Here is a 144,179-nt window from a genome sequence, read left to right as displayed (position 1 = left end):
AGGCTCAAACATTGGAAAACTTTCAAACATAAACAAAGGGATACTAAAAAATGAATAAAGGTAACTTGCGAAAGAAACCTAGCACTAAAATATCAAAAAGCTTCTGTTGGTATGCTAAAGGGAACAGAGTCGATAAGTGTTGGTCCCTTGGAAGATGAAATCGGTGAGTTAATAGGGGGAACACTGAAATGGCAGAGATGCTAAGTCAACACCTTTCCTCAGTTTTCCAGTTGGAGGACAATAGTACCATTCCTATTGGAACAGGCAAGAGAAACGGTGCAACTTAAACAATCAACGTCTGTAGGGAAAGGTACACAGCAAACTATTACGATTGAGGGCAGACATGTTCCCTGGGCCTACATCCCAGGGTATTATATGGACTTCAGTAAGGCATTTGACAAAGTTCCCCAAGGGAGACTGGTTAGCAAGGTTAGATATCATGGAATACAGGGAGAATTAGCCATTTGGATACAGAACTGGCTCAAAGGTAGAAGCTGGAGGGTGGTGGTGGAGGGTTGTTTTTCAGACTAGCGGCCTGTGACCAGTAGTGTACGACAAGGATGGGTGCTGGGTCCACTTCTTATCATCATTTATATAAATGATGTGGATATCAATATAGGAGGTATAGTTAGTAAGTTTGCAGATGACACCAAAATTGGAGGTGTAGTGGCCAGCAAAGATGGTTTGCTCAAAGGACAACAGGACTTTTATCAGATGGGCCAAAGGGCTGAGGAGTGGCAGATGGGGTTTAATTTAGATAAATATGAGGTGCAGTATTTTGGAAAAGCAAATCAGAGGAGGACTTATACACTTGATACTCCCAGTCTCCACCACTTCCTTTGGCAGCTTGTTCCACACATGCCATACCTTCTTTGTGAAAATGTTGCTAATCAAGTTCCTTTTAAATCTTTCCCCTCTCACCTCAACCTTAAGATCTCTAGTGCTTTAAGGTTTACCGGCAGTAAGTGTGCTGAGCGGGGAGCCCAGTGAAGGGTTTAGGTGGGTTTTGTTTTAATCTGCTCATTTCTTTCAGCCATCAACAGTGTAGTTTCAACATTGTGAATCAGAAGGAGTGTGAATCAGTAACTGGCATTGTGAGCAGCCTTATGATTTTCAGTACTGCAGGTATTGCATTGTTTCATCAGTATTGTAATGTTGACTGACAGCAGCAGGAGGTGTGGGCTCTATTCACTAGAAACAATGAAGCAGTTAGTTAACACACATACGAGAGGGCAGAGTGGGATTTGTCTATTGATTTTCAGAAGGTAGGAGGTACTGCGTGCTGTGATCCAGGGCAAACACAACTGCGATATATCATAAAAGCCCTACATCATGGAAGCAGGCCATTCGGCCCATCACGTCCACGTTGACCCCTCCGAAGAGCATGCCACCAGCCCACATCTCTCACCCTACCAAGTCATTTCTGCTTGTGGGTTGGACTAGGATGAGTGGACATGGCTTTGTTATTAGGGGAAGTAGATTTAGGACAGAGATGAGGATGAACTGCTTATCCCAGAGAATCATGAATCTATGGAATTCTCTGCCCAAGGAAGCAGTAGAGGCAACTTCATTAAGTAAACTCAAGACATCGTTAGATGGGCATATGCATGCTACGGGAATTAAGAGTAGTCGGGATAATGCAGGTAGGAGGAGCTGAGACGATGGATAGATCAGCCACGATCTTAATGATTGGCAGAGCAGCCTCGATGGGCCAAATGGCCTTCTCCTCCTTCAATTACTACAAATAGAGAACCCTGTATTCCCCATTGGCTAACCCACCAAACCTGCACAACCCTGGACACTGTGGGCAATTTAACATGGCCAAGTCAAATCAAGGCAGATGAGTAATTTAGTGATGTAGAAAATGAACATTTTCTACATAGAAAGGCACAAGGAAAATAAATCAACCTGCAATCAACGCTGGATTCAAAAGATCACAAAAATTGAAGCGAAAAACAGTGACCGAATGCATGCTGTATTGCAACAAAAGTGAATGAATTGACTGCACACATTGAAGAGAATAATTATAATTTGAGATTCCTCACAGATACACGGCTTCAGGATGATAAGGATTGGATCCTGAATATCGGGGGGGGGGGTAGTCAAATGGGAACCTAAGTAAAGGTAGAGGGTTGCCACTGCTAATCAAAGCACTTATTAGTCTGGTGTCAGGTGAGATTTCAGGTCCTGATCTCCCTGTTCCCAGCTCTGCTGGGTTTCTGTTGAAGCTCTGACCCCCTTTTACACCTTCTGGAACAATGAAACATTCAGTCGATCAAGGCCCAATCCACAATCTCCCAGCCTGTCAACCATGCAGACAAAGAATGTCATCATAGCAGCAAATAAAACAAGAAAAATTAAACAGTATTAAAAATCAGTAGGTGCTAGTACTTAATGATTGTTCATTCAGAAGTAAACCAGAAATAATGGTCTCCTAGGATTCTCATAGTCGTTTCTTGAGGAATCCTCCCTCCCTTACAACTAACTATTAGTACTCAGCTATGACTTATAACAATATTTACATTATCAGAAATAAAGCATATTTTATCAAATAAACAGGTATCCAGCACGGAAATAGACTTTTTGATCCAACACATCCATGCTGACAAGCTATCCATTTCCATTTGCCAGCATTTGGTCGATATCCCTCCAAACCCTTCCTATTCACATACTCATCCAGATGTTTTTAAATGTTGTCATTGCACCAGCCTCCACCACTTCCTCTGGCAGCTCATTTCCATACACACACTGCCCTCTGTGTGAAAAAGTTGCCCCTTTGGTCCTTTTAAAATCTTTCCCCTCTCTCCTGAAACCTCTGGTTCTGGACTTCACCACCCTGGGGAAAAGAGCTTTCCCATTTACCCTATCCATGCCCTTCAGGATTTTATAAACATCGATAAGATCACTCCTCAGCCTCTGATGCTCCAAGGAAAACAGTCCCATCCTATTCAGCCTCTCCTTTTACCACAAATCCTCCAACCCTGGTGACATCCTTATCAATCTTTTCTGCATCCTTTCAAGTTTCACAACATCCTTCCTATCCTGTAGCAATGAGACCAGAATCGAATGCAATATTCCAAAAGTGGCCTTACCAATGTCGTGTACAGCCACAACATGACCTCTCAACAACTGTACTCAATGCTCTGATCAATAAAGCCAAGTGTACAAATTATCTTTACAATCCTGTCTACCTGTGACTCCACTTCGAAGGAACAATGAATCTGCGATAGTCACACAGTATGGAAACAGACCTTCTGGCCAACCAGTCCATGCCAGCCATAATGTCAAATTAAACTAGTGTCTCCTGCCTGCTCCTGTATCCCTCCAAACCTTTCCTATTCATGTACTTATCCAAACATCTTTTAAATGTACCTGCATCCACCACTTCCTCAGGACGTTTATTCCACACATGAACCACACGCTGTGTAAAATTAGTATTTGAATGGCAAGGATGAGGTTGAATTGAAATCGTTCATAAAATAAACTGTTTCGACCAAACCCCCTAACAGAAGGTATGGTAGCAACTCCAACGCTGGAGTGTCTCAAATCACTATTTCCATGGACTGGAGGGGAATGAAGTGTTGGATTCACACAGGAGGAGGTTGTCTGTGAGCGTGAAGCTAAAATTAAACCCCGTGCTTTGTTTGAACTCAAACCACATTGACTTGGAGAGCGAAGGGAGTTTGCAAAGTGTCCTCACCCCTCCCCCGCACGTGCCTCAGCTGCACAGAAGGGCAGGGCCGCGCAGGGGCAATGCGGGTCCACTATCCCCCCCACTGCTGACGTCACAAAGTGGAAGTGGTCCTGTCAGTTTCAGAGTGAAGCTCCCTCTCTCTGGGAGCAAAGCGATGTCTCCCCCTTTCCATTACTAGTCCTGGAAGGGAGGGGAGGAGGTGGGGTAGGGGCAACTTGTAGCAACTGGAGTGAATCCAGGGAGGGAGTAGACTCTGCCAATGTGCTTAGGTCCACTCTGTCCCTCTCAAAGGTATTTTCATTGTGTATTCCCTCAGTTTAGCACCTATACAGTTTGCACCCTAGAAAAGGATTGCTTCTTTCCTCCTGTTCACAATTAAAAATGTAGTTTCTCATGGAACTCAGCAGCTTTTAAAATGTAAAATGTTGATATAAAATGTAGACGTATGTTGCTTCATACGGGGTCTATCTGATATTGCTGGCTGTTGTAAAAGCTTCTTTGCAATTATTCTTCATCTTCTAATGTAGTAAAGGACTTAAGTCATAGATTTTTCTGATCTTTATTTTCTTTAATAGGACAGCAGGAAGTCATTCAGCAACTTTAGAACATAGAACATAGAACAATACAGCACAGAACAGGCCCTTCAGCCCACGATGTTGTGCCGAACATTTGTCCGAGCTTAAGCACCTAGCCATGTACCTATCCAATTGCCGCTTAAAGGTCACCAATGATGCTGACTCTGCCACTCCCACAGGCAGCGCATTCCATGCCCCCACCACACTCTGGGTAAAGAACTGACCCCTGACATCCCCCCTATACCTTCCACCCTTCAGCTTAAATTTACGTCCCCTTGTAACACTCTGTTATACCTGGGGAAAAAGTCTCTGACTGTCTATCTATTCCTCTGATCATCTTATAAACCTCTATCAAGTCACCCCTCATCCTTCGCCGTTCCAATGAGAAAAGGCTTAGCACTCTCAACCTATCCTCGTACGACCTATTCTCCATTCCAGGCAACATCCTGGTAAATCTCCTCTGCACACTCTCCAAAGCTTCCACACCTTTCCTAAAGTGAGGCGACCACAACTGCACACAGTACTCCAAATGTGGCCTTACCAAGGTCCTGTACAGCCGCAACATCACCTCACGACTCTTGAATTCAATCCTTCTGCTAATGAACGATAATACACCATAGGCCTTCTTACAAGCTCCATCCACCTGAGTGGCAACTTTCAAAGAGCTATAAATCCCTCCGATCCCTCTGCTCCCCAAGACCCCTACCCAAGATCCCTCTGCTCCTCCACCTTACTAAGAACCCTACTGTTAACCCTGTATTCCGCATTCTTATTTGTTCTTCCAAAATGGACAACCTCACACTTGACAGGGTTGAACTCCATCTGCCACTCCTCAGCCCAGCTCTGCATCATATCTAATTCCCTTTGCAGCCGACAACAGCCCTCCTCACTATCCACAACTCCACCAATCTTCGTATCATCTGCAAATTTACTGACCCATCCTTTGACTCCCTCTTCCAAGTCATTAATAAAAACAGCAGAGGAACCAGAACTGATCCCTGCAGAACTCCACTTGTAACTGGGCTCCAGGCTGAATATTTACCATCTACCACCACTCTCTGACTTCGACTGGTTAGCCAGTTCTGTATCCAACTGGCCAAATTTCCCACTATCCCATGCCTCCTGACTTTCCGCATAAGCCTACCATGGGGAACCTTATCAAATGCCTTACTAAAATCTGTGTACACTACATCCACTGCTCTACCCTCATTCACATGCTTGGTCACCTCCTCAAAGAATTCAATAAGACTTGTAAGGCAAGACCTACCCCTCACAAATCCATGCTGGCTGTCCCTAATCAAGCAGTGTCTTTCCAGATACTCATAAATCCTATCCCTCAGTACCCTTTCCATTACTTTGCCTACCACCAAAGTAAGACTAACTGGCCTGTAATTCCCGGGGTTATCCCTATTCCCTTTTTTGAACAGGGACACAACATTCGCCACACTCCAGTCCCCTGGTACCACCCCCAATTAACAGTGAAGACGAAAAGATCATTGCCAACGGCTCTGCAATTTGCTCCCTTGCTTCCCACATAATCCTAGGATATATCCCGTCAGGCCCGGGGGACTTGTCTATCCTCAAGTTGTTCAAAATGTCCAACACATCTTCCTTCCTAACAGGTATCTCTTCTAGCTTATCAGTCCGTTTCACACTCTCCTCTTCAACAATACGGTCCCTCTCGTTCGTAAATACTGAAGAGAAGTACTTGTTCAAGACCTCTCCTATCTCTTCCGACTCAATACACAGTCTCCCACTACTGTCCTTGATCGGACCTACCCTCGTTCTCGTCATTTTCATGTTTCTCACATACGCAGAAAAGGCCTTGGGGTTATCCTTGATCCTACCCACCAAAGATTTTTCATGCCCTCTCTTAGCTCTCCTATCCCTTTCTTCAGCACCCTCCTGGCTATCCTGTATCCCTCCACTGCTCTGTCTGAACCTTGTTTCCTCAACCTTATGTAGGCCTCCTTCTTCCTCTTTACTAGACATTCAACCTCCCTCGTCAACCAAGGCTCCCTCACACGACCATCTCTTTCCTGCCTGATCGGTACATACATATCAAGGACACGTCGTATCTGTTCCTTGAAAAAGTTCCACATTTCAATGACATCCTTCCCTGACAGCCTATGCTCCCAATTTATGCTCCTCAGATCCTGTCTTGCAGCATCAAATTTACCCTTCCCCCAATTGTGAAACCTGCCCTGTTGCACGCACCTATCTCTCTCCATAACCAAGGTGAAAGTCACAGAATTGTGGTCACCATCACCAAAATGCTCACCCACTAACAAGCCCATCACTTGTCCCGGTTCATTACCAAGTACTAAATCCAATATGGCCTCCCCTCTGGCTGGACAATCTACATACTGAGTTAGAAAAGCTTCCTGGACACACTGCACAAACACCACCCCATCCAATCTACTTGATCTAAAGAGCTTCCAATCAATATTTGGGAAGTTGAAATCGCCCATGATTACTATCCTGTGGCTTCTGCACCTTTCCAAAATCTGTTTCCCAATCTGTTTCTCCATATCTCTGCTGCTATTGGGGGGCCTATAGTAAACACCCAACAAGGTGACTGCACCTTTCCTATTTCTGACTTCAGCTCATACTACCTCCAAAGGCAGATCCCCCTCGAACTGTCTTTCTGCAGCCATTATACCATTTCTAATTAGCAACGCCACCCCCCCCCTCCTTTTTTACCACCCTCCCTAATCTTACTGAAACATCTGTAACCAGGAACCTCCAACAGCCATTCCTGTCCCTCTTCTATCCACGTTTCCGTGATGGCCACAACATCGTAGTCCCAAGTACCGATCCACGCCTTAATTCACCCACCTTATTTCTGATAATCCTTGTGTTGAAGTATACACACTTGAGCCCATCTCTGTGTCCGCAAGTATTCCCTGTCAGTGCTACCTTCTCCACAGCCTCCCAAATTCTTGGACATCCTGAAAAACAGCTAACCTACTTACTGGACTACAAGTCCGGATCCCATCCCCCTGCCAAATTAGTTTAAATCCCCCCGAAGAGTGCTAGCAAACCTACCTCCCAGGATATTGGTGCCCTTCTGGTTCAGGTGTAACCCGTTCTGCTTGTACAGGTCCCACCTTCCCCAGAATGCAGTCCAATTGTCCAACTACCTGAAGCCCTCTCTCCTACACCATCCTTGCAGCCACGTGTTCAACTGCACTCTCTCCCTATTCCTTGCCTGACTGTTACGTGGCACCGGCAACAACCCAGAGATGACGACTCTGTCCGTCCTAGCTTTTAGCTTCCAGCCTAACTCCCTGAGCTCCTGAAAGACCTCCCCACCCCTCTTCCTACCTATGTCGCTGGTGCCAATGTGCACCACGACTTCTGGCTGCACCCCTCCCCCTGAAGGTTTCTGAAGACACGGTTTATTGGTTTTCTTTTCTCAAGCGGCCTTGACATTTCATTTTCATATCCTTGATTCAACCCTATTTCTAGCACCTTTTGTAGGCAGCTTGTAGGTCATTGTCACTTCAGTGTATATGAAGGAAAATGTTTTAAGGCTAGCTGGCTGCATGAGGGTTTTCAGGTTTCTGTGTCCTGGATAATATTTGATCATGCATCTGGGAATCTACAGGAATTGCTACCTATGTTATGTTTATTTAACTACTGACAGTGGTCACTTTTGTTAACTTATTTTTGCAGGAAGACATGTGGAAAGAAATCTGAAAGCAAATGAGACATCAAACTTCTGACGGAGCTACTTGATTCATTGCTTTTGTCTGCTTGAGAGATTTTGGACATTGGTGTGGCAGGAAGAATACTGAGACACCCAAGTGAGGGAGATTCAGTGCGCTGACTGTGATCAGTGCTTCACACCATTTACTCAGCTTGGGGATCAAAATCTCACTCCTCACGGTGGGGAGAGACTGTGTATCCATTCTGTTTGTAATTTCAAACCCAGAGCGACACAAGGAAAGCTCTCACCATGGGGAAGACCGTGGAAATGTGGGGACTGTGGGAAAGGATTCCTTTATCCATCAGTGCTGGAAACTCCTAGACGCGTTCACACCGGGGAGATGCCATTTACCCACTCTCAGTGCGGGAAAGGTTTCATGAACTCTTCCAGCCTGTGTACCCACCAGCGGGTCCACACCGGGGAGAGGCCGTTCACCTGCCCCGAGTGTGGGAAGGGATTCAGTCAGATGGGCTATCTGCAGACGCACCAGCGGGTCCAAACGTGTGCCGTGTGCGGGAAGGGTTCACTCAGTCAACTGAACTCATGATCCACCAGAGCGTCCATACCGGGGAGAGGCCATTCATCTGCTCAGAGTGTGGGAAAGGCTTCAATCGACTGTGCACCCTGCAGACCCACCAGCGTGTCCACACCGGGCAGAAGCCATTCACATGCTCAGTGTGTGGGAGGTGGTTCACTCATTCATCTACACTGCCGATCCACAAGTGGGTCCACACAGGCGACAGGCTGTACACCTGCCTTGAGTGTGGGAAGGGGTTCGCTCATTCATTTACATTCACAAGCAGATCCACACCGGGGAGAGGCCATTCACCTGGTCTGAGTGCGGGAAGGGGTTCATGAATTCGTTCACCCTGCTGAGGCACCAGCATGTCCACACTGGGGAGGGGCCATTCGAGTGTGGGAAGGGGTTCACTTGTTCATCTACACTGCTGACCCACAAATGGGTCCATAGCGGGGAGAGGCCATTCATCTGCTCAGAGTGCGGGAGGGGGTTCCTGAATTATTCTGCCCTGCTGACCCACCAGCGGGTTCACACTGGGGAGACACCATTCACCTGCTCTCAGTGTGGGAAGGGCTTTACCCAGTCCTCCCACCTGCGGAGGCCACCAGCGAGTTCACAGGCCACCGCAGGGGGATTGAAGGAGCGACGGCCGAGTGCCACTATCGACCAGACTATCAGCCCAGTTCCAGGTTTGAATCCCATCGCGGCAGATGACGGCATTGGAATTTGCTCAGAAATCTGGAGTTCTGAATCTACTGATGAAACCATGTCCTTTTTCGAGAAGAAAACTGTCGTGGCAAGAAATGATTCACTCAGTCGTCCTAACTGCATCCTTTACCCAGTCTGGCCTACACGTGACTCCAGACTGGTTGTGGGTGAGGGTTGGTGGTGTTGCTTTGACCTTGAGCTGTTTTCGTATGCCTTTTGCTGGGGAGATCTGAAGTTGTAACAAAGTTGGGTCACAATAAAGTTTCTTAAACTTACTGCTGGACTTGGATGTTGTATCTCTCCAGCCCCGAGATTTCTGAGCCTCATTTCTGATGAAGGGCTTTTGCCCAAAACATCGATTCTCCTACCCCTCGGATGCTGCCTGACCTCCTGTGCTTTTCCAGCACCACATTCTTGACTTTCATTGAAAGCTGAGAGATCCAAAGGTTTCTGTTTTAAAACTGCTCATTTCTTTCAGCTTCCAGCGCTAAGTTTCCAATGTCGTGTATCAGAAGGAGCAATGAATGAGTAGCTAGAATCATTAGAAATTGTCATTTTTTCAGGAGTGCAGGTTCTGCATCGTTTCATCGGTATTGTAACGTTTACTGGCAGCACCGGGAGGTGTGGGCTGTGTTCACTAGATATGATGTAGAGGAGCCAGTCTTGGACCGGCATGGGGTCAAGAGTGTGGTGCTGGAAAAGCACAGCAGGTCAGGCAGCATCAGAGGGGCAGGAGAATCGACATTAATCTGAAGACAGATGCTACCTCAGAACACTGTGCACCTGGGTTCAATTCCAGCCTTGGGCGACTGTCTGGGTGGAATTTGCACATTCTCCACCGGTCTCTGTTGGTTCCCTCCAGGTGCTCCGGTTTCCTCTCTCAATTCAAAGATGTGCAGGTTAGGCGAATTGGCCATTTAAAATTGCCCATAGTGTTCAGAGATGTGGAGGTTAGGTGCATTAGTCAGGGGTAAATGTTGAGTGATGAGGTAGGAGAATAGGTCTGGGTGGGTTACCATTCAGAGGCTTTGTGTGAACTTGTTGGGCCGAAGGGTCTGTTCCCACATTGTAGGGATTCGATAAATTTATTGACCCTGTTCTGTGCCTGGGTGAGGAGTCAGCTGATCATCCAATATGGAGAGACATGAGGACACCTGCACCACAGAGAAACCATGGAAATGTGCAGACTGTGGGAAGGGATACAAATGCCCATCTATGCTGGAAGTCTCATTGATGCAGTCGCACTGGGGAGAAGCCATTCATCTGCTCTCTTTGTGGGTAGGGATTCAATTATCTGACCTTGAGAAACATGAATGCACTCTCAGTGGGGAGAGGCCATTCAACTGCCCTGAGTGTGGGAAGGGATTCAGTGACTCATCCTACCTGCTGACACACCAGTGAGATCACACTGGGGAGAAGCCATTCCCCTGCTCTGAGTGTGACAAGGCATTCGCTCAGTTATCAACCTCTGGGCACACCAACTGGTTAACATTGATGAGATACCTTTCAAATGTTCACACTGTGAGAAAAGCTTTAAACACAGACATGAAATGCTGACACATGAGTATGTTCACATTGGGGAGAGGCCATTCCCCTGCTCTCTGTGTGGGAAACGATTTGTCCATTCAAAAAAACCTTCTGAAACCCCAACGAATACACAGTGGTGAGAAGCTGTTACCTGCTGCTTTTGTGGGAAAGGATTCACTCAGTCATCGCATCCTCTCAGACACCAGCAAGTTCATACCTGACTGCAGGCAGCTGTGTGCTACTGCTATTCTCAATAAAATTCTGATGAGTACTGCCCCCCCAGCCCCTCCCCATAGGAGGACCAGGACAAGGTAATGTGGTGCTTGTGATGTCATGTGGGTAGGCCCGCAGAAGGCGGCATTGTGTTACATTATTCTCAGAGAGAAACTCTGACTCTGAAAGAATGAATTAAAACGTGATGAATCAAAGTTTGTCCCATTGCAGGCACAGTTGGGCAGACACAAACACACAGGCACAAAATCAGATTCACAGACAGATTTCAGACACACGCTTCCAGGACAGTGTGTGCCATTGCAGACAGAGTTTGTCATTCATACACAGACGGACACACTCAAACTTCCCTCCAAGATAAACTGCGTCCCATTGCTTGCAGAGAGGGTCACACCAACACAGAAAAACAGACATTAACACCGAGACAGAAGTGCAATACAGAGTGAGACACAGAATCACTGACTTTTACAAACATGTCCACAGAGATGTACACAGACAATGTTGTGTTCAGCTGTGTGAAAATGCTTGTTTCCTTGTGAAATAAATTTGTGTCCATTTCGTGCAGAAGCCTGTGTTCTGTTGTCTAAATGAATGTGTGTTGTGGCTGCTGCTGGTTTGAAACTATCAGAGAGGGTCTGCACAAGCATGTGGGTATGTAAGAGTGTATGCTTGAGAGAGAGTACATTGTGTAGCTGGGTCTCCTGTAGTGTGATATGAACCCAAGGTCCCAGTTGAGTCCATTCTCATGTATTCCAAACTTTGCTATCAGCCTCTGCTCGGCCACTAGAAACAATTAAGCAGTTACAGAACACACGTTGGAGAGGGCAAGGTGAAGGGCTTATGCCCAAAACATCGATTCTCCTGACCTGCTGGGCTTTTCCAGCACCACACTCTCGACTCTGATCTCAAGCATCTGCAGTCCACACTTTCTCCTAGAGGGCAAGGGGGTCTTGTCTTTCGATTTGCAGAAGGTGGGAGGCTCTGGATGCTGTGATCCAGGGCAAACACATGCTGGAGGACCTTCAGCTCAAAGATGGAGCTGGAAGCCAGGCTGCAGACACGTTTGGGGGGAATGGGGGCTGTTAACCTCACAACATGAGGGACCTCATGTTAAGTCCACCCTCGGTCGACTGTCTGTATGGACTTTGGCACATTCTCCCCCTTGTGTCTGCATGGGTTACCTCCAGGTCCTCTGCTTTCCTCCCTCAGTCCAAATATCTGCAATTTAGGGTGGATAGGCCATGCTAATGTGTCTAGGAATGTGCAGCTTAGGCTACATTAGCCATGGGAACGGCAGGGCTGTAGCATACTCATGTGGGCCTGGGTGAGATGCTGTTAGGAAGGTTGGTGTGAATTCGATGGGCTGAATGGCCTGTAGAGTTGATATTATTCCACTGCCTTAACAACGTGTATATTGAGAAATGATTGCCTCAAGTCTGCTGTGGGACGAGTGGGTTCCAGTTCGTTGGACACTGACACCAGTCCTGGAGAAGGTAGAATTTTGTGCTGTCTCTCTCCTCACACTGTGTCCCCGTGTCCATTCTCTCTCCACCCACTACCCCCCATCCATTCTTTCTCTCCCCACATTCTGCACCCCCATTCTCTCTCCTCACACTGCACCCCCCATTCTCTCCCCAACCCTCTGAACCCCACAGTCTTTCTCTACCCACCAACCTCTGTCTCCTCGTCCATCTTCTCTCCCTTCTCCACCACCACCAGCATGCACCAACCCCCACCCCATCCTTTCTTGTGCCTCAGCCCTCTTTGATCGCTGTATCAAACCCTTCTAAGGAGAGAGAGAGCATGGATGATGATGACTCTACCTGGCATAAAGGGTGTCCGAGAAATAGCTGGTTTTTAAAATTGAGAATAGCTAAAATGATATATTCAGAAACATCATTACAGTCTGGAAGCATGTTCATATTCTTAAAAAAAGCTGCAGAAATCTTTCTGAAACTTGCATCGGCGTATGTGCAGTTTGGCCACAACAAAGGTCAGGCTGTAAGGGGTGAATGGGTTACCCCAGGACCGGTGTCAGTGTCCCATGAACTGGAACCTACTCCTCCCACAGTAGACTTGGGGCATTCATTTCTCAATATACACGTGACTAAGGCAGTGGATTCATATCATCCCTGCAGGCCATTCGGCCATCAAATTCACACCTTCCCAACAGCGTCCCACCCAGAAACATCTGATTGCACTACAGCCCTGCAGCTCCCCGTGGCTATTTCCTGATGAAGGGCTTTTGCCCAAAATGTCGATTTTCCTGCTCCTTGGATGCTGCCTGACCTGCTGTGCTTTTCCAAAACCACACTCTTGAATCTAATCTCCAGCATCTGCAGTCCTCACTTTTGCCCTGTAAATGTTGAATGTTCTATTCCTAGTCATTTAAATCATTTAAAATCGCTCCCCTCTCACCCTCAACTAATGACCTCTAGTTTTGGACTACATCTACCCTGGGGAAAAGACAGAAATGTTGAACAGCCAGACAAAATGCAAAAGGGACAAAATGTCGAGGCACAGGGGAAAAACATTGTGGCTTCGGCTATTTTCTCTCCTATTCGCATTTGGACACTTAAAATTTGTCATGACCTGGAGGTGCCAGTGTTGGACTGGTGTGTACAAAGTTAAAAGTCACACAACACCAAGTTACAGTCGAACAGGCTTATTTAGAAGCACTAGCTTTCGGAGCACTGCTCCTTCATCAGTGGCTGTTGAATATGACATCGTAAAATCATAAATTATCTGTCTTACGATCTTATACTCCACAACCACCTAAGGAAGGAGCAGCGCTCCAAAGGCTAGTACTTTCAAATAAGCCTGATAGACTATAACCGAGTGCTGTGTGATTTTCAACATTAAAATTTGTCAGTAACACCAGCATCTCCACTGAACGTACTCCGCGGTGTCAGCAAGCACTGCACAGGTCCACCGGTGTCAGCAAAACACTGCGCATACTCCTGGGTGTCCACGGAAACGGCGCAGAACCCCTTTCCATGGACCAATGGGAAACCTTGGAGGACTGGAAGGAGTTTGGTCCTCCTGCCATTCAGAGCCGGCTGTTGTTGAAATGCGGAGATTGGACCGTGAGCTCCTGAAGCTGCTCCTTTCTCTCTGACTGCAGATTGAACTTCACCCGAGACTGTAACTTCCTTCCTCTGTCCAACATTTGTGAGTACAACAGTCTCTTTTCTCACCACTTTTTTTTTTATTCTGGGGTTCAATTGTTGACTTCAGCAACTGAAAGGAAAGAGTGAATCGAGGGAGGGGACAGACTCTGGAAAAGTTGATCTAGGTCTGTGTCTCAGTTTGCAAATACTTAGCAAATGCAGTGCTACAATGTGAAGTTATAGCCTTTGCTGTGGGGAAAAAAAAAAGCAAAGGAGATGCATTGTTTAAATGGTGATATAATGAGATGTGGAGAAAGTGAGGACTGCAGATGCTGGAGACCAGAGTTGAAAAGTGTGGTGCTGGTCAGCGGCATCCGAGGAGCAGGAGAGTCGACGTTTCGGGCACGACCTCTTCATCAGGGATGATGTGTAATTGGACAAATGGGCCTCAGCATCCTTCTACACCAGCCAATGCCAGCTTTCAGACAGGTGCAGCAAGCAATAAGGAAAACAAGAGGAATTGAGTTCAGAAGTGGAGATGTCTTCCTGCAGTTAAGTAGATCATTGAATGTATTCAAGGCTGAGTTCATTTAACTTTGAAGAACAAAAAAAAAATGGATCGTTATGGGGAAAGGCAAGAAAATGGTTTTCAGACCAGTGCAGAACAGTTACAGAGTTATACAGCACAGAAACAGACCCTTCAGTCCAATTAGTCCATGCTGACTATATTCTCAAACCAAACTAATCTAATCACACCTGCCAGTGTTTTGCCCCTCCAAACCTTTTATATTCATGTACTTATAAATATCTTTTAAACATTGTAAGTGTACCTGCATCTACCACTTCCTCTGGACATTTATTCCACACACAAACCACTCTCTCTAAAAAAAAAAGTTGGCCCTCATGACTTTTAAAAATATTTCTCCTCTTGTCTTCAAAATTTACTCCCTAATCTTGAAAACTCCACCCTTAGGAAAGGACATTCACCGCACACCTCATCTATACCCCTCATGATTTTATATAAGGTCACCGCTCAACCTCTTATGCTCCAGTGAAAAAAGTCCCAGCCTATCCACCTTGATGTAAGTATATTCAAATCCAGTTATGAACTGTTCAATGCTGGTACAGGCTGGATAAACAATGGCCGATTCTTGCTCACTGTGTCCAGGACAGCAAGAAACTATATGACATAGGAACAGAAATTAGGGCATTCAACCTATCAGATCTGCTCTGCTATTCAATCAAAAGTGATATTTCTCAACCCCATTTTGGAATTTGGATTTTGGAAAGGCAGATCAGGACAGGATCTATGCAGTTAATGGGAAGTGTTGTTGAACAAAGATACCTGAGAGTGTAGGTTCATAGTTCCTTGCAAGAGGAGTCGCAGGTACACTTTATAGGTCAGTGCATTTCAGTGCAGAGGTTGGGAGGTCACGTTGTGGCTGCACATTGATTCGGCCACTTTTGGAGTACTGCGTTTCTGGTTTCCCTGCTACACGAAAAATGTTGCAAACCTTTGAAACAGTTTGGAAAAGATTTACAAGGTTGTTGCCAGAGTTGGAGGGTTTGAGCTATATAGGGGAGGCTGAATAGGTGGGGGCTGTTTTCCCTGGAGCATTGGAGGCTGAGGGGTGACTTCATAGAAGTTCATAAGGGGCATGGATCAGGTGAATAGCCAAGACCTTTTCTCCAGAGTAGGGGGTCCAGAACTAGAGGGCATAAGTTTGAGGTGAGAGGGGAAAGATTTAAAAGGAACCTCGTGCAACTTTCTCACGCAGAGGGTGATGCATGCATGGAATGAGCTGCAGAAGAAGTGGTGGAGGCTGGTATGGTCACAACAATTCAAAAGAATCTGGATGGGTAAGTGAATAGGGAGGGTTGAGAGGGATACGGGCTATGTTAATTTAGGATATCTGGTCAGCATGGATGAGTTGGACTGAAGGAAAACAGCAGTGTCGTTGTGAAGACTAGACTTTAAGAGCAGCTTTCAAAGATGTTTTGCCCTTACTGGGAACAGAAGCTGCAATGAAATCTTTCATTTGTGAGACAGCAACTGATTGAGGTCATTCAGGATTTTGGTGGAAAGTGGGAATTTGTTGCAATGTGGGGTTGAAGTGTTTTAAGGTTTGCTGGCAAAAAGTAAAATATCCTGAGCGGGGAGCCTAGTGAAGGGTTAGGTGGGTTTCTGTTTTAAACTGAGAACAGGAACGTTTCGGGCAAAAGCCCTTCTCCTCGGATGCTGCCTGGCCTGCTGTGTTTTTCCAGCACCACATTTTTCAACTCTGGTCTCCAGCATCTGCAGTCCTCACTTCCTCCTTCTGTTTTAAACTGCTCATTTCATTCAACCTCCAACATTGTATTTCCAATGCTGTTCATCAGAAGGAATCAGTAACTGGTATTGTTAGAAGCCTTACAATTTTCAGCACTGCAGGTATTGCATTGTTTCATCAGCATTGTAAAGGTTACTGGCAACAGTGGGAGGTATGGGTTGTATTCACTAGAAACGATTAAACAGTTAGACAACACACACATGAGAGGGCAGGGTGGGACTTGTCTTTCAATTTGCAGAAGATGAGAGGTTCTGGGTCTGTGATCTGGGGCAAACACAACTGCAGTAAGTCATAGAAGGCCTGCAGTGTGGAAGCAGATCATTCAGCCCATCAAATCCACACTGACCCCTCCAAAGAGCATGCCACCCTTTATCCACTCTGTCCAGTAGTTTCTGCTGGTGGGTGAGACTGGGCCACAAAATTAGGGGGAGTAGGTTTAGGACAGGGAAGAAGGAACTGCTTTTCTTGGAGAGTGGTGAATCTATGAAATTCTTTGCCCAAGGAAGCAATAGAAGCAGCCATATTCAAGACACAGTTCGATGGGGTTTTTCATGGTGGGTGAATGTGGGTAGTCGTAGATTTTACATGGTGGGTAGTCAGGATAATGCAGGTAAGAGGAGCTGAGATGATGGATCGATCATCCATGATCTTAATGAATGGTGGAGGAGGCTCGATGGGCCAAATGGCCTACTCCTGCTTCTATTACTGTGAATGCATTTCTCATGGCCAATCCAAATCAAGGCAGGTGAGCAATGTAGTGATGTGGAAAATGAACATCAGAGAATGATAGAAAGGGACACGGAGAGTAAGTGTACCAGCAATCAAAACTGGATTCAAAAGATCGCAAAAATTTAAAGTGAAGACTGTATGTCTGAATGGGTGCTGCATTGTAACAAAAGTGAATGAATTGACTACACGTTGAAGAGAATATGATCTGAGACCCCTGACAGAGACATGACTTCAGGAATGACAACGATTGGATCCTGGATATCGAGGGGATACGTGCCATCCAAGTTGAATGGGAAGTTAGGTAAAGGTAGAGGGTTGGCACTGCTAATCAAAGCACTGATCACAGGGTAGTCTGGTGTCAGCTTGGATTTCAGGTCCTGGTTTCTCTGTCCTCTGTTGATCTCCCTGTTCCCACAGAGTAAGATGTCGACTGTTCTCAGCTCTGCGGGATTTCTGCTGAACCTTTGAGCCGCTTTTACAGCTTTCAGAACAATAAAACATTCAGTCGATAAAGGCCCAACCTACAATCTCTCAGCCTGTCAACCATCCAGACCGAGAGAGTCATTATAGCAAAGAATAAAACAAGTAAAATGAAACAAAATTAGACATTAACTCACAATTGGTGCTCGTGCTTAAAATTTGTTCATTAGATAGTAAATCAGAATTGAGGTCTTTTAGGATTCTTGTCACACGTCCTACTTGAGGAATTCTCTCTCCCTTACATCTAACTATTAGTACCCAGCTATGATTTATAACAATATTTACATCAACAGAAATAAAGCAACTGTTATCAAACAGATATACAACACAGTAATAGATCTTTTGATCCAACACATCCATGCTGTCAAGATATCCTGTATAAATCTAGTGACCCATTTGCCAATATTTGGTCCATATCCTTCCAAATCCTTCCGCTTCACACACCCATCCAGATGCCTTTGTAATTGTACCAACCACCACCTCTGGCCTATTTACCCTATCCATGCCCCTCATGATTTTATGAACCTCTATAAGGTCACCCTCAGCCTCCAACACTCCAGGGAAACAACCCCACCCTATTCAGCCTCTCATTATACCATGCAACCTCCTACACTGGCGACATTCTTATCAGTCTTTTCTGCACCCTTTCAAGTTTCAAGTTTCCAATCCTACAGCAGGGAGACCAGAAAAGTGGCCGAACCGATGTCCTGTACAGCTGCAATATGACCTCCCAACCCCTATGCCCCATTCAATGACCAAATGGCCTCTTACTGCACTGCTGGGATTTAATGATTTTGTTTTCTGTGTCAGAGTGAATTTCAGTCACTAGATCTGGTGTATGGTGTGTCAGGGTGGGATCATTGATACCAGAATTGCATGTAATACTCCAAACGTGGTCTAACCAATGTCCTGTACAGCTGCAACATGATCTCCCAACTCCGATATTCATTGCACTGACCAATAAAAGAAGGTGTTCTTCACTATCCATTCTATCTGCAACTCTACTTTCAAGGAACTGTGAACCTGCCATGGAGTCATACAGCATGGATACAGACCTTTAGTCCAACCAGTCCATGCCAACCATAATCCGAAATTAAACTAGTCTCTCCTCCCTGCTCCTGACCTGTATCCCTCCATATCTTTCCTTTTCATGTATTATCCAAATATCTTTTAATTGGACCCGCATCCACCACTTCCTCAGGAAGTTCATTCCACAGATTAACCACCCTCTGTGTAAAATTAGTATTTGAATGGCAAGGGTGAGCTTGAATCGAAATGGTTCATGAAATAAATAGTTTCTACCAAACCCCATAGAGTTAGCAACTCCAACTCTGGAGTCTCACAAATCACTGTTTCCATGGAGTGGCGGGGGGAGTAAATTGTTGGTTTCACAGAAGAGGAGGTTTTCTCTGAGCGTGAAGCTAAAATGAAACCTCCTGCTTTGGAAGAGAGCGAAAGGAGTTTGCAGATGATCCTCCCTTCCTCACGTGCCTCAGCTGCAGGGCAGCAGTGCAGGCCCACTGCTCCCCCCTCCCCTTCATTGTGGACATCAGAAAGCGGAAGTGGCCCTGTCAGTTTCAGAGTGAAACTCCCTCCCTCTGGGCAACATCTGGGAGCAAAGCAGTGTCACCCCTTTCCATTCCCCATCCTGGGACCGGGAGAAAGAGAAGGAGGAAACACTGTTCACTTGTAACAACTAGAGTAAATCCAGGGAGGGAGCAGACTCTGCAAAAGTGCTCAGATGCTTACTGTCCCTCTTAAAGGTATTTTCATTGTGTATTCCCTCAGTTTGGCACGTATACAGTTTGCACCTTAGAAAAGGATTGCTTCTTTCGTCATGTTCACAATTAAAAGGGTAGTCTCTCATGGAACTGAGTAGCATGTAAGGGATTGGCACATTGATTTCAAATGTAGACATATGTTGCTTTATATGGTGTATATCTGATATTGTTGGCTGCTGTAAAAGCTTTGTGGCTATAATTTTTCACCTAATGCAGAAATGGAGTTACTTCCCGTAATTCTTGTCATCTTTGTAATTTAATAGGACACCAGGAAGTCATTCAGCAACTTTACTGACTTTCTTTTCTCAAGCAGCCTTGACATTTCATTATCACGTCCTTGATTCTGCTCTATTTGCAGCACCTTTTGTAGGCAGCTTGTTCCAGGTCATTGTCACCTAAATGAAGATTTCCTCCATACAAACTTAAGGCTATCTGGCTGCATGAGGATTTTCAGGTTTCTGTGTCCTAGGTAATGTGTGATCAGCAGGCATCTGGGAATCTACAGGAATTTCCATTGATGTTATGTTTATTTAACTGTACTGACAGTAATCGCTTATTTTGTGAATTTGTTTTTGCAGGAAGACATGCAGAACGAAATTTGAAAGCAAATGATCCATCGACTTCTGACAGATCCACTTGATTTGAATATCAGCTACTGTTCAAGTCAAGAAGAAATGTTTGCTTTTGTCACTTGAGAGATTTTGGACACTGGTGTGTCAGGAAGAATACTGAGACACCCAAGCGAGGGAGATTCAGTGCACTGACTGTGAAAAGTGCTTCAAATCATTTACTCAACTTGGGGGATCAAAATCTCACCCCTCATGGTGGGGACAGACTGTGTACGCATTCTGTTCGTAATTTCAAACACAGTGACACAAGGAAAGCTTTCTCCATGGGGAAACCATGGCAATGTGGGGACTGTGGGAAAGGATTCCCTTATCCATCAGCGTTGGAAACCCACAGACGCATTCACACCGGGGAGAGGCCGTTCACCTGCCCCGACTGTGGAAAGGGATTCAGTTGGCTGTGCAACCTGCTGGCACATCAGCGGGTTCACACCGGGGAGAGGCCGTTCATCTGCCGCCATTGTGGGAAAGGATTCACTCAGTCGTCCCGGCTGCAGACGCACCAGCGGGTTCACACCGGGGAGAGGCCGTTCTCCTGCTCCCAGTGTGAGCGGAAATTTATTGATGCATCGCACCTCCTGACACACCAGTGCGTTCACACCGGGGAGAGGCCGTTCACCTGCTCCGAATGCGGGAAAGCATTCACCGTTTCTTCCAGCCTGCTCAAACACCAGCAAGTCCACACTGGGGAGAGGCCATACACCTGTTCCGTGTGCCGGAAGGGCTTCTGTCGGTTGTGGACCTTGCGGACCCACCAGAGGGTTCACACGGGAGAGAAGCCGTTCACGTGCCCAGTGTGTGGGAAAGGGTTTGCTCAGTCATCTACCCTGCTGACCCACAAGCGGGTCCACACCGGGGAGAGGCCGTTCACATGCTCTCATTGTGGGAAGGGATTCATCGATTCTTCCGCCCTGCTGACCCACCAGCGGGTCCATACTGGGGCACGGCCCTTCACCTGCCAGGAGTGCGGGAAGGCCTTCCGTCGTATGAGCAACTTGCAGACGCACCAGCGGGTCCACACAGGAGAGAGGCCTTTCACGTGCTCAGAGTGTGGGAGGGGATTCATTGATTCTTCCACCCTGCGGTCCCACCAGCGGGTGCACACCGGGGAGAGGCCATTCACCTGTCCCAAGTGCGGGAAGGGCTTCAGTCATGTGGGCAACTTGCGGAAGCACCAACGGATCCACACCGGGGAGAGCCCGCTCACCTGCTCTCAGTGCGGAAAAAACTTCACCCACTCCTCCCACCTACAGAGGCACCAGCGAGTTCACATGCCATCGCAAGGGGATTGAATGAGCAACAGCCTAGTGCTATTATCGACTGGACTACCAACCCAGTTCTGGGGACTCCCGGGTTTGAATCCCGCCGCGGCAGATAGCGGAATTGGAATTTGGTCAGAAATCTGGAGTTCAGAATCTAATGATGAAGCCATTTCGGGGGGAAGAAATAGCCATCTGATTGACTCCTATCCTTTTTAGGGAAGGAAACTGCCATTGCAGGAGAGAACTCACTCAGTTGCCCCAGCTGCATCCTATACCCAGTCTGGCCTATACGTGACTCCAAACCCACAGCAGTGTGGTTGATTCTTGACTGTCCCCCTCCCCTCGGCAAATGATTGGGAGAAACTAACTTGGATACAGTGTGTAAGTTGAAATTGTTGAATGAGGTCATTTGGTTTAAATCTGTACCAGGATCCAACTACAAAGAGTAAAGCAAGCCTGGGGTGCAGTATGTGTGCACTTTGAGCTTGAGCTGTTTAAACAAGTGCGTCTTTTAGCTGGGGAGATCTGAAGTTGTAACAAAGTTGGGTCACAATAAAGGTGACCCAACCTTTCCATCGGACTCAGGCATTGAAAGCTGTGAGATCCAGCAGGTCTTTTTGTTTTAAAGCTGCTCATTTCTTTCAGCTCCTAGCACTTTCCAGTGTATCAGAAGGAGCAGCGAATGAGTAGCGAGTACCATTAGATATTGTAAATTCTTTATTTCTGCAGGTACTGCATCGTTTCATTAGCATTGTAAAGTTTACTGGCAGCAGCAGGAGGTGTGGGCTGTGTTCACTCAAAACAAAGATTAAAATCACACAACACCAGGTTATAGTCCAACAGGTTTATTTGGAAGCACTAACTTTCAGAGGGCTGCTCCTTCATCAGGTAGCTGTGGAGCAGGATCATAAGACACAGAATTTATAGCAAAAGATCGTAGTTTCAAGCAACAGAAATGATATATTGTACTTACCTAGGTTGCTGTTAAGTCTTTCACCCTTTGAAATTGGTTGCATATTTCAGTTCATTAAAGTGTAAATTCCAGAATTTCTTTTAAGTCACATTATCGAGGTAACTTAAGGTCTGTATCCCAATCTTGAGTCAGACTGGTTCTATTTCCAAAATAGAAATTTATAAAATGGATTGACTGTCTGCAGATTGTGTGTTTTTTGAGCAAACTTGAATGTATCTGCAAATTCAAATTCACCCCATAGACTTATATGTACGTGTGCATGCAAAAAAAGAGAGATGCGCGTGTGTTTGTGTACATGCACGCTTGGCGAAGTGTGTATGTGATGGAGTATAAGCCGGTGGAGTGTGTGTCTGCGTGTGTGTCTGCGTGTGTGTCTGCGTGTGTGTCTGCGTGTGTGTCTGCGTGTGTGTCTGAGTGTGTGTGAGAGAGAGAGAGAGAGAATGTATAGTGTAATGGGGTCACATGTCATTTAACATGAACACAAGGTCCCAGTTGAGGCCATCCTCATGTTCCAAACTTGTCTCTCACCTGCTGCTCGGCCACTAGAAACATTAAGCAGTTATACCACACACATTGCTGACGTACTTGGTAACACTCCAATCCATTTAAGGAATGAATTTGCTTCCACAGAGTCTCCATGGTGTGGGGGTCATTGTATCTTGGCAGCTTCAACGATCCAGTGAAGGGCTCCTCTTCAGCGAGAACACTAGTCCACATTTCACTAAACAGTTAAAATTCTGTCCACAGTCAGAACCCTAGAGCACTCCCACACAGGCTGTGTGTAATCACGGGTCTTATTAAGTCACGTTGATGTTTGAAATCATTTCCTGCAGACAAATGTATCTCCTCCTGGATTCAAATGCTGCTGATATTCAGGCCCTGAGTAAATTTCTTGCGAATGCCTTCACAGCAGATCCTCCTCTGCTAATGCGAAAGTGAGGACTGCAGATCAGAGTCAAAATTAGAGTGGTGCTGGAAAAGCACAGCAGGTCAGGCAGCATCTGAGAAACCTCGGATGCTGACTGACCTGTTGTGCTTTTCCAGCACCACTCTAATCTTGATCCTCCTCTGCTAAGACCTTATGAGAAGAGAGTACAGATATCATTGCTGTCAGTGCAGGGCAGAAAATAGGATTTTCTGTACAAATTTTGGTTTGATGAACACTATCATCTGCCCGAAATTTCTGTCTCGCAATTAATCCACCTTTCCAAGGATTCCAACCCAAATTCATCCTTCCATCCTCCTGTTTTTGTCCAGCTCCCCTCTCCTGAAAATTGCTGACCCTCGGTTGGGTTTCTCGGCCACCTCTTGCCATCCCCAGAATATCGCCCATGTCCTCTTTTCTTTAGTTTTTAAAACAGAAAGGCAGTGATTTGCTGATGCCTAGACGTGAGGGTGATTGCACTCTCACAGACTCTCTCCTGTCATTCACAAAAATCTGCACTGCTCGTGTACAGAGAAGGGGATGCTAGGAGTGGGTGGGTGGGTGGGATGCATTCAACACCTTTCCATTCAATCATCCCCACCATATCCCCTGTACATTCTTTTGCTATTCCCCGTCCCTTCTCACTCACATGCCACACTCTGCACACCCGTCCATTCTATCTCCACAGCCTCTGCCCCCTGTCCAGTCCCTCATCCACCTGTGAATCCCATCCATTCCCCCTCTGTCTCCATCATTTGTCTTCCCCCATCCAGTCCCTCTCCCCACTCTCTGTCCCCGTCCATTCTATTTCTTTCCCCACCCCTCTGCTCTCCATCCATTCTCTCTCTTTCCCTCCACCCTACCCCACCATTCATTCTCACTCTCTTTCAACCCCCTCCCTCTGCCCCCCTGTCCATTCTCTTCCCACCCACTGCCCCCTGACCGTTCTTTCTCCCCACATTCTGCACCCTGCACTAGGCATGCCCAGGCTTTCTCTACCCTGACCCCCTTTACCCCTGTCCATTCTTTCTCTCTCTCTTGCCCCCAGCCTGTCCCCCATCCAATTTCTCTCTCCACACCCCTAATTAAATGTTGTAATTGTACCAGCCTTCACCACTACCTCTGGCAGCTAATTCCATATATATACCATGCTCTGCGTGAAAAGGGTATCCCTCAGGTCCCTTTTATACCTTTCCCCTCTCACCCTAAACCTATGCCTCTCTAGTTTTGGATATCCTCTACTCTGGGGGAAAAGACATAGAAAGGTTGAGCAGCCAGACAAAAAAAACAAAAGGAATAAAATGTTGAGCACCAGGGAAACAAAACAAAATTGTGGCTCCATTTTTCTTTCTCCTACTGGCAATTAGACTCTTAAAATCTGTGAGTTACACCAGCATCACCACGAGCCATACTGCGCATGCTCCTCTCTGTCCGCAGCAACGGCGCGCGACCTTCCTTCGATGGACCAAGCTTCAGAGGATCAGAAGGAGTGTAGTCCTCCTGCCATTGAGAACCCCCATTACTGGCTGAATGCAGAGGTTTGACCATGAGCTTGTGAAAGCTGCTATTGCTGATCCTCTCTCTCTTTGAGTGCAGATTGTGCTTCACCCCAGACTGCAACTTCTTTCCACTATCCAACATCTGTGAGTACCAACACTCTTTTCTCAAGCCCTTTTCTATTTTTTTCTTCATTCTGGAGTTCAGTTCTTGACTTGCAGCAAAGTTGGTTCAGGTCTGTGTGTTAATTGGCAAGCACATGGCAAATGCAATAACACGGTGTGAAGTTAGAGCCTTTCCTGTGGAGGAAAATGCAGAAATGAGATGCATTGTTTAAATGGTGATATATTGGGATGTGGAGCAAGTTAGGGCTGCAGATGCTGGAGATCAGATTTAAAAAGTGGCGCTGGCAAAGCACAGCAACTCGGGCAGCATCAGAGGTGCAGGAGAGTCAGGTGCTTGGGCACAAGCTCTTTATCAGGAATGATGTGTGGATGTACAAAGGTGCATCAGCGACCTTCTACTCAGGCCTTCTACTCCAGTCAATGCCAGTTGTCAGACAGGTGCAGTTTGCAATGAGCAAAGCAAGTGGTATATTAGTAAGAGGAATTTAGTTCAGAAGTGGGGATGTCTCCCTGCAGTTATGGGATCATTGAATATATTCAATGCTGAGTTCATCTGGCTTTAGAATGTCAAAGATAGTTATGGGGGAAGGCAGGAAAATGGTTTTAAGACCAATATGGAACAGCTCCAGGGTATACAGCACAGAAGCAGACCCTTCAGTCCAACAAGTCCGTGCTATGTTCTCAATCTAAACTGATCCCATCTGCCAGTCATTGGCCCATATCCCTCCAAACCTTTCCTATTCATATACTTATCCAAATGTTTTTTAAACATTGTAACTGTACCTGCATTCACCACTTCCTCTGGACATTCATTCCACAAACCACTTTCTTAAAAAAAGGTGCTCCTTATGTCTTTTTAAAATCTTTCTCCTCTCAACTTACTCCCAAATTTTGAAATGCCCAGCCAAGGGAAAGGACGCCAGCTGGTCATCTCATCTATACCCCTCGTGATTTTATAGTCCTCCATGAAGTCACCTCTCAATCTCCCATGCTCCACTGAAAAATGACTCGGTATGTTCATATCCAGTTGTGATCTGTTCAGTGCTGGTGCAGGCTAGAAAAAACAAATAGCCTACTCCTGTCCCCAGTTCTCACACTCTGTGAGAGACCATAAAACATAGAAGCAGAAATTAGGCCATTCAGCCCATCAAGTCTGCTCCACCATTCAATCATGGCTGATAAATTTCTTAACCGCATTCTTCTGCTTTCTCCCCATAACCCTTGATCCCCTTGATACTCAAAAACCTATCTATCCAGGTCTGAAGTATACTCAGTGACCTGGCCTCCATAGCCTTCTGTGGCAATGAATTCTATAGATTCACAACTCTCTGGATGAAGACGTTTCTCCGTATCTCCATTCTCAAAGGTCTTCCCTTTGTTCTAAGGCTGTGCCCTCAAGTCCTCGTCTCTCCTACCAATGGAAACATCTTCTCAACGTCCACTCCGTCCAGGCTGTTCAGTATTCTGTATGTTTCGATTCAATCCCCCCTGAATGTGGGCCTGTTAATCAGCATGAACCAGACCCTTCAGGATGAGGTACAGCAGGGATTAGGTTCAACAAAGTGAGAATGGAGGGAGATTGTGGGAGGGAGATTTTCAGCTTTTAGGGAATAAGAGAAGAAAGAAAGTTCAACGTAAATTAGAATTGATCAGATGGGGCTGAGGAGCTGCAGGTGGAATTTAATTTAGATAAATGTGAGATGTTGCATTTTGGAAAGGCAAATCAGGGCAGGATTTACACACTTAATGGTAAGGCCCTGGGGCATGTTCCTGAATCAAGAGGCCATGGAGTGCAGATTCATAGTTCCTTTAAAGTGGAGTCACAGGTAGACACGGTAGTGAAGAAGGCATTTGGTGCGCTTGTGTTTATTGGTCAGAGCATTGAGTACTAGGGTTGGGAGTCATGTTGTGTCTGTAGAGGACATCAGTTAGACTGCATTCAGTTCTTGTCTCCCTCTATGGGAAAGATGTTGTGAAACTTTAAAACAGTTTTGAAATGATTTGCAAGGCTGTTGCCAGAGTTGGAGGGTTTGAGCTAGAGGGAGAGGCTGAAAAGACTGGCGCTGTTTTCTCTCTGCATCAGAGGCTGAGAGGTGACCCTACAAAAGTTTATAAGGGGCATGGATTGGGTGAACAGCCAAGATCATTTCCCCAGGATAGGGGAGTCCAAAACGAGGGAGAGAGAGAATGAAACCTACACTGCTAGCTGACACAGCAGTGAATCTGCACAGTTACTGGACGTCAGAGAGCATCTAGCAAAAGTTAATGAACAGCAAAATTCACAGCTGACCTTGGAGGAACCTGTAAGGGGATCTCTCAGAACAGGAACAGATAAGTGCATAAGTTTTGAACATGTAACCTCGCTGTAAGTAGCAGTAGTGAATAGAGTGGGTTCTTTCTTGATTAGATTAGAGTACCTAGAGTATGGAAACAAGTCCTTTGGCCCAACAAGTCCACACTGACCCTCTAAAGAGTAACCCACCTCGACTCATTTCCCTACATTTCCCTCTGACTAATACACCTAACACTACGGGCAATTTAGCACGGCCAATTCACCTGACCTGCACATTTTTGGATTGTGGGAGGAAACCGGAGCACCCGGAGGAAACCCACGCAGACATGGGGAGAATGTGCAAACTCCACTCACACAGTCGCCCGAGGGTGGAATTGAACCTGGGTTCCTGGTGCTGAGAGGCAGCAGTGCGAAACTCTCAGCCATCGTATCACTCCAATATATTTTATTGACCTCTGTCTCTTGATTAAATTTTAAAAGTATGAAACACAAGTACTAAGTTAGCCTGGAGCACTTTTTTAGAGCAAAAAGACTGCTGTAGATTTCTGTGCCTGTAGATTGTGAAGGAGTAAAGGTGGCCTTTCGTAGAGTGATATGCTCTCCCTGCCAGACTTGGGAGATTAGGGAGAGTATCCAGGTTACTGGTGATTATGTCTGCAATACGCGTGTTTGGTTGCAAATCCTAGCGGATCGCATGGATCGGTTCGAGCAGTGAGAAATTTGCAAGAACTTGGAGATGTGATGGATGGCAGTTATAGGAAGGGAGAAAAGCTGAAGATACCGTCAGGGAGATGGGCTAACTCCAGGAAAGGTAGGAGGGATAGGCAGGTAGTGCAGGAATCTTCTGTGGCTGCCCCCATTTCAAACAACTATGCTGTTTTGGAAAATGTAGGGGGTGATGAACACTCTGGGAATATAGCACGAACAGCCAAGTTTCTGGTCTCGAGACAGGCTGCCACGCAATGAGGGATACGTCGGGTTCCAAGCGATCGATTGTGATAGGGGACTCTCTAGTCAGAGGCACAGACTGATGTTTCTGTGGATAGCAATCAAAATGGTGTGTTGCCTCCCTGGTGCCAGGATCAAGAATATCTCAGAGAGGGTGCAGAATGTTCTCAAGGGGGAGAGGGACCAGCAGGAGGTCATTGGTTCCAATGCATACAATGACATAGGAAGGCAAAAGGATGAGATTCTGAAGGGAGAATATAGAAGGTTAGGCAGGAATTTAAAAAGGACACCCTCAAGGCTACTAATATCTGGATTAATCCCGGTGCCACGAGCTAGTGAGGGTAGGAATAGGAGGATATAGCAGATGAATGCGTGACTGAGGATCTGGTGCAGAGGAGAATGGTTCACATTTTTGGATCATGGGAATTTCTCCTGGTGTAGAAATGACTTGTACAAGAAGGATAGATTGCATCTGAATATTGGAAAGGAAATTTGCTGGAGCTGCTCGGGAGGATTTAAACTCGTGAAGTGTGGTAGGTGGGGAAATAGATCAATCTGAGACTTGGTATAGTTGGGAAAGTGAGCGAGTCAAACAGTCAGGGCAGGAAGGAACAAAGCAGAGAACAAGGTAGGACTGACCAATTAAACTCCATTTACTTGATTGCAAGAGGCCTAACAGGGAAGGCAGATGAACTCAGGGCATAATTAGGAAGATGGAATGGGGTATCATAACAATTACAGAAACGTGGCTCAGGGATGGACAGGACATCCAGGAAGGCTATTTGGTTGGAACTGAGAAATAAGGAAGGGATGATCACCTTATTGGGAATGTGTTTTAGACACCCTCATGGTCAGTGGGAAATTGAGAAACAAATTTGTAAGGAGATTTAAGTTACCTGTAAGAGTAATAGCATGGTTATTGTCAGGGATTTTAACTTTTCAAATGTAGACTAGGATTGCCATAGTGTCACGGGTTTAGACGGAGAGGAATTTGTTAAAAACGGACCGAAGGGGCAAGTTTTTCATGCAGAAGGTGGCGCGTGTACAAAGATGCCAGAGGAAGTAGTGGGTGCTGATATAATTATGACATTTAAAAGGCATCTGGATGGGTATATGAATAGGAGGGGTTTAGAGGGTTATGGGCCAAATGCTGGCAAATGGAGTGGGCGGCACGGTGGCACAGTGGTTAGCACTGCTGCCTCACAGCGCCAGAGACCCGGGTTCAATTCCCGCCTCAGGCGACTGACTGTGTGGAGTTTGCACGTTCTCCCCGTGTCTGCGTGGGTTTCCTCCGGGTGCTCCGGTTTCCTCCCACACTCCAAAGATTTGCAGGTCAGGTGAATTGGCCATGCTAAATTGTCCGTAGTGTTAGGTAAGGGGTAGATATAGATGTAGGGGTATGGGTGGGTTACGCTTCGGCGGGGCGGTGTGGACTTGTTGGGCCGAAGGGCCTGTTTCCACACTGTCAGTAATCTAATCTAATCTAGTCAGTAATCTAATCTAATCAATCTTGGATATCTGGTCGACATGGATGAGTTAGACCGAAGGGTCTGGTTCTGTGCTGTATCTCTCTCTGACTCTGGCTTGCCACTAACATTTGCCACGTCTCTATGTTCAGTTTCTTTCTGGTGTCGGTGTCAATACCTTGTTGTCTCATTCCAATCCCACCTCCCCCCCGGATTGACAGTGATGACTTTTGTAATCTCTTTTTACAGACTATCTGAAGACAGAAGTTTCAAAATCAACAGCTTACGCTTGACTCTCCTGCTACTCGGATGCTGCCTGACCGGCTGTTCTTTACCAGTGCTGCACTTTTTGACTCTGAGTCTCCAGTGTCTGAGGTCCTCATTTTCACATCAATGTTTGACAGTCACTCAATCCATCGGGACTGTAACGATTTTTGACTATGATGCTGTGAGAAGGACGGGTTCCTGTTTCAGTACGTTTTCAGCGTCAGTGAGACTGGATGAGAGACCCCACTGTTACAGCACACAGAGTGTGGAGCCTGAAACAGTTATACGGCCTGGAAAGAGGAATTCACAGCAAAGAGGGGCTGTACACACGTTTGTGAGCGGCTGAAGCTTCAGCCATGGAGAAACCCGAGGAATCCCGCCCCATGGAGAAACCGTGGAAATGTGGTGACTGCGGTAAAGGAGTTTAATTTAGATAAATGTGAGGTGTTGCATTTTGTAAAGGCAAATCAGGGCAGAATTTACACACTTAATGGTAAGGCCCTGGGGCATGTTCCTGAATCAAGAGACCATGGAGTGCAGATTCATAGTTCCTTTAAAGTGGAGTCACAGGTAGACACGGTAGTGAAGAAGGCATTTGGTGCGCTTGTGTTTATTGGTCAGAGCATTGAGTACAGGGGTTGGGAGTCATGTTGTGGCTGTACAGGACATCAGTTAGACTGCATTCAGTTCTTGTCTCCCTCTATGGGAAAGATGTTGTGAAATTAATTTCCCGTCTGACCTTGACATTCATCGGCACACCCATATTGGGGAGAGGTCATTCACCTGCCCTGAGTGCGAGAAGGGCTTTGCCCAGGCCTCTGCCGTCGTAGCCCACCGGAGGGTCCACACTGGGGTGAGACCCTTCCTCTGCCCTGAATGCGGGAAGGCTTTTAGCAAATCCTCCAACCTGCTGGCCCACAGGCGCATCCACACGGGAGAGAGGCCCGTCAGCTGCCCCAAGTGTGGGAAGGCCTTCGGTGATTCGTCCGTCCTGTTGAGGCACCAGCGGATCCACACTAGTGAGAGGCCATTCTCCTGCCCTCAGTGTGGGAAGGGCTTTAAACGTTCCTCTAAACTGCTGGCCCACCGGCGGGTCCACACTGGGGAGAGGCCATTTGCCTGCCCCGAGTGCGGGCGGAGATTTGCATTGTCCGGTAACTTGCAGAGACACCAGAGGGGGCACCAGCGTTCTCAACAATCGGATTCCGACGGTGACGCTGCTGTGGGTCACCCCCAGGACTGAACCTCCTGACCGTTCTGACAGTGGGTGCAGTGGGAGAGTCTGTGGGTTTCTTTGTTTCTGCTAGACTGCACCCACACACCCCTCCCATTCTCCCCCCAACCCCAGGTTGGCTCATGGGTGGCACAGTGGCTCAGTGATTAGTGCCACTGCCTCACATGGCCAGGGACCGGGCTTCGATTCCACTCACTGCGTGACTGTGGGGAGTTTGCCCATCCGTCCCCTCCATGTCTGGAAGGGTTTCCTCCGGGTGCTCCAGTTTCCTCCCACAATCCAAAGATGTGCAAGTGAATGAGCCAAGATAGGTTATCCCAGAGTGTTCAGGAATATGTAGATGTGTTGCATTGTTTAGGGGGAAATTAGATTAGATTAGATTACTTACAGTGTGGAAACAGGCCCTTCGGCCCAACAAAGTCCACACCGACCCGCCGAAGCGCAACCCACCCATACCCCTACATCTACCACTTACCTAACACTACGGGCAATTTTAGCATGGCCAATTCACCTGACCTGCACATCTTTGGAGTGTGGGAGGAAACTGGAGACACGGGGAGAATGTGCAAACTCCACACAGAGAGTCGCCTGAGGTGAGAATTGAAGCCGGATCTCTGGCGCTGTGAGGCAGCAGTGCTAACCACTGTGCCACCGTGCTGCCCACCAATGTAGAGTAATTGGGTAGGAGAATGGGTCTGTGTGTGTTATTCTTCAGAGGGTCATCGTGGATTTGTTGAGCCAAAGGGCCTGTTTCCACACTAGGGAATCTGGGATTCTGTGAGTTTTGCTTCCAGTGGGTACTGCTGCTCATTGAACCTAGGTCTGCACGTCCCCACTGAAATGATCCACACAAACCTAAGATGACATCCAAACCACCACAACAGAGTTAGCCATGAGCAAAACCTCCACTCATCTCCATCCAAGGCACCAAAGGATCCTTCCACATCTGACATAAATTTACCTGTACCTCCAGTGTCATCTACTGTATCAATTGCATCCAATGTGGTCTTCTCTACATTGGGGAGACAGGATGCCAACTTGTGGATCATTTCAGAGAACCTCTCTGGGACACCCACAAACCCCACCGCCCCGTGGCTGAACACTTCAACTCCCCCTCCCGTTCTGTCAAGGACGTGCAGGTCCTGGCTGTCTCCATTGCCAAACCCTTACCACCTGATGCCTGGAGGACGAATACCTCATTTTCCACCTTGAGACCCTGTAACCACACGGGATCAATGTGGATTTCAACAGTTTCCTCATTTATCCTCCCCCCACCACCCAACATTGTCTCAGTCCCAAGCCTCCAACTTGGCACCGCCCTCCTGACCTTTCCCATCTATCCTCTCCACCCTTCTCTCCGACCTATCACCTTTATCTACCTGTTGCATTCTCAGCTACCTTCCCCCCCGCCCCCCCCCTCCCCCACCCCCACATCTCCTTCCATTTATCTCTCACCCCTCCCAGCCCACAAGCCTCATTGTTGATGAAGGGCTTATACCTGGAACGTCGATTCCCCTGCTCCCTGGATGCTGCCTGACTTGTGCTTTTCTAGCACCACAGTCTCAACTCTGTCTACCTATGTTGTCAGAAATATAGGACCTACTCCAAACTGATCCACAGTCCAGCTGATGGGACAAGAAACCACTTCCTGTCTCAAGACAAGTCTCCCGAAGAGAACTTGCTGACTGTCTGATATACTGAACTTTACAGTTATCTGGAGGGGATCCACAAACATGCGCCTAAGGTGGTGCTCGTAAGCTTTGTCATCTCTTTGGGATTGATTCCCATTCATTTGATGCTATGGAGTCATACAGCCTGGAAACAGACCCTTTGGTCAACCAGTCCATGATCCCCAACTAAATGGATAGGCGGCACGGTGGCACAGTGCCAGAGACCTGGGTTCAATTCCCGCCTCAGGTGACTGACTGTGTGGAGTTTGCACGTTCTCCCCGTGTCTGCGTGGGTTTCCTCCGGGTGCTCCGGTTTCCTCCCACAGTCCAAAAATGTGCAGGTCAGGTGAATTGGCCATGCTAAATTGCCGGTAGTGTTAGGTAAGGGATAGATGTAGGGGTATGGGTGGGTTGTGCTTCGGCGGGGCAGTGTGGACTTGTTGGGCCGAAGGGCCTGTTTCCACACTGTAAGTAATCTAAAAAAAAATCTATCTAATCTAAAGAAGTTCCACCTGCCTGTTCCTGGTCCTTATCTGATAGTCACAGTCATAGAGATGCACAGGACGGAAACAGACCAATGGTCCAACTCATCCATGCTGCCCAGATATCCTTACCTAATCCTCCTGAAGGATGCAGGATTAAGAGTTCTTTTTGGGAAGAGACCTTAACAAGCTGTAGTAATAGACTCACCAAAGTATGGAATCAGGAAAAAAGCATTTTCATCTTATACTTTGGAGACATGGTCATTACATTTAACCAGTCTACAATAATATATAAAAAGAAGAGGATCATAATACAAGGCAATGGGAAAATGGATAAGGAATGGAAGGGGTGGGGAAAACTAGTTAAAATGCAGTGAATTGGGGGGATTTCATACAAACTTAATTTAGAGGTATGCGTGAAAATATACCTGCAGTACTGCAGTACTGAACATGACAGTAAAATGTCCCTTTCATAAAGGAGCCTGTGCAAGAAATCCAACTGAGATACATAAAATCCCTACAGTGCAGAAAGAGGCCATTTGTCCTATTGAGCGTACACGGACCCACCAAAGAACACCCCATCCTCCTGTATTTACCATGGCTAATCCACCTAACCTACACACCACAGAGCAATTTAGAATGGTCAGTCCACCTAACCTGCACATCTTTGGACTGTGGAAGGAAACCCATGCAGACAAGGAGAACATGCAAACTTTACCTGCTGCTGGAATTGAACCTGGGTCCCTAGTGCTGTGAGGTAGCAGTGCCAAGCACCGTGCCACTCCAGTATGATACAAAATTTGAACAAATGCACTAAGTTGAAAATTTGTCCATGTCAAGAACTTACTGCAAATGATTTGAAGCAAGAATCCATAGGGATTGTGTTTTGGAAGAGATCTAAAACTTAATTTGTTAATGACTGAAAGTCTTCGACCTTCGGAATGATCTGCAACAGAGTGTGTACTGCTCAGAATCAATTATGGAGAGTTGGATCATTAAACAGGAAAGTAATCACAGAGTTCAGTGAAGAGTCGTATTGTGGTGATTATAATTCGGTCAGTTAGGTGAGTTCCCTTATTGGGGGTGTTCACCTGCTCTTTTTAACATTTCATGACAATAACTTAGATTCCCAATATCTGCAGGGTGCTTTCTCTGTTCTCATATCTACGTGAGTGACTCAGTGTCAAATTTTGTTTATAAATTGCTCCTCTGACATCTCATGAGAGGGTTTATGATATTAACACTGCCATAAAAATAGTTGTTGGTCACAAAATGCCCAAGTGAGAAAGAACTGATCATTATTCATTTTTAAACCATGGAGATAAAATTAATGTATGGAAAACACACAAGTTGTCATGTATTAAGAAGATCAGAAATAGGAATGGGAGTAGGCAATTGACTGTTGAGATGCTCTGTCTTTCATCGCCATCCGTGGCTGAACATTTATCTGAATTCTCTTTCTGCACGGTTTATTACCGTGACTTCACCTGATGAAGGGGCTACGCTCCAAGTGCTTGCGATTTCAAATAAACCTGTTGGACTATAATTTGATGTTGTGTGACTTATGACTAAAAAAATTGATTGAGGATGTTGTTACACATCATTGGAGCAGTGGGATTTGAACCTGGGTAAATAGGTCCTCTTCTGCTGAATGAATGGAAATACCTTTCTCCTCAACATGGGACACAACCATTGTTCCCTTGGAGCCCATTATAGTAAATTGAGCCTTCTCGAGTAGAATGAGTGAGGAACACCTTCCTCCTGAACATGGAACACTAGTTCCCATTGTAGTAAAGGGGCGGGGCTCAGGGAAGCGCCTGTGAACCTCTCCACCAATCACAAAGCCTGCGGTCAGTGCGGACTAATCGGAGAGTGCAAAGCCGGTCGCCCATTGGTCAGGTGGAGTGAGGTGCGCTCTGATTGGAGGGAGCGTGGATGACGCGCGTCACTGAAGGAGGAGACGGAATGAAGAAGAAAAACAAAGATGGCGGCGCGAGGCTGCGGTTTTCTCATCGACTCAGCGGGCGGTTTCTGACGGAGGGAGGGGGGCAGACAGGCATCGTTTACCTCAGAAAATACCTTTAAAATACATTTCAAATTAAAGCCGGAACTTTTCAAACAAAAGTTGTGAAGAAAAGGAGACAGTCCCCGGTGGTGGGGGGTTTATTGTTTATTTTTGTATAATTTCCGGGGCCCGGGAAGGGGGAGGTGACGGTTACCGGGTGAACGAGAAAACAAATTAAAAATGTCGGCGGTGGAGGAGAGAGAGCCGGCGCCCGCGGCTTCTTCGGCGGCGGCCGGAGCCCAGGAGCTCAACAACCCCCCGGAGCTGGAGGAAGGTCCGAGCTCCAAGAAGCGGGGGGTCCGGCTGGAGGCTGGATTTGCTCAAGGCTTGTATCTATTAACTTATTTAAATGGTACCTACTGTATGGGGCTATGGTTTACATTAAAACCGGAGGATCATGTCAGAGTGTTTGTTTATATTGAGCAGTTGTAGTTGGTAAAATACACTCCCTGGAGGAGCACCTTCTGTGATGCTGCATTTCTTGCCTTCTGCCCTTCCCCCATTTGTTATCTCACATCTTGATTTTACATTTTATTTGGTCAAATTTAATTTCACATTAATCGGACATGGTATTCACTCTGTGCTATCAATTGAAGGTCCTGGTGTTGGAGCCGGGCGGCCAATATTCAACAATATTTTGGTGGGTGAATCTTGAGTCTGATCCCTGAATCTTTACGACCTTTCCTTTTTTTTGATCATAAAACCTCGTAAACTTGTTCACGACCATCCTACTCACCCAAAATATAAATTTATAATTCACGGTCGAGCTGGATTTGCAAAAAACAAAAGGGCACTTTAAAGATGCTCCCTCGTTACATTTCGCGAGACAATCCGGGGCCAGATGAACTCTTGTGAAGAATCTTTAATAACTGCATAATCTTTTATCTCATGACAGATCGAAGTCTTCCTCGCATTGCCACACATACATCCCTCCATGTTTCCGAGGTGATCTCAGCTCCTAACTCTCTAACCCAGGTCTCCCAACAAACTGGATTAGAGTGATGCTGGAGGAGCACAGCAGGTTCAGGCAGCATCCAAGTAGCTTCGAAATCGACGTTTCGGGCAAAAGCCCTTCATCAGGATTACAGGCATTCAAAGTTTGGGAGAAGATTTGTAGCTCGTTGTTGTGGTTCTGTTCGCCAAGCTGGGAATTTGTCTTGCAAACGTTTCGTCCCCTGTCTAGGTGATATCCTCAGTGCTTGGGAGCCCCCTGTGAAGCGCTTCTGTGCCGTTTCCTCCGGCATTTATAGTGGCCTGTCTCTGCCGCTTCCAGTTGTCAGTTCCAGCTGTCCGCTGTAGTGGCCGGTATATTGGGTCCAGGTCGATGTGTTTGTTGATAGAATCTGTGGATGAGTTCCATGCCTCTAGGAATTCCCTGGCTGTTCTCTCTGTTTGGCTTGCCCTATAATGGTAGTGTTGTCCCAGTCGAATTCATGTTGCTTGTCGTCTGTGTGTGTGTGTGGCTACTAAGGATAGCTGGTCGTGTCGTTTCGTGGCTAGTTGGTGTTCATGTATACGGATCGTTAACTGTCTTCCTGTTTGTCCGATGTAGTGTTTTGTGCAGTCCTTGCATGGGATTTTGTACACGACATTAGTTTTGCTCATGTTGGGTATCGGGTCCTTTGTTCTGGTGAGTTGTTGTCTGAGCGTGGCTGTTGGTTTGTGTGCTGTTATGAGTCCTAGTGGTCGCAGTAGTCTGGCTGTCAGTTCAGAAATGCTCCTGATGTATGGTAGTGTGGCTAGTCCTTTGGGTTGTGGCATGTCCTTGTTCCGTTGTCTCTCCCTTAGGCATCTGTTGATGAAATTGCGAGGGTATCCGTTTTTGGCGAATACTTTGTATAGGTGTTCCTCTTCCTTTTTGCAAGACAAATTCCCAGCTCGGCGAACAGAACCACAACAATAAAGGCACTGAAGGGCTTTTGCCCGAAACGTTGATTTCGAAGCTACTTGGATGCTGCCTGAACTGCTGTGCTCTTCCAGCACCACTAATCCAGAATCTGGTTTCCAGCATCTGCAGTCATTGTTTTTACCTCGTCTCCCAAGAAACCTCTTCCCAACAGATGGTAAAGAGTACTCACAGAGAGTGTGTTCCTAGCGTGTTCCTCTTCTCTGTATCAGATCTGTAACAGTCAAAAGCATTTCAAATAAAATGTCTGATCTGAATGAAACCAAAAAGGTCCCTACTAGATAATCCATACTTATCGAATTATTTGATCAAAGGACATCATCATTTCACCCTCAAACAAATTATCAAAACAAGAAACTCCACTATCTGCCCAAAGTTTAAAACCGGGGTCCATTATCCCAGGCCGGAATCCAGGCATGCCAACTATGGGAGTAAGAAAACAAGTTTTACACATATTATCCCCCCATCTGCTTAATTGCCCTCCAACCTTAGACAGTATTAGTAACTATTGGATTATGACAATGTTCCGTAACTTTTAAAAACAACAGGTTGATATGATTTGGAGATGCAGGTGTTGGACTGGGGTGTATAAAGTTAAAAATCACCTGATGAAGGAGTGGTGCTCCGAAAGCTAGTGTACTTCCAATTAAACCTGTTGAATTATAACTTTTTAATGTGATTTTTTAACAGGTTGATAAGAGGACATTTTGCCTGAGAGACCTCAATGTCCAACATATTGACAAAAGTCCTCACATGCCCAATCACTTACAAAAGATAGAAGGGAGCCGAATTGATATCTTCTGAAACTAATGCCCCCTGTGGCACCAAATAGAAGAACCAAACCAACCATTCAATTTACGAAACATTTGCCTAGGAAAAAGGAAAGGGAGCATCCGCAGGGGTTTTAATAAGAGAGGAAGAACATTCATTTTGATAACAGCCACTTGACCTAACCATGATATCGAAAGGGCCCCCCATCTTTGAAGATCTTGTTTAATCTTGTAAAACGAGTGGATAAAATTAGCCTTAAATAACTGATCAAAGATGAGGGTAACAGAAAGGACTAAGTAAGGGAAACCTCTCTGTGCCCACTGAAAGGGAAACCCACCCTTAACGTAAGATATTCTCCTAAGATACCCCATCGGTAAAGCTTCAGAATTTGAAAAATTAATCTTGTAACCTGAGAAAGAGCCAATGAATTGATACACTGTATTGAAAGGGGCACTGAAACTGCCAGGTTCAAGAGAAAAAGAGAGTATCATCCACATATAATGTGATCTTATGAACCTTTGACCCCACCTCTGGGCCAACTATATTGGGGTCGCTCCATATAGCCTCCGCCAGTGGCTCAATCACCATTGTGAAAAGTAAAGGTGAAAGGCCACAGCCTTGCTGACTGCCCCTGCCATGTTAACGTGACATTGGTTAGAACCGCTACTCGAGGATCACTAAAGGACCCTTACCAATCTAGTAAGCATTTCACCCAGACTAAACCGCTCCAGGGCATAAAAAAGGTATGGCACTCCACCTGGTCAAATGCCATCTCTGCATCCAAGGAAATCACCAACCCTTGAATCAACTGCTGCTGACACCTTTGAATCATATTAAGCAACCTCCTGGGTTGGATTGACCATGTTAAATTACCCATAGTGTCCAGGGATGTGCAGGTTGGGATGGATTGGCCATGGCAGGGGGTGGGTTTGGGTGGGATGTTCTTTGGAGGAGCGATCTGGACTCGATGGGCCAAATGGTCTGCCCCCACACTGTAGGGATTCTATGACACCCCCAAAGGAGCACTTTATCTGCATCCACCCTGTCAAGCCCCTTTCAGAATTCTACTGATTTCAATAAGATCACTTCTGGTTCTTAGTGTCATAGAATCATACAGCACCGAAACAGACCCTTCGGTCCAACTCATCCATGTTGACCAGGATTCTCAAACTAAACTTTTGCTTGCATTTGGCCCATATCTGTCTAAACCTTTCCATCCATGTAGCCATCTAAACATCTTTTCAATGTTGTAACTGTATCTGTGTCAACCACTTCTGCTGGAAGTTCATTCACTCATAAACCACCCTCTGTGTCAAAAAGTTGCCCCTCAGCTCCCTTTTCAATCTCTCTCCTCTCACCTTAAAAGATATGCCCTCTAGTCTTGAACCCCCCCCCCCCCACCATGCTAAGCAAGAGACCTTTGCTATTCACCTTACCTACATCCCTCATGATTTGATAAATCTCTATAACATCACCCCTCAACTTCCTACACTCCAGTGAAAAAGTTCCAGCCTCTCCTCATAACTGAAACCCTCCAGTCCTGGCAACATCCTAGTAAATCTTTTCCAAACCTTTTCCACAGTAATAGTATTCTTTCTATAACAGGGCGACCAGAACTGTACTCAGTACTCTAAAGGTGGCCTTATCAACATCCCGGATATCTTCAACATGACATCACAACTCCTATACTCAGTGATGTGAACGATGAAGGGAAGTGTGCCAAACGCCTTCTTAATCACCCTATCTACCAGTGATGTAACTTTCAAAGAACTATGTACCTGAGCTCTTCTGTTTCCCCCCCCCCCCCCCTCCCCCAGTCTCTCTGTTCTACAAGACCCACGGCCCTATAATTAACTGTACAAGTCTTACCCTTTTTTTAAAAACCAAAATGCAATCCATTGCTTTTATCCATACCCCTCTCATACACACACGCATACACCCCCCCCCTCCCCATTCACACACTCTTACAGGATTGTACTCCATCACACTCGCACTTTATCAAGCATGCCCATACGCAAACACGCACAAACCCAAGTTGCACACACGTGAATTTGCATTTAGAGTCGGAGTCATAGAGAGGTCCAGCACGGAAACAGACCCTTTGGTCCAACTCGTCCATGCAGACCAGATATCCTAACCTAATATAGTCCCATTTGCCAGCATTTGGCCCATATCCCTCTTAACCTTTCCTATTCATCCAGATGTCTTTCAAATGCTGTACTTGTACCAGCCTTCACCACTTCCTCTGGCAACTCATTCCATACACCCTCTGTGTGAAATAATTGCCCCTTAAGTCCCTTTTATATCTTTCCCCTCGAATCCTGCCATGGCAGATGGTGGAATCAGAATTCAGTCAGAAATCTGGAGTTCAGAATTTAACAATAAAACCATTTTCAGGTGGAAAGAACCCCACCTGATTTACTGATGTCCTGTTTAGGGAAGGAAACTACCGTTGTGGGAAAGGATTCATTCAGTCGTCCCAGCTGCATCCTTTATCCAATCCGGCCTACACATAACTCCAGACCCCCAGCAATACAGTCGACTCTTGATTTGCTCACCGCCCCCACACCCAGCAAATGAGCGCAGAGAAACTTACTTGGATACAACAACTGGGTTAAAATTGCTAAGTAAGACAACATTTGATGGGCGGCACGGTGGCACAGTGGTTAGCACTACTGCCTCACCAGGTTCAATTCCCGCCTCAGGCGACTGACTGTGTGGAGTTAGCACATTCTCCCCATGTCTGCGTGGGTTTCCTCCAGGTGCTCCGGTTTCCTCCCACAGTCCAAAAATGTGCAGGTTAGGTGAATTGGCCATGCTAAATTGCCCGTAGTGTTAGGTGTAGGGGAATGGGTCTGGTGGGTTGCTCTTCGGAGGGTCGGTGTGGACTTGTTGGGCCTAAGGGCCTGTTTCCACACTGTAAGTAATCTAATCAATTTCCTATGGGTTAAGGCTGTACCAAGGATCCAGTAACAAAGGGACAACTCAGCTGACCAATAGTTAAAGAAAGGGAGGGGGGGAGCACGGGGTGGTGAGTGCGTGTGCTTTGACTTTGACTTTGAGCTGTTTTTAAAATAAAGCTACTTCTTGTATGCTATTTTGCTGGGGAGATCTGAAGCTGTAACAAAGTTGGGTCACAATAAAGGTAACCTGAACTTACGACTGGACTCATACCCTCATTGAAAGCTTTGAGCTCCAACAGGTTTTGTTTTAAAGCTGCTCATTTCTTTCAGCCTCCTGCACTAGGTTTCCAATGTCGTGTATCAGAAGGAGCAGTGAATGAGCATTAATATTGTTAGAAATTGTAAATCTTTCATCTCTTCAGGTTCATTGTTTCATCGACATTGTAAAGTTTACTGGCAGCAGTGGGAGGTGTGGGGCGCATACACTAGAAACAAAGTTAAAAACCATATAGCACGTTACAGTCCAACAAGTTTCTTTGGAAGCGCTGCTCCTTCATCAGGTTGTTGTGGAGCAGGATCATAAGACACAGAATTTATAGCAAAACATTACACTGTCATGAAACTGATATGATATATTGAATAATCCTAGATTGCTGTTAAGTTTTTCATCTTTTAGAATGGGTTGCAGATTTTGCTCCATTAATGTGTAAATCCCAGAACTTACTTCAAGTCAAATTCTCGAGTTAACTTAAGGTTTTATAAAAAGAGATAACATCCCAGCACAGACAATACTTGAAAGGTCTGTCTGTATCCCAATCTTGAGTCAGACTTAAGGAGTGTGGTGCTGGAAAAGCACAGCAGGTCAGGGGAATTGACGTTTTGGGCATAAGCCCTTCATCAGGAATGAGGCTTCCTGATGAAGAGCTTATTGCCTGAACATTGATTCTCCTACTCCTCGGATGCTGCCTGAACTGTTACCAGCACCACACTCTTCAACTTTGCAGATGCTGGAGATCAGTTCTCACATTCTCCTTGAGTCAGACTGGTTTTAGTTCAAATTAGGAATTTATAAAGTATGACATGGATTAACTGCCAGCTTTTTGAACAAAATAGAATGTACCTGCAAATATAACTCTGCAAATGCAAATTCACCCCATAGACTTATAGGTATGTGCATGAGAGAGTGTGTGCGCTTGGGTGTGAGTATGGGAGGTCAGTGTGTGTGTGTGTGTGTGTCTGAGAGAGAGAGTGTGTATGAAAGAGGGTTTGCGTGAGTGTGAATATGTAAGATCATGTGTTGTGTGTGAGTGTGTGTTTGGTATAGTGGGCCCACCTGGAGTGTGACATGAACCAAAGGTCCCAGTTGAGGCCATCCTCATGGGTTCCAAACTTAGCTATCAGACATTAGAAATTATTAAGCAGTTACACAACACACATTGGAGAGGGCAGGGTGAGACTTGTCTTTCAATTTGCAGAAGGTGGGAGGCTGTGGATGCTGTGATCCAGGACAAACTGCTCCGAGAGATGGAGCTGGTAGCCGGGCTGCAGACACATTGAGGGAAAGGCGGAAAGTTAACCGGACACTTTATTCTGGGAGATGATCATTCCCCTCCGGACAGACCCTTCTGACTGGGTCAGTGGACAGGGTCAGGAGGGTGTGAGCACTGGTCTGGGATTGGTAAAAGGGATCTGAGAGAGGGCTGCAGGGGGGAGGAGCTAATTGACTGTGGTGGGAGTAAGAACAACATTGGGGAGGGGGAGGAGGAGGTGGTGGGAAGGGACAGAATAGTGACAGGGATTGTCTCCTTTCTCTGCAGTTGGCAACAGGAGGCCAGATGGCATCGGTGTCTGTCTGGCACCAGGATTCAGGAATCGATGTACTCAGTGCCGGAGAAGTGGGAAAGGGAGGTTGCAGCGGGTGTGGCCCAACAATGTCAGGAGGAGAGAGCCTCTGCTAAGTGCGCATAAGACATTAGAAGACTAGGGGTGGCACAGTGGCTAGCACTGTTGCCTCACAGCACTAGGGTCCCAGGTTCAATTCCAGTCTTGGGTGACTGTCTGTGTGGAGTTTGCACATTCTCCCTGTGTCTGCGTGGGTTTCCTCCCACAGTCCAAAGATGTGCAGGTCAGGTGAATTGGCCATGCTAAATTGCCCATAGTGTTAGCTGCATTAGCCAGAGAGAAATGGGTCTGGGTGGGTTGCTCTTCAGAGGGGCGGTGTGGACTGGTTGGGCCAAAGGGCCTGTTTCCACACTGTAAGTAATCTAATCTAATGAGAAGCTACAAAGATCAAAGCAGAATCTAAAAGCTCTGGGCAGCACGGTGACTCAGTGATTAGCACCTCTGCCTCACAGTGCCAGGGACCTGGAATCGATTCCCACCTGTGGCGACCATTCTCCTTTGGCATGAACTCCAAACCTTTCCTATTCTAATATTTTTCAACTGTACCTGCATCCACGGCTTCCTCTGGACAATCCTTCCACACACAAACCACCCCTTTAAAAAAAAGGTGCTCACCATGTTTTTAAAAATTTTTCTCCACTCACCTCATTTCTCCACTCCCTAACATTGAAATCCCCACCTGACGGAAAGAACACCTGCTTCTTCACCTCATCTATACCCCTCGTGATTTTTAAATTTCTATAAGGTCACCTCTCAACCTCCTATATTCCAATGAGAAAAGTCCCAGCCTATCCACCTAGATGTCGGTGTGTTAATATCCAGTTCCGATCTGTTCAATGCTGGTGCAGACTCGGAGACCAAATGACCTACTGCTGCTCCCAATTCAATCCTGGCTGATAAGTTTCTCAACCCCATTCTTCCGCTTTGTCCCCCGCAACCCTCAATCCCCTTGATACTCAAGAACCTATCTATCTCAGTATTAAGCCAATGCAGTGCCTGTTAAGTTCACTTGATTTTAAAATGAATGGCACCATATTCATTTAAAATGTCTATGTTTTCTGTGCAAAGTCAGTCCTGGTCGGGCAATAGCCTTATGCTGCTTCTGACCAGACTCATAAGCTGTCTTGAGATGTATGAGTGAAACTTCACAATAAAAGATTCATGCAGCCTTTCTTCATGACACTTTAAACACACTTTCTCCACTTATAGATGTGATTGAGAGGCTTCTCCAAATAAATCTTTGACTGATAAGGGAGGTTGACAGGATTTTGAGAGTCACTGGCTCTGTCACAGCACTGTCCCACCCCCCCAGTTGACCCAAAACGTCGACTTCTCCATCTCCTGGGTGCTGCCTGGCTTGTTGCATTCTTCCAGCCTCCTGCTTGTCTATTTTGGATTCCAGTACCTGCAGTTTTGTTTTGTCTCTAACCAAGAATACTCTGCAGGTCAGGCAGCATCATTGGAAAGTGAAAACCTGTTAAAACTTAAGGCTGATGACTCTCAGTTAGATTTCCAATATCTGCAGAATGTTCTCGTATCTACTTGATGAATTGCTCCAATGATATCTCATGAGAGGGTTTATGATATTAACAGTGCTATATGGTGTCGTGTGACTATTGACTTAACATCCTCAATCAATTTTTTTCATTACACATGGCTGGAGCCGTGGGATTTGAACCTGGGCCTCAGGGCTCAGGTAATTGCACGTTACCACAGCACCACAAAAAAAAACCTCTGTAGTAAACAGGTCCTCTTTGAATGAATGGGAACACCTTCCTCCTGAATATGGGACACAACCATTGTACCCTCAGAGCCCATTATAGTAAACTGGGACCTTTCCAGTTGAATTAATAAATGGGCTTGGAAAGGGGCAGAGACACTGAAGTTTGCGTGAACCTCTCAACCAATCCCAAAGCCTGCAGTTGGTGCAGACCAATCGGAGAGCGACATTCAATGTATTTGCTCAAGGTTCGGGTTCGGTGCCGGCGGGAGGTAAAGGCCGGCACAGAGCACAAGCTGGAGGAGAGGCTGCACTTGGCGCTGTAGCATGTGTGTAGAGCTGCCCACGACTTCAGTCTACCAGGTACCGGGCTGGGCTGGACAGGGCTGAAGGGGAACCCGGGGGGACAAGTAGGCTCACCATTAGCCTGGAGCCACAATCACTCCCGTTCTTAAATTTTCTTCTTAAACAGTCTTCTGCTATAAATTCTGTGTCTTATGATCCTGCTCCACAGCTACCCAATGAAAGAGTAGTGCTTCCAAATTAATCTGTTGGAATATAACCTGGTGTTGTGTGATTTTTAAACTTTGTCCACCCCAGTCCTCCACATCGTTGAGCGAACAAAGCCCACACCTCCGGGTGCTGCCAGTAAAATACCGATGAAAGAATGAACCTGCAGTCCTGAAAAATTTACAATTCCTAACGAAACTAGCTACTCATTCACTGCTTCTTCTGATACACAATTTGGAAGGTTAGTGCTGGAGACTGAAAGAAAGACTTAAGACAAAAACCTTTTGCATCTCTCAGCTTTCTCAGAGTCTGAGTCCAACAGTCAGTTGAGGTAACCTTTATTGCGACCCAACTTTGTTACAGCATCAGACCTCCCCAGCTAAAAAAGGCATACGAAAAGTAACTTATTTTCTTTTTAACAGCTCACCAAAGCTCATACACTCTCCCTTCCCACCAACCTGACCCCCCACTCCACTTTCTTTACTATTGCTCAGCTGAGTTGTCTTTGTAATTCGATCCTTGGTACAGCCTTAACCCGCAGGAAGTATTGCCTCACTTAGAAATTTCAACCCATGCACTGTATCCAAGTAACTTTCTCCCTGCTCATTTGCCGGTGGGGTGGAGGAGGTGGGGGGGGGGGGTTGGGGCTGTCAAGAGTCAACCACACGTCTGTGGGTTTGGAGTCACGTGTTTGGCCAGACCGGGTGAAGGATACAGCTGGGATGACTGAGTGAATCCTTTCCCACAACTACAGTTTCCTTCCCAAAAAAAGGACGAGTGAATCAGATGGTTTTTTTTTACACGAAAATGGTTTCATCATTAGATTCTCAACTCCAGATTTCTGAACGAATTCCAATTCTACCACAGCGAGGTTCAAACCCGGGAGTCCCCAGAACTGAGTTGATAGTCCAGTCGATAAAGTGACTCTGCCATCACACCTTCAATCCCCCTGTGATGGCACATGAACTCGCTGGTGGCTCCTCAGGTGAAGCCCTTCCTGCACTGAGAGCAGGTGAATGGCCTCTCGCCGGTATTGGACCCGTTGGTGGATCAGAAGGGTAAAAGAATTCACTGAACTTTTCCGCACTTAGAGCAGGTGAATGGCCTCTGGCCCATGTGGGCCCCACTTGTGGATGAACAAGCGAATCTCTTCCCACATGCTGAGTGTGTGAACGCTTCTCCCCCGTGTGGACCCACAGGTGCTTCTGCAGGTTGCCCACAAGACTGAAGCCCTTCCCACACTCAGGGCAAGTGAATGGCCTCTCCCCGGTGTGGACTGCTCGTGAGTTTCCAGAGATGGGAATCCTTTCCCACAGTTCCCACATTTCCACAATTTCCCCCTGGGGAATAGCTTTCCTTCTGTCGCTCTGGGTTTGAAATTACAAACAGAACGGGTACAATCATGAGGGGTGAGATTTTGATCCCCCAAGGTAATGGTGTAAAGCACTTTTCACAGTCAGTGCAGTGAATCTCCCTCACTCGGGTGTCTCAGTATTATTCCTGCAACACCAGTGTCTAAAATCTCTCAAGCAGACAAAAGCAAACATTTCTTCTCTATTGGAATTGCTGCTGATATTCAAGTTCCAATGAATTAAATGGCTCTGTATCATTTGCTTTCAGATTTCTTTCCTCATGTCTTCCTCCAAAAACAAATTCACAAAATATGTCATCACTGTCAGTCCAGTTAAATGAATGTAGCATAGGTGACAATTCCAGTAGATTGCCAGATGCCTGCTGATCACATATTATCTAGGACACAGAAACCTAAAACCTCTCATGCAGCTAGCTAGCCTTAACTGTCTATGGAGGAAAACTTCATTTAGGTGACAATGACCTGGAACAAGTTGCCTACAAAGGTGCTGGAAATGGAGCTGAATCAAGGATATGAAAATGAAATGTCAACGCTGCTTGAATTGATTTTAATTTATTGTCATGCGTACTGAGGCACAGTAAAAAGCTTTGTCTTGCAAGGAATACAGGCAGATCACATAGTTAAGTATCATCGATATAAATAATAGATAGACAGCAGCAAAAACCAAAACACAGGTACAAGTGAATGCTAAATTTGAGTCCATTTAGTATTCTAACAACAGTAGGGTAGAAACGGTTTCGAAACCAGCTGGTGTTCAGGCTTCTGTATCTTCTCCCCGATGGTACAGGTTATAGAAAAGTATTACCAGGGTGGGATGGATCTTTGAGAATGCTAGCGGCCTTTCCATGACATCGGGTCTGGTAGATGGATTCGATGGATGGGAGGTTGGCATTTGTGATTGTCTGGGCCAAGTTCATCACTATCTGGTAACTGTCTCCAATCTTGAATGGTACAGTTGCCATATTAGGTAGAGATACATCCAGACAGAATGTTCTCAATGGTGCACCTATAAAAGTTGGCAAGGGTATTCACCATCATGCCAAATTTCCTCAGCTGCCTGAGGAAGAAGAGATGTTTGGGCTTTTATAACCAGTGCGTCCACATGAAGAGTCCAAGAAAGCTTGTTGTTGATGACCATACCCAGGATCTTGATACTCTCCTCTGTGCTGTTAACGTGTGGGGGGGGGGGGGGGCATGAATAACATCCCACCGAAAGTTAATAATGAGTTCCTTCATTTTGCAGGTACCATTTTAACCAAAGTTAAGGTGGACCCGGTCCCTCTTCTCCTGGCCAAATTTATCTTCCCTAGATGTGCATGAGTGAAAGCTTTTTAACATCCTCACTTTTTGTGCGAGGAAGAACATCTTGTTGAATGCAGTTGACATCTCTTACTTTTGTCCGACGTGCTGGGTGTCTGAGAACAGCCCCCCCCAATACAGTTTGTCGGGGTAGCGTAAGTTAATAATGGAACACATTCATTTGGACTTTCCCACAAATATGGTGCACCAAAAAATGGAAAATTATTATAAGACATGGCAGCAGTGTTTGAATTACCTGACAGCAGATTTGTCTGCCTTTGTTTAGCCGTGATGCCCTGGGGGGGGAAGAATTTCAAACAAATATTGATGTAATAATTGATGTTCTCGAAGGTTGAGAGCTATAGTCTTGTTCTGCTGAGTGGCATTATTTATTTATTTGTAATGAGTGTCGTTTTGTAGAGTAGTGTAGCAGTTGGTTTACTGTTGTCATTGTTGTTATAATGTAATATTTTAATATTTTTATAACTTTATAATTTTGTAAAGAAAAAAGCTTTCAATAAAAATATTTTTAAAAAGTCTAATGCTTTGTGTCTGTGACATTGTTCTCAGTCAGTCAAGGATAGATTCCCCATCACCACTGTGGGATATAGGTAAAGTAGGGTTACTTCTGCAATCATAATTACTTGTGCAAGGTAAATTAACTCACACCAGTGTATAATTATTTCAGCCAAGAGCTGAGTCAACAAGAAAGAAAACTATGTGAAGGAAATACATAATTGTTTTTGTATTAGCTAAAATGTGCATGCAAAAATAAAATATGCCTGCAAACAATGGTAGATGTTACAGACAAATAGATAAGGTGTTGTGAGGGGAGGGGGTTAAGCTAGATATGCCTGTACAAACAGTATAAGCATCTATTTCCTGCTTCTGCAAAAACAAGAACAAACCACAACCAAGAAGTCATGAGGTCATAAGGTCTGAACAAGTAAGGGAAACAGATGGTAGTGAAGGAGGATATACCTAACGATGGACCACAGCAGGATGTGGTCAAACGGCCTTGTGAGGCCAGAAATAAGCATTTTGTCACAGACAAGGCTGGATCAGGCAAGAGATGAACAAGAGCAATGGGTGCCGGTCTTGAAGTGGGAGATGTAAACAGGGGGGGAGCAATGGGAGGATGGAATAGGAACGAATTACATAAATATTGTGTACTAGTTGAATTCAGTGTGTGTGTGTCCCTGCCTTGTGGATATTACTGATTCAGATCTTGTCTTGGACTGAAATTAGTGAAGTGAGTGAGCTTCGTTTCTCACAACCACCAATCCCCTGAATCAATATCTAATTAAGGAAAAAGCCAACATTCATATAAGTAGAGAAACAGCAGCTGTATTTAAGTGGGGACTTCGGAAACGTGCCAATGATTACTGTACACCCAACACACATTAGGACACCTGCCCTTTTTTTTGGAAATCCAGCTAGAACATGAATTATAATTAATATTTTGGATGAATAGGATGGTTGTAAACAAGTTACAAGGGACTATGATTTAAAAGCGTTACAGGAAAGATCGTAAACCTTCAGGGATCATACTCGGATTACAATACCGTGCACGGCCTCTCTCACCCACCAAAACAATATGGTGTTGGACACCTTGATCCCGCCCAGATCCAACACCATGACCGGCTTCTCGGACCTTCCTCCAGCTCCGGTGGGGGGGGGGGGGGGGGGGAGAGGTTGTTGAGCTTCGAGGGGGACAGAAATAACGTCTCATGTTCAGGAAGAAGGGATTCCCCACTAGATGGCTCAATTTATTATGTTAAAAAACCAGGTTTTTAAACTTTGTACAACCCAGTCCAACACCGGCATCTCCAAATCAATTTACTATAACGGGCTGGGAGGGAACAATAGTCGTATCCCATGTTGAGGAGGAAGGTGTTTCCATTCTTTCAACATAAAAGGTCCTATTTCGCTTTTTTACGGCGCAGTGGTCGTCTCCCTACCTCGGAGGCGCAGGTTCAAATCCCACTGCTCCAGCCATGTGTAATAACATCCTCAATCAAAAGTTTTTTTAGTCATAAGTCACAACGCCAAATTATTGTTCAACAGATTTATTTGAAATCGCAAGCGCTCCTTCATCAGGTGAAGGCATGGGGAAAATGTGCAAGGAAGAGAATCCAGATAAATGATCAGCCATGAATGGTGATAAAAGACAGAGCATCTCAACACTCAATTACCTATTCCCATTCCTAGTTCCGATCTTATTAATACATGACAAGTTGCATGTTTTCTAAACATTAATTGCTTGGTTTAAAAATGAATATTTAAGGTTAGTCAGTTTGTTCATTCTCACCTGGGCACATTGTGACCCAGAACAATTTATATGGCACTCAATTCATAAACCCTCTCATGAGGTATCACAGGAGCAATTCATAATCAAAATTTGACACAGTCACTCAAGTAGATACGAGAACAGAGAAAGCACCATACAGATATTGGGAATCTAAAAGTTATCGACGTGAAATGTTAACAAGAGCAGGTGAACACGCCCAATAAGGGAACTTACTGACATAATTATAATCACCACAGCAACCAGTACTACTCTTCACTGATCACTGTCATTAATTTCCTTTTCAGTTTAACGATCCAACTCTCTTGTAATGCAATAATTGAACCTGTCTCCAACACTCTCTCTTGCAGACCACTACAGAGGTCGAAGATTTTCAATCATTAATGATTGGATTTGGATCTCTCTCAAGAAAAATTCATATTGATCCTTGCTTCCAATCCTTTGCAGTAAGTTCTTCACATAGACAAATTTGCAGTTTCAGATTAGATTAGATTCGCTACAGTGTGGAAACAGGCCCTTCGGCCCAACAAGTCCACACTGACCCTCCAAAGAGCAACCCACCAAGACTCCTGGCAAATGCACCTAACACTACGGGAATTTTGTATGGCCAATTCACCTAACCTGCACATCTTTGGATTGTGAGAGGAAACCGGAGCACCTGGAGGAAACCCACGCAGACACGGGGAGAATGTGCAAATTTCACAGATAGTTACCCGAGGCGTGAATTGAACCCGCCTGTGAGCTACCGCGCCGTCCCTGTTAAGAATATGGAATTTGTTAAAATTTTATAACATATTGGGGTGGCACAGTGCTTGGCATTGCTACCTCATAGTGCCAGGGACCCAGGTTCAATTCCAGCCTCAGTTGACTGTGTGGAGTTTGCATGTTCTCCTGTCTGCATGGGTTTCCTTCCACAATCCAAAGATGTGCAGGTTAGGTGGATTGACCATGGTAAATGCAGAAGGATGGGATGATTCTGGGTGGAATGTTCTTTGGTGGGTCAGTGCAGACTCAGTGGAACAAATGGTCTCTTTCTGCATTGTAAGGATTTTATGCATCGCTCCGATTTCTTGCACATGCTTTTTATGAAAGGGACATTTTGCTGTCATGTTCACTACTGCTGTTTCTATATTTTCACACATACTGCTAAATTAAGTTGGCATGAAATCCCCTCATTTCACTGTATTTTATCTAACATTCCCCCCCTTCCATTCATTATCTATTTTTCCATGACCATGTATTATGATCCTCTTCTCTTTATACATATTATTGTAGACTGGCTAAATCTAGTTACCAGGTCTCCAAAGTATGAAGTGAAAATGCTTTTTTCCTGATTCCATACTTTGGTGAATCCATTACTGCAGCTTGGTGAGGTCTCTTAATCCAGCATCCTTCAGTACGATTAGATTAAGATATCTGGTCAGCACGGGTGAGTTGGACCGAAGGGTCTTTTCCGTCCTGTGCACCTCCATGACTAGGACGACCAGATAAGGGCCAGGAGCAGGCAGGTCATAACGTCAGAGATGTACAGCATGGAAACAGACCCTTCGGTCCAACATGTCCATGCTTATCAGATATCCCAACCCAATCTAGTCCCACCTGCCAGCACCCGGCCCATATCCCTCCAAACCCTTCCTATTCATATACCCATCCAAATGCCACTTAAACGTTGCAATTGTACCAGCCTACACCACTTCCTCTGGCAGCTCATTCCATGCACGTACCACCCTCTGCATGAAAAAGTTCCCCTTAGGTCTCTTTTATATCTTTACTCTCTCACCCTAAATCTCTCACCCTCTAGTTCTGGACTCCCCGACCCCAGGGAAAAGACATGTCCCTCATAATTTTGTAAACCTCTATAAGGTCACCCCTCAGCCTCCAACGCTCCAGGGAAAACAGCCCCAGCCTGTTCAGCCTCTCCCTATAGCTCAAATCCTCCAACCCTGGCAACATCCTTGTAAATCTTTTCTGAACCCTTTCAAGTTTCACAACATCTTTCTGATAGGAAGGAGACCAGAACTGTATGCAATATTCCAACAGTGGCCAAACCAATGTCCTGTACAGCCGCAACATGACCTCCCAACTCCTGTACTCAATACTCTGACCAATAAAGGAAAGCATACCAAACGCCTTCTTCACTATCCTATCTACCTGCGAGTCCAATTTCAAGGAGCTATGAACCTGCACTCCAAGGTCTCTTTGTTCAGCAACACTCACTAGGACCTTACCATTAAGGTGTATAAGTCCTGCTGAGATTTGCTTTCCCAAAATGCAGCACCTCACATTTATCTGAATTAAATTCCATTTGCCACTTCTCAGCCCATCTGGTCACGATCCTGTTGTAATCTGAGGTATAACCCTCTTCGCTGACCACTACACCTCTAATATTGGTGTCATCTGCAAACATATTAATTGTACCTCTTATGCTCGCATCCAAATCATTTATGTAAATGACAAAAAGTAGAGGACCCAGCACCGATCCTTGTGGTACTCCACTGGTCACAGGCCTCCAGTCTGAAAAACAACCCTCCACCACCATCTGTCTTCTACCTTGGGACTTGTTCAGTCTGGGGTCACGGATTGGTTGGACTCAACGGTCTGTTTCCAGGCATAGCATTGAATGAATGGGAATCAGTCACAAAGAGATGGTAAAGGTTTCAAACACCACCTTAGGCGCATGTGTATGGACCCCCTCCAAGTAACTGAGGGCAGTGGGGCACTGTGAGGTTCAGTAGATCAGGCAGTCAGCAAGTTCTCTATAGGAGACTTGTCTTGAGAAAGGAAGCGGTTTCCTGTCCCATCAGCTGGTCTGTGGATCAGTATGGAGTAAGTCTCTGACATAGTTAGACAGAGTTGAGAGTGTGGTGCTGGAAAAGCACACCAGATCAGGCAGCATCCAAGCAGCAGGAGAATCAATGTTTAGGGCACAAACCCTTCATCAGCAATGAGACTTGTGGATTGTGGACCGGGAGGGTTGAGAGATAAATGGGCGGGGGGGGGGGGGGGGGTGGTGGGAAGTAGCTGAGAACACAATAGGCAGATAAAGGAGGTAGGTTGGACAGGAGGGTGGGGAGGATAGATGGGAAAGGTGATGGACAGGTCAGGAGGGCGCTGACGAGTTGGATGCTTGGGACTGGGATAATGTTGGGGGGGTGGGATGTGGGGGATTAATAAGAAAACTGCTGAAATCCACATTGATCTAGTGTGGTGGCATGGTCCCAAGGCAGAATATGAGGTGTTCTTCATCCACACATAAGGTGATAAGGGTTTGGCGATGGAACCTGCATGACGGAATGGGAGGGGGAGTTGAAGTGGAGTTGGTGGGTGCGGGTGCCCTAGAGGGGTTCTCTGAAACAATCCACAAGTTGGTGTCCTATCTCTCTGATGTGGAAAAGACCATATTGGATGCAATGGATACAGCCAATGACACTGGTGGAGGTACAGGTAAATTTCTGTTGGATGTGGAAGAATCCTTTGGGGCCTTGGACAGAATTGAGAGGAGTGGGTGTGGGCGCAAGTTTTGCACTTCCCTGTGCTGGCAGGGGAAGGTGCCGGGAGTGGGTTGCGGGCTGGTGGGGGGGCATGGATGTGATGAGGGAGTCACGGAGGGAATGGCCTCTCTGGGATGCTGATAGGCGTGGGGAGGGAAAAATATACCTCGTGGTGGGGTCTGTTTGTAGGTGGCAGAAATGGCGGAGGATGATGAACATATGCGGAGGTTGGTGGGGACCAGGGGGAAGGTTCTGTCCTTGTTGTTTTGGGAGGAGTGGGGTTCAAGGTCTGTGTTGCAGGATGTGGAGATGATGTGCTGGAGGGCATCGTCAACCACGTGGGAAGGGAAATTGTGATCCTGGAAGGAGGAGGCAATCTGGGATGTTTTAAGGTCAAATTGGTCTTCCCGGGAACGGATGGCGCGAAGGCTGCCCCAAGTGTGGGAAGGCCTTCAGCATTTACTCCAATCTGCTGATGCACCAGTGGGTGGCGTTTTCACAGGAGGTGTAGTCTGGGTAGCTGTGGGAGTCGGTGGGCATGCAGTAGATGTCATGGTTAGTCAGTCACCGGAGTTGAAGAGGTCCTGAAAAGGGAGGGAGGTGTCCGAGATGGTACAGGTGAATTTGAGGTTGGGATGAAAGGTGTTGGTGAAGAAGATGAACTGCTCAAACTCCGCGTGAGAGTACGAGGCGGTGCCGATATGATCATTGATGTAGTGGAGGAACAGGTAGGGGATGGTGCCGGTGTATGTGAGGAAAATAGACTGTTACACGTACCCAAAGAGGCAGACACAGCTGGGTTCCATTCGGCTTTGGATGCCATCTTCCGTATGTACGGATTGTTTCAGTGGGAACGTACAGTCCTGGGCTCAATGAGCAGCAGCGCCCACTGGAAGCAAAGCTCACAGAATCCCTACAGTATGGAAACAGGCCCTTTGACCCAATAAATCCACAATGACCCTTCAAAGAGAAACCCAGTAGACTCATTACCCTATCTCATTACTCTACATTTCCCCCTGAACAATGCACTACACCTACATATCCCTGAATACTCTGGAATAATTTAGCTTAGCTAATTCACTTTCACATCTTTGGACTGAGGGGGGAAACTGGAGCACTTGGAGGAAACCCTCACGGACATGGGGTGGTGGGGGGGGCGAATGTGCAAACTCCACACAGACTGTCACCCCGAGAGTCAAATCGAACCCTGCTCCCTGGTACTGAGAGGCAGTGGCATTAACCATTGGCTCACAGGCAGCACGGTGGTTCATTGTGGGGTTGAGAGGTTCCTGGTGGTGGTGGTGGTGGTGGTGGTGGGAGGGTGCTGGGGTGCAGGCCAGCAGAAAACAAAGAAAACTCACAGACTCTCCCACTGCACCCACTGTCAGAACGGGCAGCAGGTTCAGTCCTGGGGGCGACCCACAGCAGCGTCACTGGCAGAATCAGATTGGTGGGAGCATTTGTGTCCCCGCTGGTGCCTCTGCAAGTTACTTAACCACGTGAACCTCCGCCCGCACTTGGGGCAGGCAAATGGCCTTTCCCCGGTGTGGACCCGCTGGTGCATCAGCAGGTTGGAGTAAATGCTGAAGGCCTTCCCACACTCGGGGCAGCTGAAGGGCCTCTCCTGTGTATGGACCCGCTGGTGGGTCAGCAGGTTGGAGGCCTGGGTGAAGCCCTTCCCGCACTCTGGGCAACTGAAGGGCCTCTCTCCAGTGTGGACCCGCCGATGGGCTAGCAGGTCGGAGGAGCGTTTAAAGCCCTTCCCACACTCAGGGCAAGAAAACGGCCTCTCCCCGGTGTGGACCCGCTGGTGCTTCAGCAGGGCAGAGGAATCACCGAAGGCCTTCCCACACTCCTGGCAGTTGAAGGGCCTCTCCCCCGTGTGGACCCGCCGGTGGGTCAGCAGGTGGGAGGAGCGGTTAAAGCGCTTCCCGCACTCGGGACAGGAGAATGGCCTCTCCCCCGTGTGGACTCGCTGGTGCCTCAGCAGGGCAGAGGAATTGCTGAAGGCCTTCCCGCACTCGGGACAGGGGAATGGTCTCTCCCCCGTGTGGGACCGCCGGTGGACCAGCAGGTCGGAGGACTTGCTGAAGGCCTTCCCGCACTCAGGGCAGGGGAAGGGTCTCAGCCCAGTGTGGACCTGCTGGTGGGCCACGACGGCACAGGCCTGGGCAAAGCCCTTCTCGCACTCGGGGCAGGTGAAGGGCCTCTCCCCAGTGTGGATCCACTGGTGGGCCAGCAGGTGGGAAGAGCGGGTAAAGCCCTTCCCACACTCGGGGCAGGAGAACGGCCTCTCCCCGGTGTGAACACGCCGATGAACGTCCAGGTCAGACGGGAAACGGAAGCCTTTCCCACAGTCACCACACTTCCACGGTTTCTCCACGGGGATGGATTCCTCAGGTTTCTCCATGGCCGAAACTTCAGCTGCACACAAACAGCCCCTCCCCGGTGTGAATTCCTCTTTCCAGGCCCTATAACTGTTTCAGACTCCACACACAGTGCACTGCAACAGTAGTCTCTCTCATCCAGTCCCACTGATGCTGAAAATCTACTGAAAACCAAAAGCGTTGCTGCTTCTCACAGAAGCATTGTCAAAAATCGTTGTGGTTCCTATGGATTGAGTGACTGTCAAACATTGACGTGAAAGCGAAGACTGCAGACGCTGGAGAGTCAGTCAAAAAGTGTAGTGCTGGAAAAGCACGGCAGGTCAAGCAGAATCCGAGGAGCAGGAGAGTCGACGTTTCGGGCATAAGCTGTTGATTTTGAAACTTCCATCTTCAGTTGGTCTGTAAAAAGAGATTACAAAAGTCATCACTGTCAATCCGGGGGGAGGTGGGATTGAAATGAGACAACAAGGTATTGACACCGACACCAGAAAGAAACTGAACATAGAGATGTGGACAAGATTAGTGGCAAGTCAGAGTCAGAGTCAGAGTCAGAGATATACAACACAGAGACAGGCCCTTTGGTCCAACCCATCCATGCCGACCTGATATCCAAAATTAATCTAGCTCCATTTGCCAGCATTTGGCCCATAACCCTTGAAACCCCTCCTATTCATATACCCATCTAGATGCCTTTTAAATGTCATAATTGTACCAGCACTCACTACTTCCTCTGGCATCTTTGTACATGCACCACCTTCTGCATGAAAAACTTGCCCCTTCGGTCCGTTTTAATGGATTGCTCTCCATCTAAACTCGCAGCACAATGGCAATCCCAGTCTATGTTTGAAAAGTTAAAACACCCGACCACAACCATCCTTTTTACTTTTACAGGGAACTGAAACTCCATATAAATTTGTTTCTCCATTTCCCACTGATCTTGAGGGGGTCTGCAACACAATCCCAATAAGATGGGATTTCTCAGTTCCAACCAAATAACCTTCCTGGATGTATTCCCAGGAATATCCTCCCTAGGTCCAGCAGGAATACTATCCCTTATCAAAAACAGCACTCTCCCTCCTCTCTTGCCCCCTTTCTATCTTTCCTATAGCATTTGTATCCTGGAACATTAATCTGCCAGTCCTGTCCATCCCTGAACCAAGTTTCTGTAATTGCTAGGATATCCCATCCCATCTTCCTGACCGTGCCCTGAGTTCATCTGCCTTCCCTGTTGGACGTCTTGCAATGAAGTAAATGTCATTGGTTCCAATGTGTACAATGACCTCCAACTGGTCCCTCTCCCCTTTCAGAACATTCTGCACCCTCAGACATCTTTGATCCTGGCACCAGAGAGGTGATGAGAAAGTCTATAGCCTTAAAACTTGTCTTTAAACATTCAGACTAAAATGTAATGCTGAATTATATAACACACTTGTTGCACTAGAAAAATAGACAGGCAGGAAGGCTCAGGAAAAAAAAGGCGGTTGGGTGGGGGGGGGGGGGGGGGGGGATCTCAAGGAATGCAGAAGATTGGGACATCTGTGCTCACCGAGTGATAACTGGGTGCTCTAAGGCAATTAAGAACATTTGTGCCTTAGCATTGTGTCCTGTTCACACAGGTTCACCAGAGTGATAATATTCATGGCCATTCTCTTGTGAAATTAATGAGTGTTTGATTCTGACCCTGAAACGAAACTCGGTACTATCAAAAGCCTTGTAATTGACGGTCACATCCTGTCAATAATAATGAATTCTTATTACCCCTTTCAAGCAGAGCAGCCACAGAGAGAAAAACATCTTAGCTGTTACAAGACCCTGACTTGAGAGTTCAAAAGGACACGAGAGAGAGCGAGAGAGACAGCAAGAGCGAGCGAGCGAGAGAGAGACCATTTTAATGCTGAGACTGCTGAAGCCAGTAGAAAATTAACTCTTAGTGCTTCCCTGCTGTGGATTGAATTTAATTGCATTTTGGGACTTTTTGATGATATTGAGTAGCCATTATCGATTATTAAATATAAACTCTGTAATATTGATGAAGCTTTAACTTACTTGCTGTTCTTGCAGACCATTCCACAGACGTTTCAGACTGCCCCATTGTCAATTCTAACTAATCAGATCTTATGTCTTGTTTGAATTTGAATCACAACCCTGAAAAGAAAGCACGTTTAATTCAAAGACTAATGAGTCAGTTTAAATGCAAGCTTACGGTAAGATCTCAGCCTTAGGTACAGAATGACCATATTTGATGTTGTAGGGTATCAAACATCCTGTCCAAGATGTCCCCAAGGCTGAGTCACGAGTGAAAGTAATGAAGCAATGTATTGGAGGGATAATCAGGCAACGTTGTGGTTGCTTAGCAAACATAACTATTTTGTCAAGTGGTAGGGGTGACACGGTGGCTTAGTGGTTAGCACTGCTGCCTTACAGTGCCAAGGATCTAGTTTAATTCCAGCCTCGGGTGACTGTCTGTGTGAAGGTTGCACATTCTCTCCATGTTTGCATTGGTTTTCTCCCACAGTCCAAAGGTGTGTAGGCTGGTTGAATTAGCCATGGAAAATGCAAGGTTACAGGGATAGGGCACGGGAGTGGATATGGGTGAGGTTGGTGTGGAATCAATGGGCTGTGACCAGTGGAGTGCTACAAAGATCAGTGCTGGGTCCATTGCTTTTCATCATTTACATAAATGATTTGGTTGTGAGCAGAAGAGGTATAGTTAGTAAGTTTGCAGATGACACCAATATTTAAGGTTTAGTGGACAGATTAAAAGGTTACCCCAGATTACAATGGGATCTGGATCAGATGGACCAATGGCAGATGGAGTTTAATTTAGATAAATGTGAGGTGCTGCATTTTGGGAAGGCAAATCTTAGCAGGACTTATACACTGAATGGTAAAGACCTCGGGAGTATTGCTGAACAAAGAGACCTTGGAGTGCAGGTTCGTAGCTCCTTGGAAGTGGAGTCGCAGGTAGATAGGGTAGTGAAGAAGGCGTTTGGTATGCTTTCCTTTATTGGTCAGAGTATTGAGTACAGGAGTTGGGAGGTCATGTTGAGGCTGTACAGGACATTGGTTAAGCAATTTCTGCTCAATTCTGGTCTCCTTCCTTTCAGAAAGATGTTGTGAAACTTGAAAGGGTTCAGGAAGGACTTACAAGGATGTTGCCAGGGTTGGAGGGAGAGGCTGAACAGGTGGGGCTGTTTTCCCTGTAGTGTTGGAGGCTGAGGGATGACCATATAGAGCTTTATAAAATCATGAGGGGCGTGGATAGGATAAACAGACAAAGTCTTTTCCCTGGGGTCGGGGAGTCCAGAACTAGAGGGCATAGGTTTAGGGTGAGAGGGGAAAGATATAAAAAGAGACCTAAGGGGCAACTTTTTCACGCAGAGGATGGTGTGTGTATAGAATGAGCTGCCAGAGGCTGGTACAATTGCAACATTTAAAAGGCATCTGGATGGGTTTATGAATAGGAAGAGTTTGGAGGGATATGGGCCAGGTGCTGGCAGGTAGGTCTAGATTGGGTTGTGATATCTGGTTGGCATGGATGGGTTGGACCGAAAGGTCTGTTTCCATGCTGTACATCTCTATGACTCTAACTTAGAAATTATTCTAGGCCTAACATTGTTTAGATTCTGGCACAATGTGTCAGGAAGCCATTTTATGGTCAAAAGTTTGCCCTCCTTGCTAAGAAGCCAGTTTGTAAAACAATTGTATCTGACGTGAGCTGTGCGAGGTTACCTTACAAACTCTCCAATTAGCTGAGACTGGTACCTCTTTACGAGAGGAGTTTATCTCACTAGCAGGCACCTAACTCAGCTGGGTATGTTTTTCGCCATTTGATGAATGGCTTTGAGCCTTGTAGGAGTGGTTAGTCAAGCGTACACAGACCTGTCAATTAACTTTTCTTCCTTACGAATTATTGTCTTTCACTGTTATCTGTCTAATTATAAACATGCAATGATTTTGTAAACTTTTGTATAAAGGAGGCCACTTTGTATCAGTACAGAATAGCCAGCTGGGGCACTTGAAGAGTTGGCACACTACTCTCCTAGGTTATTAGAACCTAGTTAGTTTAGCTTATAGTTATAGTTATACAATGTTATATTGTAACAATCATGCTATTGGTAAATAAAGGGGATGATGGAAATTAAACTAATCTGTCTGTAAGAGGTTTTTTTTTTCTATGCTTTCAAAGAGTACAATCTCTGGGACAAAGAGGTGACCTTACACCTGGCTGGTCTGGGTCTGTAAGGAATTCCCTGGGCTGTCTCAAATCTGGACTTTAACTGCGATACACCATTCTGATTTTTCACTGCTGGCCACAGAAATGTCACTCTGCCTCGGACAAGAGAGCCCCCTATCACAATCGGTCACTTGGAACCTGACATACCCCTGACATGCATAAGAGCCTGTCGAGACCAGAAACTTGGCTGTTTGTGCTATATTCCCCTCAGAGTCTATCACCCTCTACATTTTCCAAAACACACATGTGTTTGAAATGGGGATAGCCACAGAAGACTCCTGCACTACCTATCCCTCCTACCTGACTGTATCTGCAGCATTTCTCCCTTCCTATAACTGCCACCTATCACACCTCCACGTTCTTGCAAATTCCTCACTGCCTCCAACTGTTGCTCTAACTGATCCACGTGATCAGATAAGATTTGCAACCAAACACATGTCCTGCAGACATAAATCCAATAACATGGATACTTTCCCTAATCTCCCACGTCCGACAGGAGGAGCATCTCACTCTACTAAAGGCCACCTTTACTCCTTCACAATCTACAGACCCAGAAAATAGCACCATTTCTTTGCTCTGAAAAAACGTGCTCCAGGCTAACTTCGTACTTGTGGTTTATATTTTTAAAAATTTAATCAAGAGACAGATGTTAATAAAACATATAATTAAGAAAGAACCCACTCTATTCACTACTGCAGACTTGAAGCAAGGTTACACTTTAAAGACTATACACTTCTCTGTTCCTGTTCTGTGAGCTCCCCCACACAGGTTCCTCCATGGTCAGCTGGGAATTTTGCTGTTCATTAACTTTTCCTAGACACACTCCAATGTCCAATAACTGTGCAGATTCACTGCTGTGTCAGCTAGCAGTGTAGGTTTCATTCTCTCTCTCCCTTGTTTTGGACTCCCCTACCCCAGGGAAATGATCTTGGCTGTTCACCCTATGCATGCCCCTTATAAACTTTGTAAGGTCACCTCTCAGTCTCCGATGCAGAGGGAAAACAGCGCCAGTCTTTTCAGCCTCTCCCTATAGCTCAAACCGTCCAATTCTTGCAACAGCCTTATTTCCAAACTCTTTTAAAGTTTCACAACATCTTTTCTATTGCAGAAAGACCAGAACTGAATGCAATATTCCAAAAGTGGCTTAACTAATGTTCTGTGCAGCCACAATATGACTCACAACTCCTGTACTCAATGCTCTGACCAAATGCAAGCGCACCAAATGCCTTCTTCACTACCGTGTCTACCTGTGACTCCACTTTCAAGGAACTATGAACCTGCACTCCATCGTCTCTTGATTCAGGAACACGCTCCAGGGCCTTACCATTAAGTGTGTAAATCCTGCCCTGATTTGCCTTTCCAAAATGCAAAACCTCACATTTATCTGAATTCAACTCCATTCACCACTCCTCAGCCCATCAGCCCATCCAATCAATTCTACTTTATATCAAACATTCTTTCCTCTTATTCCCCAAAAGCTGAAAATCTCCATCCCACACACTCCCTCCATTCTCACTTTGTTGAACCTAATCCCTGCTGTACCTCATCCTGAAGGGTCTGGTTCATGCTCATTAACAGGCCCACACTCAGGGGGAATCTAATTGAAACATATAGAATACTGAATGGCCTGGACGGAGTGGGCTTTGGGAAGATGTTTCCATTGGTAGGAGAGGCCCAGGGCACAGCTTTAGAGTAGAGTAAAGGGAAGACCTTTTAGAATGCAGATAAGGAGAAATATCTTCAGCCAGAAAGTGCTAAATCTATGGAATTTATTGCCACAGAAGGCTATGGTGGCAAGGTCACTAAGTATATTCAAGACAGAGATAGATAGATTCTTGAGTATCAAGCAGATCAAGGGTTGTGGGGAGAAAGCAGGAGAATGGGATTGAGAAACTTATCAGCTATGATTGAATAGTGAAGCAGACCAATGGGCTGATTGGCCTAATTCTGCTCCTATGGTCTTATGGTGTCTTGCTGTCCTGGACACAATTGGAAGTAGGAATAGGCCATTTGGTCTTTCAAGCCTACATCAACATTGAATAGTTCATAACTGGATATGAATATACCTACATCTTGGTAGATAGGCTAGGAGTTTTCTCACTGGAGCATGGGAGGTTGAGAGGTGACCTTATCGAGATTTATAAAATCATGAGGGGTATAGATGAGGTGAATGACGGGTGTCCTATCCTTAGAGTGGGGCTTTCAAGATTAGGGAACAAATTTTGAAGGTGAGTGGAGAAAGATTTTAAAAAGACATGAGGGGCACCATTTTTTTTCCCCCACAGAGAGTGGTTTGTGTGTGGAATGAATGTCCAGAGAAACTGGAGCATACAGGTACAGTTACAACATTTAAAAGAGATTTGGATAAGGACATTAAAGCTTCAGAGGTGTTATGGACTCGGACAGACCACTCAAAACATTCTTAAGCAGGGAGCCCAGACCATAAGTTTGCTATTTGTTTCGGTAAGTGTACAGTGAAAATTACCCAGAGTCAGTTAGCTAGGTTGACCACTAGGCTTTAAAAGACAAATGTATTCACAAGATTACAGGATAAAACAGAAAGAACAGAATACAGAAAACCCACAGAACTCAGTCCATCCAAAGTAGACTTAAATATGCTGTTCCAAATGTACACAAGTCCTAATAAACAAACCCCTTAAACATAAAATAAAACTGAAACAGAGGTTTACAGGTTGAAGTCAAAAGGGCAGAAGGAGAGTTTAACAGCCTTTCTCCACACAGTCCACTGCTGAACTCACTCACACAAGACTTCAGCTTTCAGGACTGACCACTCCCCCTTCATTATGCAGGTTACTTCAAAAACATAAAAGCTTTGGCCTAAAGTCTCACGTGTTTACGTATAAACAAAAAGGCCTCCCGAGACACTTTTCATCTCTGTACTAAACCAATTATTCTGGAGCCTGGAGCTGTTTTACAACCCTCTGAAAAAAAAAACCAAGGACACAGTATCCTTGAGAAGGACCAGCTTTTTGAAAAACAACCAGCTTTGTGACAGAGGGATATGGGCCAAACACCAGCAGGTAGGATTAGTTTAGTAGGAGAACATAGCATGGACTAGTTGGACTAAAGGGTCTATTTCTGTGCTATGTGACTCTAACTGTCCTGTCTTAAGACCATTTTCTTGCCTTCCCCCATAAGCATCCACTTTTTTGTTGTTCAAAAATCACATGAAGTTTGCCTTGAATATATTCAATGGCCCCCTAACTGCAGAAAGACGCCCCCATTTTTGAACTCAATTCCTCTTGCTAATACACCACTTGCCTTGCTGATTGCTTGCTGCACCTGTCTGACAACTGGCATTGACTGGTGCAGAACGACACTGTACCTCTACACATCATGCCTGATGAAGGGTTCGTGCCCAAAACGTCAATTCTCCTGCTCCTCGGATGCTGCTTGACCTGCTGTGCTTTTCCAGCGCCACACTTGTTGACTCTGATCTGCAGGACTTACCTTTCTCCACATACCAATATATTACCATTTAAACCATGCACCTCCTTTCTGCCTTTTTTTTCCCCAAAACAAAAAGCTGTAACTTCACATCATGGCACTGCGTTTGCCAATTAACACACAGACTTGGACCAACTTTGTCTAGAGTCTATCTCCTCCCTGGACTCACTCCTTTTCCCTTCAGTTCGTGCAAGTGAATCCCAGGATGAAAAAGCGGGTGAGAAAAGAGGGTGCTGTACTCACAGATGTTGGACAGAATAAAGACGTTGCAGTTTGGAGTGAAGCTCAATCTTCATTCAGAGAGAGAGCGACTTCAGGCGCTCATTGCCCAACTTCCGCATTCAGACAAAGGGGTCTCTTTGATTGGCAGGAGGACTAGTCTTCTTCCGGTCCTCCAGTTCTTACCATTGGTCCTTCACAAGAAAGTTATACGCCGTTTCCGCGCACCGCGACGAACATGCGCAGTGTATTAGCTGACACCACAACACATGCGCAATGCTAGCTGACACCGAGAAGCATGCGCAGTACGCTCTGTGGAGATGGCGTAAAGCTGGAGACAGAATTGTATTTTTCCCTGTGGCTCGACATTTTATTCCTTTTGAGTTTTGTCCGGCTGCTCAAGTTTGTATTTCTTTTCCCCAGGGTAGAGGAATTGCAAAACTAGGTGGCACAGTTTTAGGGTGAGGAGAAAAGATTTAACCTAAGGGGCAACTTTTTCACGCAGAGGGTGGTGTGTGTATGGAATGAGCTGCCAGTGGAAGTGGTGGAGGCTGGTACAATTATAACATTTAAAAGGATCGTATATGAATGGGAACGATTGTGAGAGATATGGACCAAATTCTGGCAACTGGCTCACTAGATTAATTTAGGATAACTGGTCAGCATAGGCGAGTTGTACTGAAGGATCTGTTTCTGAGCTGTATTTCAGAAACATGTCTGCGGCTTTTTTCAAAAATTGAATATGCTTTCATACATTATCAATATTTCTAAATTAGCTGTTTTAGCTGTTCTCAAGTTGAAAGATCAGCCATTACCTATCTTCCAGGTAGAGTCATCACTAACCGTTCTCTCTCTTTCCTGAGAAGGGTTTGGTACAGCAATCAAAGAGGGCATGTGACATGAGAAAGGATGGGGGGGATGGTAGAAGGGAGAGAGAATGGACAGGGGAGCAGAAGGAGGGGGGGGAGAGAAAATAGACGGGGGAAAGAGAAAGGGCAGAAAATGAGGGGGAGAGAGAGAGAATGGCTGGGTAGAGAGAACTGGAGAGAGATAGAATGGATGGGGACAGTGGGTTGGGGGAGGGATGGGGACAGTGGGTTGGGGGAGGGATGGGGACAGTGGGTTGGGGGAGGGATGGGGACAGTGGGTTGGGGGGGGGGATGGGGACAGTGGGTTGGGGGGGGGGGGTGGGGACAGTGGGTTGGGGGGGGGGGGGTGGGGACAGTGGGTTGGGGGGGGGGATGGGGACAGTGGGTTGGAAAAGTGACAGCACAAATCCCACCTTACCCAGCAATGGTGTCAGTGTCCCATAAACTGGAAACCACTCCACCCACAGCAGACTTGGGGCAATCGTTTCTCAATAGACACATGGCTAAGGCAGTAGAGTCATATAGTCTCTACAATCCATTCAGCCCATAAAATTAAGACTGACCTTCCAATCACTTTCCCTGCAGTTCCCCATGGTTGACCCACCTTAAAGTTGCACATCCCTTGACACTTCAGAATGTCCGATCCACCCTAAACTTCAGATAGTTAGACTGTGGGAAGAAACTGGAGCACCCAGAGTTTATCCACACAGACACAAGGGTGAGAATATGCCAAAGTCCACGCAAACAACTGCCAGGGAGTGAAATCAAACCTAGGTCCCTAGTGCTGTGAGGCAGTGGTGCTAACCACTGAACCACCATGCCACCCAGAACTTTGAGGTTCTGCTTTGTCTTTGTAGCTTCTAACTTCTCATGCACCCTCAGCAGAGGCGTTCTCTTCCTGACATTGTTGTATCACATCTGCTGCAACCTCCCTTTCCCATTTCTCTACCTCTGAGCACATCAGTTCCCTAATCCTGGCGCTAGATGGACACTGATGCCATCTGGCCTCCTGCTGCCAACTGCAGAGAATGGGCACAATCCCTGTCACTTTTCTGTCCCTTACCACCACCTCCCCTACCCCAACATGGTTCTTACTCCCACCACACAGTCAGTTAGCTCCTCCCCCTGCAGCCCTCTCAGATCTGTCTGACCTATACTGACACCTTCTTGACCCTGTTCACTGACCCAATCAGAAAGCTCTGTCCGGAGAGGAATGACCATCTCCCGGAATGAAGTGTCAGAGGCTGATAGCCAAGTTCGGAGTCCATGATGATGGCCTCAACTGGGACCTTGGGTTCATGTCACACTTCACTATACACTCGCTCACACGCACACTCTTACATACCCACGCACTCATGCTGTCTCTCAGACACACACGCGCGCACATGCACACCATTTCACAGGTTTATACTCCATTACTCACACACTTTACCAAGTATGCATATACACAAACGCACTCTCTTTCTCATGCAAGCACACACATCAGTCTATGGGGTGAATTTGCAATTACAGAATTTTATTTGCAGATACATTCTGTTTTGCTCAAAGAGCGCGCAATCTTCAGGCAGTCAATCCATGTAATATGTTATAAATCCCTAATTTGGATTACGACACAGACAGACTCAAACATGAGTGAATCAGATGGGTTTTTTTCCTCCAGAAAATGGTTTCATCATTAGATTCTGAAGTCCAGATTTCTGACCAAATTCCACAGCAGGATTCGAACCCAGAGTCCCCTGTTCTGGGTGGATAGTCCAGTCGATAATGGCACTCGGCCGTTGTTCCTTCAATTCCCCCTGTGATGGCACATATACTCCCTGGTGTCTCCACTGGTGGGAAGAGGGGGTGAAGCCATTCCTGCACTGAAAACAGGTGAGTAGGTTGTCCCCAGTGTGGACCCACTAGTGTGTCCGCACGCTGGAAGAATCGATGAATCCCTTCCTGTGCTCAGAGCATGTGATTGACCGTTCCATGTGGGGGTGAGCTTCTAAACTCTGAAAACATATAATCAAGAAAGAACCCCCTCTATTCACTACTGCAAACTTACAGCAAGGTTACACATTATTAACTATGCACTTATCTGTTCCTGTGTTGTGAGCTCTCCTAGCAGGTTCCTCAGAGGTCAGCTGTGAATTTTGCTGATTTTTTTCATTTTTCCTAGACGCACTCCAATGCCCAGAGATACATGAATTGAAACAGCAAAGGCAGTAACTACGCAGATTCACTGCTGTGTCAGCTAGCAGTGTAGGTTTCTTTCTCTCTCTCTCTCTCTCTCTCTGACAGGCCATGTGCTCGCTGCCTTCGGCTGTCCTTCTCCCTTTGGAAAGTGCTGTTGTTTTGATTTTTTTACTCCAAAGTTCCAAAACAATGCAATAGCATATATAACGTTAATTGTTGCTCCTGGAATTCAAGGAAATCACCTCCAACACATAAACTATCTCTAAAAAGGAGCAGCTGTTACAGCCACAAATTTTCCCATCCTTCACCTTGGATTAATTCTTGGTGAACATTCCCATCTCACAGGTTACAGTTGATCTACAGTTTAACTTTCTAGCTTTGCTACCAAAGTGGATCACCTCACATTTATCCACACTAAACTGAACCTGCCATACATTTACCCACTCACTCAGCCTATCCAAATATCATTGCATCCTCCCCACAGCTCTCCCTTTCACCCAGCTTTGTTTTGTCTGCAGTTTGTGACATATTCCAATTAGTTCTCTCATCTAAACCATTGACACATACTGTGAATACTTGGGGTCCTAGTCCCAATCCCTGCAGTTCCCCAATCATGAATCATCATTAAACATTGATCTGACTGATCCTCCCTGACTGACCATACAAAATAGCAGATGTTAGCCTGATGTTCATAACTGACTGAGATCCAATGAGCAACTATGACCCATTGAATAACTAAAGCACGGAAGCAGGCCATTCAGCCCATTGTGTCTGTGCACTTCTCTAAATGGCCTTGTGCCATTTTCCTGACGTTTCCTTGGAAACTTGTACATTGCTTGTCATCAAATAATTATCCAATGCCCTTAACTGCTTCAACGACTGCTCCATGCAATGTCTTCCAGATCTATTTACTCAGTGTGTGAAATTTTTTTCTCACCACATTTTCTTTCTTGTAATGTATTTGAAATCTGCATTCTTATTCTCAATGCTTTTACCATGGTGAAGAGTTTTACACTGTCTGTTCTGGGTATGATTTTCCTCATGATTTTCAAAACTTCTTTTAAATTTTCTCCCAGCCTTCTCCAATTTTATGGCTAAAATTTCTCACTGTTGGAACTGTTCAGGTGAAGGTGGTTTCCCCCAACCTCCTGATGTTCCTTCTCTCCAGCTGAAACTAATTTGAACCTTCAATAGTTTGTTGGTCCATTCTGGTTCCTGAGACTCTTCATATTGATGGATCCACTCCAATCACATATTGGGAAGAATTAAGCTGCTGTTTCTAAGTCTCTGCACCAATCTTCATTCCTGAGCTACAGCCTCTATCTCTCTCTCCCTTGTAACTCACTGAGATTCAACCAGGCTGTTCGCAACCTGCTCTATTTGATGCTGAGAGGAGCTTCTGATCTGTGCCAGCACCTCTGTCACCTCATTTGAGCCTGTCCCTATCTCAAACCCTCTTTGGTCCCTTCCTTACCTCCAGGCTCCACTTCTTCAATGATTTTACACATTCTGCCCTCTGTAAACTTGAAATAATCTGAAATGTTCCTGTTGTTTACTGCCGCCCAATCAAGCAACATCCAAATTTTAATATTCTCATCTTAGTTTTCAGACCCCTCAAATGGCTTCTCCCACCTTTATCTCTGTAATCTCCCTGTGCCGAGATGTGTGGGCTGTTCTAATGCTGGCCTTTTACACATCGCCAATTTTGATTGCTTCATCATTGGTGGCTGCACCTTAAGTTGCCTCAGCCATAAGGCCTTATGTAGGAGAAACTATGGGTCCCACCCTCCCCATGACATGGACCACAAAACAGACAACACAAAATGTCTGCATTTAGCCATTAAGCCTCCCTACAATGTCTCAAATTAGCCAAACCAGCCCACATCATACATACCTCAGGACATGACTCACCCAGCCCCAGACCAAGAGAATATACTTCTTCAGATTAACTGATTAACTCCAGCCACTTCTCATGTCCTTAAGGCACAGCTGCTCCCACTAGGAGTCAAGCCTTTACAAATGGTATCCAGACAAGGAGGCACCAAAGGTATTTTGCTTGCCCCCTCAACAATATGAACACATTGATACCTCTTTGAAATGCCACTACCTAACCCTGTCATAAGTTAAAAATCACATAACACCAGGTTATAGTCCAACAGGTTTAATTAGAAGCACACTAGCTTTCAATTGTGTGAAATTCAATTTCACTAGTGTGTTTCCAATTAAACCTGTTGGACTATAACCGAGTGTTGTGTGATTTTTAACTTTGTACACCCCAGTCCAACACTGGCATCTCCAAATCACAACCCTGTCATGATACTGTTCACAGATGGGTCCTCCTTCAGACCCTCAGACCACTGCATATTTTCAGGGTATGCTGTCTGTACCCCTTTCGTGACCCTTGAATCACTTGCGCTCACTAGAACCTGTATCATTGCGAAGGGCAGAGCAGCTAACATTTATACAGATTCCAAGTATGCTTTTGGAGTGGTACAAGACTTTGGTACACTCTGGAAACAGAGAGGATTCATAACATCAGGCAGGCAGACCCCTCCAACACCCTGAGCTCATCTCCAACCTCCTGGAAGCGGTCCTGCTACCCTGCACTGCAGCCATTATGAAATGTGTTGCCCATATCTCTGCCACTAACCCCATTACCCGTAGGAATGTAGCAGCTGATGCGGCGGCCTGGGAAGTTGCACTAAACCCAACCATACATGTCTTGCAGGCCCCCAGAATATCAAAAATCCCAGATCCCCTTGACCCTATGGAAGCAGTACAAGCTGCTCAACTGGCTGCTCCACCAGAAGAGAGCGAGCGAGCGTTGGGCCCACATTGGAGCCAATCACCCTCCCTGCACTTGCTGTTTCACCCTGATGGCTGCATCATCTACACAAAGCTCACCCACATGCACTAGCTCCAGCAGCCCACGGCATTGGGCACACAGGCAAAAGAAGCATGATATATGCTGTCAGAGAATCCTGGTTTGCATCGGGATTCACTGCCACTGCCCAAGCCCTGCTATCGCAGTTTCTCATTTGCTTGCAGAACAAGGCAGGAAGGCCAGTTGCCAGATATGACCATTTACCAGTCCCTGAGGGGCCCTTCACCAGCCTACAGGTTAACTTCACCCACATGAACCAGAAACAGGGCTACAAATACATTCTTGTCACCATAGGCATGTTTCCCAGATGGATGGAAGCATTCGCCACGAAGAGAAATGACGCACGGACTGTAGTGAAATGCCTCCTATGGGATGTCATCCCCAGCTTCGGTGTCCTAGGGAAGATTGAGATTGACAGGGAGACTCATTTCATTGCCACACTTACCACTGCAGTTTGCAAGGTGCTAGGGATACCAGGGAGGCTCCATATTGCCTACCAACCCCAGTCATCAGGCATTGTGGAATATGTGAATGGTGCTCTTAAAAACACACGAACCAGGAGACAGGACTGACCTGGCCAGGTGCCCTGCCACTAGATCTGTATATACTACGTGAACAGGTAAACCACACAACTTTTGAAGTGCTTATGAGGCGATTTGTGCCCACTGCCACCACTTAAACTGTCCACAGGCATGGCCCTTCTCCTGACACAGGAGGGTCTACTGACTTACTGAGCAGGATTATCACTTTTAACCATGACCGGGTCAGAGCTGCACTACCCACACCCCAATAAGAGCCACTTCACCTGTTCCAGCCTGGGGACTATGTTATGATTAAATCACTGGAAACCGATTCTCTCTCTCCTCGGTGGAAAGGACCATTCCTGGAGATATTGACAACTCGGACAGCGGTGAAATTGAAGGAGAAATCGGATTGGACAAAAGCCACCAGCTACAAGCGAGCCTCACCGCCCGAAGGACACAGACCAGGAAGAGCAACAGATGACAGTTCCACACACCGAAGGAACCTTCACCCGAACTCTGACATTTACACCGCACATAACTGGGCATCAGGCACAGTAATCACAGTAATAGGTGGGAGTTAAAACGCAACACTTTGCTACACACAACCCGTCTCTATGCCCAGAGGATCAACCTCACCAGCTGCTGGGTTTGCGCCCATGTACCAGTACACTCGCACAGGGACATCCCCCTCCAGCCCATTCCCTTCAACGAGTCTGAGATGGCTGAATGGTGGCTTGCACAGGACAGGTCCCTCTGAGCTGACCGCTCTAACCCTGCCACCACGACTGCACATGCTCACAGGTGACTGTCCAGCCTACTGGAAATCTGCCGGGTATCCCTTAGATCGTACCAAGGTTTGAATCTTACAATCTTTCCCACGAGCCCCCAGCCCTACTAGTCACTCACATCACGAGACAGGAGGCACCCACAGGGTCCGTCTGCCTCAGGAGCCTCCAAGCCATCTCCTTGGGAGGCTGGCTGGAGCAATTTGTGGATTAATGGGTGGCTCAGTGGTTAGCACTGCTGCCTCACAGCACCAGGGTCCCAGGTTCAATTCCAGTCTCGGGTGACTGTCTGTGTGGAGTTTGCACATTCTCCCCGTGTCTGCGTGGGTTTCCTCCGGGTGCTCCGGTTTCCTCCCACAGTCCAAAGGTGAATTGGCCATGCTAAATTGCCCATGGGTTATGTGCATTAGTCAGACGGTAATGGGTCTGGGTGGGTTACTCTTCGGTGGGTTGGTGTGGACTTGTTGGGCCAAAGGGCCTGTTTCCACACTGTAGGGAATCTAAATCTAAATCTAAATCTAAATTGCCCTGCCTCCCTCCTCCTCACCCACTCAGCAAGTCGGTCCACAGCGGATGGCAGCATAGTCAATTTACACGTCCTCAGCAGGATTACCCACAACACCACCTTCACCACCTCCTGGTCAGTTACCCAGACCAGCCATATGTGGGCCGATAATAGCATTTACTTCATATATGGCCACAAGGTCTACCGTTGTCATGGACTATTACTTTGGGTATGTTGTCCCATTCATATACCATTCCCCTCCTCACCTTCCCGATAACCCACCAGCCCGCAAAATGCGCTTCCTCTCCACCCTCGACAAAATCCTTTCCATCTTTATATCTCCCCCATGCAGCCCTACGATTGGATCTAGAAATCCACCACCTGGCCACTACTTTTGAAGAGTTCGCCAGTGCCACCACTTCGGCATTGGCTCAGCTGAATGCAGAGGCTGTGGCCATTCGCATTGTCACCCTCCAAAATCGGATGGCCCTTGATTATCTGCTGACCGACAAAGGAGCCATATGTGCCCTCGTCAGCTGTGACTGCTGTACATACATACCCGACCACAGTGAGAACATCACCAACCTGGCCCAGCACATCCGCCGCGCTGCTGCTGAACACCCCCAGGAACAGCCATGGGACCAGTGGTGCTGGGCAACCTCCTACCTAGGCTCCCTGGGCACGTCCCCAATTCAGGGACTGACGGTTCCCATCATAGTCATTGTTGTCATCATCACACTGCTCAGCGCCACACTAATGTATTGTCTACTGCCTACTGCAGCTACATCTGTCTGGCCCCCTCTCATCACTCAACTGGTACAGGGCTGCTGGATTGATATCCCCACCATTGATCACAATTATCCAGGTTCAGACTCGGACTCCCTGAGCTACCTTTTGGATACCGAGCACCTCCCCACCTGACAACCCCCTGGATCTGGCTACATTTCCCCCCCACTTCTCATCCCTCCCTTAAAAAAACAAAAAAAAAGAGGGAAATTGTGTATCTCTGTAATCTCCCTGTGCCGAGATGTGTGGGCTGCTCCAATGCTGGCCCTTTGCACATCGCCAATTTTCATTGCTCCATCACTAGTGGCTGCACCTTAAGTAGCCTCAGCCATAAGGCCTTATGTGGGAGAAAATACGGGTCCTAGCCTCCCCATGACATGGGCCACAAAACAAACAACACAAAATGTCTGCATTTATCCATTAAGCCTCCCCACAATGCCTCACGTTGGCCAAATCAGCCGCCCCACACATCACACATACCTCAGGACATGACTCATACAGCCCCAGACCAAGAGAATATATTTCTTCAGAGTAACTGATAATGCGCCTTCCACTCTATAATAGTCCAGCCACCTCTGATGTCCTTCGGGTACTGCTGCTCCCACTAGGAGTCAAGCCTTCATCAAAGCACCCAGACAAGGAGGCACCAAAGGTACTTCGCTTGCCCCCTCAACAATACGAACACATTGAGACCAGGATGAATTCCGCTAACATCAACTCCAGCCAAGGATTGGAATTTCCTGAGTCAATTAAGAAACTCATTGCCAGACACAGAATCTTTTCAATGAATAAACTTCATTTCTTTTTGTTGTACAACTCACACCATTGTCTCATAACCCACACTTCATTGTTGTAAGGGTATAAAACTCCATTGTATTCTCTGTTTGGGGAAGAAGTTATGGTCCCTTTGAACAGCCTATCAGTGACTGTTTCAGTGGGGTCAAGTCTCCTGCACGATATCACTGTTTGATAAATAAATCCTTGTCAGTTCTCAGTCCGATCTGTGTGTTTGTGATCTCTGATTAACTGGGCTAAATTCTCTGACATGCACCTCCCTCCCCGTCTCCCAGGTACAGTCATCATCGTCCATTCTTTCTCTCTCTTTTCAGAAGGGCTTCAGGCAGGAAAAGGACTGGGGGGGGGGGGGGGGGAAGAGGTGGTAGGAGAATGGACAGTGTGCAGAGGGTGGGGGTGAGGGGAAGAGAATTGGAGGGATGCAGAGTGAGAGAGAATGAGGGGTGCAGAGTGTGGTGAGGTAGAGCATTTTACAAGGGGCAGTGAGTGGGGAGAGAATATACGGGGGGCAGTGGGTTGGGGGAAAGACAGCACAAATCCCACCGTCCCCAGGACTGGTGTCAGTCTCTCACAAACTGGAACCCACTCCTCCCATGGCAGACTTGGGGCAATCATTTCTCAATATACACGTATCTGAGGCAGTAGAATCATATACTCCCCACATGCCATTCGGCTCATTGAATTCACCATGACCCTATGAATAGCATCCCACCCGCTAACCCTACAGCCCCATAGCTACCCCATCCTAACCAGCACATCCAGTCCACCTTGAACTGCAGATCTTTGGACTGTGGGAGGGAACTGGAGCACCTGGAGGTATCTTACACAGATACAAGGGGGCGAACGTGCCAAAGTCCACACAGAAAGTTGCCTGAGGGTGAAATTGAACCTTGGTCCCTGGCGCTGTGAGGGAGAGGTGCTAACTACTGAGCCACCATGCTTTGAGGTTCTGCTTTGGCTTTGTAGTTTCTAACTTCTCATGCACCCTCAGCAGAGGATCTCTCCTCCTGACATTGTTGGACCACACCCACTTAAACCTCCTTTTCCCATTTCCCAGCCCTGAGCACATTGGTTCCTAAATCCTGGCAACAAACAGATACTGTTGCCATCTGGCCTCCTGCCAACTGCAGAGAACGGAGACAATCCCTGTCGCTATTCTGCCCCTTACTGAAGAGGTTTCTCCAAGGCTGTGCCCTCAGGTCCTAGTCTCTCCTACCAATGGAAACATCTTCCCAACGTTCACTCTGTGCAGGCTGTTCAGCATGTTTCAATTCTATACCCCCTGAGTATGGGCCTGTTAATCAGAATGAACCAGACCCTTCAGGATGAGGTACAGCAGGGATTAGTTTCAGCAAAGTGAGAATTGGGGGAGACTGTGTTGGATGGAGGTTTTCAGCTTTTAGGGAATGAGACAGGAAAGAAAGTTTGATAAAAATTAGAATCGATCTGGCGGGCTGATGGGCTGAGTAGTGGCAGATGGAGTTTAATTTATTTAAATGCCAGGTGTTGCATTTTGTAAAGGCAATTCAGGGCAGGACTTAAGGTCTGAGGGAGTGCTGCTGAACCAAGAAACCATGGAATGCAGGTTCATTGTTCCTGGATAGTGGAGTCGCAGGTAGACAGGATAGTGAAGAAGGCATCTAGTACCCTTGCCTTTATTGGTCAGTGCATATGGGAGTTGGGAGGATGTTGTGGTTGTACAGGACATTCGCACTTTGGGAATACTTCATTCAGTTCTGGTCTCCATGCTGTAGGAAAGATGTGAGGAAACTTTGAAAAGGGTTGGAAAAGATTTAAAAAGCAGGTGACAGAATTGAAGGGTTTGAGCTATAGGGAGCTGTTTTCCCTGGAGCATCGGAGGCTGAGGGGTGACCTTACAGAAGTTCATAAGGTGCTTCGATAGGGTGAATAGCCAAGGTCTTTTCCCCAGGGTAAGACAGGAATGACTTGAAAGGGACCTAAGGGGTATGGAATGAGCTGCCAGAGGAAGTGGTACAATTACAGCATTTTAAAAGGCATCTGGATGGGTATATGAATCAGAAGGTTTCAGAGGGATATGGGCCAAATGCTGACAATTGAGATTCGATTAATTTAGGATATATGATCGGTATGAACGAGTTGGATCAAAGGGTCTATTTCCGTGCTGTATGACTCTAATCGTCTTCAGTGAAAGCAGAAGTGTTATTGTGAAAACTGGATTTACAGAGCAGCTTTCAAAGATGATTTGCCCTTACTGGGAGCAGAAGTAGTGATAATGAAATCTTTTATTTGGGAGACAGCAACTGAGGAATGAGAATAGAACATAGAAGAATACAGCGCAGTACAGGCCCTTTGGCCCTCGATGTTGCGCCGATCCAAGCCCACCTAACCTACACTAGCCCACTATCCTCCATATGCCTATCCAATGCCCGTTTAAATGCCCATAAAGAGGGAGAGTCATGTGCTCAGGGGCAGCACAGTAGTTATCACTGCTGCCTCACTGCGCCAGGGACCCGGGTACGATTCCACTCTTGGGGTGACTGTGTGGGGTGTGCATGTTTTTCCCCCCCACCCAGTGTCTGCATGGGTTTCCTCAGAGTCCAAAGATGTGCAGGTGAGGGTGGATTGGCCAAGTAAATTGTCCCAAATGAATCTCTCCCAGCGATACTGTTTAAATATGCTGAGTTGGACAAAGTATCCCATCATTTGAAAAAGTCAGAAGTCACAACACCAGGTTACAATCCAACAGGTTTATTTGAAATCAAAAGCTTTAGGAACATTGCTCCTTTGTCAGGGTGAAGGAAGGAGCAACGCTCCAAAAGCTCATGAGTTTAAATGAACCTATTGGACTCTAACCTGATGATGTGTGACTTCTGACCTTATCCACCTCAATCCTCTCAACCTCCTCTGTTCTTAGAGAAAAACATCCCAGCCCATCCAGCATTAATTCCAATTTGCTAACAATGGCGTTGTGATGATTTCAGCTCTTTCCGTATGTCAAGGATCTCATTTCTAAGCCAGTGTATTGCCTCTTAAGTTCACCTGATCTTAAAAACAAATGGCATCCTATTCATTAAAAAGTCTGTTTTCCATGCAACGTCAGTCCTGGTCAGAAAGTAGCCAATGGTGTCTTATATGCCCAGAGGTTGCTTCTGACCAGGTTTGTACACACTGAGACGTAGGAGTAAAACTTCACAACAAAAGATTAATGCAGCCTTTATTCAGGACTCATTATTAAACACACTTCCTGCATTTACAGATGTGATTGAGAGGCTTCTTTGAATGAGTCACTGAGTTTGTCAGGATTCTGAGAGTCAGTGTGGCTCTGTCGCAGCAGAGGGGAGGGCTCTTTCAGACAGAACATGGCATGCAGAAAATTCTCCCACGTCAAACAAGCAAAGTCAATGTGTTTGTAACAAGTTGTGAAACGTGAAAGGGTTCCGAAAAAATTTACAAGGATGTTGCCAGGATTGAACGGTATGAGCTATGGGAGAGGCGGTGGAGGAAGCCCAGGGCTTGGCAGAGTGGGTGCAAGTTTTGCAATTCCTGCAGTGGCAGGAGAGTGCCACGAGGGAAGGGTGGGTTGTTTGGGGGGTGGGAGTGGACCAGAACAGGCAGTCATGGAGGGAATGGTCTTTGTAGTAGGGGTGGGGTCCGTTTGTAGGTGGCGGAAATGTCGGATGATGCAGCTTATGTAGAGGTTGGTTGGGGTGCAAGGTGAGGATGGGGGGGGGGGGGTTCTGTCCTTGTTGCAGTTGGAGGGGTGAGGTTTGAGGGCAGAGGTGTGGAACGTAGATGAGATGCGTTGGAAGGCATCTTCAACCACGTAGGAAGAGAAATTATGGTTTTTAAAAGGAGGAGGCCATCTAGTGTGTTCTGTGGTGGAACTGGTCCTCCTGGGAGCAGATACGGTGGAGGTGGAAGAATTGGAAATATGGGATAGTATTTTTGCAGGAGGTAGGGTGGGAAGAGGTGTAATCCAGGTAGCTGTGGGAGGCAGTGGGTTTGTAATAAATGTCAGTGTTGAGTCAGTCGTCATTGATGGAGATGGAGAGATCCAGGAAGGGGAGGGAGGTGTCAGATTTGCTCCAGGTGACCAAGGTCGGGGTAGAATGTGTTGGTGAAGTTGAATTGCTCAACCTCCTCGCGGGAGCACAAGGTGGCGCCGAAGCAGTCATCAATGTAGCGGAGGAAGAGATGGGGAGTAGTGCCTGTGTAACTACAGAAGATGGATTGTTCTACGCAGGCAACAAAGACACAGCCATAGCTGGGGCCCATGGCTACCCCTTTTGTTTGGAGGAAGTGGGAGGATTCTAAGGAGAAGGGTGAGGACCAGTTCAGCCAAACTAATGAGTGTGTCAGTGGAAGGGTACTGGTGAAGATGTCAGGAGAGGAAGAAATGGAAGGCTTGGAGGCCCTGGTCATTGTGGATGGAGGCGTAGAGGTATTGGATGACCATGGTGAAGATGAGGCACTGGGGTCTGGAGAAATGGATGTCTTGGAGGTGGTGGAGGGTGTGGGTAGTGTCTCGAATGTATGTGGGGAGTTCCTGGACTCGGAGAGAGGGGACAGTATCGAGATAGGTGGAGATGAATTCAGTAGGGCAGGAGCAATGGGTCGGCCAGGGTGGTCAGGCTTGTGGATCTTGGGAAGGAGAATCGGGCAGTGTGGGGTTCCTGAACTATGAGGTTGGAAGCTATGGATGGGAGATCTCCTGAGGTGATGAGGTTGCGTATGGTTTTGGAGATGATGGTTTGGTCATAGGAGGTGAGGTCATGGTCGAGGGGGTGGTAGTAGGTAGTGTCTTCAAGTTGGCACTTTGTGGTGTAGAGATCAGTGTGCCAAAATATCACTGCACCCACTTTATCCGCTGGTCTGATGGTGATGATGGAGGTTGGAGTGGGAAAGGGGTGTAGACAGATTTAGGCGGTTAATGTCTCAGCAGCAGTTGGAAATGAAGGGATCGAGAGTGGGTAATAGGCCAGCACGGGGTGTCCAGGTGGATGGAGTGTGATGGAACCGGGTGAAGGGATCCTCGGCAGGTGGGCGGGAGTCCTGATTGAAAAGGTAAGCCCGGAGGCGGAAGAAGTGTTCAATGTCACGACACATATTGAATTTGTTGATGTGTGGACGGAGGGGGATGAAGGTAAGGCCTTTGTTGAGGACTGATCATTTGTCCTCAGTGAGGGTGAGGTTTTGAGGGGGGTGATGGTGAAAACTCAGCAGGGCTGGGAGGTCAGACCTGGTATAAGTGTGGAGCTGGGAGTGGGGGCAGAGCTTGTCACTGGAGTGGGAGTGGTGGTAGGGGGAATTGGGAGTGGAGTCCTTAGCAAGGGTGATGATCCCTTCCGGGTTCTTTGGTGGGGGGGGAAGCGGTTGAATGGGGATGGTGACAGTGGGAACCAACCAGCCTGGCCTTGTGCTGGAGACTCAATGGGACAGAGACAAATGTATCTATTTCAGATCTATCTGCAGTGGTTGGACAAGTATTATGCTCGATCCAAGATAAAAAATGTCTTTCATCTGCTTTTGTGGAACGTTTCCATACGGAAGGTGCAGTCCCGGGCCCCTCAAGAAATAAAGTGGGTGAGAGGGCAGCCAAGCTGGCAGAAAAGGATCCCACCTGATCCCACTTCATCCATTAAACAGGGTTCAAGGTGTGACTCTCAGCAGCAGTAACAGCAGTAACTCCCCCTGCATCATCTTGTGAAGTTGCTGGTGTCTCCACAAGTTGCACAACGGGGTAAAGCCCTTTCCGCACGCAGCAGGTGAATGGCTGCTCCATGGTGTGGATGTGCTGGTGTTTGCAGAGGGTGGAGGAATCGCAGAAGCCGTTGCCACACACTGAGTAGGTGAATGGCTTCCCCCTAGCGTGGACATGAAGGTGGAGGAGCAGGTGGTACGACCAAGTGAAGCCCTTCCCACAGACAGAGCAGGCTTCTCTCCACTGTGGATCCGCTGGTTCAACAGCAGGTGGTGTGACTGAGTGAAGCCCTGCCCACACACGAGGCAGATGAACGGTTTCTCCCGGTGTGAACCTGCTGCTGGTATAGGAGGTGATGTGACTGAATGAAGCCTCTCCCGACTGAGTGCTCGTGAACGGCCGCTGCCTGTTGTACAAACGCCGATGAATCTCCAGCGTGGACGGGAAACCGTTCCCGCATTTCGACAGTTTCTTCATGGTGTGAGTGTTCACGTCTCTCTGGGTTCAACGATCAGTTGAAAACTGGCTCATGCTTACAGCATGTTTATGGTGTTACTGGTGAACCCTCTGATAATTGGAACACACTCATTCAGTCTATAAAGTCTGAACTCTGGTATGTGGGATTCTGTGAATTTTCCAGTCACACTGAAATTTAAAACCTAATGAAGCAGACAAACCTTCTCCTCGTTTCAAGGCCATCAATATCCACGTCTGTGGTGAGTCAAACGACTACCAGACTTTGACATGACGTTAAGTCTGAGATTTCTGACTCCAACTTCATCTCTTGTAATATTCCTGTTGAAAAGAGATTACAAAGGTCATCACTGTCAGCCTATGACAGAAAATCCGAACACACAATTCTAGTTTCTGTGGAACATTCTTTCCTCTCTTTATCCCCAAGATCTTTGTGTAGATCTATATGTAACTGTAAACCAGCAAGGTAATGGGGCGGACTGCATACCTCCATGAAGATTTCACAAGGACTCAAGTTGCTGAATGGACATCTATCACACGTTATTGACGACCTTACTGGAGATCTACATCATGCTGTGGTGCAATATAACTGCAAATCAGGCTTATAGAACTACAAACATTCCATCAAATATGTAACATATAATCCAGACTTATCTCTATCTTATATTAACACACAGTTCTCTTAAATTTGAGTCTTCTGGGAATCTAACTTTCAAGTGTGAACTTTGTAAAGGAAGCCGCCTTTTTGGACACCTTCAGTGTCACACTGACTATTAATGGAAATACATCCAATACGACACTATGATTAATGATCAATGACAAGAGGCAAATCTTTACCCTGTCAAAATTTTCTGTTGCATAAATGATGCGATTAATGCAATGCTTTTTTGCCAGTCATAGAGTTGTACTGCACAGAAAGAGACTCTTCAGTCAACTTGTGCATGCTGACCAGATGTCCATAATTAATCTAGTTCCATTTGCCAGCACTTAGCCTGTAAACCCTTCCTATTCATATACACAGGCAGATTGCCTTTTAAATGTTGTCATTGTACCAGCCTCCACCACTTTCTCTGTGAAAAGGTTGACTGCAAGGTCCCTTCTAGTTCTGGAATCCCCACCCCAGGGAAATGTCTTTGTCTATTTACCCTAGCAAAGCATCTCATAATTTTATAATGCTCCAGAGAAAACAGCCCCAGTCTATTCTGCCTCTCCCTGTGGTTCTAACATCTAAGTGAATCTTTTCGGAGTCCTTTCAAGTTTCACAACATCCTTTCTGTAGAAGGAGACCAGAGTTGTGCACAATATTCCAGAAGTCATGTACTGAAACTGACCTTTGCAGAGTCTGCCCCCTGCTTCGATTCACATTCTCTGCCTCCAGTTGCTATAAATGAACAGTGCCCACCCACCCCCTCCCAGGATGGGAATGGAAAGGGGGGAAGACGTTGCGTAGCTCCCAGATTTTGCCCAGAGGGCACGTTTTAGGTATCCATTCGGATCCACAGTTGTCGGTGGTGATGTCCCCACAGTTCCAGGCTGGCCGTCTCCCATTGGACAATGACACATGAATCTCCCGGTCAATGGGGTGCTGTGTCCAGGGATGGGGAGCCCTGAACGAGCCTGGTCCTCCCAATCAGAGTGCCCCTATTGTCTGAATGCTGAAGTTGAACCATGAGTTTCAGAAACTGCTACTGCTCCTCTCTCTCTTTCTCTATGTAGGTTGAGCTTCACCCCATACTGCAACTTTCTTCCTCTGTCCAAACATCTTTGAGCACAGAACATTTTTGTTGAAGGATGGCATCTTTCCTGACCTTCACAATTAAAGGGGTGTCTTCCACCTGATAATCAACGGGACGGTCAGTCAGAGGAGGCAGGGTCATGCCTTGTGTTGTTGTGTGGCATATGTGACAGCTGCAACAAGAGACCTAACTCCTGTACTCAATGCTCTGATAAAAGTAAGCATGCCGAACGCCTTCTTCAAGCCCCTGTCTATCTGTGACTCCATTTTCTAGGAGCTATGAACCTGCACCCCGAGATTTCTTGGTTTGAAATAGTGCATATAAAACAGATTTGGTGCTCATCGGTATAACATTATTTGGTGCTAAACTTGACTCTGATTTGCTATCTTATCTAGTTACATAATTTATGGCTCTCTAATAGTATACTTTTGTTATTCTTTTCTGCCTTCAATATAGCGCTGAATCTATTTCATACTCCAAGTGCAGCCTCACCAACCTCCTGTATAACTGCAACATAACTTCCCAACTTCTTTACTCAATGCTCTGACTGAAGAAGGTCAGTGTACCAAAAGATTTCAACAAAGACTCCATTTTCAGTGAACTGTAAACCTGAACTCTAAAGATCCTTCTGTTCCATTACACTCCTTAAAGTCCTATCACTCACCGTGAAACTGCTACCTTTATTTGATTATCCAAAGTGGAGGAGTTCACACTTATCTATTTTAAACTCCATTTGCCATTAACCTTAAACCTATGCACTCTAGTTTTGGACTCCCCACCACTGGGAAAGGGCCTTTCCTATTTACCCTACCCACCCCCCTCATGATTTTATAAACATCTATAAAGTCACCCCTCAGCCTCCAAAGCTCCAGGGAAAATAGCCGCAATTTGTTCAGCCTCTCCCTATTGCTCAAACTCTCCAACCGTGATATTGTCCTTGTAAATCTTTTCTGAACTCTTTCAAGTTTCACAACATCTTTCCGATAGCACATAGTTCAGAATTGCATGCAGTATTCCAACAGCGGTGTAACCAATGTCCTCTCTGAAGAGGATTTAAAAAAGAATATTTACACCCATCGTATTACTATAAGGAAATCAAGTTAGTTGGGCGTGACTTTTCCATAGCAATTTGTTTTGGCTGTCCTTCATTAACCTACGCTTTTTCAGTTAATAAAAATATATACTGTGGGATGTGATTGTTGCTAGCAGCCCAACATTTGCTCACCACCCCTCATGGCCTTTGGACCAAGTAATTGACTACATGCTAGAAGGCTGTTGAGAGTCATCCAAGGTCTGGGGTCACATGGTGTGTGCGCAAGGTTGATGAATGGTAGATATCCCTCCCTAAAAAAAAGAGTTTTGCAACAATCAATAATAAAAGGTTGGAGAAACGCAACAGTTCCGCAGCATCTATTAAGAGACTACAATGTTAATGTTTCAAGTCCAGTGGCCCTTCAAAGCTTGGCTGGACTCAAAGTATTAACGGTTTGCTCTCCACAGATGCAGCCTGACCTGCTGCATTTCCCCAGCAATTTTGTCTTTTGTTTCTGATCTGCAATTCATTGTTTTAACCAATAATAGTTTCCTGGTTGTCAGTACTGAGACAACTCTCATTTCAAGATCTTTTTATTAGTTGAACATAAATTCCACTTGCAGCCATGCTGGGATTTGAAGTTTTGTTCTCGGAAGACCTAGATCTCTGGGATACTCAACCAGTATCGCTAGACCACAATCTTCCCCTCAGTGACAATTTTCTCCTGAATATTTTCCTTTATTCATTCACAGGATGTGGCACTTTGTCTCCCAGAAAAACCAAGTGCCATTTTATAGGGCAGCTAAGACTCAATCACAGTACTGTGGAACAGGAGCGATGCATTCGCCAAGCTGGGGAAGGACTAAAGATTTCTTTCCTTAACAAGGTTATCAGTGAAAAGATAGGTACTTATGACAATTAATAAGGTCACCAAAGCAGCAATAAGCTTTATAATCCAGACATATTAACTAATTTCAATTTGCTATAGCAGCATCAATTTAAAACTTCAGATGTTAAATCCAGTAACAATTCCAAAATGCCACCAAATCCCTACAATCTTTAAGTTTCCCAACATTGACTGGCCTGGAGTTGACAGCTATATCCTTTTCTCCTTTATTATTTACTATTCAATCCATTGAGTTGACTCTGCCATTTACCCAGATCACTACTGTTTTAATAAACATCTGTTTCATTTTCCTGCCATTTCCCCATAATTCTCAATTCCCTTAATGATTAAAAAAATCTATCTCAGCCTTGAATGCACCGAACAATCCAGGCTCAACAGCCTTCTGTTGTAACAAGTTCCACAGATTTACAGCCCTCAGGAGAATTTTCGATCTGTCCTAAATATGTAATCCCTTTTTCCGCATATGGAGTCAGCTGTTACGAGGGGACACAGCTTTAAATTAAGGGGTGGTAGGTATAGGACAGATGTTAGGGGTAGATTTTTTACTCAGCGGGTTGTGAGTTCATGGAATGCCCTGCCAGTAGCAGTGGTGGACTCTCCCTCTTTATGGTCATTTAAGCGGGCATTGGACAAGCATATGGAGGTTATTGGGCTAGTGTAGGTTAGGTAGGCTTCGGTTGGCGCAACATCGAGGGCCGAAGGGCCTGTACTGCGCTGTATTTTTCTATGTTCTATATGTTATTCCCTCTGGTCCTAGATTCACCCACAAGGATAAACTTTTCCACACCCAGCCTGTCAAGTCTCCTCAAAATCTTGTACGTGACAAAAAGGTTACTTCTAATTCTCCTAACTTCAAATAAGCACAGGCTCAACCTATTCACTTCTCCTCATAAGACATCCTTTCCATACCTGACATCATCACAGTCAACCTTCTCTGGACTGCCTCCAATGCCAGTATATCTTTCCTTGGGTAACAGACCCAAATCTGTTCACATTATTCAGTTGTGACCTGACTGGTGTCTTACATAGCGTATAAATATTGGAGGTTATACTGAACCTATTTAAAGGCCAACCTACTACTCACTGAACCTGGATGAAGACATTCATGGATGTAGGCTTCCAAATCCCTTTATTCTACAGCTTTGTCCCTTTAATATTCAGCTCTTCTTTTCCTGCCAAAGTGCATAACGTCATATTCCCACATTATATTCGATCTGCCAAGTTTTTGCTCATTTGCTTAACTTGTCTATATCCCTCCGCAGCAATTTCATGTCATCCACACTAGCTGCCTTCCCATCAACTGTCTCTTCTGCAAACTTGGCAATAATACATTCACTTTACTTATCCAAGAAATTCATATACATATTGTAAATAATTTTGGACCCAGCACTGATCCCTGTGGCACACCACTAGTTACAAGTTGGCATCCTTATCGCTACTGTATCATTAGTTAGACAATCCTCTATCCATCCTAGTCTACTGCCTCCAACACCCTGGGCTCTTTGCTTATTACATGAGATGTGAATATCATTGGCTGTGCCAACAACTCTTCCTTAACTGTCCTTGAAAAGGTGGTGCTGAGCTACCTCTTAAATTGCTTCACAAATATGATGTGGTCTGCAGTAAATGTTCGGGAGCGAGTTCCAGGATTTTCGTCAACAACAAAGAAGCAATGTGACATATTTCACAGTTGGAACACTGTATAGACACTTTTCTGTTCTTGGTTGTTGAGGTCATGGTTTGGAAGGTGCTTTTGAAGAGCCACCACTCATAATCAAGCCAGATTGATAGTCTCTGGGCACAATCTGTCATTTTGACTTTTCTCATCAATCTACATTCTTTCCAGCCAAGTTTTCAGTCACACCAAACTGCGACACAATGCCTCCTGTTACAGCTTCAGTCAACCACAATAATGTGAAGATTCTTGGGATGATTTTCTACATTCCAAGTGCATTTCTCCCATTTTTGATGGAACAAAGACAGCGCATTGGTGGATAATTATAGTTAGTGCAAACACAGCGAGCCATAGATAAAGTTTTATCCTGTTCACCAAATATCCTCCCACTTCCTCCAGACCAAAGGGCACACGTATGGGCCCCAGCTATACCTGTCTCTTTGTTGGCTACGTAGAGCAGTTGATCTTCCGTAATTACACCGGCACCACTCCCCACCTCTTACTCCGCTACATTGATGGCTACATTGGCGCCACCTCGTGCTCCCGTGAGGAGGTTGAGCAATTCATCAACTTCACCAACACATTCCACCCTGACCTTAAACTTACCTGGACCATCTCTGACACCTCCTTCCCTTCCTGGACCTCTCCATCTCCATTAATGATGACCGACTTGACACTGACATTATTTACAAACCCACCGACTCCCAGAGCTACCTGGACTACACCTCTTCCCACCCGATCTCTTGCAAAAATGCCATCCCGTATTCCCAATTCCTCCGCCTCCGCCGGATCTGCTCCCAGGAGGACCAGTTCCACCACAGAACACACCAGATGGCCTCCTTCTTTAGAGACCACAATTTCCCTTCCCTTGTGGTTAAAGATGCCCTCCAACGCACTTCGTCCACATCCCGCACCTCCGCCCTCAGACCCCACCCCTCCAACCGTAACAAGGACAGAACGCCCCTGGTGTTCACCCTACCAACCTTCGCATAAACCAAATCATCTGCCGACATTTCCGCCACCTCCAAAGAGACCCCACCACCAGGGATATATTTCCTTCCCCACCCCTTTCCGCCTTCCGCAAAGACCGTTCCCTCCGTGACTACCTGGTCAGGTCCATGCCCCCCTATAACCCACCCTCCCATCCTGGCACTTTCCCCTGCCACCGCAGGAACTGTAAAACCTGCGCCCACACCTCCTCCCTCACCTCTATCCAATGCCCTAAAGGAGCCTTCCACATCCAAAGTTTTACTTGCACATCCACTAATATCATTTATTGTATCCGTTGCTCCCGATGCGGTCTCCTCTGTATTGGGGAGACTGGGCACCGCCTAGCAGAGCGCTTTAGGGAACATCTCAGGGACACCCGCACCAATCAACCACACCGCCCCGTGGCCCAACATTTCAACTCCCCCTCCCCCTCCCACTCCCACTCTGCCGAGGACATGGAGGTCCTGGGCCTTCTTCACCGCCGCTCCCTCACCACCAGACGCCTGGAGGAAGAACGCCTCATCTTCCGCCTCGGAACACTTCAACCCCAGGGCATCAATGTGGACTTCAACAGTTTCCTCATTTCCCCTTCCCCCACCTCACCCTAGTTCTAAACTTCCAGCTCAGCACTGTCCCCATGACTTGTCTGGACTTGTCCTACCTGCCTATCTCCTTTTCCACCTATCCACTCCACCCTCTCCTCCCTGACCTATCACCTTCATCCCCTCCCCCACTCACCCATTGTACTCTATGCTACTTTCTCCCCACTCCCACCCTCCTCTAGCTTATCTCTCCACGCTTCAGGCTCACTGCCTTTATTCCTGATGAAGGGCTTTTGCCCGAAACGTCGATTTCGAAGCTCCTTCGATGCTGCCTGAACTGCTGTGCTCTTCCAGCACCACTAATCCAGAATACATTAAAAGGCATTTTAACCCAAGTTGTATTAATTCCTTTATGAAAATGTTCTATTTCTTTGGCCAACCAAGTACAATTAAAATCAACCACATTGCATTAATTATTTTTAAAGTAAACAAAATTACTGACATCTGTCAGAGTTTCACCAGAGAAGTATAAAGTGACAAAGGTAAGAATACACGATTACCTACCATATTTTGGGTTGTATAAATCTTGGCCTGCCAGAAGTATTTTCTAAAAGATTTTAATTAAATTAGGTGACTGCATGAAACAGTTTGTTGGCGAGGCTTGAATCATCATCCTCAAATGAGACAATGTCATTAATATCAATGAACTGTTTTTTTTTAGAAAGCACAAGTGTTATGAAGGTGTAGAAGTGTGCCGTACCTTTAATGAAGTTAAAAGCGAGCAGAACTACCTGACAGGTCAAGTGTTCTGAACACGATACAATATAACCTTTTGGTCCAGCAGCTGGAGTAGCTGGTTGCCTGAAGACAAAAACAAATTTGAATTAGCCAATCAGTTTAAATTATACCCCAAGAAAAACACAAACTCCAATCAAGTTTAAATCTAGTATATTAACAATATTAAAAACCAATGACACAATCTGACGCTTTGGGGGTATAAGACCAGGAAAATCTGAACAGGTGAGGGAGAACTGCCAAGCCTCCAACATCTGCAGACTTCCTGGAAAATTAGCTCTCTTAAAATGTACCTTTATCAGAGATAGCAAAATAGTTTTCTGCGTTTGTAAACCCAAACGGGCTACATCAGTTTAAAGTGATGTTCTTTGGATTGAAAAATGCACCCGCCACACTCCAAAAACTCATGAACAGAGTCATAGAACATAGAAGAATACAGCGCAGTACAGGCCCTTCGGCCCTCGATGTTGCGCCGATCAAAGCCCACCTAACCTACACTAACCCACTATCCTCCATATACCTATCCAATGCCCGCTTAAATACCCATAAAGAGGGAGAGTCCACCATTGCTACTGGCAGGGCATTCCATGAACTTACGACTCGCTGAGTGAAGAACCTACCCCTAACATCAGTCCTATATCTACCCCCCCCTTAATTTAAAGCTATGCCCCCTTGTAATAGCTGACTCCATACGTGGAAAAAGGTTCTCACTGTCAACCCTATCTAACCCCCTAATCATCTTGTACACCTCTATCAAGTCACCCCTAAACCTTCTTTTCTCCAATGAAAACAACCCCAAGTGCCTCAGCCTTTCCTCATAGGATCTTCCTACCATACCAGGCAACATCCTGGTAAACTTCCTCTGCACCCGTTCCAGTGCCTCCACATCCTTCCTATAGTATGGCGACCAAAACTGCACACAATATTCCAGATGCGGCCACACCAGAGTCTTATACAACTGCAGCATGACCTCAGGACTCCGGAACTCAATTCCTCTACCAATAAAAGCCAGTACGCCATATGCCTTCTTCACTGCCCTATTTACCTGGGTGGCAACTTTCAGAGATCTGTGTACATGGACACCAAGATCCCTCTGCTCTTCCACACTACCAAGTATCCGACCATTAGCCCAGTACCCCATCTTTATGTTACTCTTAAACGTGGCTGGGTTAAACTGCACTGTGTATTTGGACGATGTAGTGATCTTTAGTCAGTCCTGGAACGATCACATAGCAGAGCTCTTTGAATGACTACGAGCAGCAGAACTGGTGATAAACTTAAATAAAACTGAATCCACGAAAGCAGAGGTGATGTTCTTTGGACATAACATTGCTCATGGAAGGTTGACCCCACAGAATGCACAGACGAAGGCCATTGAGGAATTTCCATGACGACCCTTGGAAAAAAAAGATGCTTCGATTCTTAGTACTCAGCGGATTCTATCAGAAGTTTGTTCCAAATTTCAGCAGTGTAGTTGCACCGTTAACTGATTTGCTGAAGAAGAATACAGTTTTGGTGGACAGAACAATGCCAGGAGGCATAACACCATTTGAAATCAATATTAACCACCAAACCAGTTTCAGCTACAAATTTTCAAAACCTTTTAAAGTCGCCATCGATACTAGTGACATCGCAGTTGGAGCTGAACTCCTACAGGAAGATGAGGATGGGATTGAACTGCCAGTTGGTTACTTTTCGAAGATGATAAACATCCACCAGAGGAAATACTCCACAATCGAAAAAGACCTATTGAGTGTGGTACTGGCCTTACAACACTTTAACACATATGTCACGAACAATATTTTGGAGACAGTGGCGAACACGAATCACAACCTCTTACATTCTTAGAACGAGAGTTGGTAATCATGTGTATTCCTGCATTTGTCATTTATACTTTTCTGCTGAACTTCTGACAGATGTCAGTAATTTTGTTTACTTTAAAGGAGAGTCCACAGCCTGTGGAGGGGCTGGGTATGGAGTTAATACCTGATCTCAACAAAGAATTTGCCTCTGTGGGTAAAGTTTACTCAAAGAACAGGAGGTTTTATCGGACTAGTATTGTTGAGGGTAAGGTAAAAGATGGGTTTAGATAAATGAATTGTAAATAGTTGTTAGTTAATTATTCTCAGTTAGACTTAAAAAATTAAAGTTGTTAATTTTTACTTTAAATAGTGACTTTGGGGATAATTATTTGCCTCTCGAATTTTAAACGATTACAGCACGGTTTAAATCATTTGTGATGCAGGTTTAAATTAGCAGGTGGGAGTTTACCCCATATGGTAACAAGTTCTTGATTTATGTTCACAATTTACTGGTATTCACACCTGCACATTCAATGTCAAACTCTGACATCAGAAATAAAATTACACCATTGTCTTATAATAAACCAACAAACAAATTAACAGCACAGTGAATACCACGTCTGATTAATAGGAAATGAAATTTGACCAAATAAATTTTAAATCAAGGTGGCACCATCATAGAAGGTGCTCCTCCAGGGAGTGTATTTTACCAACTACAACTGCTAAATATAAACAAACACTCTGACATGATCCTCCGGTTTTAATGTAAACCATAGCCCCATACAGTAGGTACTATTTAAATAAGTTAATAGATACAAGCCTTGAGCAAATCCAGCCTCCAGCCGGACCCCCCGCTTCTTGGAGCTCAGACCTTACTCCAGCTCTGGGGGGTTGTTGAGCTCCTGGGCTCCGGCCGCCGCCGAAGAAGCCGCGGGCGCCGGATCTCTCTCCTCCACCGCTGACATTTTTAATTTGTTTCTCGTTCACCCGGTAACCGTCACCTCCCCCTTCCCGGGCCCCGGAAATTATACAAAAATAACAATAAACCCCACCGGGGACAGATTTCTCTTCTTCACAAGTTTTGTTTCAAATCAAAGTTGGAACTTTTGAAATGTATTTTAAAGGTATTTTCTGAGGTAAACGATGCCCGAGTGAGGGGAAATGATGAAACTGGTGAAGAACTCATGTTTCCTCCCTCCACCTTACCCCAGTTCCAAACTTCCAGCTCAGCACCATCCTCCCTGACAATCTCCCTTCCCATCTGTCCGCTCCACCCTCCTCTCTGACCTATCACCTCCATCCCCACCCCCATTGTACTCTTTGCTACCTTTCCCCCAGACCTTCCCCCCCCCCCCCACTACCAATTTATTTTTCCACCCTAGAGGCTCGCTGCTTCCATTCCTGATGAAGGGCTTTTGCCCAAAATGTTGATTTTCCTGCTCCTCGGATGCTGCCTGACCTGCTGTGCTTTTCCAGCACCACTCTAATCTAGACTCTGGTTTCCAGCATCTGCAGTCCTCACTTTTACCTAGAGGGAATGGATGTGCCTCTGCAAAGCCAAGAGGGTGGAGCCAAGAATTCGGAGAGAGAATTGTTGGTGGAGGCATTGGAGGTATTGCAATAATGGAGCATCAAAGGCCCCAGTTCTGAAGAAGGTTTACACATGAAACGTCGACTTCTCCACCTCCTGACACTACCTGGCTTGCTGTGTTCTTCCAGCCTCCTGCCTGAAAAGACACCTTATCTATACCCCTCATGATTTTATAAACATCCATAAAGTCACCTCTCAACTTCCTAGGCTCCAGTGGAAAAACGTCCCAGCCTCTCCATGTGACTCAAACCCTCCGTTCCCAGTGACATTCTGGTAAAGTAGGGAATGGAAATTGTATCAAATCACATATTTGTACTGTCTGAAACAATTTAGCTGTGTTCTTGCCTGAGATAATGAGAATCTTTGGTGTAAGTAATTAAAAATCCAATTACTTTGGCCACAAAATTGAACAATCATTGTGTAACAAAAAGATCTACTCTGATAGGGAGGTATCATTTCTAGGATAAGTGTACAGTTTGTGGATCAGGGAGATGAAGTTTCATTCACCTGAGGCAGAGTAGTGTCTGTGATAAACAAAACAAAGAACTGCGGATGCTGGAAATCTGAAACAAAAACAGAAATCACTGGAAAAACTCAACGGGGCTGGAAGCATCTGTGGAGGGAAAGCAGAGTTAATGCTTCAAGTCCAACGACACCGCAACAGGACTCTGAAATTGTTCATGAAAGCCACTTCAATCATCTGCTCAGTTTTAAGGCTATAATATACAGGAGCAGAATGAGGCCATTTGGCCCATCGCGTCCGCTCCATCAGGCGATCGTGGCTGGCATGTTTCTCAACCCCATTATGCGGCCTTTTCTTGTAACCCTTGATCACCTAACTAATCAAGAACCTGTCTGTCGTAAATGCCCTCAATGACTTGGCCGCCACAGCCCTCTGCAGCTGAGATTCACCACCCTCTGGCTGAAGAAATTCCTCCTCATCCCAGTTCTAACAGGCATCCCGGCATCCTGAGCCTGTGTCCTCAGGTCCTAGTCTCTCTTACTCATGGAAACATCTTCTCCACATGCACTATATCCATCATGAGTTGCACAGCATGGAAACAGACCCTTCAGTCCATGTCGACCAAGATCCCAAACTAAATTAGTCCCACCTCCCTGTGCTTGGCCCAATAACGCTCTAAACATTTCTTATTTATGTACTTCTCCAAATGTCTTTTAAATATTGTGGACTGCAACTGCATCTACCACCTCTTCTGGAAGTTCATTCCACACGCGAAACACTCTCTGTGTAAAAATGTTGCCCCTTGTTTTATACTTTGCTGCTATCACCTTAAAAATATGTCCCCTAGTCTTGAAATCCCTTAGCCCAGGGAAAAGGCCCCTGCCGTGCATCTTATCAATGCCCCCCCCCCACCATGACTTTATAAGAGTATCTGGAGTCGAAATGTTAGCTTGCTCTCTCTGCATGGATGTGACCTACCCGCTGTGATCTCCAGCATTTGTTGTTTTCAGGACTGATTCCAGCATCTGCAGCAATGCACTCCTAAATTTTGTACCCAGTTGGCCAGTTCTCCCCGGACCCTGTGAGATTTAACCCTACTCAATAATCCACTGTACAGTACAGTCGACAAAGTTCCCATCCCCCCCACACCCCCACCTCTTTCAGTACACATAGACAGCACAGTGGCTCACTTGTTAGCACTGCTGCCTCACAGTGACAGGGACCCAGCTTCGAGGCAAATGTACTGAGTTTGTACATTCTCCCGTGTGTCTCCACGTGTTTCGTCCAGATGCTCCAATGTGTTCCCACAAATGTGCAGACTGGCTGTGTTAAATTATCCATAGTGTTGAGGGATATGCAGGCTAGGTGCATTAGACAGGGATAAATGTATAGCAATGGGGTAGGCGAATGGGTGTGGATGGGTTACCCTCTGGAGGGTTGATGTGGACTTGTTGGGCCAAATGGCCTGTTTCCACACTATGTGGCATTCCCCCAGTTCCAGAGTGTCAGAACACTTTGCATTTCCTGTGGGGGAATGGAGTGTTGTGGGGGGGGTAAAGTGTTTTACTTGGAGAAAGTTTTGGTGAACGTGAAGCTAAAATTAAACACAGTGCTTCCTCCGGGTGCTCCAGTTTTCTCCCTCAGATGTGCAGGTTAGGGTGAATTGGACATGCTAAATTGTCCCATAGTGTCCAGGGATGTGTAGGTTAGGGTAGATTTGCTGTGCTAAATTACTCAGAGATGTGCAGACTAGGGTGCAGAGGCTATGCTAGATTGCCCATAGTGTTCAGGCTTGTGCCAGTTAGGTGCATTAGTAAAGGCTAAACATAGAGCAATAGGGGCAGGGGAATGGGTCTGGATGGGTTAACCATTGGGCTGAATGGCCTACTTCCACATTGGAGGGAATCTATGAAGGGAAGGGATTTTCGCAAACTGTGCTCTCCTCCCGTTCTGCTGCAGGGGAACGTAGGCGCAGTGCGGGCCAGACTGCCGGGTGTCTGGAGCAGGCACAGTCCGGGTTCCATGGTCAGCCTCGCCCCCTCCCCCTTTCCATTGTTGACATCACAACGCGGAAGTGGCCCTATGCATTTCAGAGTGAAACTCTATCTCTCTGGGCAACTCTTCATCCTGGGAAGGAGGAAATCAGTTAACTCGTAGCAACTGGAGTGAATCCAGGGAGGGAACAGACTGTAAACTAAGGGATGTGTCTTAATTACCCAGGTGAGGAAGGACAGAAGGATAGAGATTGGGAAGGTGGAGGGGTAGATATCTTTTCTGTTTTTATTTTTAAAATGCACCCGATTGCCACAGATAAATGCAACAGGTACAAATACAGCACATGCAATATTCCTTATTGCAGCTTCAAGCTGGCTGCAATTGTTTTGTATCCTCCCTTCTTCCTCTGCATTCACTCCAGCACATTCAGCTTCCTTCCCCTTCCCAGAGGCATTGATGCTGCCAAGCTGACTCTCAAAAGTTCAGTGTATCCCTCAATTCTTTCCCTGTTCTATTTTATGGGTTTTTGAAAACTTTCCCAATCCTCTGGATATTGGAATTGGGAGGTTATGTTGTGGCTGTACAGGACATTGGTTCACCCAATTTTGGAATATTGTGTGCAATTCTGGTCGCCCTCCTATCGGAAGGATGTTGCTAGGATTTGAGCTGAACAGGATGGGACTGTTTCTCCTCGTGCGTCAGAAGGTGTGGGATGACCTTATAGATAATCACAAAATCATGAGAGGCATGGATAGGGTAAATACACAAGATGTTTTCCCTGAAATGGGGGAGCCCAGAACTAGAGGGTAATAGGTATAAGGTAAAGAGGGGGGGGGGGGGCGGGGGAGTGCGGGGGGAGAGACACGTTTGAAAGATTTGAAAGGGACCTCTTCATGCAGAGGGTGGTGCGTGTAAGGAATGAGCTGCCAGAGGAAGTGATGGATGCTGATACAATTACGACATTTAAAAGGCATGTGGATGGGTATATGAATAGGAAGGCTTTAGGAGGATACGGGCCAAGTCCTGGCAAATTAGAATAGATTAGGTCAGGCTATCTGGTTGGCGTGGATGAGTTGGATGGAAGGGTTTGTTTCTGTGCTGCATATCTCTGATTCTGGCTTGCCAGGTCTGTATGTTCAATTTCTCTCTGGTGTCACTATCTTGATGTCTCACATTTCCATCCTTTCCCGGGAAGCGGGTTAACCATTTCATGCCTGGTCGATTCTCAAGAAGCTGCATTGCAGGTTCATCCTGAATTTACTTAACTTTTTTTTGCTTCCCAAAACCTGCTCATTGTCAGCAGTATCACAACGTGATGGAAGATATTAACTTTCAGGTGAAGTTATTAAAAAAGTTGTTAGGCTTGATGCTTTTGCTTTCCCACCCCTGCAAGATCCTGAATCAGCACCTTCAGGAGAATTAGTTAAAGCAGAGTGAGGAGGGAGGAAGAGAGTGAGTGAGTGTGTAGTGGTGCTTTCATGTTCATGGAATTACAAAAGAATGTTCCGCAGAAAGTAAAACTGCTTGTTCTGAAGTTCTACCCAGTGATGACTTTTGTAATCTCTTCTTACAGAGTATTTGAAGATCTGAAGACGGAAGTTTCAAAATCAACAGATGAAGGGCTTATGCTTGAAACGTTGACTCTCCTGCTCCTTGGGTGCTGCCTGACCTGCTTTTCCAGCACTGCACTTATCGACCCTGACTCTCCAGTGTCTGCAGCCCTCACTTTCATGTCAATATCTGACAGTCACTCAATCCATTGGGACCGCAACGATTTTCAACTATGATACTGTGAGAAGGAGCAAAGAGTTTGGTTCCTGTTTGAGTACATTTTCAGCATCGCTGGGACTGGATGAAAGACCCTAATGTTGCAGGTGTGGACCCTAATGTTGCAGGTTATATGGCCTGGAAAGATGAATTCATGGCAAGGAGGGGCTTTACACGCGCTCATGTACAGCTGAAGCTTTGGCCGTGGAGAAACCTGAGGAATCCCACCCTGTGGAGAAAGCATGTAAATGTGGTAACTATGGGAAAGGCTCCTGTGCCCTTTCTACCCTGGAAACTCTTCGGTGCAGTTACACCGGGGCAAAGCCCTTCTCCTGCCTAGAGTGTGGGAAGGGCTTCAGTGATTCCTTCACCCTGCTGAGGCACTGGTGGGTCCACGCCAGGGACAGGCCGTTTTTCTGCCCAGAGTGCGGAAAGGGATTTACCCAGGCTTCCCAACGGCAGGGCCACAACGAGGAGAGGCCCTTCAGCTGCCCCTAGTGCAGGAAGGCCTTCAGCAATTCCTCCGCTGAGGCACTGGCGGGGCCACACAGGGAGAGGCTGTTCACCGGCTCAGTGTGCGGGAAGGGCTTCAGTCAGGGGGCAACCTGTGAATGCACCAGCGCATTCACACCGGGAAGCGGCCATTCACCTTCCCCGACTGCAGGAAGGGCTTCAGTCAGGTGGGTAATCTGCAGGAGCACCAGCAGGTCCACAAGGGGGAGAGACCGTTCACCTGCTGTCAGTGCGGTAATGGCTTCAGCCGCTTCTCCCACCTGCAGAGGCACCAGCGAGTTCATGTGCCATCGCAGGGGGAATTGAAGGAGTGCCAATCTAGTGCCATTATGGACTGAACTATCAACCCAGTTCTGGGGACTCTGGAGTTCAAAACCCCACCATGGCAAATGGTGGAACTGGAATTCGGAGTTCAGAATGTAACGATAAAACCGTTGTTAGGGTAAAATAAAAACCCCATCTGATTCACTCAGTGGTCCCAGCTGCAATCTTTACCCAGTCTGGCTGACACGTGACTCCAAACCCACAGCAGTATGGTTGATTCTTAACTGCTATTGCCCCCCCCACACCAACCAATGAGCAGGGAGAAACTTATCTGGATATAGAGCATATGGGTTGAAACTGCTGAGTGAGGCAATACTTCAGCAACTTAGCAATAACAGCAATCTAGGTTTGCTCAATATATCATTTCAGTTGCATGACACTAATCTTTTGCTACAAATTCTGTGCCTTACGATCCTGCTCCACAGATATCTGATGAAAGAGCAGTGCTCGAAAAGCTAGTGCTTTCAAATAAACCTGTTGTTGTGTGATCTTTAACTTTATCCATCCCAGTCCAACATGGGCACCTCCACATTGTTTCTAGTGAATATAGCCCACGTCTGCCATTGCTGCCAGTAAACTTTACAATGCTGATGAAATGATGAACCTGCAGTCCTGAAAAATTTACAATTTCTAACAATACTAGCTACTCATTGACTGCTCCTTCTGATACATGACATTGGAAACTTAGTGCTGGAGGCTGAAAGAAATGAGCAGCTTTAAAACAAAAACCTATTAGATCTCAGAGCTTTTAATGAGTCAGGTAACTTTTATTGCGACCCAACTTTGTTACAGCTTCAGAACTCCCCAGCAACAAGGTGTATAAAAAGTAGCTTTTTTTCCAAAACAGCTCAAGGTCAATGTGCACCCCCCCCCCCCCCACCCCTCCAAAAGCCAATGAGCAGGGAGAAACTTACCTGGATACAGTGTATGGGTTGAAGTTGCTGAGTGAGGCAATATTTCCTACAAAGAATCCAATTACAAAGGGACAAATCAACTGACCGCTAGTAAAGTTTTGGGGGGGTGGGAGAGGGAGGGAGGAGTGTGTGCATTTTGACCTTGAGCTATTTAAAGAATAAAAGCTACTATTTGTATGCCTTGTTGCTGGGGAGTTCTGAAGCTGTAACAAAGTTGGGTCGCAATAAAGGTTACGTGAATTTACCATGGGGGACACACACTCATTGAAAGCTATTAAATCCAACAGGGTTTTTGTTTTAAAGCTGCTCATTTCTTTCAGCCTCCAGCACTAAGTTTCCAATGTCATATATCAAAAGCAGTGAATGAGTAGCTAGTATGGTTAGAAATTGTAAATTTTTCAGGATTGCAGGTTCATCGTTTCATCAGTATTGTAAAGTTTACTGGCAGCAGCAGGAGATGTGTTTCTCATGAAGACAGGCCAATGTGGGGGAGCCGGTGTTGGACAAGGGTGGATAAAGTTAAAAATTGCACAATACCAGGTTCTTCAACATGTTTATTCGGAAGCATTAGCTTTCAGAGCATTGCTCTTTCATCGAGTAGCTGTGGAGTAGGATCACAAGGTACAGAATTTGTAGCAAAAGATTACACTGTCATGTAACTGAAATGATATATTGAACAAACTTAGATAGCTGCTAAGTCTTTCACCTTTTGGAATGGATTGCAGATTTCGGTTCAGTAATGTGTAAATTACGGAACTTCTTTTAAGTCACTATCTCGACGTAACTTAAGGTGACATTTTAGCTCAGACAATGCATTAAAGGTGTGAAGTTAGAGTCTGTCCGCACCCCAATTTTGAGTCAGGCTGGTTCTATTTCCAGAGTAGGAATTCATAAAATATTACATGGATTGACTGCCTGTAGATTGTACACTTTTTGAGCAAAATTGAATCTATCTGCAAATATAATTCTGCAAATTCTGGCTCAAAGGTGGAAGACAGAGGGTGGTGGTGGAGGGTTGGTTTTCAGACTGGAGGCCTGTGACCAGTGGTGTGCCACAAGAGTCAGTGCTGGATTTGCTACTTTTCATCATTTACATAAAATGATTTGGATGTGAACATTGAAGATACACTTTGTAAGTTTACAGATGACACCAAATTGGAGGTGTAGTGGACAACGAAGGAGGTTACCTCAGAATACAACAGGATCTTGATCAGATGGGCCGATGGGTGGCAGATGGAGTTTAATTTAAATAAATGAGAGGCACTGCATTTTGGAACAACGAATCAGAGCAGGACCTATACACTTAATGGTAAGGTCCAAGGGAGTATTGCTGAACAAAGAGACCTTGGAGTGGGCAGCATTTGGTATGCTTTCCCTGTTGGTCAGAGCATTGATTATAGGAGTTGGGAGGTCATGTTGTGACTGTACAGAACATTGGTTACGCCACTTTTGAATTATTGTGTGCAATTCTGGTCTCCCACCTATGGAAGTTGTGAAACTTGAAAGGGTTCAAAAAGATTTACAAGGATGTTGCCAGAGTTGGAGGATTTGGGAGATAGGCTGAATAGGCTGAGGGGTCACCGTCTCGAGGTTTATAAAATCATGAGGGACATGAATAGAATAAATAGACAAAAAGTCTTTTTCTGGGTGGGGGAGTCCAGAACTAGAGGGCATAGGTTTATGATGAGTGGGGAAAATACATAAAAGGGATCGGAGGGGCAACTTTTTCATCCAGAGCGTGGTATGTTATAATTACAGCATTTTAAAGACATCTGGATTATTAGGAAGGGTTTAGAGGTATATGGGCCAAGTGCTGACAGATGGGACTAGATTAGATTAGGACACCTGGTCTGCCTGGATGAGTTGGACTGAAGGGTGTGTTTCCATGCTGTACATCTGACTCTAAATGCAAATTCACCACAGAGTCGTGTGTGCTTGTATGCATGTGAGTTTGTGTGTGCGAGTGTGCATAAGAGTGCATGTTTGCATGTCTCCACACTTGGTAAAGTGTGAGTACAATTGAGTATAAGCCTGTGAGAGGGTGTGTATGTGTGCGTATGTCTGAGAGAGAGCATGTGTTTGAGAGAGATATGGATAGAAGTGAGGGGTTGCATTTTGGTAAAATAAACAAGGATAGGACTTGTACAGTTAATGGTAGGGCCCTGGGTCTTGTTGGAGAACTCCTCCCCCCACCCTGCCCGTTACATTGTTCTTTGAAAGGTACATCACTAGTACACAGGGAGGTTAAGAAGGCGTTTAGCACAGTTGCCTTCCATTGTTCACACCACTGAGCAAAGGAGTTGGGACGTCATGTTGAAGTTGTCTCGGATGTTGATGAGGCCACCTTTACAGTACTGAGTACAGTTCTGGTCACCCTGTTATAGGAAGAATACTATTAGACAGGGATTGGAAAGATTTAAGGATGCTGCCAGGACTGGAGGGTTTGAGTTATAAGGAGAGGCCGGGATGTTTTCACTGGAGCGCAGGAGGTTGAGGGGTGACCTTATGGAGATTTATAAAATTGTGAGGGGTGTAGGTAAGGTGAATAGCAAAGGTCTCTTCCTTAGTGTGGGTTTGTGTTCAAAACCAGGAGGCTTTTTTTTTAATGTTAGAGGAGAGAGATTAAAAAGGGACCCGAGGGGCAACTTTTTGACACAGAGGGTGGTTTGTGAGTGAATGAACATCCAAAGGAAATGGTAGAAACAGGTACAATTGCAACACTTAAAAGACGTTTGGATGGGTACACGAATGGAAAGGTTTAGACAGATATGGGCCAAACGCAGGCAAGTTTAGTTTGGAAATACTGGTCAACATGGATGGGTTGGACCGAAGGATCTGTTTCCGTGCTGTGCGACTCTATGACACTAAGAACCAGAAGTGATCTTATTGAAATCAATAGAATTCTGAAAGGGGCTTGAGAGGGAGATGCAGGTAAAATGCTCCTTTGGGGGTGTCATAGAATCCTTAGTGAAGGGGTAGACCATTTGGCCCACCAAGTCTATACTGACCCTCCAAAGACCATCCTACCCAAACCCAACCACTACAGTATATTTCCCAATCCGTGTATGGCCAATCCACCCTAACCTAATTCAAATGGTGATTCAAATGTGTCAGCAGCGATCGTTTCAAGAGTTGGTGGGTTTCCTTGGATGCAGAGAAGGCTTTTGACTGAGTGGAGTGGCTGTACCTTTTATATATCCTGAAGTGGTTTGGGTTGGGTGAACTGTTTACTAGATGGCTAAGGGTTCTTTACAGTGATCCTTTAGCAGTAGTTCTCACCATTGTTGTAAGGTCTAATAATTTTAACACTGGTAGGGGCAGTCAGCAAGGCTGTCCCCTTTCACCTTTACTTTGCACATTGGTGATTGAGCCGCTGATGTAGGGACCCGAATATAGTTGCCCCAGTGGTGGGACCAAAGGTGCACAAGATCACATTATATGCAGATATATTTTTCTCTTGAACCCACAGTTTCAGTGCCCCATTTGATACAGTGTATCAATTCATTTGGCTCTTTCTCAGAGGTTACAAGATAAATTTTTCAAAGTTGGGGAGGGTGGGCCTTAGGTGAATATCTGACATTGAGGGTAGGTTTCCCTTTAAGCGGGTACAGGGAGGTTTTTTTTAAACTTTGGCCTTTCTATTACCCCTGTTTTTCAAGATTTTCAGAGATGGCCCTTCCAATATAATGGTTAGGTAGAGTAGCTCTTATCAAAATCAATGTTCTTGACTGCTTATTTTACCATCTGTGGATGCTCCCTTGACTTTTTCCCCAGGCAAACATTTCGGAAATTGAATTGTTGGTTTAGTTCTTTTATTTGGCGCCACAGGCGGCCCCTTATTAAACTCGCAAAACTGCAACTGCTCCAGGGATTGGGGGTGATGGATCTCCCAGATATCAGAAGATATCAATTAGGTTCCCTTCTATCTTTTGTAAGTGATTGGACATGTGAGGATATTGAGGCCGCTCAGGCAAAATGTCCTTTTATCAACCTGTTGTTTTTAAAAGTTGTGGAACATTGCCATAACCCAATAATTACTAATACTGTTGAAAAGCATAGAGGGCAATGAGGCAAATGGAGGGTAATATATGTAAAACTTCTTTTCTTACTCCCATAGATGGTATGCCAGGTTTCTGACAAGGGATAACGAACCCCGGGTTTAAACTTTGGGCAGACAGCGGAGTTTCTTGTTTGGATGATTTGTTTGAGGGTGAAGTGATGATGTCTTTTGATCAAATAACTGGTAAGTATGGACTATCGAGTAGGGACCACTTTAATTTCGAATAAAATCTCTAATGTGAAAGAAAAGGGAATATGCTTTTGACTGAGTGTTATAGATCTGATACAGAGAAGTGGGTGCTTCATGCTCAGAATACTCTCTCAGTGAGTGCTCTATCATCTGTTGTGGTGGAGGGGTGTTTATTGGGTGATATTGAGAGACTACGTGAGGTGTGGGATAGAGAGTTAGGAGTTAAGATCACTTCGGAAACATGGGAAGATGTTTGTGAGAATGAGAGGAAGATTTCGATCTGTAATAGGACCCATACTATGCAGTTAAAGATCCTTCATAGGTGTTCATCTGGCCCCAGATCGTCTCACGAAATTTAAAGGAGGGAGCATCTTCAGTGTGCCCCAAGTGTAAAATAAGCACAAGTACCCTCACTCATTGCTTGTGGTCCTACAAGTCTCGTATGTATTGGAGCACTGTGGCAGGAAAAATACTTAGGGTCTTGGGGACCAATGATAAGGTGGACCCGGTCTCTCTCCTCCTGGAGTTACTGAACTCATCTTCCTAAAAAGTGCATGGGTAAAAGCTTTTTAACATCCTCACTTTTTGTGCAAGGAAGAACATTCTGATGTGCTGTATGTCTGTGAACACCCCTAGGTCTATCAGGGTGGCGTAAGTTAATTATGGAACATGTTCCTTTGGACTTCCCCACAAATATGGTGCACGAAAAATGGAAAGTTTTTATAAACTATGGCATCACTTTTTGAATTACCTGAAAGCAGGATGCCTGCCTTGAAGAAGTTTTCCTCCTGTCTCTACAAGAATCTCAGGAGTCCCTCTCCCACTGCTACTCCCAGGTCATTTCTTCTGCCCTGAAGCTCTTCAACCATGCCGTGAAACAAACTCGCTACCACAGCCACATTTGCTTCCTCAGTGCCTGCCTCCGTAACCAACTCATCCCACACGGACTCTGGACCTGAACAGAACAAACAGTACAGACTACAGATTCGAAAACACCAGCAACAGTTCTCCTTCAAGATCCTCCGCTCCACGCTTGCAGCAATGCACCGGCACCTAACCTCTCTACAGTCAGCCCTGCCTCAGCTGAGGGCCACACTCTCTCAGAATTGCAAAGGAACCATTCTGTACTACATCCTCAGGAGAATTCATATTCTCAACAAACAGTATTTCAATTCCATCTCAAACATCAAAAACTGTAAGTACAACAAACTTTTATCCACCCACCTCCATAACCAGCGCTCCTCAAACATTCCAGAAGATTCCACTGGCCTCGGAATCTATTCCACCATTAGCCATGCGGCTGATGCAGCTGCCACCCCCGCTGATTGATGATGTCACTTCCACCCCCATCATGGCCACTCCCACAACCACTTCCACCCCTCACAATTCCTCATCCATCACATGTGACATCACTTCCGCCCTTCACATCATCAGTGCCACATGCTCAGTGATTTCCACCACCCCTACTGCCAAGGTCGTCACCACTTCCGCCCTCACCAGCGCCACTCACCTGCATTCTGCTGACATGCCCCCCACAGACCCCACTGTCACTATTCCCACCCCCCAGAACACCGAGGGGAACACTCATGACTCCACCCCCATTCCCCCCACCATCACACCCACTCCAGTTACAGGTTCCGCCCTCACTCCCAGCTCTACACCCACACCAGATCCCAGCTCCCAGCCCTGCCGAGTTTTCACCATCCCCCTAGACCTCCCCCTCACTGAGGATGAACGATCAGTCCTCAGCAAAGGACTCACCTTCATCCCCCTCCGTCCACGCATCAATGAATTTAATACACGCCGTGATGTCAAACAATTCTTCCGTCGCCTCCGCCTCCAAGCTTACTTTCACAATCAGGACTCCCACCCATCTTCAGAGGAACCTCCAACACACTGCATCCACCTGGACACCCAGCGCTGGCCTATTACCTGCCCTCGACCTCTTCATTTCCAACTGCTGCCGGGACATTAACCGCCTCAACCTGTCTACCTCCCTCCCCCACTCCAACCTCTCACCCTCACAACGCGCAGCCCTCCAATCCTTCTGCTCCAATCCCAACCTCACCATTAAGCCAGCAGATAAAGGGGGTGCAGTGGTAGTCTGGCGCACTTACCTCTACACCGCTGAAGCCAAACGTCAACTCGAGGACACCTCTTCCTACTGCCCCCTCGACCATGACTCCACCCCCCCATCACCAAACCATCATCTCCCAGACCATACAGAACCTCATCACCTCAGGAGATCTCCCACCCACAGCTTCCAACCTCAGTCCGGGAACCCCGCACTGCCCGGTTCTACCTCCTTCCCAAGATCCACAAGCCTGACCATCCTGGCCGACCCATTGTCTCAGCATGCTCCTGCCCCACTGAACTCATCTCTACCTACCTCGACACTGTCCTATCCCCCCAGTCCAGAAACTCCCCACATACGTTCGATATACCACCCACGCCCTCCACCTCCTCCAAGACTTCCGTTTCCCTGGCCCCCAACGCCTCATCTTCACCATGGATATCCAATCCCTCTACACCTCCATCCGCCATGACCAGGGCCTCCAAGCCCTCCGTTTGTTCCTCTCCAGACGTCCCCAACAGTACCCTTCCATCGACACTCTCATTCGTTTGGCCGAACTGGTCCTCACCCTTAACAATTTCTCCTTTGAATCCTCCCACTTCCTCCAGACCAAATGGGTAGCCATGGGCACACATATGGGCCCCAGCTATACCTGTCTCTTTGTTGGCTACGTAGAGCAGTTGATCTTCCGTAATTACACCGGCACCACCTCTTCCTCCGCTACATTGATGACTGCATTGGCGCCACCTCGTGCTCCTGCGAGGAGGTTGAGCAATTCATCAACTTCACCAACACATTCCACCCTGACCTTAAATTTACCTGGACCATCTCTGACACCTCCCTCCCCTTCCTGGACCTCTCCATCTCCATTAATGACGACCGACTTAACACTGACATTTTTTTTTACAAACCCACCGACTCCCACAGCTACCTGGATTATACCTCTTCCCACCCTACCTCTTGCAAAAATGGCATCCCGTATTCCCAATTCCTCCGCCTCCACCGGATCTGCTCCCAGGAGGACCAGTTCCACCACAGAACACACCAGATGGCCTCCTTCTTTAGAGACCGCAATTTCCCTTCCCACGTGGTTAAAGATGCCCTCCAACGCATCTCTTCTACATCCCGCACCTCCACCCTCAGACCCCACCCCTCCAACCGTAACCAGGACAGAACGCCCCTGGTGCTCACCTTCCACCCTACCAACCTTCACATAAACTAAATCATCTGCCGACATTTCCGCCACCTCCAAACAGACCCCACCACCAGGGATATATTTCCCTCCCCACCCCTTTCTGCCTTCTGCAAAGACCGTTCCCTCCGTGACTACCTGGTCAGGTCCACACCCCCCTACACCCACCCTCCTATCCTGGCACTTTCCCCTGCCACCGCAGGAACTGTAAAACCTGCGCCCACACCTCCTCCCTCACCTCTATCCAAGACCCTAAAGGAGCCTTCCACATCCAAAGTTTTACTTGCACATCCACTAATATCATTTATTGTATCCGTTGCTCCCGATGCGGTCTCCTCTACATTGGGGAGACTGGGCGCCTCCTAGCAGAGCGCTTGAGGGAACATCTCTGACCACACCGCCCCGTGGCCCAACATTTCAACTCCCCCTCCCACTCTGCCGAGGACATGGAGGTCCTGGGCCTCCTTCACCGCCGCTCCCTCACCACCAGACGCCTGGAGGAAGAACGCCTCATCTTCCACCTCGGAACACTTAAACCCCAGAGCATCAATGTGGACTTCAACAGTTTCCTCATTTCCCCTTCCCCCACCTCACCCTAGTTCTAAACTTCCAGCTCAGTACTGTCCCCATGACTTATCCGGACTTGTCCTACCTGCCTATCTCCTTTTCCGCCCTATCCACTTCACCCTCTCCTCCCTGACCTATCACCTTCATTGTACTCTATGCTACTTTCTCCCCACCCCCACCCTCCTCTAGCTTATCTCTCCACGCTTCAGGCTCACTGCCTTTATTCCTGATGAAGGGCTTTTGCCCGAAACGTCGATTTCGAAGCTACTTGGATGCTGCCTGAACCTGCTGTGCTCTTCCCGCACCACTAATCCGGAATTAAAGCAGTTTTGTCTGCTTTAGGGTCTTTGTTTAGTCAGGACGGTTTGGTTTAGCTAACCTGATGCCCGGAGAGGAAGAATTTCAAACAAACGTTGGTGTAATAATTAATGCTGTCAAAGGTCGAGAACTGTGGTCTTGTTGCACTGAGCGGCACTATTTATTCTATCTGTAATGTGTATGGTTTTGATTTGCTTTGCTGAGTAGTGTGGCAGCTGGTTTGTGGTTGTTATAATGTTATATTTTCAAAGTTTTGACATTTTATAATTTTGTACAGAAGTTTTCAATAAAACTTTGTTTTAAAAAGTCTAATGCTTTGTCTCTGTGACACTGTTGTCGCTCAAGGATAGATTCCCCATCACCACCAAGCCCCTGAACCAATATCTAATTAAGGAAACTGCCAACATCCAGATAAGTAGAGAAACAGCAGCTGTATTTAAGTGCCGTTATTACAATACTGTACACCCCAACACACATTAGGAAATAGACACCTGCCATTTTTTGCAAATCCAGCTACAACATGAATTATAAATTTATATTTTTGGATGAACAGGATGGTTGTGAACAAGTTACAAGGTTTTATGATTAAAAAGGTGAAGCTTCAGGGACCAGACTCAGATTAAAATAACCAGTGAGCGGCCCCCCCTCACCCACCAAAACAGTATCTTGTTGAATGTCAGTCGGACATCTCTTACTTTTGTTTAGACCTTTATCCCGGATCCAACACCAGGACCTTCCTCCAGCTCCGGGGGGTTGTTGAGCTCCTGGGCTCCGGCCGCCGCCGAAGAAGCCGCGGGCGCCGGCTCTCTCTCCTCCACCGCCGACATTTTTAAATTTGTTTTCTCGTTCACCCGGTAACCGTCACCTCCCCCTTCCCGGGCCCCGGAAATTATACAAAAATAAACAATAAACCCCCCACCACCGGGGACTGTCTCCTTTTCTTCACAACTTTTGTTTGAAAAGTTCCGGCTTTGATTTGAAATGTATTTTAAAGGTATTTTCTGAGGTAAACGATGCCTGTCTGCCCCCCTCCCTCCGTCAGAAACCGCCCGCTGAGTCGATGAGAAAACCGCAGCCTCGCGCCGCCATCTTTGTTTTTCTTCTTCATTCCGTCTCCTCCTTCAGTGACGCGCGTCATCCACGCCCCGCCCAATCAGAGCGCACCTTACTCCACCTGACCAATGGCGGCCGGCCTTGTCGAAGTTAGGGGGCGGGAACCCGCCCTCACGTCACACCCCTCCAGGTTTTGGAATTTGCGATGACGTCAGTGTCTCTGCACTTTCCCATTCCCATTCATTCAACAGGAGAGGGGCCAATTTACTACCATGGGCTCTGGGGGTACAATGGTCCTAACCCATGTTCGCAAGGAAGGTGCTCCCGTCAATTCAACAGGACAGGACTTATTTAAGACAGAGGGGTTTTTTTTGCAGCACAGTGGTCGTGTCCCTGAGCCGAGGCCCAGATTCAAATCTCTCTGCTCCAATAATGTGTAGTAACATCGTCAATCAATATTTTTTTTAAGTCATAAGTCCCACGACACCCGGTTATAGTCTCATGCGTTTACTTGAAATCATAAGCGCTTGTGAAGTTATGAAAAAAAAGTGCAGGAGAAATAATTCAGATAAATGGTGATAAAAGACAATGCATTTCAACAGTCAGTTACCTCTTTGCATTCCTATTTCTGATCTTCTTAATACGTGACTGATAAAGTATGGTGGAAGTAATAGCTAAAAGCGTCCATTTTGTGAATTTCCATTTTGTCATAATAATTTGCCTTACAAAATGGCTAAGTACAGTGACCGTGAGAATGCACAAATCTTGGCATAATTTTGTGTCTGTCCTTTCCAAGACAGAGTTTCCATAACCTAATGAATAGAATGCGGATAGTAGCTTAGGCTTTATCTGCATTGATGCAAATGACACCAGATGTGGAAAACATTAACAGCTTTTTAATCTATGACTAAATTCCCGGTCGTTAATGAGGTGAGCGGTGGCCTTCCAATGGGATGGCCAGAACCAGCCCAAACCACGATTCAAGTTACATGTAAAAACCGAACATGTCTAGCAACATGAGATCCATATACCCCATGTGCCAACCCCAACGAGACTGGTTGGGGCCAGGATATCCACTGGGGGTAGAACCTCCCTCATGCCAGTCCAACTTCAGCCACTACATAACCCATTTGCAAGGGGGCCCTGGAAAGGGGGGACAGGCAGGCCCCAGTACTACACCTTTCGGACTGGTAACAAGACATCAAAATTCCCAGGCACAAATGTTTTAACTGTGGGAGATATGGCCACTGAAGAGCGAAGTGTCCTTCTCGTTACCTTGGAACTGGTGCAGGGATCAACATTCTTGCATCCTAGCAAAAGGAAAAATCTGCAAATATATATACCGACCCTCGTTGTGCTTTTGGCGTGGCCCACGATTACGGAGTCTAGGGGAACACAGAGGACTTTAACGCCCACGAGGCAGGCTATAGTAATGCTGTTTTTGTCCAACAAGTCTGGCAGTTATCAAATGTTCAACTTACGCTGCTGCAACTGATGGTCTCCAAAGGAAATGAGCGGGTAGATGCTGCTGTCAAACAGACAACCTTACACCCTAAACTTCTGCTCCCATTGGCTAACCCGGTTTTGCTGGGAACCCACAGTATAAGGATAGATATGCCACACCTGGGTGAGATACAAAAATTACAGGGGGAAGCTCTTGCTGAGGAACACAAACTGTAGATTCAAATGGGGTGCTGCCTCGTATACTCAAAAGCTGTGGGTTACCCATGCAGGACAAGCTTGCATTCCTTCTTATCTCCTATGTATCTTAATTAATGATGTGCATAACTGTACACACTTGGGCAAGGAGGAAACGGTTAGTACTTTGTTACAAACCTGGCGGCACCCAGATTTCCAGAAAGCTGCTGAGAAACAAGCTAAAGCATGTCTCATTTGTAAAAAGGCAAATGCTGGAAAAGGGATGCCTTGCGGTTTTGGAACCACCTTCTAGCCTGATGGGCCTTTTACTTGTCGAATACTTGATTTTTGTCGAATACGTTGTTTTAAATATTGTCAAGCAATAACAGTTAAATTTAGTAGATGGATCAAAGCCATCCCAACAACTGATAATACAAATGGTGAAAAAGTGGGAAAATATCTGCATAAGTTAACCAAAAGCTTTCAAAGCTTATATTCACAGGTATGCCAAGCTTATCATTTTAGAGAGACTACCCTGCTGTAAAACCTGGAGATTTTGTCCTGATTAAGAACTGGGACCAGGGAAAATTGGAGCCAAGGTGAAAAGGACCATTTCAGGTGTTGCCGACCACCCCCATGGCTGTGAAAGTGCAAGGACAACTCTGCTGGATTCATCGAACCGACTATAAATAAGTCAGTGAAGGAACAGACATGGACTAAGAAAAAATGCGTTAGATACCAGTGACTTTGAGGAGATTTATTTTGGGGGCCAAAGGCTTTCATGCTAACACTAATTTTTCCCTGGGAGGGTGCTCAAGACAATCTATACATCATCAAGCCTTTTTGTATTTGGCTTATCAAAGGACCCCAAATGATGGGAAAAGTAACTGGTTGTTGGGTATGTGCTCATGTACCGCCCCCATTCCCAGGGAGTATCCTGCTGTGGCCAGTCTCCTCTAGCTGGCCCAAAGTGGCTGAATGGCTAATACTCCAGGACTCTTCTGGTGATTCTGATAAAATGAAAGAAGTACAAGAATGGCAGTCAGCAGGGCATAAAATGACCCGATGCAGGGATTGGTACCAATCTGGCTACAACAGATCCCATATACCCCCTTTCCTAGTAGTCCTTTATAATACTATTTTCTTTAGTAAAGATGGGAATTTCTCCAGTGGCTTATTTTGAAACACTCAGAGGAGTGCCTTTTCCGAGTCTTTACATCGCTCGATGTTTTGTACTCTCTAGCATCACCACAGATCAAGGGCCAGGTGGTACTGGTGTTATATGAGGCTCGGGTGTTTTTTGTCAATTAGTAGGGTCTACGACCTACTGATGTTGGTGTTGGTGGATCGGCGCCCCCCCCCCCCCTTTTTTTTATTTTTTATTTTTTATTTTCATATCATTTTTTTGGTGGGGGTTAGCCGATCCTTGTCTCGGTGAAAGATTTTGTATCACCGTCTGCGGTTATTTGCTCACTTGTCACTGAAGAGTTGTAATAATTCGAGTGTCAGTGACAAAGTGAGTCTTGATGCCCTTTGGGCGAATGTCTCAAATCTCTCGCTGCTGAGGAATTTCATGAGACAGTTATTCAGGGCCCAGCCACTTGCCTCATGCACCCATCACAAAGCCAAAGTATTTGGGGTCCATGCCTCCTGTCAATTCTGTGACCTCGGCATTTAGGTGTTTATATTTATCACTTTTTTCCCGCCATGCCGTTTCCAATGCTTTACTGTCATTCTTGTACCGCACTGTGACATCTACTACTGCGATTTTCTGCTCTTTTTTTAAATATGAGATCGGGTTTCCATAGAGAGCCATCTTTTGTGACCAATCTGAGCTCCACGTACAATGTCCAGTCGTACTTACTGACATGTTTTTGCAACTGGTCAGGGATCCTGTTATGGTGTTTTATGCGAGCATTTTTTACAAATGGACAGCACCCTGAGATGTGTGAGATGGTCTCGATTGCCGTCTCCCACCTTCGGCAAAGTTTATTTTGGTTTGGCCTTCCTCTAGATAGTGTAACTCGTTGGGTATAGATTCAGCGCAAGATTCACCGTGTTTATGAACCTAGAGGATTTTTGTTGTATTGCTGCTTTTATCCACGAGTTAGAGATCTCGTCATCTCTAAAGTACTGGATGTCTGCCCTTTGACATTCCAGTTTTTGCCACTTTTCAAATTCCCATTCCCTCCAACCTGCATACCTGTCGGTCTGTTTCTGTCACCCAGTGTCTGCCGCCTGGAGTGCTGACTTGATGCCTTTGATGATGGTGACTGGGTCCATTTCCTCCTCGCCGCTGTTACGGTTACTGGGTTGGAAATTTTCAGTTTTTTTTAAGGACTTTGAACTCTCACAGTCCCGCAACGGTCTCTTTGTTGCTCTCTCCTTTATACTGAAAGGAGACCCGAATGGCCACATCACCGGACATCTCAAGTGCCTCGCATTTGCGGACAATGGCGGATGGAATCTGCACTTCCAGTTTTGGGACACCTCGACTGCCATTCCTGTTGCTGGTATACAGGACTCAGTCAGCGGTAGGAGGTGGTAGCTGTAGGAATTCTTTGGTGGTGTTACAGATTATTTGGTCCAGTTTAGTGAGGGTTGCCTGAGATGCTTCTGTTAGGATCAGATGGAAATACAGTCTGGGGAATGACGTGTTTTCAGGATTTCCAGCCGTTGTCGTGGTCGGAGTGGTGCTGCCTGTATTCATTTAACCCAGGACTTCAGCTTCTCTTCCCACTCCCCTTCTGCCACAACTGCCCACGGGTGACACAGGTACTTCGTTGTGTCACCTGGGGGTATGTAGGCTATGGATTCATCCTGCAGCTTCCAGTTTGTGAAGTGGTTGTATAAGAAGGTCTCCTTTTAAACGTAACGTGGAATCCCTTCGTCTTCGCTATGTTAATACTGAAGCCTGTATGGTCACAGTATGCCTGGAGCAGCTTCAGATTCCTTGCCATTCCGGTGTGTGAGTCGCTTAGAAGGGCAATGTCATCCGTGAAGGCCAAAGTCGAGCAGTTGACTCTTCTGCCCCCCACAGGCATGGTGACCCCTGAGTTGGCCCTCTATAGTCAGCATACCAATGGATCCAAAGCAATGTTAAATAGTATTGGCGAGGATGGGTCACCTTGTTTTATGCCCCTCTCAATGTTCACGGGGGTGGTAAAGTTTCCGTTCCCTCCCACCACTGTTGTGTTGCCTGTGTAGAGGTCTACGGTGAGACTTAAAGGCTTTGGGGAGGTTCACTCTTTGCAAGGATTTGATCAATAGTTTGTACCCAACTGAGTCGAACGCTTTCGCCAAATTGACAAAGACAACTGCGAGGTCCTTGTGATTATGTTTTGCTCCCTTAATGATTTTTTCAAGGATGACAATGTTTTCATAGCAGCCACTCCCAGATGCAAGGAACCCTTTTGCCTGGGGTTTATTTCAACTGTTTCACTAAGGCATTTTGCCATTATTTTCGTGAACAGTCACAGCAGCATTGGACCAATAGTTATTGGTCGCCAGTTGTCAATGCTTTTCAGGCGGTCCTTATCCTTGCACTTAGGAATCAGGACCGTTCGACTCTTTCTTAGCGAATCAGGTATCGTGCTTGACTTTAGCCATAGGGAGAAGAGGTGGGGTAGATGAGTTTCCTCTTGTTCATGGATTGTTCTTATGTCCTGCAGTTTCAGGCCGTCTGGTCCAGCAGCACTGCACTCATCTATCTGCTTGATGGCTGCTTCAACCTCTTCTATTTCTATAGATTTCATCAAGGACCCATCATCAACTTTACCGGTGTATGAGGCATACTTATTTATGTTTGATTTTTGGTTTGGTACTGACAGTTTCTCATGGAAACATGTCTCCAATTCCTCTTTTGAGAGAGGACATGTGGATGAGGTTGGTGCCCCCATGATCTCACGAGTTAGTTGGCGCCAGTTAGTTTTGTAGAGCTGCTGTGTCGCTCTAGACAGCGCTCTACATGCTGCCTGCCGTATTTTGGCTCCGGTATTGCTACCTGCCTTTCTGTCTCTTTTGGCCCGATCTTGTTGAGGCCTCTTGCGTTTGCTCTGTCCTTTCCTACTATTCATTAGCAGGTGAGTAATACTTTCCACTAATCCAATCCCGAGGGCAAGGGGGTCCGGGTCATTCCTCGCGCTCAAGAGCTCCTCAGCTTGTGTAAGCTGGTCATCTACGTCCCTATGTTTCGGGATCGAAGCCGGTGTTCTTCAGCTGGCTCTTTGGCGCAGGTTTTGATCGTTGGAATTTTCCTGGACACACTCTGCCTCTGATTCAGGCAAGTCTATGGACTCGTTCAGGGTTGGGACCTCCGTCGGGGTGTTTGCCAGGAGTCTGCGTTTATCAGAGATTTATTTCGGGGTTTTTGTTTTAAGGATGCTGGTGATGGATTTATTTATAAACTTGCATCTTGCAAATCTCACTTCTAGTTCCCTCAGGAGTGCGACCTCCTCCTGTGACCATACACGATCACTTCTCCCAGGTTTGCCCTTGACTTTGGGTGCAGGTTTGAGGCGTTTTTCGTTCCGTAGAATCAGGTGTCTGTGCCTCTCGTGTTGACCAAGGCCCGGCTGAGTAAAAAACCGTTGGTCACACATGCTGCATGCAAAGTCCCCTGTTGGGGGTTGTTTTTTGCCTTTGTATTTTGGATAGTGCCAGGCAACTGCATGGTTTTCTCCTGCTTTGTCGCAGCGTGAACATTTTGTTCGAATGTTCTTTACTCTGTGCACTTTAGTCAAATGAGTCTTGAACAGGCTCACCATGGGGAACAACCCATCGACGGGGTAATGGATAATTACCTCCAGGACAGATGTTCTGTCATATATTGGCTCGATAACAACTCCTTCCATGACGGCAGTTATCTCGGTTGTTTCCTCGCTGGTTTTGTTTATAGTCGTTTTGTAGTCTGTGCCCTGTATTGAGTCTTGATAACTTCTGTTGTAGAAGGTTTGGGTGGTTATGCTTGTCTCATCTGTAGGGTGGGCCGCACTTACGGTACCTTCTTCAACGTTATCTGGGTCATCCATTACTAGGCGAGCCGGCTCCCTGAGAGGGGTGTCCGGTTTCAGCTCCATGTAAGGTAGGAGATATCGTCTCAAGGTCCTTGTCTCGGTTTGAACCGAAATGGACCTTGTTGCGGGTTTTAAACATGTACAACTTAATGACTTATCACAGCTCGCAGTTGCAGACGAGGCTGTGGGGAGGTTGTTTTTCCAGGACGCTTCCCAGCTGGACTGCTCCATAGATAATGGAAGACTCATAATTTTTTTGAGATCAGGTCTGCGTGGACCACGGCCATCTCATACTTTTTCTGGTCGTTTGGCCACCCAGTAGCCAGGATGACTGGGCTTACCAGCGGGGAGGCACAAACTATGCGCCAAAAATATGTGAAAATGTCATAGTCGGCAACTAAGACTAAGTTTGTCTAAGAGAGTCATAGTTATTCCCATCGGGGAGTAGTATGGGGACCAGTTGATACTCTCTCATAACCCATCGATTGAACCTAATCAAAATTTGACTAAATTTGGTTATTTTACTGTATGATTGGTCCTTAGTCCTTAACATAAGGATCCCTTTGGAAGGGCTCTATTTCCAGGGCATGGGAAGATGGATATTCTCGCTTAACTGCCTATAACGGCATCTATTTTGTTTGTAGACTCAAGGCCTATCCATGGCTCCCTCCAGACTGGTGGGGATGATATAAAAGAGTATGTTGTTCCTCTTAGACAGGTTGCCTTCACTCCTGAGGACCAAGAGGTACCTCTCTGCTCTCTTCTCATTTACTGGAATGGCTCTCCTCCCAATGGCTTTTATTTTCAGGGCTCTGAATTAAGCAAATGAAGAATAATACTGGAAATTGTCACCAATAATACAGCAAATGCCCTGGCTAATATCAATGCACAAATGGCCACAATCAGAACAGTAGCCCTTCAGAATAATTTGGCCTTGGACTTTCTATCGGCTACAGAAGGTGGGACCTGTGCCATTGTAGGAAAGGAATGCTGTACTTATGTTCCTGACCAATCCTTCAACATCACTGATCTCTCAAGGCACATTATCCTGGAAGTTCAGAAACTTGAAAATATGACTTATGGGGAGATGGGTAGTCTCACAGGATGGTGGCCATTTAAGGACTTCTTTGGAAATATCGGAGCTTTTTTCCCCTCATTTTGGCACTATTATTCTTCCTGTAATTATTTGCATTCTCTTATTCAAATACTTGTGGTCTCTGATGTCAAGATGCATTTGTTGTAACCTGTAGAAATGGCCTGATTGATCATGAAATGATCAAAAGGAAGGAATGATAAAGTATTGGGGGAAATAATTGAGATCCTCCATTTTGTAAGTTGCCATTTTGAAATAATAACTTGGCTTTTAAAATGGCTAAGCTCAGTAACCATGGGAACACAATAAGGAAATCACGAATTTTGGCAAAAGCTAGCGTTTTCTTTTTCCCATGACAGTTGCTATAACAAAATAGCTGCAATATAGATTGTAGCTAAGGTATTAATCTATAACTGACGTAAGTAATGTCACATAAATGGCTTTTGTTTAACCTATGGGAAACAATGCTGAAAGCATTCATTATCTGGTTCACATGCAGTGACGCAAATGAAAACATGTCAGCAGCTTTACTTAGCAACACTAAATTTCTTAATTACCTAATGTAAACCTAATTAATAAAGAAACATTATATGGTGAGAATGAGAAAATAAGTTAATAACGCACATCAAGGGTATAAATTATGCTGTCTCTTTACTAAGATTTAGAGATATGTTATTAGCATTTTCAGGGATTTCTACGACTGATACTCTGGAATATTAACTATTAATCTCTCGCCAGCTTAATTACAATAATGTGTGCTTTTTTGTAACTTGCTTGTGATCCGAGAATTTCTGAGTTAACGCCCAGAACTGGATTCTAGTCCAGTCAATAATGGCACTCAGCCTTCGCTCCTTCAATCCCCACGCGATGACACGTGAACTTGCTGGTGTTTCTGCAGGTGGGAGGAGTGGGTGAAGCCATTCCCGCACTGAGAGCAGATGAATGGCCTCTCCCTGGTGTGAACCTGCTGGTGTTTCTGCAGATTGGAATAATCCATGAATCCCTTCCCGCACAGAACAGGAGACCGATCTTCTCAGTGTGGATATGCCTGTGTGTCAGTAGGGCATTTGAATGGGTGAACCCTTTCCCGCAGAGGGAGCAGGTGAATAGCCTCTTCCCGGTATGAACCCGCTAGTGTCTCTGCAGGGCGGAGGAGTTAATGAATCCCTTCCTGCACTTGGAGCAGGTGAATGGCCTCTCCCCGGTGTGGACCCGTTGGTGTCTCCGCAGGGCGGATGAATTATTGAACCTTTTCCCGCACACGGAGCAGGAAAATGGCCTCCCCTTGGTGTGGATGTGCCGGTGTGTCAGCAGGTCAGATGACTGACTGAACCCCTTGTCGCACACGGAGCAGGTGAACGGTCTCTTGCTGGTGGGTCACCAGGGTGGATAAATGAATGAACGCCTTCCCGCACACGGAGCAGGTGAACAGTCTCTCTCTGGTGTGACTGCACTGATGGAGTTTGAGAAAGGGCAGGAATTTGAATTACTTCCCACAGTCCCCACATTTCCCCACAATCAGTTGAAGGACCACTCATACACAGAACATGTTCAGTTTCTTGCCACTGCCATTCATCAGGATTGCTCTGCAATTCAAGAAGATCATGTCTGTGCTGCTGTGGCTTTAACTCCATTTCCTGCCTGTTCTCCATAACCTTTCATTCCCTTGTCACTCAAAATTCTGTTCAATTCAGCCTTGAATACATTCAAAGAGTCTGTCTCAATTTCTCCTTGTGGGGAGCACAGCAGAAACTAACAAGGGAAAAAATTCTTCATCTCTGCCTAAAATGGGATCCCCTTATTAGTAAGCTGGCTCATGAAGTTCTAGATTTTCTGACAAGGAAGCATTTTGTCTGAATCTACCCTGACAAGTTCCTCCCACCTCCCCCCCACCATCTCAGCATTTTATTTGTTTAAATAAAGTCACCTCTCATTCTTCTACACCCCAGTGCACAACTGGAAAGTTTACAGATGATGTGAAACTTGGAAATGCTGTACACTGTTCCCTGGTATATTCTCGATGGCAAAGTGTTGACCAGAATCCACTTTAAGACCAATCATTATTGTTAGAAATGGGGAAAAGTGTTGTTTTTGCAGATAAGCATACAGAAAGGGGTACAGCAAGAGAACTATTAACTCTGCAGGTATTTAGGGAAGAGTATCTCTACTTTTCAGTGTATAATTGTGGTTAATTAAATACTAACTTTGGTGTGTAATTATTATAGCAAATAAGTTCTTTTTAAAAATTATGTTTTCAGCCAAAAGCTGAGATAACCGAAATGCTTGGGCTGTACAAAATGATACAAGTTAATGAAATGTCTGAGGATGGAATGTATCAGCAGAATTGATACAAAATGTTAAACCAGATCTTGATGTACTGTCGACAAAATAATGTGTGTGTCAGCACTTACAGAGAGGAAGGTTGCCAACCTGGGGAAGGGGGCAATGGGTGTGGAGTATAGATGGGCAGAGGCAAAATACTAAGAGAGATTGGGTAATGCAGGAGTCGGGAGAGGTGACCTCACACAGCTCAAAAGTATAACTGTGTAGTCGTTTGAATAATCATCACTTCAATTGCTCTCTGCAATTGGGGTCCTTTCTTGCAAGATCGTAGAATAAATTGTCTTGTTTCCAGCTTTGGTGGTCTCGTCTAAATTTTATTGAATTTTGTTTCTAACATTATCAACATGCTTCTTGCACAATATCAGCCCTTTTGACATTTAGTACCTTCCAACTAAGCTGATCACAGCAAGACAAGAAGTTGAAGTTGAACAGTGTGCCTTTCTTCAGCAAAGTCCAAGTTGAAGTTTGCATTACACACAGTACTTAAAAAAGGCATTTGGCGTACTTGCCTTCACTATTCAGTCCTTTGGGGTATACAGAGTTGGGACGTTATGTCGAGGTACTACAGGACATTGGTAAGGCCTCTTCTGGAGTACTGTATCCAGTTACTGGAAGGATATTATCAAACTGGAGAGAGTTCTGAGGAAACTTATCAGGATGTTGCCAGGTACGGAAGGTATGAAGAGAGGCTGGATAGATTGGGCCTTTTTTCACTGGAGTGTAGGACGTTTCAAGATGAGAAGTTCATAAAATAATGAGAGGTATAGATAGAGTCCCTAGGATGGGCAATTTCACGACTAGGGGGCACATTTTTAATGTGAGAGGAGAGAGACCTAAAAAGGACGAGGGCCAACTTTGTTTACATAGAGGGGGGTTCACATGTAGAATTAACTTGCTGAGGAAGTAGTAGATACTGGTACAATTACAACATTTAAAATAAGTTTGGGTAGGTACTTGAATAGGAAAGGTTTGGATAGATATGGGCCAGCAGCAGGCAGGACAGGTTTAGTTTGTGATTATGTTCGGTATGGACTGAAAAGTCTGTTTCTGTGCTGCGTGACTTTGAGACTACGACTCTATAACTGTAACTAATTATAATTTGCCGTGCTGTTAAATGCTAACCATTTCTTCGGGAAGCCCACGCCTTTAATTGAGAGCATTAACAGAACAAATGAATCTGCCAAGTCAAGGAAGCAAAACCTGTCAATGTCTCCAACAGAGAAACCAAGCCAATCTTTCCAGTCTGCCCCTCTCCCTGGATTCATTTTCTTTGAGCTCCTACAAGCCAACAATGCAACCCAGAATGAAAAAAAAAGGGAAACCGGGATGAGAAAAGAGAGTGTTGTATTCACAAATGATGTCCAGAGGAAGGAAGTTGCAGCCTGGGGCGAAACTCAATCTTCATTCAGGGAGAGAGGCGCCAGCAGCTGCAGAAGCGCACGGTCCAACTTCCGCGGGCTCTGATTGACAGGAGGACCCTGGTCCTCCAGAGAGTCAATTGGTCAATCCCCAGGCAGCTGACAATGGTTATTTGTGACGCCAGGGCGAGCTATTTGGAACGCGGGGACATCACCGGCCGGCACCGCGGCTCCTATTGACTCCTTCAGGAAGTCCCCGCCCCCCCCATTGTAGACGTCACAATGCCGAAGATTACCTGTCAGTTTCAGAGTGAAACTCCCGCCCTCTGGGTAACATCGGGGGGACAAAGCAATGTCCCCCCCTTTCCATTCCTCAGGCGAGGGCACAGACATACACTTTTGTGCAACTGGAGTGAATCCAGAGAGGGAGCGGACTCTGCAAAAGGTGCTCTCTGTCCCTCAGAGAAATGAAAGCTTATTTCATTTTCCCCTCAGTTTGACATGTTTATTCGAATACAATTTGCACCTTGGAAAAAGATTGCTTCTTTTCTCATGTTCATAATTAAAAAGGGTAAGTTTCTCATGGAACGGTGCAGCATTTAAAATTGATATAAAATGTACATATATTTGGGCGGCACGGTGGCACAGCGGTTAGCACTGCTGCCTCACAGCGCCAGCAAATTCCCGACTCAGGCGACTCTCTGTGTGGAGTTTGCACATTCTCCCCGTGTCTGCGTGGGTTTCCTCCGGGTGTTCCGGTTTCCGCCCACAGTCCAAAGATGTGCAGGTTAGGTGAATTGGCCATGCTAAATTGCCCGTAGTGTTAGGTGAAGGGGTAGATGTAGGGGTCTGGGTGGGTTGCGCTTCGGCGGGTCGGTGTGGACTTGTTGGGCCGAAGGGCCTGTTTCCACACTGTCAGTAATCTAATCTAATCTACTTCATGTGGTGTATTTCTGACGTTATTCACTGTTGTAAAAGCGTCATACCTACTGTCTTTCACCTTCTAATTTCTACTATGATGGAAACCCACCGACCCATTCACACCAAGGTGAGGCCATTCTCCTGTTCTCAGTGTGGGTGAAGAGTCATTTAAGCATCTGACCTCCTGACACACCAGCGCGAAAGCATTCATCGATTCTTCCGGCCTGTTTAGACACTATAGCAGGTCCACAGTGGGAAGAGGCTGTTTACCTGCTCCATGTATGGGCAGAGGTTCAGTCAGATAGACGACCTGCAGAAGCACCAATGGGTACACATGGGCAAGAGGCTGTTCACTGCCCTGAGCAAGGGAAGGGCTTCAGTCACGTCAGCAAATTGTAGAAGCACGAGGTGCTCCCACATGGGAGAGAGGCCGTTCAGGTCACCCGAGTGCAGGAAGGGGTTCACTTGCTCAGCTAAGCTGATGACCCAACAGTGGGTCCACACCAGCCTGCTCACCTGCTCTCAGTGTGGGAAGGTCTTCACCTGCTCTTCCCACCTGCAGAGGCACCAGTGAGTTCATGTGCCATCGCAGGTAGGAGGAGCGGGTGAAGCCATTATTGACTGGACTATCAACCCAGTTCTGGGGACTCCTGGGTTCAAATCCTGCCGCAGCAGATGGTGGAATTGGAATTTGGTCAGAAATCCGGAGTCCAGAATCTAATGATGAAACCATTTTTGGGGATAGAAAACCCATCTGAGTCACTCATGTCTTTTTACTGATGGAAACTGCCGTTGTGGGAAAGGATTCATTCAGTCGTCCCAGCCGCATCCTTTACTCGTTCTGGCCTACACGTGACTCCAGACCTACAGCAGTGTGGTTGACTCTTGACTGCGCACCCACCTCCCCACCCCTGGCAAATGATTGGAGAAAAACTTACTTGGATACAGGGTATAAGTTGAAATTGCTGATTGAGGCAATACTTCCCTACAGGTTAAGACTGTACCTAGGATCCAATTACAAAGGGACAACTCAGTGCTGACCAATTGACCTTGAGCTGTTTTAAAGAAAAAAGCTACTTTTTATACGCCATGTTGCTGGGATCTGAAGCTGTAACAAAGTTGGGTTGCAATAAAGGAGACCTGAACTTACTGCCGGACTCAGACTCTCATTGAAAACCGTGAGATCCAAGATTTTTTTAAAAGCTGCTCATTTCTTTCAGTCTCCAGCACTAAGTTTCCAGTCTTGCGTATCAGAAGGAGCAGTGAATGAGTAGCTAGTCTTGTTAGAAACTGTTAAACTGTTCATCTCTGCAGCTACTGCATAATTTCATCGGCATTGTAAAGTTTAATGGCAGTAGTAGGTGATGTGGGCTGTATTCACTAGAAACAAAGTTAAAAAATCACACAACATCGGGTTATAGTCATCAGGTAGCTGTGGAGCAGGATCATAAGACACAGAATTTATAGCAAAAGATTAGCGTGTCATGCACCCAAAATGATATATTGAACAAGCCTGGATTGCTGTCAAGTCTTTCATCTTTTAGAATGGGTTGCAGTTTTTGGCACATTAATCTGTAAATCCCAGAACTACTTTAAGTCACCTTCTCGAGATAACTTAAGGCTTTATAAAACTAGGTGACATCTCAGCTCAGACATGAAAGGTGTGAGGTCTGTATCCCAATCCTGAGTCAGAGTGATGTATTTCCAAAGTAGGAATTGATAAAATGTGACATGGATTGACTGCCTGCAGGTGGTTTGCTTTTTGAGCAAAATAGAATATATCTGCAAACACCCTACAGACTCTCCCTGCAGCTCAAACCCTCCAACTCTGGCAATTGCCTTGTAAATCTTTTCCAAATCCTTTCAAAATTTCACAACATCTTTCCTGGAGCAGGAAGACCACAAATGAACACAGCATTCCAAAAGTGGCCTAATCATTATCCTGTACAGTGGCAACATGACCTCCCAACGCTAATACTTAATGCACTGACCAATAAAGACAAACATACTAAATACCTTCTTCACTATCCTGGATTAGTGGTGCTGGAAGAGCACAGCAGTTCAGGCAGCATCCAACGAGCAGCGAAATCAACGTTTCGGGCAAAAGCCCTTCATCAGGAATCCTGATGAAGGGCTTTTGCCCGAAATGTTGATTTCGCTGCTCGTTGGATGCTGCCTGAACTGCTGTGCTCTTCCAGCACCACTAATCCAGTATTTGATTTTCAGCATCTGCAGTCATTGTTTTTACCTTCTTCACTATCCTGTCTACCTATAACTCCACTTTCAAGGAACTATGAACATGCACCACAAGGTCTCTTTGTTCAGTGTCCGCTTAACTCCCCCCACCCCGCAACATTAACTGTGTAAGTCCTGCCCTGATTTGCCTTATCAAAATGTAACACCTCATATTTATCTAAATTAAACTCCATCTACCACTCCTCAGCCCATCAGCGCATCCAATCAATTCAAATTTATATTGAAGTTTCTTTCCTCTCTCATTCCCTAAAAGCTGATAATCTCCATCCCTCCACGCTCTCCCTCCATTCTCACTTTGCTGAATCTAATTCTTGCTGTACTTCACTCTGAAGGGTCTGGTTCATGCTGATTAACAGGCCCCCACTCAGGGGGGGATCTAATTGAAACATATAGAATATTGAACGGCCTGAACAGAGTGAATGTTGGGAAGATGTTTCCATTGGTAGGAGAGACTACGGACAGAGGATACAGCCTTAGAGTAAAGGAAAGATCTTTAAGAATGGAGAGGAGAGAAATTTCTTCAGCCAGAGAGATAGGTTGGGGCAAAAGACATTGAAAAGTGATCTTATAGAGGATTATAAAATTATGAGGGGTATGGATGAGGTGAACGGCAGGGGATTGCAAGATAAGGTCGCAAATTTTGAAGGTGAGAGGAGAAAGATTTTAAAACGATATGAGAAACAACAGTTTTATTTTAACACAGTTATTTTGGGTGTGGAATGAATGTCCAGAGGATGTGGTGGATGCAGGTACAGTTACAACATTTAAAAGACAGTTAGATAAGTACTTAAATATGAAAAGTTCGTAGGGACATGGGACATGCGCCAAATGCAAGCAGGTGGGATTAGTTTAGTTTGAGAATATAGTCAACATGGACTAGTCAGACTGAAGGGTCTGTTTCTGTACTGATTGACTCTGTAACTGTTCTGTACTGGTCTGAAAACCTTACCTTCCCTCATAACCATCCACTAATTTGTTGTTCAAAAAATCAGGTGAACTCAGCCTTGAATATTTTCAATGACTCTCTAGCTACAGGAAGATATTCCCACTTCTGAACTCAATTCCTCTTGTCCCTCGCCTGCTCATTGCTTGTTGCACCTGTCTGACGACTGGCACTGACTGATGTAAAAGGACACTCAGGCCCATTTTTACAGCCACATCCCTGTTGAAGGGCTCGTGGCCGAAACATTGACTCTCCTGCTCCTCCGATGCTGCCTGACCTACTGTGCTTTGCCGGCGTCACATTTTTCGACTCTGATCTCCAGTCCTGACTTTCTCCACATCCCAATATATCACCATTTAAACAATCCACCTCCTTTTTGCTTCTTTTTCCCCACAGGAAAGGCTATAATTTCACATTGTGGTACTGCGTTTGCCAATTGATACACAAAACGTGACCAACTTTTCCAGAGTCTGTCCGCTCCATGGATTCATTCCCTTTCCTTTCAGTTGCTGCAAGTTATCAATGAAACCCCAGAATGAGAAAAAGGGGAGGGTGAGAAAAGCGTGTTGTACTCAGATGTTGGATAGAGGAAGGAAGTTGCAACCTGGAGTGAAGGTCAGACAGACAGAGAGAGAGACGAACCGCTAAAGATTCGAAGAACATGGTCCAATTGCCGAATTTAGATAATGGGGTGCTCTGATTGGCAGGGGGACTTGGTTGCTTCCGTTCCTCCAGGGCTCTACATTGGACCATCAAAACTAGATAAAAACAATGACTGCAGATGCTGGAAACCAGATTCTAGATTAGAGTGGTGCTGGAAAAGCACAGCAGTTCAGGCAGCATCCGAGGGGCAGGAAAATCGATGTTTCGGGCAAAAGCCCTTCATCAGGAATAGAGGCAGAGAGCCTGCAGAGTGGAGAGATAAAAAAATTAGGTCGCGCGCCATTTTCGTGGTGCACGCGCAGTGCTTTGCCAACACTCAGGCAGTATGTTTTGTGGAGATGCTGGTGTTATTGACAGATTTGAAGTGTCCAAATGCCAACAAAAGGGAAAAAGCCCACAATTTCCCCCCCCCACCTCGACATTGTATTCCTTTTGTATGTCTTTTTCACAGGGCAGGGGAGTCCCAAACCAGAGGGCATAGGTTTCGGGCGAGAGGGGTGAATTTAACATGGACTCAAGGGGTAACTTTTTCACTTAGAGGGTGGTGTGTATATGGAATGAGCTGCCAGAGGAAAGGCATCTAGATGGGGGTATATGAATAAGAAGAGTTGAGAGAGATATGGGCCAAATGCTGGCAAATGGGTCACTAGATTAATTTAGGACAACAGGTCGGCATGGACCCGAGGGCCTGTTTCCATGCTGTGCAACTCTATGACTATTTCTACATAGTCAGAAACATATTTGCAAGACTACAAGTAGGTCATTCACCCTTAACAATCTGTCCTGAACTGTGGCCTAACTGCACATACTTCAATGCAAGTTTCAGAAAGGTATCTGCAGCTATTAAAAAAAAGAATATGCTTTCAGACTTTAATTATGTTTCTGAATATATCATTTTAACTCTCTCAATTTTAAAGATCAATCATTTCTCACACATTACCATCTCCCAGGTAGAGTTATCACCATCCATTCTCTCTCTCTCTCTCTCCTGCAAAGGGCTTGACACAGCAAACAAAGAGGGTACAAGGCATGAGACAGAACAGAGGGTCAGTGGAAGAGAAGGGAGAGAGAATGGACAGGGGACAGTGAGTGAAGGGGAAGCAAAAGACTGGGGGTATAGTGAGATGGAGGGGATAGAGGGTAGGGCAGAGAGAGAGAAACACACTGGGGGACAGAGGGTGAGGGGGTAGGGAAAGATTTGGGGGGCAGAGGGTGTTGGGAAAGAATGAAGGCAGAGAATGAGGGGGAGAGAGAATGGGGGTGCAGAATGCGGGGAGAAAAAGAATAGATGGGGTGCAGTGGCTGGCGAGAGAATGGACAGGGAGGCAGAAGGTGGGGATAGAAAGAGAATAAGTGGGGGGAGAGGGACTCAATGGGGTCAGAGGGTGGGGAGAGAGGGAATGGATGGGTTGGAGAGAGAGGGAATGGTTTGGGTTGGTCAGAGGATGGGGATAGGGGGAATGGATGAGGTGGGGTAAATTTTGGGGAGAGGGCTTGGACAGAGGGCTTGAGATGGGGGCACAGGGAGAGAGAGGGAATGAAAGGGGGGGGGGACAAAGGTTAGGGAGAGGGAATGGATGAGGTGTGGCAGAGATTGGGGAGAGGGGGAATGGATGGGATGGGGCAGAGGTTGGGGAAAGGGGGAATGGCTGGGGTGGGGTAAAGTTTGGGAGAGGGACTGGATGGAGGGAACGGAGGGTGGGGAGACAGAGAGGGAATGAAAGGGTAGGAAGATGGATTGGACAGAGGACATATGGTGGGGAGGTAGCATGGACAGGGGTGCAGAGGGTGAGATGCGAGAGAGAGTGAGAGAGAGAAAAAAAGGACAGGAAGTTGAGGATAGGGACAGAGAATGGATGGGGAGCTGGAGGAGACAGAGACAGAAAATGGACATGGTGCTGTGGGAGACAGAGAAAATGATGGAGGAATGGTGGGGGAATGGACAGCGGGCACTGTGGGTGGCGGGGGGAAATGGACAGCGGGCACTGTGGGTGGCGGGGGGAAATGGACAGCGGGTGCTGTGGGGATGATTGGGTCTGAAGGGAGGGGATGTTGGTGAATGCATCCCACCACTCCCAGCAACCCCTTCTCTGCACATGCAGAGTGCAGATTTTTGTGAAATACACGATAGAGTCTGGAACACTGTGTGAGCACAGTAATCTTTACATCCTGGCATCAGCAAACCAATACTTTTCTGTTTTAAAAACTAAATAAAGATGTGGGTGATATGCTGGGGATGGCAAGAAGTGGCTAAGAAACTGAACCGAGAGTCAGCGCTGTCAGGAGAAGGGAGCTGGCCAAAAACAGGAGGATAGAAGGATGAATTTAGGCGGGTATCCATTGAAAGGTAAGGAATTGGGAGACAGAGATATCGGGGAAAAGATAGAGAAGGCTGCTCCATACAAATCAGAATTCTCTTGTTCTATTTTCTGCCCTTAGCAGAAGAGGATTTGCTGTTCAGGCACGGACAAGAAAATTACTCAGGGCCTGAATATCAGCATCATTTGAATTCAGGAGGGGATATATTTGTCTACAGGAACTGATTTCAAATATCAACGTGACATGAGAAGCCCTCTGATTACACACAGTCTGTTTGGGAGTGCTCCAGGGTTCTGATTGTGGAGAGAACTTTAATGCTTTAGTGTAATGCGGACTAGTGTTCTCGCTGTAGATGAGCCCTTCATTGGATCATTGAAGCTGCTGAGACACAATGACCTGTGGAAATCCTGTGGAAGCAAATTCCATTCCTCAAACAGACTGGAGTGTCACCAGGACTGGGGAGAAGCCAATCGATTGCTGAGCGCTGGAGAGGGGATTCCTTCAGTCCAAGACTGTAGGCGGCCAGTGGTTAGCACCGCTGCCTCACAATGCCAGGGACCCGGGTTCAATTCCACCTTTTAGGTGACTGTCTGTGTGGAGTTTGTATTTTCCTCCACCCTCCTCCCGTGTCTGCAGGGTTTCCTCTGCATGGTCGGGTTTCCTCCCATGGTCCAAAGATGTGCAGGTTAGAGTGGATTGGGCATTCTTAATTCAGGGATTAGCCACAGGAATGTTTGGGTGGGTCCGGGTGGGATGCTCTTCAGAGGGTCACTGTGGACTTGTTGGGCCTAGGGGTCTGTTTCCACAGTGTAGGGTTCTATGAGTCCCCCCAACGTATCTGCAGCCTGACTTCCAGCTCCATCTCTTTGAGCTGAAGGTCCTTCAGCATATGTTTGCCCTGGATCACAGCATCCAGAGCCTCCCACCTTCTGCAAATCAACAGACACGTCACACCCTCCAATGTGTGTTGTGTAACTGCTTAAATCGTTATTAGAGGCCCAGCAGAGGCTGATAGCCAAATTCAGAACCCATGAGGAAAGCCTCAACTGGGATCTTGGGTTCATGTACAGATAACTACTCCATACACACTCTATGCACATACTCACACAGACGCCTCCCTCAGATACACACAAACACACACCCACCCCCTCTCACAGGCTTATACTCCATCACACACACACACACACACACTTTACCAAGCATGCATACATGCTATCATACACACTCACACTGTCTCTCATGCACACACACTTATATACAAGACTTTGGGGTGAATTTTAGTTTGCAGAATTATCTGAAGATACATTGTATTTTGCTGAAAAAGCACACAATCAATCACGTAATATTTTATAAATTCCTACTTTGGAAATAGAACCAGTCTAACTCAAGATTGGGATAGACCTTAAGTCATTTCGAAAATATGACTTTAAAGTAGTTCTGGGATTTATATATTAATGAACCAAAACCTGCACCCATCCTAAAAGATGAAAGACTTAACAGCAATCTAGGTTTGTTCAATATATCATCTCTGTTGCATGAAACTGTGATTATTTGCTATATTTCTGTGTCTTATGATCCTGCTCCACATCCATCTAATGAAGGAGCAGTGTTCTGAAAGCTAGTGCTTCCAAATAAACTTGTTGGACTATAATCTGGTGTTGTGTGATTTTTAACTTTGTTTCGAGTGAATACATCCTCCACCTCCCGGTGCTGCCAGTAAACGTTACAATGCTGATTAAACGATGCAGTATGTGCAGAAATGAAAAATTTACAATTTCTAATGTAGAAATTTACAATTTCTACTCATTCACTGCTCCTACTGACTCATGACATTGGAGACTTAGTGCTGGAGGCTGAAAGAAATGAGCAGCTTTAAAACAAAAACCTGTCGGATCTCACAGCTTTCAATGAGAGTCTGAGTCCAGGGGTAAGTTTAGGTAACCTTTATTGCAAACTAACTTTGTTACAGCTTCAGATCTCCCCAGCAAAAAGGTGAACAAAAAGTAGCTTTTGTTTTCTTAAACAGCTCAAGGTCAAAGTGCACACAATCCTTCCAACTCCACTTCCTTTACTGTTGGTCAGCACCGAGTTGTCTCCATTTTGCAGGGGGTGGGGGGTGTCAAGAATCACCCAAACTTCTGTGGGTCTGGGGTCACGTGTAGGCCAGACTCAGCAAAGGATGCAGCTGGGATGACTGAGTGAATCCTTTCCCGCAACGGCAGTTTCCTTCCCTAAAAAAGGACATGAGTGAATCAGATGAGAGATTTTCCTCTGCGAGAATGGTTTCAGCATCAGATTCTGAACTCCACATTTCTGACCAAATTCCAATTCAGCTGTCTGCTGTGGCGGGATTCAAACCCGGGAGTCCCCACAGCTGAGTTGATAGTCCAATCGATAATGGCAATTGGCCATTGCCCCTTCAATCCCCCTGCGATGGCACGTGAACTCGCTGGTGACTCCGCAGGTGGGAGGAGCGGGTGAAGCCCTTCCCACACTGAGAGCAGATGAATGGCCTCTCCCCGGTGTGAACCCGCTGGTGGATCAGCAGTGTAGATGACTGAGTGAACCCCTTCCCACACACGGAACACGTGAACGGCCTCTCCCCGGTGTGGATCCGCTGGTGCCTCCGCAAGTTGCCCACATGACTGAAGCTCTTCCCACACTTGGTGCAGGTGAATGGCCTCTCCCCAGTGTGGACCCGCCGGTGCGTCAGCAGAGTGTAAGAATCGACGAATCCCTTCCCGCACTCAGAGCAGGTGAATGGCCTCTCCCCCATGTGGACCCGCTGGTGTTTCAGGAGATGGGATGCATCGATGAATCGTTGCCCACACTGAGAGCAGGAGAACGGCCTCTCCCCGGTGTGAACCCGCTGGTGCGTCTGCAGCCGGGACGACTGAGTGAATCCTTTCCCACAATGGCGGCAGATGAAAGGCCTCTCCCCGGTGTGAACCCGCTGATGCGTCTGCAGGTTGCACAGCCAACTGAACCTCTTCCCGCACACTGAGCAGGAGAACGGCCTCTCCCCGGTGTGAATGCGTCTGTGGGTTTCCAGTGCCGATGGGGAAGCGAACCCTTTCCCACAATCCTCACATTTCCACGGCTTCCCCATGGAGGGGAGCTTTCCTTGTGTCTCTCTGGCTTTAAAATTAAAAGCAGAACAGGTATGCAGTCTCTCTCCACCGTGAGGCGTGAGATTTTGATCCCTCAGGTTGAGTAAATGGTTTGAAGCACTTCTCACAGTCAGTGCACTGATTCTCCCTATGTGGTGTCTCAATATTCTCTCTACCACACCAGTATCTAAAATATCTCACGCAGACAAAAGCAAACATGTCTTCTTCATTTGAAGAGTTGCTGATATGCAAGCACCAATGATTCAAGTGGCTCTGTCAGAAGTTGATTTATCATTTGCTTTCAGATTTCTTTCTGCATGTCTTCCTGCAAAAAAAAAATCACAAATTAAGTGATCACTGTCTGTACAGTTAAATGAACATAACATAAGTGGCAATTCCTGTAGATTGCCAGATGCCTGCTGATCACATATTATCCAGGATACAGAAAACCCTCATGCGGCCAGCTAGCCTTAAGTGTGTATGGAGGAAAACCTCATTTAGGTGACAATGAGCTGGAACAAGCTGCCTACAAAAGGTGCTGGAAATGGAGCTGAATCAAGGATATGATAATAACATGTCAACGCTGCTTGCGAAAAGAGTTATGGAAAGCCAGTAAAGTTGCTGAATGACTTCCTGCTGTCCGTTTAAATAAAAAAAGATGCCAAGACCTACAGGACGGCACGCCATTACTGTATTACAAGGTGAAAAATCATAGCTATGAATGGTTAACAACAGCCAATAATATCAGATATACACCATATGCCTACATTTGAAATCAATGCGCCAATCCCTTAAATGTTCCTCAATTTCATGATAAACTACCCTTTTAATTGTGAACATGAGGAAAGAAGCAATCCTTTTCTCGGTTGCAAACTTTATAAGTGCTAAACTGAGGGAATACACAATGAAAATACCTTTAAGAGGGACAGTGAGCATCTTTGCAGAGTCTGCTCCCTCCCTGGATTCATTCCAGTTGCTACAAATGAACAGTGTTTCCCCCCAACTCTCTACCTCCCAGGATGAGGAATAGAAAGGAGGAGACATTGCTTTACTCCCAGATGTTGCCCAGCGGGAAGGAGTTTCACTCTGAAACTGACCGAGCTACTTCCGCGTTGTGGCGTCCACAATGGAGGGGTGGGGCAGACAGTGGCCTCGCACTGTGCCTGTCCTGTTCTGCAGCTGAGGCACGTGGGGAGGAAGGACACTTTGCAAACTCCTTTCGCTCTCCTCCAAGTCAATGCGGTTTGAGTTCAAGCAAAGCATGGAGTTTCATTTTTGCTTCATGCTCACAGAAAACCACCTCCTCTGTGAAACCAACACTTTACTCCCCGTCCAACTATGGAAATAGCGACTTATGAGACTCCAGAGTTGGAGTTCCTCCCATACCTGCTGTAGGGGGTTTGGTAGACACTGTTTATTTTATGAACCATTTCAATTCAACCTCATCTTTGCCATTCAAATGCTAATTTTACACAGAGGATGGTTCATGTGTGGAATGAACTTCCTGAGGAAATGGTGGGTGCGGATACAATTAAAAGACATTTGGATAAATATGTGAATAGGAAAGGTTTGGAGGGATACAAGCCAGGATCAGGCAGGAGAGACGGGTTTAATTTGGGATTATGGTTGGCATGGACTGGTTGGACTGAAGGTCTGTTTCCATACTGTACGACTCTATGGCAGGTTCACAGTTCCTTGTAAGTGAAGGAGGTGTTTGGTATGCTTGCCTTTACGGGTCAGTGCACTGACTGGAGGAGTTGGGAGGTCATGTTGCAGCTGTACAAGACATTGGTTAGGCCACGTTTGGAGTAGTGCATTCAATTCTGGTTTCAGTGACATACCATACACCAGAGATAGTGACTGAAATTGACTACAATACAGAATAAAATAATTAAAACCCGCAGTGCAGAAAGAGGCCGTTTGGCCCATTAAATGCATTGGGTAGAGGTGGTGGGAGCACATTTTGGAGCTATTCAGGACATTGGTTTGGCTACTTTTGGAATATTGCATTCAATTCTGGTCTCCCTACTATAGGATAGGAAAGCTGTTGTGAAACTTGAACGGTGCAGCAAAGATTGATAAGAATGTTGCCAGTGTTGGAGGGTTTGTGGTATCAGGCAAAGCTGGATAGGATGGGGCTGATTCCCTGGAGTGTCGGAGGCTGAGGGTGACCTTATATAGGTACAGAAAATCATTAGGGGCATGGATAGGGTAAATAAGCCAGAGGAAGGGTGGAGGCTGGTACAATTACAACATTTAAAAGGCACCTGGATGGTTGTGTGAATAGGAAGGGTTTGAAGGGATATGTGAAAAATGTTGGCAAATGGGTCACTAGATTTATACAGAAGATCTTGTCAGTATGGATGTGTTCAAAAAGTCTATTTCTGAGCAGTATATCTCTGTCTATTTGATACAGATGCTTTATTTCTGTTGATGTAAATAAATCATAGCTGGGAACTAATATATGGGAGACAGAATTCCTCAAGTAGGGAATCCTGGGAGATCCCTAACTCTGGTTTATTATCTAATGAACAAACGTTAAGCACGAGCACCAATTGTGTGTTTATGTCTAATTTTGTTTCATTTTTCTTATTTTATTCCCTATGATGAGTCTCTGTCTGGATGGTTGACAGGCTAGGAGACTGTCGGTTGGGCCTTGATCGACAATGTTTTATTGTTCTGGAAGGTATAAGGGTGGGGGGGGTCAAAGCTTCGGCAGAAATCCAGCAGAGCTGAGAACAGACAACACCTTATTCTGTGGAAACAGGGAGATCAACAGAAGACAGAGAAATCAGGACATGCAATCCGAGCTGACACCAGACTACCATATTGTCAGTGCTTTGATTAGCAGTGCCAACCCTCTACCTTTACCTAGCTTCCCACTCGACTTGAATGCCATGTACTCCCTCGATATTCAGAATCCAATCCTTGTCATTCCTAAAGCTATGTCTCTGTAAGGAGTCTCAGATCATATCCTCTTCAGCGTGTGCAGTCAATTCATTCACTTTTGTTACAATGCAGCACCCATTCAGACATACAGTCTTCACTTTAAATTTTTGCGATCTTTTGCATCCAGCTTTGCTTGCTGGTACACTTACTCTCCGTGTCCCTTTCTATCATTCTCTAATGTTCACTTACCACATCACTACATTGCTCACCTGCCCTGATTTGAATTCCCCAACGCCTTATCTTCACCATGGACATCTAGTCCCTGTTCACCTCCATCCCCCATCACTAAGGACTCAAAGCCTTCAGCTTCTTCCTTTCTCACCATACCAACCAGTACCCTTCCACTGACACCCTCCTTCGACTGACTGAACTGGTCCTCACTCTGAACAACTTCTCCTTCCAATCCTCCCACTTCCTCCAAACCAAAGGAGTAGCCATGGGCACCCGCATGGGCCCCAGCTATACCTGCCTCTTCATAGGATATGTGGAACAGTCCATCTTCCGCAGCTACAATGACACCACCCCTCACCTTTCCCTCCGCTACATCGATGATTGTATCAGCGTTGCCTCGTGCTCCCACGAGGAGGCTGAACAGTTCATCCATTTTACCAACACCTTCCACCCCGACCTCAAATTCACCTGGACCGTCCCAGACTCCTCCCGCCCCTTCCTAGACCTCTCCATTTCTACCTCTGGCGACCGAATCAACACAGACATTTACTATAAACTGACTGATTCCCACAGCTACCTAGAGTACACCTCCTCCCACCCTGCCCCCTGTAAAAACGCCATCCCATATTCCCAATTCCTTTGTCTCCGCCGCATCTGCTCCCAGGAGGACCAGTTCCAATACCGTACAACCCAAATGGCCTCCTTCTTCAAAGACTGCAATTTCCCCCAGACGTGATCGACGATGCTCTCCACCGCATCTCTTCCACTTCCCACTCCTTCGCCCTTGAGCCACCGCCCCCCCATCGCCACCAGGACAGAACCCCACTGGTCCTCACCTACCACCCCACCAACCTCCATATACATCGTATCATCCGTCGTCATTTCTGCCACCTCCAAACGGACCCCACCATCAGGGATATATTTCCCTCCCCTCCCCTATCAGCGTTCTGAAAAGACCACTCTCTCCGTGACTCCCTCGGCAGGTCTACACCCCCCACCAACCCAACCTTCACTCCCAGCACCTTCCCCTGCAACCGCAAGAAATGTAAAACTTGCACCCACACCTCCCCCCTCACTTCCCTCCAAGGCCCCAAGGGATCCTTCCATATCTGCCACAAATTCACCTGCACCTCCACACACATCATTTACTGCATCCGCTGCACCCGATGTAGCCCCCTCTATATTGGGGAGACAGGCCGCCTACTTGCGGAACATTTCAGAGAACACCTCTGGGACACCCGGACCAACCAACCCAACCATCCTGTGGCTCAACACTTCAACTCCCCCTCCCACTCCACCAAGGACATGCAGGTCCATGGACTCCTCCATTGCCAGACCATAGCAACACGACAGCTGGAGGAAGAGCGCCTCATCTTCCGCCTGGGAACCCTCCCACCACAAGGGATGAACTCAGATTTCTCCAGTTTCCTCATTTCCCCTCCCCCCACCTTCTCTCAGTCCCGACCCTCGAACTCAGCACCGCCTTCTTGACCTGCAATCTTCTTCCTGACCTCTCCGCCCCCACCCCCACTCCGGCCTATCACCCTCACCTTAACCTCCTTCCACCTGTCGCATTTCCAACAACCCTCTCCCAAGTCCCTCCTCCCTACTTTTTATCTGAGTCTGCTTGGTACACTTTTCTCATTCCTGAAGAAGAGCTCATGCCCGAAACGTCGATTCTCCTGCTCCTTGGATGCTGCCTGACCTGCTGCACTTTTCCAGCAACACATTTTCAGCTTTGATTTGGATTGGCCATGAGAAATGCATTTTTATACATTCACAGTAATAGAAGCAGGCGCAGGGCATTTGGCCCATTGAGCCTAGTCCACCATTCATTAATATCGCGGCTGATCTATCTATCGTCTCAGCTGCTCTTACCTGCATTATCCCAACCCCCCTAAATTTCCCTACCATGCAAACTCCCATCGAACCGTGTCTTGAATATGGCTGCTTCTATTGCTTCCTTGACCAAAGAATTCCATAGATTAACCACTCTCTGGGAAAAGCAGTTCCTCCTCCTCTGCCCTAAACCTAGTCCCCCCAATCTTGTGGCTTAGTCTCACCCACCAGCAGAAACAATTGGATAGGGTGGGTCTGGGTGGCATGATCTTCCGATGGGTCAGTGTGGACTTGATGGGATGAATGACCTGCTTCTACACTGGAGGGCTTCTATGATTTACCAAAGTTGTGTTTGCCCCAGATCACAGCACTCAGAATCTCTCACCTTCCGCAAATTGAAAGACAAGTCCCACCCTGCCTCTTGCATGTTGTTTTACCTAACTGATAAATCGTTGAGTGAATACAGCCCACACCTCCCTCTTCTGCCACTTAATGTAACAATGCTGATGAAAATGTAGTACTGAAAATTGTAAAACTTCTAACAATACCAGTTGCTGATTCACTGCTCTTTGTGATGCACAGCATTGGAAACACAATGTTGGAGGGTAAATGTAATGAGCAGTTTAAATCAAAAACCCACCGAACCCTTCACTAGGCTCCCCATTCAGGACACTACTTACTGCCAGTAAATCTTAAAACACTTCAATCCCACATTGCAACAAATTCCCACTTTCCACCAAAATCCTGGGTGTCCTCACTCACTCACTTGCTGTCGCACAAATGAAAAATTTCATTGTAACTTCTGCTCCCAGTAAGGGCAAAACATCTTTGAAAGCTGCTCTGAAAGTCTAGTCTTCACAACACTTCTGCTTTCCTTTGATCCAGCTCGTCCGTGCTGAACAGGTATCCTAAATTAACATAGTCGAGTACTTAGCCCATATTCGTCCCATCCCTCCCTATTTATGTACTCATCCAGATGCCTTTAAAAATGTTGCAATTATAGGACCTCCACCATTTTCTCTGGCAGTTCATTCCATGCACGCATCACCCTCTGCGTGAGAAAACTTCCCCTAAGGTTCCTTTTAAATTATTCCCCTGTCAGCTCAAACCTGTGCCCTCTAGATTTGAACTCCCCTACTCTGGGGAAAAGATCTTGGCTATTCACCCTACCCATGCTCCTTATGAACTTCTCTTAAGTCACCCCTCAGCCTCCAATGCTCCAAGGAAAACAGCCCCAGCCTATTCAGCCTCCCTCTATAGCGCAAACTTTCCATCTCTGGCAACAGCCTCGTAAATCTTCTCCAAACCCTTTCAAAGATTAGCAACATTTTTCCTTTGGAAGGGAAACCAGCACTGAACACAGTATTCCAAAAATGACCTAATCAATGTACAGCCACAACATGACCTCCCAACTTCTATACCAAAATGCATTGACCTATCAAACAAGCACACTAAACACCTTCTTTGCTATCCTGTCTACCTGCATCCCACTTTCAACAAAATATGAACCTGTACTCCAAGGTACCTTTGTCCAATTAACTGTGTAGATCCTGCTTTGAACTGCCTTTCCAAAACGGGGTTAAGAAAATTGTCAACCGTGACTGAATGATGGAGCACACCTGAAGGGCTGACTGGCCTAATTTCTGCTTCAATGTCCAATGTTCTTTTGCTGTTCTGGACACAGAGTCTGAGATTTGGGAGTAGATTAGATTACTTACAGTGTGGAAACAGGCCCTTCGGCCCAACAAGTCCACACCGCCCCGCCGAAGCGTAACCCACCCATACCCCTACATCTACATTTACCCCTTACCTAACACAATGGGCAATTTAGCATGGCCAATTCACCTGACCTGCACATCTTTGGACTGTGGGAGGAAACCGGAGCACCCGGAGGAAACCCACGCAGACACGGGGAGAACGTGCAAACTCCACACAGTCAGTCGCCTGAGGCGGGAATTGAACCCGGGTCTCAGGCGCTGTGAGGCAGCAGTGCTAACCACTGTGCCACCGTGCAGCCCACTGAGTAGGAATAGGCCATTTGGTCTTTCCAGCCTGCACCAGCATTGAACAGTTTATAACTGGATATAAATATACCTGTATCTAGGTGGTTAGGCTGGGACTATTTTCACTGGAGCATCAAAGGTTGAGAGTGGCCTCATAGAGGATTATAATATCATGAGGTGAACAGCAGGTGTCCTTTCCCTCAGGTGGAGGTTTCAAGATTAGGGAGCAATTTTTAAGATGAGAGGAGAAATATTTTAAAAAGACATGAGGGGCACTTTTTTACTTAGCCAGACAGTGGTTTGTGTGTGGAATAAATGTCCAGAGGAAGTGGTGGATGCAGGTACACCTCCAATGTTTGGATAAGTACGTGAATAGGAAAGGTTCGGAGGAATATGGGCCAAACACTGGCTGGTGGGACTAGTTTAGTTTGAGAACATAGTCAGCATGGACTACTTGGATTGAACGGTCTGTTTCTGTGCTGTATGACTCTGTGACTGTTCTATACTGATCTTAAAACCATTTTCTTGCTTCCCCCATAACCATCCACTTCTTTGTTCTTCAAAGTCAAATTAACTCAGCCTTGAATACATTCAATGACCTAACTACAAGAAGACATCCCCACTTCTGAACTCAATTCCTCTTGCTACTATACCACTTGCTTTGCACATTATTTGCTGCACCTGTCTGACAATTGGCATTGACTGGTGTTGAAGGACGCTGAGACTCCATTGTCCATCCACACATCATCGCTGATGAAGGGCTTGTGCCCAAAGTTGACGAACTTTGCTACTCCTCGGGTGCTGCCTAACCTGTTGTGCTTGTCCAGCGCTACACTTTTCAACTCTGATCTCCAGTCCTCACTTTCTCCACATCTCACCATATCACCATTTAAACAATGCACCTCATTTCTGATTTTTATTTTATTTTACACAGCAAAGACTATAACTTCACCGTGCATTTTGCCATGTGTTTGCAAATTGAGACACCGACCTGGATCAACTTTTCCAGAGTCTGTCCCCTCCCTCAATCCACTCTCTGTCCTTTCAGTTGTTGCAAGCCAACAACCGAACCCCAGAATGGAAAAAAAAAACATGGAAGATGTATTGAGAAAATAAACTACTGTACTCACAAATGTTGGACAGTGGAAGGAAGTCACGCTCCGGGGTGAAGTTCAATCTGCATTCAGAGGGAAAAGGAGCAGCAACAGCTTCTGAAGTTCACGATCCAACTTCCGCATTTCGACAATGGACGGCTCTGACTGACAGGAGGACCATACTCCTTCCGGTCCTCCAATGGTCCACGGAATACAGCCCGCGCGCCGGGTCTGCGGACACCCAAGAGTATGCGCAGTGCTTTGCTGACACTGCCGGACATGCGCAGTGCTTGCTGATATGGCGGCGCATGCTCAGTGGAGATGCTGATGCCAGTGAAAGTTAAAAATCACACCACGCCAGGTTAAAGTCCAATAGAATTTATGACCTTGCCATCTTATACTTCAAAACCACCTCCGAAGCCTAGTGCTTCAAAATAAGCATGCTGGAGTACAGTAATATTTTTTCTCAACACATTTTCCATTTTTTTTTCATTGTGGGGTTCATTTGTTGACTTGCAGCAACTGAAAGAGTGAATTGAGGGAGGGGATTGAGACTCTGGAAAATTGATCCAGGCCTGTGTCTCAATTTGCAAACACATGGTGTGTGATTCTTGTGAGGAAAGAAACAATCCCTTTCTGGGGTGCAAACTGAGGGAGAACACAAGGGGTGCAAACTAAGGGAGAATACGTTTCTGAGAGTCAGAGAGTGAGCACTTTTGGAGAGTAAACTCCCTCCCTGGATACACTCCAGTTGCTACAACTGAACAGTGTTTCCCCCCTCTTTCTCTCTTTCCCTCCCAGTGTGAGAAATCTAGTCCCATTTGCCAGCACTTGGCCATTATCCTTCAAAACCTGACCTGTTCATATACCCATCCAGATGCTTTTTAAATGCTGAAATTGTGTCGTTTCATCTGGCGGCTCATTCCATACACCACCCTCTGCGTGAAAACATTGCTCCTTCAGTCCCTTTTAAATCTTTTTCTTCTCACCCTAAACCAAGTCCTCTTGTTCAGGACTCCACCACCTGAGGGAAAAGACATTGTCTTCTTATTCTATTCCTGTCCCTCATGACTTTATAGACATCAGCATATTTGGTTGCTGAGCCTTTCCGAATTCGATTCTGAACTGCAGATTTCTGACAGAATTCCATTTGCTGGATGCCCACCTGACTGAAGTCCTTCCCGCACTCTGGGCAGGTGAACGGCCTCTTCCCTGTTTAGATTAGATTAGATTAGATTACTCACAGTGTGGAAACAGGCCCTTCGACCCAACAAGTCCACAGCTCCCTGCCGAAGCGCAACCCACCCTTACCCCTACATTTACCCCTTACCTAACACTATGGGCAATTTAGCATGGCCAATTCACCTGACCTGCACATCTTTGGATTGTGGGAGGAAACCGGAGCACACGGAGGAAACCCACGCAGACACGGGGAAAATGTGCAAACTCCACACAGAGAGTCGCCTGAGGCGGGAATAGAACCCAGGTCTCTGGTGCTGTGAGGCAGCAGTGCTAACCACTGTTCAGCAGGTTCCAAGAATCGATTAATCCCTTCCTGCACATGGAGCAGGTCAACAGCCTCTCCCCGTGTGGAATCACCCATGGGTCAGCAGTGTGGAGGAGCAGTTAAAGCAATTCCCATACTCGAAGCAGGAGAACGGCCTCTCCCTTGTGTGAAACCACAGGTGTCTCAGCAAGGCAGAGGAATTGCTGAAGGCCTTCCTGCACTCAGAGCAGCTGAAGGGCCTCTCCCCAGTGTAGACCCACCGGTGGGCTATGAGGCTGGAAGTCTGGATAAAGCCCTTCCTGCACTAATGGCAGCTGAAAGGCCTCTTCCCCCATGTGGATCTGCCAGTTGGCCAGCAGGTGGGAGGCCTGGATAAAGCCCTCCCCGCTCTTGGGGCAGGAGAGCCAGCTGTCCACGGTTTGGACCTGCCAGTGCCTTAGCAGGACGGACAAATTGCTGAAGCCCTTCCCACAGTTGGTGCAGGAGAATGGCCCCTCCCTGGTGTGACTGTGCCACTCCCTGGTGTGACTGTGCCAATGAGTCTTCAGCATTTCCCACAGTTGCCACATTTTCATGGTTTCTCCACAGGCTGGGATTCTTCAGGTTTCTCCATGGCCGAAGCTTCAACCACACAAAAAATGCATGCCCTCCCCGCCCTAAATTCCTCTTTCCAGGCCGTATAATGCTTTCAGGCTGCACACTCAATGCCCTGCAACAGTAGGGCCTCGCATCCAGTCCCACTGATTTTGAAAAATTGCTGAAACAGGAACCAAAAAGCTTTGATTCTGAGAGTAGGAGCATAGTCGAAAGTCATTGCGGTTATGAGTGACACTCAGACATTGACGTGACAGTGAGGGTTGCAGACATTGGAGAATCCGAGTCGAAAAGTGCGGCACTGGAAAAGCACAGCAGGTGAAATTAACTTTCAGGTGAAATTATCCAAAATTCAAAGAGATGTCAGTCTTGACATTTTTTGCTTTTCTGTCTCTGTAAGAGCCTGAATCAGCATCTTCAGAAAACTTAGTGAGAACAGAGGGGGAGGGAGAGAGTGGGATGGTGCATCTGAGAAGGAGAGTCAAAATAAGGCATAAACCCTTCATCTGTTGATTTTGAAAATTGTGTCTTCAGATCTTCAAATACTCCTTATTAAGAGATTCCAAAAGACATCACTGTCAGTGCAGGGTAGAAATTCTGAACAAGCAATTCTACTTTCTGCAGAACATTCTTTTGTTTTGTTGTTCCACAAAATTGAAAGCACCATCCCACTCTCTCCCTCCCCCTCTGTTCTCACTAAGTTTTCTGAAGATGCTGATTCAGGCTCTTACAGAGACAGAAAAGCAAAAAATGTCAAGACTGACATCTCTTCGAATTTTGGATAATTTCACCTGAAAGTTAATGTCTTTCATGACATTGGGATACTGCTGAGAGTGAGCAGGTCTGATTTTGGGAATGAGTCATCAAGGCATTGACACAGACACCAGAGAGAAACTGATTCCACAGACGTGGAAAACGTTAGTGACAAGCCAGAGTCTCAGAGATATACAGCACAGAAACAGACCCTTGGGTCCAACTTGTACATGCCGGTCAGATATCCTAGCCTATCCATTTGTCACCACCTGGCCCATACCCCTCTGAACCATTCCTCGTCATATACTCATCCAGGAAATGAAGGGCTTTTGCCCGAAATGCAATTTTCCTACTCCTCGGATGCTGCTATGCTTTTCCAGCACCACTCTAATCTTGACACACCTGAGTTTGCAGATTCTGCTCCCTCCCTGGATTCACTCCAGTTGCTACAAGTAAACAGATTTACAGATTCCACTTCACCGCCCCAGCTCCTCCCCCGCTCCCACTGCACCCCAAGCTGTCTTCCTCCCTCCCAGGATGAGGTGTTGTCCAGAGGGAGGGAGTTTCACTCTGAAACTGACAGGACCACTTCCACGTTGTGATGCCGTTGGTCTGCACTGTCCTACAGCAGAGCAGGACGAGATGAGGGTGCATTAAAATCCCTTCCCTTCATACAATCCCAACATTGTGGAAGCAGGCCACCCAGCTCAATGAGTCCCCAAAAACCTTCCGAAGAGTAACCCACCAGACCCATTCCCCTACCCATATTAATCTACATTTATTCATAGTGTTCAGGGTTGTGCAAGTTAGGTGCATTAATCAGGGGTAAATTAGCATGGCAAATCCACCCTAACCTGGATAAAGTTAAAAATCACTCAACACCAGGTTATAGTCCAACAGAAGCACTAGCTTTCGGAGCACTGCTCCTTCATCAGGTGGTTGTAGAGTATAAGCTCATAAGACACAGAATTTATAATGAACCATGGTGGTGTCATGCCACTGAAATGATATATTGAACAAATCTGGATTGTTAAGTCTGTCATCTTTTAGACTGGGTTGCAGGTATCATTAACATGTAAATCCCAGAATTTCTGATAAGTCACCTTCTCAAGCCACCACAAAAGGTGACATCACAGGTTTAATCAATGCATTAAAGATGTGAAGTCAGAATCTGTATCCTAATTTTGAGACAGACTGGTTCTATTTCCAAAGTGGAATTTACAAACCGTTACATGTATTGACTGCCTGCATATTGTGCATTTTTTGCGCAAAATAGAATGTGTTTGCAAATATTTTGCAAATACAAATTCACCAATATACATCTGTTGTGTATGTGAATGAGAGAGAAAAGATCTATTTCCATGCTGCATATATCTCTCTACTTGACAAGACACTTTATTTCTGTTGATGTAAACATTATTATAAATCCTAGCTGAGTACTAATAGTTAGATGTAAGGGAGAAAGAATTCCTCAAATAGGGCACTGGGAGGCCCCTATTTCTGGTTAACTTCCTAATGAAGAAACATTATCTACGAGCACCGACTACATATGTATTTCTAATTTTGTTTCACTTTTCTTGTTTTAGTCCCCGCTACGTTGACTCTGTCTGGATCGTTGACAGGCTGGGAAATTGTGGTTTGGGTTGAATGTTTTATTGGTCCAGAAGGTGTAAAAGGGGGTTCAGGGCTTCAGCAGAAAGCCAGCAGAGCTGAGAACAGACGACATCTAATTCTGTGGGAACAGGGAGATCAACAGAGAACAGAGAAATCAGAACTGAAATCCTTAACACCAAACTACCATGTTATCAGTGCTGTGATTAGCAGTGCCAATCCCTTACCTTTACCTAGCTTCCCATTCAACTTGAATGCCACATACCCCCTCGATATTCAGAATCCAATCCTTTTCATCCTGAAACCCTGTCTCCGTAAGGAGTCTCAGATCATAATTATTCTCTTTAACATGTGCAGTCAATTCCTTCACTTTTGTTATGATGCAGCACACATATACAGTTTTTAGTTTCAATTATTGTGATCTTTAGAATCCAGGTTTGATTGCTGGTAATCTACTTTCCTTGTCCCTTTCTATCACCACATTGGTCATCTGTCTTGATTTGGATTGGCCATGTTAAATTGCCCATAGTGTTCAGGGATGTGCAGGTTTGGTGGGTAATCCAAAGGAAATGCAGGGTTATAGTTTCATAGTAATAGAAGCAAGAGTAGGCCATTTGGCCTGTCACACCTGCTGTACCATTCATTAAGATCATGGCAGATCGATCCATCCTACCTGCATTATTCCAACTACCCTTAATTCCCTTATCATGTAAAAACCTATCCAACTGTGTCCTGAATATACTTAATGAAGCTGCCTCTACAGCTTCCCTGGACAAAAAAAAATTCCATAGATTCACTACTCTCCAGGAAAAGCAGTTCCTCCTCATCTCTGTCCTAAATCTACTTTCCCTAATCCTGAGGCATAATCTCACCCACCAGCAGAAATGACCTCATGGGTGGAGTGAGGTGAGTTTGGGTGGCATGACCTTCGGAGGGGTTGACCTGGACTGCACTGTAGGGCTTCTCTGATTTCCCACAGTTAGATTAGATTACTTACAGTGTGGAAACAGGCCCTTCGGCCCAACAAGTCCACACCGCCCCGCCGAAGCGTAACCCACCCATACCCCTACATTTACCCCTTACCTAACACTACGGGCAATTTAGCATAGCCAATTCACCTGACCTGCACATCTTTGGACTGTGGGAGGAAACCGGAGCACCCGGAGGAAACCCACACAGACACGGGGAGAACGTGCAAACTCCACACAGTCAGTCGCCTGAGGCGGGAATTGAACCCGGGTCTCCGGCGCTGCGAGGCAGCAGTGCTAACCACTGTGCCACCGTGCCGCCCACAAAAACAGGTCCTTCAGCCCAACAAGTCCACACCGACCTGCTGAAGCGCAACCCACCCAAGACCCATTCCCCTACATTTACCCCTTCACCTAACACTACAGGTAATTCACCTAATCTGTTATGTTTGCCCCAGATCACAATACCCAGAAACTCCCACTTTCTGCAAATTGAAAGACAAGACTCAATCTGCCCTCTCGTATGTGTGTTATCTGTTTAATCATTTCGAGTGAATACAGCCCACACCTCCCGCCGCTGCCAGTATACTTTGCAATGCCAATGAAACAATGCAGTACTGAAAATTCAAAGGTTTCTACTGAAAACAGTTACTGATTTGCTGCTTCTTCTGTATTTCTAATGCTGTGCATCATTGTTGGAGACTGAAAGAAATAAGCAGTTTTAAACAAAACCCCACCTCACCCTTTACTAGGCTCCCCACTCAACACACTTCATCTACTGTCGGTAAACCTTAAAGCACTTCAATCCACAGTGCAATGAATTCCCACTTTTCGCCAAAATCCAGAATGTACTCCCTGGTCATTCACAGGTCCTAATCTCCCTATAATCTCTCTACGCACTGTCATTATCACCTCTTTATTGCTACCTTTGCTTCTGGAGCCATGACTCACCTTCTCTCAGCCTAGTATAAATACCTCCCTATTTCGCCCTTTTTTTTAGCTTTGACAAAGGGTCAGTTAGACTCGAAACGTCAGCTCTTTTCTCTCCTTACAGATGCTGCCAGACCTGCTGAGATTTTCTCTTTTGGTTCCAGAATGTACTCACTTTACTCAGTTGCTGAACCACAAATGGAAAATTTCTGTGTAAGTTCTGCTCCCAATAAGGATAAAACATCTTTGAAAGCTGCTCTGAAAGCCCAGTCTTCACAATGACACTTCTGCGTTTACTGAAGACGATTAGAGTCATACAGCACGGAAACAGACCTTTCAGTCCAAGTCTTCTGTGCCAACCAGATATCCTAAATCAATCTAGTCTCACTTGCCAGCACTTAGCCCATATCCCTCTAAACCCTTGCTATTCATATACTGATCCAGATGCCTTTTAAATGCTGTAATTGTACCAGCCTCCACCACTTCCTCTGGCAGCTCATTCCATACATACACAATCTCCTGCGTGAAAAAGTTACCCCAAGGTCCCTTTTAAATCTTTGCCCTCTCACCTCAAACCTATGCCCTCTAGTTCTGGACTCCGCAACCCTGGGGAAAAGACCTTGACCCCATCCACGCCCTTTACGAACTTCTTTAAGATCAACCCCCAGCCTCCAACACTCTAGCTAAACAGGCCCAGCCTATTCAGCTTCTCCCTATAGCTCAAATGCTCCAATTCTGGCAACTGCCTTGCACATCCTTTCCAACCCCTTTCAAACATCTTTCCTATGGCAGAGAGACCAGAACTGAATGCAGTATTTCAAAAGTGGCCGAACCAATGTTCTGCACAGCTGCAACATGATTCCCAACTCCTGTACTTAATACTCTGATCAATAAAGGAAATCATACCAAACGTCGTCTTCACTATCTAGTCTACCTTTGACTCCACTTTCCAGGAACTATGAACCTGCATTGAACAGATCATAACTGGATATGAATATACCTACCTTTATTGGTCAAAGCACGGAGTATAGGAGTTGGGAGGTCATGTTGCAGCTGTACAAGATATTGGTGAGACCATTTTTGGAATATTGCATACAATTCTGGTCTCCTTCCTCTCAGAAGGATGTTCTGAAATTGGAAAGAGTTCAGAAAATGTTTACAAGGATGTTGCCAGGATTAAAAGATTTAAGCTATTAGGGATGAGCTGAATAGGCTGCGGCTGTTTTCTCTGGACTGTCAGAGGCTGAGGAGTAACCTTATAGAGGTTTATAAAATCATGGATGGGATAAATAGACAAAGTCTTTTCCCTGGGGTGAGGGAGTCTAGAACTAAGGGGCATAGTTTTGGGGCGAGAGGGCAAAGATATAAAAGAGACACAAGGGGCAACCTTTTCACACAGAGGGTGGTGGGTGTGTGGAATGAGCTGCCAGAAGGAAATGGTTGAGGCTGGTACAATTACAATATTTAAAAGGCATTTGGATAGGAAGGATTAGATTACTTACAGTGTGGAAACAGGCCCTTCGGCTCAACAGGTCCACACCGCCCCGCCGAAGCGTAACCCACCCATACCCCTACATCTACATCTACCCCTTACCTAACACTACGGGCAATTTAGCATGGCCAATTCACCTGACCTGCACATCTTTGGACTGTGGGAGGAAACCGGAGCAAACCCACGCAGACACGGGGAGAACGTGCAAACTCCGCACAGTCAGTCGCCTGAGGTGGGAATTGAACCTGGGCCTCTGACGCTGTGAGGCAGCAGTGCTAACCACTGTGCCACCATGCCACCCACAATATGGGTCAAATGCTGGCAAATAGGACTAGAGTAGGTTGGGATGACTGGTCAGCATGGATGAGTTGGACCGAAGGATCTGTTTCCATGATGTACATCTCTATGACTCCAAATCTAGGAGGATAGGCTGAGAATTTCTTTCACTGCAGCATAGGAAGTTGTGAGGTGATTTTATCAAGCTTTATAAAATCATGAGGGGTATAGAATATTACAGCGCAGTGCAGGCCCTTCAGCCCTTGATATTGTGCTGACCTGTGGAACCAATCTGAGGCCCATCTAACCTACACTATTACATTCTCGTCCATATGCCTATCTAATGACCATTTAAATGCCCTTAAAGTTGGTGAGTCTACTACTGTTGCAGGCAGTGTGTTCTACTCTGAGTAAAGAAACTACCTCTGACATCTGTCACCCCTAAATTTAAAGCTATGTCCCCTTGTGCTAGCCATCGCCATCAGAGGAAAAATGGCTCTCACTGTCCAACCTGTCTAACCTTCTGATTATCTTATGTCTCAATTAAGTCACCTCCTAATCTTCTTCGCTCTAATGAAAACAGCCTCAAGTCCCTCAGACTTTCCTTGTAAGACCTTCCCTCCATAC

At 46.2% G+C, this 144,179-nt stretch overlaps 3 protein-coding genes and 2 long non-coding RNA genes across 6 annotated transcripts; 2 read left to right on the top strand and 3 right to left on the bottom strand.

The window, feature by feature from the left end:
* The first annotated feature begins 14,023 nt into the window (after positions 1–14,023).
* On the top strand, positions 14,024–22,437 carry LOC140460246 (uncharacterized). The gene is made up of 2 exons (XM_072554683.1): positions 14,024–14,138; positions 19,976–22,437. Exon 2 carries the CDS (start codon positions 20,290–20,292, stop codon positions 21,313–21,315), a length of 1,026 nt encoding a protein of 341 aa, XP_072410784.1. The 5' UTR covers positions 14,024–14,138; positions 19,976–20,289; the 3' UTR covers positions 21,316–22,437.
* Positions 22,438–49,666: 27,229 nt separating this feature from the next.
* LOC140460247 (uncharacterized) lies at positions 49,667–63,845 on the bottom strand. 2 transcript variants are annotated; one of them, XM_072554685.1, is made up of 2 exons: positions 63,748–63,845; positions 49,667–56,198 (listed from the first exon to the last, which is right to left on the bottom strand). In XM_072554685.1, exon 2 carries the CDS (start codon positions 55,820–55,822, stop codon positions 54,815–54,817), a length of 1,008 nt encoding a protein of 335 aa, XP_072410786.1. In that variant the 5' UTR covers positions 55,823–56,198; positions 63,748–63,845; the 3' UTR covers positions 49,667–54,814. The 2 variants fall into 2 exon arrangements, with proteins under 2 accessions (XP_072410786.1, XP_072410785.1); XM_072554684.1 differs by lacking the exon at positions 63,748–63,845 and adding an exon at positions 57,846–57,944.
* Positions 63,846–76,228: 12,383 nt separating this feature from the next.
* Positions 76,229–105,838, bottom strand: LOC140460242 (uncharacterized). Its single transcript, XR_011953922.1, has 3 exons — positions 105,349–105,838; positions 86,850–86,950; positions 76,229–79,527 (listed from the first exon to the last, which is right to left on the bottom strand). It is a non-coding gene; the product is annotated as an uncharacterized lncRNA (long non-coding RNA).
* Positions 105,839–117,475: 11,637 nt separating this feature from the next.
* On the top strand, positions 117,476–119,223 carry LOC140460241 (uncharacterized). The gene is made up of 2 exons (XR_011953921.1): positions 117,476–117,724; positions 119,066–119,223. It is a non-coding gene; the product is annotated as an uncharacterized lncRNA (long non-coding RNA).
* A 6,975-nt stretch (positions 119,224–126,198) lies between these two features.
* Positions 126,199–135,651, bottom strand: LOC140460240 (uncharacterized). Its single transcript, XM_072554674.1, has 2 exons — positions 135,458–135,651; positions 126,199–127,690 (listed from the first exon to the last, which is right to left on the bottom strand). The coding sequence occupies exon 2, from the start codon at positions 127,362–127,364 to the stop codon at positions 126,675–126,677; it is 690 nt and encodes a 229-aa protein (XP_072410775.1). The 5' UTR covers positions 127,365–127,690; positions 135,458–135,651; the 3' UTR covers positions 126,199–126,674.
* Between the last annotated feature and the right edge of the window lie 8,528 nt (positions 135,652–144,179).

This window comes from Chiloscyllium punctatum, chromosome 36, assembly GCF_047496795.1.
Source record: "Chiloscyllium punctatum isolate Juve2018m chromosome 36, sChiPun1.3, whole genome shotgun sequence".
Taxonomy (NCBI): domain Eukaryota; kingdom Metazoa; phylum Chordata; class Chondrichthyes; order Orectolobiformes; family Hemiscylliidae; genus Chiloscyllium; species Chiloscyllium punctatum.
This window is presented reverse-complemented; position numbering and strand designations above follow the sequence as displayed.

Bases quoted from the DNA above. Each gene is read 5' to 3' on its own strand.
- LOC140460246 (XM_072554683.1), top strand. From the start codon at position 20,290: ATGGGGAAACCATGGCAATGTGGGGACTGTGGGAAAGGATTCCCTTAT.
- LOC140460247 (XM_072554685.1), bottom strand. From the start codon at position 55,822: ATGGAGAAACCTGAGGAATCCATCCCCGTGGAGAAACCGTGGAAGTGT.
- LOC140460240 (XM_072554674.1), bottom strand. From the start codon at position 127,364: ATGGGGAAGCCGTGGAAATGTGAGGATTGTGGGAAAGGGTTCGCTTCC.